Genomic DNA, 139,773 nt, shown 5'->3' on the forward strand with positions numbered 1-139,773 from the left:
AATCTAACTAGATATAATACACAACTCAAAACTCATAGATTTTCACAATCTAATCCAACCATGAAGCACAATTCTAATATAATGGTTAACCAACCGAAATCAAGTCACTAACTACATTGCACCCCTTTAACTATTTAGCTAGTCATGATTTTAAACAAATAAAACAAAATAGAAATAAGTAAAATAAATAAAGCAAGAAATAGTGAGGACATTGAATGCTAAACTCAACACCAACAATAAATTGCATTAACTTTAACTCAAGGTTTCAATATTCAACTCAATAAAATAATAAATCAAAAGCTAACAATATTCAATGCGCATAACAACCATAAAACTATTCCAAGTTCAAAAAGCAAGAAAGAAGTGTAAATGAGTTACACTACGTAAAATAAACAAAATGAGAAGAGATACGAGTGTATTGTAAGAGAGATGGTGATGATGGAGAGGTTTTGTCACTCCAATCCTTCTTCTTCTTCCATCCAAAGCTCAGTAATTTGCAATGCTTCTCTCAAAACCTAGGTCTCACAACTAAATGCTAGAAAATGAAGTGTCTCCATCCATATGACCTAACAAAGAGTATAAAGTCTCCAAATGGGTGATTTCGGAACAGTCTGGGCCCTTGGATTGGATCCAAGGGCTGAGATCAACTAAAAAAAATGAGATTTTAAAAACCTGGTCCGCCCGTGTACGCGACGCATCATGTGGCTCTGAACGCGTCCGTCGCATAAAAGCCTTTTTGTTTTTGTGTTTCTCACGCGACACGTTGGTATAGTAGACGCGACGCATTAATGCTCATTCAAGACTCGAGACGCGTGCTTTAGTCAATGTATCGTGTTGACTTTCTATTGACTTTTCTAGCTTCGATTTAACTCGTTTTCACACCAAAACCTTCTCTCACTCTTTTACACCTGAAAGCACACTAAAAACTACCAAACAATATTAAAAAGTAGGTTTTCATCTTTTCTTTAAGACATCTAGTCTCAATCTCGGGGGGTCATTTTCTTCTTTTGTTTCAGCTGATGTGTCTTCTCTGGTTGAGGTCTCATTCCTCGTGTTCGCCCGTTGCTTACTTTTCCGCCTTCTACTTCTGCTTCCTCCGCCAACTTCGATTGCCATTTTCCTCGACGACTCTAGTAACCGTTTCCATCGCCACCTGTGGTCGTATATTTTGTTTATTCCTCTGTTTTATGGGGAGGTTTGAGTTCTAGAATGTGTTGGCGGACAAATCATGGGTGGATCGCAACACTGTGATCTTAGTTGCTCGATGTGTGGTAGACGGGGATTCTTCTCTAGTTTCATTTAGTTTCTCGACAAGTGGTCGACGAGGATTCTTCTCTAGTTTTATTTAGTTTATTGACACGTGGTCGACGAGGATTCTTCTTCATTTTATGTCAACGTTTTACGGTTTATTATTATTGATGTGGTGTTTTCACTTTTTATTGTGGAATTTTCATGCTTTTATTGTGACTTTTTGTTCTAATTTATTTTTTTATGATCGAATCTCCCCATAGTTTTGGTCATGGATTATCCTTCGAGAGTATAATGAAAGAATAATTGAGTTTCTCAAAGTATAGTATCTACTATTTTCTTCTGTCTGCCGATAACTTACACACGATGTCCTATTAGTTGCTTATAGTTTTGAATCGTTTATGTCTTTATGCTTTTATATCTCCTTGTTCTTAGATATTTGGTATTTGGGGTGAGTAGGGGTTTATTGATTATCTAATAAAAACCGAAATTCGTAGTGGGGCCATAGCCCTTTTCTATATATATATATATATATATATATATATATATATATATATATATATATATATAGTCCTATTAGTTGCTTATATATTTGGGTCTTTTAGCTATATAATCACCTTACTACGAATTCCGGTTTTTATTATATAGTCAAATGTCTATTTAGATATATAGACATTTGACTTATAGCATTTTGTATAATAACTAATTTTTTGTAAATAGTCACCTTACTTATTTATGGCACTAAAAAAGACCAAAAAAAACCCAAAATATGCGTGAATGTTTTTTGGTGTTTTTGTCTTTTTGAATGCTATAAATAATTTGAGGTGGTTATTTACAATAAATTTATAAAATGTTGGTTATTTAGCAATTCTTAGACTTTCGGTGGTTTATTTGGCTAATTTTTTGTATTTTTTTTTTTGTAATAAATACATTAAAGAGAGAGAGAGAGAGAGAGAGAGAGAGAGAGAGAGAGAGAGAGAGAGAGAGAGAGAGAGAGAGAGAGAGAGAGAGCATTTAGAATAAATATTGGTGTTTGATTCGTATCCTCAAATTACATATATAGTATGAGTGACTACGAGTTCATGTGAATTTGACTCAGCTCCTTATATAAATTATAAAGTGGCTAGAGATTCTTATATACCCTACTTTTATTATAATAAGCCATTTAATCTTATATTCTATTACAGTGTGACGAGTGCGTGCCTGTTTATGAGATTTTATCTTGTCGTTGATTCGTATTATTAAAAAATTGCAGATTAATTAATTAATAAAGCTGATTGATGAGAGATTTTGTAGTGTCGTCAATATCAAACCCTATGGATAAAACCGGTGTACGGACCTTTGGTACCTTTACAAGACTTATTTCCTTGGCAACAGGATCACGAGGGCTCATCGTCATTACTCATTAGCATCAACATCATCACGTGGGGGAACACAACACCAGATGGACCATTTGATAGTTGCAGAATCTCGTCCATACCTTTAAATCGGCGATTTTATTGTCTCCGGAGATTGTCGCGATGCTTCAGGATCCAACTATTAGCTACCACTTGCAGATGTGATACGAGATTGGATTATTACAAACAGTAATCCCCTCCTTGCCGTTGCCTTTCTCTCTCTCAATCTCTCTCCCTATTACGGGCATCCGTAATGTACATGGGGCACTTTCCTTACCCGAGGTACCTTTAAAGCCTCCAAAATTTTCAAATAGAGTCGCTCATTTCGTGGCGAGAGGACCCTATTTTTCCACTTACCATATGGTTAGAAATTGCAGTCGCCTCTTTGCAATTGCTTACTTCCAATCTTGGACATCGATACGGGATTTTAACGGAAATTTTTGTACCCATGCTATGTTTAATTGCAGTAAAGTTGAAAATTCGGTCCTTTAACCTAAAAAATCATTGAGCCAATTAATCGTGGCTAATGGAAATAAATAAACTCAATTAATGCAAATCAACCAAAATACCCGATATGCATTCATAGCCTTTTTTTTTTTTTGGAGCCAGACTTGATTGTATTTTTTTTATTCTCGAAGGTGAGAAAGATATGTCCACTAATGCGCTATAGCAATTGGCAATTTTATTACCAATAATCATACACATTTATTTATTATAAAAATTTTATATTGATTGCATATACAAATACATGTTGTTTTTATTGGTTTTCGTTAAATAACAGTTATTATTTTTGTATCCGATGATTGTGTATTGATTAATATTATAGGAGTGAATTCATTGATTACGAAAGTCATTAATAACATATAATCAGTATTTTCAAAAGAGAAAATCGCGGTATAAATACTTATATTTTCGAAAACGTACACTTAAATACTTTTTTTCAACAAAAATATCTAATGTTAAGTTTCAGTTGCACCGTTAAAAACGATTCCGTTAAGTTTGACAAAAATACGCGTGGCATCCTCAAACTAAACACGATTTATCAATATAAAAAAATAATAAAAAAAAAATTTACATTTTCTTCAAGCATTAATAATATATATTTTTTAGAAAAATACTAAATTAATTTTTAATATTATAAATGGTTTATATTAAAAATGATTTATTATTTCTGTAATATCACTTTTCGAAAATACTCAATGAATTGTTTTAATAATAAAAGTGATATTAATGAAAATGATTTAATATTTTTAAAACTCATGAAGCATTAATAATATTGTTAATGCTTAAGTATAATATTAAAGTCGTTTTTCATTAATATTTTGGTTATAAAAATGATATTATTAATGTTTAATTAATTTTAAGAAAAAAAATATCTAATAGTATTTAATTTTATGATGTCACGTATATTTTCGTCACACTTAACTGATTTTATTTAACGGTGCAATTAAAACCTATCTTGAGGTATTTTTGCAGGGAAAAAAAGAATAGATATTTAAGTGTAAGTTTTTGTAAATATTATGTATTTATGCTGCTATTTCCTCTTTACAAAAGACAAGACTATAATTTACAAATAATATTTGTTTCAAATAAAAAATTTATTATAATTTCAGTTAACTTAAGGTAACCAAAATTTTACTCGGTTAAAATTAACTGTGCAAATAATTTTAATCAAAATTTTTGTTAATTTTAACCGAGTAATTTAGGTTAAAAAATAAATCTTTCGACAGCCTGCGAAAGTGGCAGATGTCAGATGAGAGAAATGATTTTCGTGAGTTACCATAAAAGAAAACGCAGTGGCCTCGTGCAATGTGATGTGAACGTTAGTGTATTATTCATATATTTTTTTAATAAACTAGGCCATTGATAATGTAACCGTCGGCTTAATCAACGACCCAAAAAAAGTAGCGGTTTTTTGCCCGTTGTCGACAATGGGTGTTGGGCAGTGGTGGAGAAAGAGAAGAAGTGGTGGCAATTTGTGGTGGGTCTGAGAGGTAAGAGGTGGAGAGTGAGAGAGGTTGTGGAGTGGTGGGTCCGGTTTCGGTGTGGTGGGTCGGAGAGGTTGGTTTTTGGGGTTTTGGCGAGAGAGAGATACACTGTGAGAGAGCCGAATGAAGAAGATGAAGAAGAGAAGCTGTGTTTTTATAAATAAAAAAACCCTAATAATCGGATGCGACTAATCGCATCCGAAAGTCAAGAGGAAGCGACTAGTCGCTTCCAAAAGTCAAATGGAAGCGACAAGTCGCATCCGAAAGTATAAATAAAATTAAAAACAATGCCACATCAATAAATGAACAAAAAAAGGTGTAATTTAATCATGCTTCAAATTTTGATCTTCGGATGCGACAGACTGCACCGAAAGTCTTTCTCACTATTATATACGACTAGTCCGATGCTCAATATGCCTACTTAAATGAGCGAGGTTTTTTTGCCATTTGGTGACTCAATCGGATGCGATTAGTCGCATCCGAAAGTGAATTTGATGCGACTAGTCGCGCCGAAAGTCATCCGCAGCTAAAAGTTGTATTTGTCTTAGTGTAAGAGATCTGCGAAAACCTTCAAGTAAACACCGAAAAATAATAAAATAAAATAAAATAAAAATGCTTCGTTGTAACGTCAAACCCATTTCAAGAAAACCATACCCACAAATAAAAAAAAAATGAGAAAAGATTGATGATGATTTTTACCAATGCTAGACGAGGCTTTCTATGAGGATAACAAAGCCTAGTTCTATTCCAAGAGAGGCGTAACTCTCTTTCTTCACTCGGGAATTTCTCCAAAAGCTTTAAGGGTTCAAATCTATTGTCTTCGTTGAAATCAAAGATTTCGTATTCCCTGAGAAACAACGAATCGCCAGAGCCGAACTCGCCGCGTTCTTTGGTGTGCCTAGCGGCTTCTCGTCCACCGAGGCGAGCAACAAAAAGAGCGACAAGACCAAGAAGAAGAGGAACACAACAACTGTGCAAATCCACTAGAGGTAATCGATCTCTGTTGGATATAACATGAAACCACACCATCTGTTAAAACAATAAAATCCAACGAGAAACCCTACAAAAATCCTCTAAGAATTTTAAACAATGAAGAGGAAGAGAAAGAGAACAATGACAAAGTTGACGATGGTCATAGAATCGAGATCTAGGGTTAGAAGCACGGCGGCGCTTGAGCGCAGGATGGCGGAGGCAAGGCGGAGAGGAGGGCGACGGTGGTCGGATCGTCGGAGGCATTGAGAGAGAGAGAGAGAGAGGATCTAAATTCTTAAAAAAAATGTATAAAAAATGGTAAAATAATAGTGTATTTTCTACACTTTATCAATTTTGAAGTTTTCACCTACCACCTTAAATAAAATCTTTACCAGGAAATTTCCCACCTATTTTACTTTAGTGAATTTTTTGGTGAATTTTTATGTTTTTTTTTTTATTTACACTATTTTATTACGTTGACTGTAGTGGATATAAAGCTAATCACTACCGTTTTGAATATGAATGAAGTGTAATCACCATAGTCTATTTTAATAGACTCCATTTTAAGGCCAAAATGGTGTTAAAAAAAATTAAAACTATAGTTATTAAGCAGTTTTTTGATAGTGTTTAAAGTAGCTTTGATGTCACATGTTTGGTCGAGAAACGCAAAAATTGAATACATGAATATTAAAGTAGCTTTACTTCGATGACATCCTACTGATAATAAGTAACATTATGTTGTTGTGTGATGTGAAAGCTTGACTGGCATAGAATTCCAAATAAAAGACTTAGGAAATGCCGCTTACGTTTTGGAAATCCAAATCATTCATGATAAGGAAGAACAAAGTGAGAAAATTGGAAATTTTCCTTAAATTGTTGAATTCAAGCCTCGTCTTCATTTGGTCTAAATTTGTGAATTTCGTTGAGAATCTAATTTGACATGGCTTATATGAAATAGGGAACGAGCTTAAAATCCGTTTAGCAAATTCCCGATGTTAGGGAATGTCTCGTTGACAAGTTCTAGACTATTAGCCTTGAGGTAGGTTGAATATAACCATTCTTATTTGGTTTTATGGTTTGGCCAAAATTATATATTATTTTCAAAATAAAAATGTTTGCGAAAGTGTCACGACACCCGAAAGCGTTTTCAAAATGTGGCGGAATTTCAAATCGAGGGATCCGATCGCGAAATTTAAAAGTATTTTCAGTATTATACATATATCCCTAATTTTTGAAAGAAAATGTTTTGTATATCCTGGATAAGCCGGATATACACACACATACGGTGCGTAGAGTGCACCTTGCTCTGATCAGAGTTCTACCATGGGATATACAGGATATACAAGAAATATGCACGTTTAGGTGTATTAGGGACACATTTATATTTCTGTCATTTACATTTCTACAAATTATACTTGTACATGTATGGTGATTTACACGTACAAAAATATTACTATTATACAGTATAGTATTATTATTTTCAAAATTCTTTTTTACGCAAGCCAATACTATAACACCTACTGGCCATAGGCTCACCCATATTTTATTTAAAATCTTCTTAAGTTGTTTACATTTCGAGTTTTGTTTCATTTATCTTTGGACTTGTAAAGTAAGTAACTGAGTATGCACTATGAGATAGTTATGTAGAGTTTGTTAGTGTTTAATTATAGCCAAGAATCATATCCCCACTTTCTCGGGGCGTGACTTTCATACTGTTTCAAAAATAGCTGAGCATCTTAGTGATAGCACACACTTTACTATATTTCAAGCTTGTGTAGCATTCATGAGAGTAAAGTTTTCAAAATGATAGAGGTATAGGAAAGATTCTTTACTTGCATAGTTTTGCATGTATTCTAGACCTCCGAATGAAATTTTCAGGTTATCTAGCATTTTTTACAATATTTAAAACGTACAACTGGAGTAGATTATGTTGCACACAATCATGCGAGGGTCGTGGAAGAGTTTTATGCTTCTTTTTTTTCAGGTTGTACCAAAACCAGTTTCCGATTCATCCGGAGTCGAATTCACCCGAAATGTCTCAAGTGGAGGAATGTATCAAGAAATAGCTCATTTTGTACGAGGCGAGAGTTCATTCCAAGATCGCCACCGCATACCTCAAGCTATCAAGAGATATGAGAACACGACGAGACCATGCTATACAACTCTCAACAATTCGCATCTATGGGTCAAGCCAACCTCAATTGATGATGTGGTGGAGACAACACCAAAACATATTCCCAATATTGTCCAAGATGGCTTGAGATATGCATTCGATCATGGTTTCGACGGTTTCATCCGAAATCGCATTTAATAGCTCGGGTCGCATCATCGACGATTGAAGATAAAGTTTGAAACCCCAAATGGTCGAGGCGTTGACCCTTGTACAAAGATTGATGTCAATATGAAGACTATGTTCAAGAGAGGTTCGTGAACATCGACCTTGTTGATGACTTTGATGTAAACTTCGAGAACATGTGTATTATTGATTAGAATTGTCATTGTCATTAATAAAGATGTAACTGCACTCTTTTCTCTACCGAAATTTATCCCATTGGGTTTGCTCGGAAAGGTTTTAAAAATGCCGTTTTACACAAATTCATATCATTTTCTTACTTTACAAAGTAGCACTTTATTTTAAAAGTTTACATTTTAATCCCATTCAATTCGTATTTATAACATTTTTTATATTATTAAAAATGATCGAAAATAATAATTTTCAATAAGGTTATTGGGAATACCACTTCCGTTTAGGAATGGTAACGGGTACGGGTAAAGCCGGGTATACATATTCCGTTACCCGTATCCACTTTAATTTTCTACTCGTTACCAGTACCCGTTTACTCGTAATATATATATATATATATATATATATATATATATATATATATTCATATATGTCCCAAATTTAGCTAATTAAAAAAAATAGTTACAATTGAAACATGATATATATGTATATATATGCACGCAAATGCAACTTATTTTTTTTAAACATTATATATATATATGTATAATAGAAATATACATGAATATGTACTTATATATATATATATATATATATATATATATATATATATTGAATTAATTACAAATTTAGCCCCTCATCTTTGTTACTTGTAACGAGTTGGTCCTCAAACAAAAGAATCTGTAGCGTTGCTCCCTCGTCATTGTTACTAATTCATTTTAACCCCTTCTGTTAACATTGGCATCAATTTAGGCGGTCTTAGACCACGTGGCTTTCACGTGGCTGGCAAATTCAGAAGATGTTGAAATTTTTTCTCGAAAATAATAGGAATTCTGGCTTGAATTCTTTGAGAGGGAAAACAAATGAAAAGCTTTGAAAATCGTGGTGGACAGTGAGTTGAAACCCTAGAATGGCGAAGACGAAGCAAAAATCGCCGCTGAAGAAGTCGCCGGCGAGGAAGAAGCCTTCGATGTCAAGTCATTTAGTGGGAGAAGCAAGCAAGAATCCTTTGAAATCTGTGTCGAAAAGGAATACAACCCCAATGCAATCTGGGTGTTACGGTAAGTTGTTTTTTTATTGTTTTGTTTTACATAATAAAAGAATAAAATAAGAGATTGAAAATGGAGATTGGGACCACGGGGGGGACAACTGGTCACTACTACAAATACTATTTCCCGGTCCGGAAGACATTCGGGTGCGACTTTTCGCACCCAAAATTCGCACCAAATGAGTCTTACAGGTGCGACAAGACTCAAACAAGCATATAAAATTTTCGCTGATTTTTTTAAACTTTGGGTGCGACTTTTCGCACCCAAAAGTCCGTCAAAACTTTTGGGTGCGACTTAGTCGCACCCAATGCTTCATCAAAACTATTAGGTGTGACTTAGTCGCACCTATAGTCTTAAAACATTTGAGCGGTCAACTTTCCCCTTCTTTTTGTGAAATACTATTAGGTGCGACTTTCCGCACCCAAAAGTACTATTGGGTGCGACTTTCCGCACCCAAAAGTCCATCAGAACTTTTCGGTGCGACTTGGTCGCACCCAAAAGTCCAAAACATTTGAGCGGTCATTTAAATACCCTAGGTCATTTAAACACCCAAACTCTCTACTTTTTTTTTCTTCCTCGTTTTTCTTCTCTTCTTTCTTCCTCTTCATTTCGCTCGAGCGGCACCTGCAAGAGACAAGAAAAAAAACAAACAACAACAATTAACAAGAGAATCGGCCGATCATCCACCTCTCCTTCTTCATCTTCTTCTCATCTTCTCCTTCCTTGAGCGCGTGCTATCCAACCATCAAACCCTAGCACCGCGCGTCGTGGCCGAGGAGACGAGGACCGCCGCGAGCTCGATGTGGCTGCCGCCTGAGGAAGAGACGCCGGGAAAGAGCGAGAACTCATCGTGGAGGCCGAATTTCATAGCAACAAGGTGAGAGATGATCTTACCCGAGTTAGATTTGTGAATCTAGGGTTTGAAATTCATTTTGGGGGTTTTAATATTCTGGACGTGATTTAGTGATTTTGAGATGGTTTTGGTGTTCTTGGATTGATGGTATGCTTGAGATTATGTGTAAGATGGATTGTTTGATTTTTTTGGATAAATTGGACGTGAATTTTGGACTTGGCCGTGAGGTTGTTATTTTGGCCGTGTATGTATTCTTGGCCGTGTGTGATGTTGGTTTTAATTTCTGATGTTAAGTGGTTAATGAGTTTTGTTTCGATTGTGAGTTTTGTTATCGAGGGTCTAGACTCGACTCGATTAGGACGGGCTACGCAGAGCCCACAGCGGCGGTTCGGGACGACGAGGACGCGGCTAATTGTCGCCATTTTTTTTTATATTTTTTCGTGACTTTTTAGGTGCGAATTTAGGTGGGGAAAGTCGCACCTAAATGTCGCACCCGAAAATCAAGACTTTTGGGTGTGACCTTTTGCACCCAAGACTTTTAGGTGCGGACTTTCGGGTGCGGAAAAGTCGCACCCAAAGTCGCACCTAAAGATATCTTTGGGTGCGAAAATTGACTTTTGGGTGCGAAAAAAGTCGCACCCAAAGGTCTTTTTTGTACTAGTGGGTGTTTGTCTTCAGTTTTTGTCGAGGAAAGTGTCGTTTTTTGTCTCATACGCATAAAGTGTAGGGTCTCCATGTTTATGATAGAGATTTTGAGTTGGTGGGTGTTATTTAATGGAATGGGGTTTTGCCTTTTTTTTGTTTGTCGAGGACAGTGGAGTTTTTGTCTCGTATGTAATGTGGGTTTTCCATTTTTTTTCCCAGAAGAATTGCTCAACAGCTTCACATTAAAGGTCTACCATGGTGGGTCAATGGTATTTGAGAATGGCGGAGCGAAATACGTTGGGGGTTCCATAAGTGCTATTGACTTAACAGAGTTAGACAAGATGTCTGTCATAGAGTTGAATGGAATTTTGATGAAGGACCTGGGTTATTCATCCGGGGTTGTGTACTCATTGAAGTCGGCTACGTGCGATCAGATGTTATTTGTTGAAAGTGATGACTTTTTTTATTCAAGCCATGGCTGAGATATTGAAGACAAAGTGGGAGGTAGTAATGTTCTGTGATCACCCAGTTGAGCGAATAGAGTATGAAGTTGAGGATGATGCAGCACATCGTCACGGTGACAATGAGCAGCCAATACCTGCCGGTGACAACCAATCCCAAGTTCACATGGAGCTAGAAGATCAACATGGTGCAAGCAGAGCGTGATGAACATGCCAATCAGCAAGAAAACCCTGATGATAATGACCTTGATGATGAGCTGAATAGTGAGGACACGGATGAAGAGACATGGGAAGCAAGAAAACCATGTGAAGTGGAATTCGGGTTTGAGTTGAGTGAAGAGGACATTCATGTTGATGGGGCAGTTGTGGATCTTGGGCTTGCTGGGATACGAGACAAAGGAAAGTGTATTCTCGTAGAGGAAAATTCTGATCTGGACAGTGAATATGAAATTGACGTTGACGTTGGAAGGGTAGACACAGATTCAGATGAAGGCACTGAAAAAGAAGATGACAAGCTTTGGAACAAGAGAAACCCCAAGAAAAAGCTGCCACATTTTCAAGAGTTTAGAGAGGGAGCTAATATGGGTAATGTGAGCTTTAAATTAAGCTTATCGTTCCCAAACTCAAAAGTCTTCAAGCAGGCAGTGAGAGAATACGCAATCCGCGAGGGAAAGGACATTTATTTAAAAAAAACGAAAGCACACGTGTATGAGCAGAGTGTAAGGACAAAGGCTGGAAATGCGTTTGTTACGCATCGAATATGGGGACCACTGGTCTATTCATTATCAAAACGTACAATGGTGACCACTCTTGTCCCAGAGTCAATCAAAACAGATTTGCTACCTCGGCATGGCTTGCGAAGACGTATATGCAAGCATTCAAAGACAGCGAATCCTGGTCCGCACCGAACTTCATGAATCGTGTGCAAAAAGATTACGTCCTAGAATGTAACAAGATGATGGCGTACACAGAAAAATGGTTTGCGACAAAGGTGATTGAAGGCTCGAATAAAGAGCAATACGCGGCATTATGGGACTATGAAGCAGAATTGAAGCGGTCAAACCCGGGTTCAACCGTTGAAATTGAACTAGAAGCTGGCCCTGACGGTAAGCCGGTGTTTAAAAGGATTTACATTTGTCTTCAGGCTTGCAAGTTAGGATTTTCTCATTGCCGACTTGTGATCGGTGTCGATGGCTGCCATATCAAAGGTCACCACACTGGCCAATTACTTTCAGCAATAGGGATTGATGCGAACAACTCAATGTTCCCTATTGCCTACGTGGTGGTCGAATCAGAAGGAAGATCGTCTTGGAGTTGGTTTTTTGATTTATTAAAGGAAGACGTGAAAATCAACAACGGACACCATTGGACTTTCTTCTCGGATAAACAAAAGGGATTACAAGAAGCTTTGAATGATTTATGGGAAGAGGGATCGGTCAAAGGTGAGCACCGACACTGTGCACGCCATCTTCAGGGAAATTTCACTAAGGTAGCATTGTTCATAATTCTTGTTTTTTTTATGAAAATAAATCACTGCTGTATTGTTAATAAGAGAGTGTTTTAATTACTTAATAAGAGTAGTTAACATTAACGGGTTTTTAGAGGTCAATTTCTGAAGACCAAGATGATGGCCGCGGCTATGGCGTACTCAACGTCACGCTTTGAGGCAGAATTAGAGTTAATCAAGGCCGAAGATGAACATACTTACAACTGGTTGATTGAAAAACGACCTCAACATTGGGCAAGGAGCCAATTCCGACCAGGTCCAAAGTGCGATATCTTATTGAATAATCTATGCGAAAGTTTCAATGGGACTAGATCAATGCTAATGGCCCGACAAAAACCGATTTTGTCAATGTTGGAGCGGATCCGAATGTATCTACTTCAAAGGTTCACCAAACAGATTAGTGGAATGGAGAAATTGGGCCTCGAATTTACAAGATTTTGGAAACCAACAAAGTCCTCAGTGCACAAAATATACCATATTGGGCCGGCAGATCCGATTACCAAGTCTCCAACGTGTTCGGTTCAATGTACGCTGTTAATTTGTCACAACACACATGCTTATGTAACAGATGGAATCTTTCAGGTAATATCGTAGTTATAATCTTTCATGTCTTTTTACCATACTTTACTGAACATGTCATACTCTTTGCAGGAATACAGTGTTCTCATGCAATAAGTTGCATTTGGCACAAACACGACGATCCTTTGAAGTATGTCTCAATGTGGTACAAGAAGCCTTGTTACCAACAAACATATGTGCACAGAACAAGTCCTATTAATCCGTTAGAACAATGGCCACGAACAGGACTGACCCATATGTCCATGCCACCAGACCGAGCCAAACCGGGAAGACCAAAGAAGCTCCGACGACTCGCTCATGATGACGTAGTTCCAAGGCGGGCTACAAAGATGACACGAAAATATGTCATGTCACGGTGCTCACAGTGTGGCAAAGTGGGCCACAACATCAAAACTTGTTTCAAGGGGGAGCAAGAATCACGAGTAATTTTTAACACTGCACTGCACCATTTCCTGTCTTTATTGAGTGTACATAACAAATATGACATTTATTGAGTGCCACAGAGGCATGGAAGAGCAAACGCAAGGACTGCACAGCCACCTCAACCATCACAGCCTCCGAGTCAAGCTACACAGCCACCTCAACCATCACAGCTTCCGACTCAAGCTACACAGCCACCTCAGCCATCATAGCCTTCGACTCAAGTTACACAAACCATCAACTCAAGACACACAGTCATTGAGGGTAAAAAATACTCATTCCTGTTTGAATTTCTTTTTTTTTTTGTTCTCATTCCTGTTTGAACTTCTTTTTTTCTCATTCCTTTGTACTTTGAATTGTACAGAGAAGCCCGAGATTCAAGACTCACAACACAAGACAGGATTTGATGCAACCGCGGGGTTTATTCAGAGACACGTAGTTGGTTTCGACGTGACTAAGTTCAAGCCTGTTTTGTGTCCTCGTGTTGTCACTCTTTTAGTTTACGGATTTGTTTATGTACAAGTCTGTAATTTTCTAAAAAAAAAAAGGCTAAAACAGTGTTCAAAGGTTTGGCTTATATGGTATATTAGTTGTTCAAATGTAGTGTCATGAAAAAAATTAGACAAACTCTTGATGATATTTTACTACATACATTATGTATTTTTGGTTTATTGGCTACACTCATGACATAAGATCAGCACATCTCATCTCTTATTTTGACTATAAATTTGGACCATTTTATTTTCGGATTTTGTGAGCACAATGTGCAAATCTGTAACACTTCTTTTTTTTTATTTTTTTTTTAAAACCTGGTGACAACCCAGGGAGATTCATTAAGGCATATCAGCCACAATTAAGGAAGAACAAATAGTGTGTGATCCAAATTCCAACAAACATTCAGAGTTAGCCTCCAGTGCCAGTTTAGCCAGGGCATGAGCTAAACTCATGAGCAAATCTGTAACACTTCAATCAGGTCTTTCCATGATATTTGAACAACTCATGTCATTTTCATACAAAACACCAAACATACACCAGTACAAAACACCAAACATACACCAGTACAAAACACCAAACATACAAAGTTTGTTGGTTTTAGCCCTGAATCAAAACACCAAAACAGAGACTAGATACTCGCACACAGTAATTACCTACAACATCATACCAAGTCTCAAATTACAAAACCATCATCATCAATTACTTGAACAATAGTACAACAACAATAAATAATACAAGCCATATCATCAACTTAATTTGTCTGAGATCTTTTGATTCCTTTACTGCAGTGGATTGGTGGTCGTGTAATTCTTCGGCTACTGATTCCGGCATCGTCCTCTCAAATGCGTTAATCCTCTTCAACAGTCCGGGAATTATCATCGTTGATCTTGGGCACATTGGGGGGTCAAGCCACTCATGAAATCCACATCCTGGCATCGCTTTATTCTGGTAAATCTCAATACTGTTAAAACCCTATTTAAAAAATTGAAAACCTGTAAATTGGAAACAAACACGCACCTTATACTCAGGGCATCCATAAAATCTTCGACCCGGATTTTTCGTCGTCCATGACGTGCGTTCGACCCCATTACGCTTGCAGAAACACACCGGAGCTCGTCGCCGCACGCTTGTCGATTCACCAATGTTGTTAACTTCTGTGCAAGATTTTCTTCGCGAAGACAATGTACGACTAGATTCCATCTACCTTCAACTCGACACTCAAAACGCACAAAAATAAACTTCATATCCTCATCTTCTTCTTTCTTCAGCCCTAGCTCTTCGATTTGGGGATTTTCTCCAACATTTCACGATTTAGTTTCTTTTCTTTTCACCCGTACATACATATAACAAAATAAGGGCAAAACCATAATTTACCCGAATTTGCCCAACACGTGAAAGCCACGTGGTCTAAGACCGCCTAAATTGACGACAATATTAACAGAAGGGGTTAAAGTGAATCAGTAACAATGACGAGGGAGCAACGCTGCAGATTCATTTGTTTGAGGACCAACTCGTTACAAGTATCAAAGTTGAGGGGCTAAATTTGTAATTAATTCATTATATATTCTATATTGTAAACTAATTTGTTTTAAATAAATGTATATTATATATTATAATTAACGAGGGGATTTTGACAGCAATAATACCATCTTGTTGTCACTTACCATATTTAGCCCAAAATGAAAAAACTGACACATGTAATACCTAAGCCATTGTGTAAAGACAAGTATACCCTCAGAAATATTTTAAACGCATGCAAACCCATTCCCGGGTATTTTTCATCTTATTCCCAAAAAAAAAGAACCCCTCGTCTTCTCTCTCTCTCTCTCTCGCACGATCCCTCCATTCTTTTCAAGCTCAAAAACGTCGGCATTTCCCTGGTATTCTTCATCTTTTTCCCAAAAAAAAAACCCCCGTCATCTTCTCTCTCGCACGATCCCTCCATTTATTTCTCGCTCAAAAAAATCGGCCATTCCCGGGTATTCTTCATATTTTTCCCAAAAAAAAAAATCCCTAATCTTCTCTCTGTCTCTCTCGCACGATCCCCCCATTTTTTTCTCGCGCAAAGAAATCGGCCGCACGTTCTCTCTCTCTCCCTCACACATTCTCTAGCGAAACAGTGATCCTCCATCGTCGTTCCAGGTCGCAAGGCATAACTCAAAGGTATGGGTATCTCTATTTCATTTATTTCGGCCGAGTGTTTGATGATTTAGGGTTTTTGGCTCAAAATTTTTTTGATTTAGGGTTTTTGGCTAAATTTTTTTTTTGGTGTTTTAGTGTATTTGGTGTTTGGGCGAGTGTTTGTTGTGTTTGGCCGAGAATGTGTTGTATTTGGGTGTTTGATTGTATTTGGGTTTGGGTGTTTGAGTGTATTTGTGTTTGGGTGTTTGAGTGTATTTGTGTTTGGCCGAGAATGTGTTGTCTTTGAGTGTTTGTGTGTATTTGTGTTTGGGCGAGTGTGTCACGGAATGACCCGAGTCCGTGACGAAGTGGATTCACTCCGTGACACATATTTCATTTATTTCGGTCTCTTAAAACCCTAGAAATACTGGTGAGTGTTTGTTAAAACCCTATTTCATTTACTCAAAAAGGTATGGGTATCTCTATTTCATTTATTTCGGCCGAGTGTTTGTTGATTTAGGGTTTTTGGCTCAAAATTTTTTTGGGTGTTTTAGTGTATTTGGTGTTTGGGCGAGTGTTTGTTGTGTTTGGCCGAGAATGTGTTGTATTTGGGTGTTTGATTGTATTTGGGTTTGGGTGTTTGAGTGTATATGTGTTTGGGTGTTTGAGTGTATTTGTGTTTGGCCGAGAATGTGTTGTCTTTGAGTGTTTGTGTGTATTTGTGTTTGGGCGAGTGTGTGTTTGTGTGCATTTGTGTGTGTTTCGTGCTCGTGTATATATTTGATTGAACAATGTTAGGGTTTGACGAGTGTGTGTGTGCGTATTTGGTCTTGAAGTTGTTGAAAATTGGTGACTTGATTTGTTTCAGGTTTTATATATTCAATGACGAAGTCTAAAATAACCAAGGTCGAGGAGGCCTCAAACGTTCGAAGAAGTTCTAGGACGGCTTCGAAAAGGAAAATAATTTCGCCGTCCAAGCGTTCCAACGATGACGACGCGTTCGTCGTCGCACCAACAAAGATAAAGAAGGTATAGAATAAAAATGAAGTGACTTAATTAGATGTATGTGCAGCTATTTGATTTTGTTTTGTGGTTGATATAGCCAAAAAAAAAGGCTGAGTCATCGGGCGTTGCGACCGCGTTGGAGAGTCCTACAACTGCTATTCCCCGAAAGGTGAGTGTCAGAAACTCATTTTGATCCTGGTTCGTGACAGATGTGTCACGGACTCGATGACTTCGTGACAGTGTGTCACGAAGTCAGCGAGTCCGTGACACATCCGTCACGAAGTGGGTGAGTCCGTGACACATCTGTCACGAACTCAAGCATAATGGTTTCACTAATAATGTCATTGACTCATATGTGTAGGAGTGGAGACGGTTTATACCGGAGTCCAACGTTGAAGGATTTTCTTTAACTTCCACGGGGGATTGGAAAATTTCATGGGTCTCTTACTCGGCCGCAGCGCCGAAACGCAAGCTGGTTTCGCCCAATCATGTTTTGGGCAGTTCGTGGGGCAACCCAAAATAATACGATCATCGGCGATTATAAGCCACTTGGTGTTGAGGACCGGGAGCTTCGACGGAGAAACCACTGACAGGCTTCTAATTGAGATTGGAGGCCAAGTCCGGGAGTTCACGAAGAGAGACTTCCAGGAGATCATATTCCTCAAAGTCGTCGATGACTACGAGGAATTCAAGTTCGAGGGGGTTGTTTCTAATGACAGCCTCTTCAAAAAATTCTTCCCGGGGAAGTATTTGAGTCGGAACTTGGTCAACCAATTCTTGGAGGCGAGCGTAGATTGGCCGACAGAAGTTCAGGTAAATTACCTGAAAATTTACTTCGTCTTGAATGTCCTCCTGGCGGACGATGCGAAGAACAGGACACCGTGGGTAGAGCTCATTAAGGCGGTGGAGGACACAGACACATTCGGTCGCCATCCATGGGGCAACGTGGTGTGGAACTACCTTCTCGGCGAAGTCCGGAAGTTTGTGGAGAAGGGTGGCGAGCCAATGGAGCAAGGTAAAAAAAAAGGAAGCTCCATCTCCCCGGATTCGTCGAGCCGCTTCAGGTTTGGGGGTACGAGTGTCTTCCTTTCCTGACGAACATGGGGGTTTGTGAGAAAGTCTCCACCACAGCTCGGCCAATAATGCGTCGGTGGAAGTCTATCGGACTTGTTCAGGATGCCGCCATGAGAGGAATCAACTTCAATGAGGTAATAAATTTGTAGGTTAATTCATACTTAATATTGATCACACTCATTTGTTAACTTGTCCCACGTATAGGTTGAATTTCACGGAATCGGCGACACTTCTTCAAGCGTTGCAACCCCTTCTACGACGGCAGCGGGGGTGGACAAACGCTCGGAGAAGAAACCCAAAAAAGACGCCCCACAACCAGAAACACCACCACCACAACCACCACAACCACCACAACAACCGTCCCATTCACAAGCACATACAATTGAGGTAACACAATTTTGGGTTTCTATTTTAATTTAAATGAATCCAATCCGTGACACATCTGTCACGGAGTGGATTCACTCCGTGACACATCTTTCACGGAGTGGATTCACTCCGTGACACATCTGTCACGGAGTGGATTCACTCCGTGACACATCTGTCACGGAGTGAATCCACTCCGTGACACATCTGTCACGCACTGGATTTACTCGTCAGCCAGCTTACTTTGTTATTTTGGTCATGGACAGTCCCGGCTCGACTCTCTCGAAAAATCAGTTGGAAATCTCGACGAGCGTTTCCGCTATATGCAAGACGACTACAGGAAGTTCAAAAAAGAAATTTTGGACGCGGTGAAGAGCTACAGAGTGGCTCTTGATGAACTAGATCAGTACTACGATTGGAGAAACGAGTTACAGTTAGAAAAGAAGCGCCGGGAGAAGAAAGCGGCCAAATTGAAGAAGTGGGAAGAAGAGATAGCGAAGAGGAGAGCGGAAAAAGAAAAGAAAAAAAAAGAGGAAGAAGAATATGTTGAGAAGCTGAAGAAAATGCAGGAAGAAGAGAAGAAAATGCGGGAATAAGAAGTGAAGAAGCAGAGAGAAGAAGAAGAGGATAAGAAGAAAGAAGAAGAGGAGAAGAAGAAGAAAGAGGAAGACGAGGAGAAGAAGAAGAAAGACGAAGAAGAGAAGAAGAAGAAAGACGACGAAGACGAGAAGAAGAAGAAAGACGACGAGGACAAGAAGAAAAAGGACGATGACGGGGACAAGAAAAATAAGCAGGACAAAGACGACAAGAATAAGAAGGACGATGGCGCCAAGAAGAGCAAGAAACAGGAGGAGAAGAAGGATGGCAACCAAAAGAAGAAGAAAAACGAAGTCGAGAAAGGGAAAAAGAAGCAAACCAGTCAACAAGAGGTACAAGATATGCAATAGACATATTATTTTTTTCTTTAAGAGTGGATTCACTCCGTGACAGATGTGTCACGGAGTGTACTTAGTGCGTGACACAATGTCACGGAGTCGCTGAATTTCGTTATTTTGATTACACTCATGTTGAACTAAATGATTTTGAATGGTCAGGAGGACGAAAGTTACGTCGAAAACACACAAGGTCAACAATCTTGGGGTGATGAAGATTCGCCTCTCAGTCTAGAAGCCCAAATGAATGCAGAGGCTATGGAAGAGTATGAGTTGTTAGGGACACAGGGGGTTCAAGAGCTACCTCCATTAATTTGATGGTTGAACTTAATTCTTGACTTGTTTAGAAGCATATAATTGTTATGGTTGAACTCAACAATAAACTTGAACTCAAATAAGCATATAATTGTTATGAAATATTATTTTATGGTTGAACTCAACAATAAACTTGAACTCTATTTCTCTTGTTTGATAGATATATGACTTGAAGACACCGAATCCCCATATCCTTATTGAAGACTCACCTATCAAGAAACATATGACCCGGCAACGACGCAGCCCCGATAGGTTTACTCCTTCCAAAAAGGCGTTGCCTTTTCTGAGGTTCACCAATGCTCCGGACGTGCTTCCTGATGAACTGCCGCTGTCGGAGGTAACCAAACAACCGGACCAGGATGACGTTGACGTCATGAAGTTGTGGTTCCAAGTCGGCTTGAAGAGGGGCCACAAGAACATATCTCAGGGCAAACCAAAATATAAGCCGGAGGAAGAAACCATAGCGCCTTCTATGGAACTTGGACAGATGGCTATCAACCAGAAGACCTTCTTCTACAACATGTGGCACGAGGACGGTTGGTTGTCTGATCAGGTATTAATGTGTGTCAGTAGTTTTTAAAATATGTCTTGTTTTGCAGCTCACTTCGTGACAGATGTGTCACAGAGTCAATTCACTTCGTGATAGATGTGTCACGGAGTCAATTCACTTCGTGATAGATGTGTCACGGAGTCAATTCACTTCGTGACAGATGTGTCACGGAGTGAATTGACTCCGTGACACATGTGTCACGGAGTGAATTGACTCCGTGACACATGTGTCACGGAGTGTACTCAGTCCGTGACACATCTGTCACGGAGTGAATCAACTCCGTGACACATCTGTCACGAACTAAAGTCACTCCGTGACACTTGTGTCACGGACTGAGGTATTTAGTGCTTATGTTTATCTTTTGTCGTGCAGCATGTGGACGTCGCGATGTACTACCTCCGGAAGAAGAAAAAGGCGGGTTTGTTACGTCACTCCTTCACCATCATGTCCACGGTCTTCTTTAAGTATCTCCGAGATAGTTACACTCAGTTCAATGCTAGTCAAGATCCGGGTGTATTCTTAAAGAAGAAACTGAAAAAATGTGTCGTCGACCACATTACCGGAGAGTCTGGAGCTGAGCAATTGGTGGACCCATGGGACGGGGTCGATGACGTCTTCATCCCTGTAATAGATGGCGGACACTGGTATCTTCTTGTTGTCAACGTGCGTTCAAGGTGTATAACGGTGTACGACTCCATGAGTTCCACCGGTGGACACCAAACGCTCGTGGACACTGAAGTCAGAAACTTGGCCACCATTTTGCCATATGTTCTGCATGTCGCCGGCGTTCTACTCTCCAATGAAGAAATATTCAAGGTCGTCCACTACGATCAAATGCCACAACAAGACAATGGGTAAATATTTTAATTCTTAATTTTACATTCTTAATGACACATATCAATTAAAGCATGCGTTTTTTGTTCCTTCAGAAATGATTGTGGCATGTTTATGATCAAGACTGCCGAGTTTTTGGCGCACGACCTTCCATTGTCTGATTTGAAACAGGAGGACATGATCATGTATCGACAGAAAATGACCACCGAATTATACCGACACAGAGCGCTAAAACTACACACGCGTGGAAATGTCAATGTTGAGGCAACTTGAAATTATGTGTTTATGATTGTACGCATGTGTTTATAACTTTATATATGTATTCTTAGAACTTCAATTTCGTAGTTTAAAAGTGTATGTACGTGTTTATAACTTTATATATGTATTCTTAGAACTTCAATTTCGTAGTTTAAAAGTGTATGTATGTGTTTATAACTTTATATATGTATTCTTAGAACTTCAATTTCTTAGTTTAAAAGTGTATGTATTGTTTATAACTTTATATATGTATTCTTAGAACTTCAATTTCTTAACAATAACATTGTTTCAATACCAATAAACTTCAAAACATTCAAAATGTAATACATAGCAAAACACCAAGGAAGTTCTAGATATTCAATGATAAAACGTGTCGAATTACAAACCAAACCAATGTCCCATCCCCGGAGCCCTCATTTCCGGTGGAATTGGGTTGCGACACGTAGCTCTATTGTGACCTACACCTCCACAACGGGAACATTTACGAAGCGGGGCATCAGATTCTCCAAGAGAGGGAATCCTTCTCTTCTTAGGTCTACCCGCCGGACGACCTAAGAAGTTAGGCGGATTTACTTTGATCTGCTTGATTTCGTCGGGAAAAGTCCATGACGATTCACTTCCTTGAGGATGAATAACCCCTGCATACGCCAATTTCCAATACTCGGTCGTGTAGTACTCTGCACAATAGCTCTCAACTGGTAGGTTGCGTAAGCGACAAGCCGCAATGGCATGGACACATACAAATAGATCAGTTTGAAATTCTCGACACGAGCACGTCTTATCAATCAAGTTCACTGCCCATGGTGTTCCTTCTGTGTCTAAAACCTCGAATTCGTATACTGCAGAAGGCCGGACCTAAAACATAAGCAAAAAAAAGTTTAAACATAACCACTCAGTCCGTGACACATGTGTCACGAAATGACCCGAGTCCGTGACACTTGTGTCACGAAGTGGATTCACTCTGTGACACATGTGTCACGGACTGAAGTCACTCCATGACACAAGTGTCACGGACTCGGGTCATTTCGTGACACATGTGTCACGGACTGAGTGGTTATGTGTCACGGACTGAAGTCACTCTGTGACACAAGTGTCACGGACTCGGGTCATTTCGTGACAGAATTTAAAAATTGAAAACACACAATAACCTGCATATTTGCCGAGACAGCAAGTTTTTTTAACATTTCGGTATGATATTCCATTGACAACACACTTTGAGTTTATGCCGCCTTTTCTCGTCGTTGGTAGAACCAAACTTGCATTCTCTCCCTCAACCAATCAAGGCACTTCACTATTGGAAATGATCTTGCTTTAACAGTTAACGCATTCAAAGACTCTGCGTTGTTTGAAGTTATGATCGTATACCTTGATGTCTTGAAAAAACAACGTGCCCACTTCTCATTTCCTACTTCGTTGACAAGGTACGGACGTATCAACGGGTCTTCCTTGTCCAACATGCGCATAAACTTTTGATATTCAAATATAGAATACGCTTTTGCTGCACCGTAGAACTTCCAATTGAATTCCTTGCCCAGTTTTTTGAATTTTGCCTTGACGTTATTCTTCACGTGGTATGCGCAAAAACCATGTTCTGCTCTTGGAAAAACTTTCTTCGCGGCGTTAATGATTCCGGTGTTTCGGTCGGATACGATGACCATGTTATCCCTCTCCCCCAATGCTTCCTTAAGTTTGTTGAAGAAATAAAACCAGGACTTGGAAGTTTCGGACTCACCAATACCATAGGCAAGCGGGAATATTTGCTCATTTGCGTCCATCGCGGAAGCCGTAAACATGCTGCCCTTGTGATAGTTTGTCAAGAAGGTTGCATCAACAATTACAACAGGCCGACAATACTTCCATCCCTCTCTGAACGGAGCCAAAGAAACGAAAAAGTACATGAAATATTTATGACGGTCAGTTTTTAGGTCGATGAGAGAACCTGGATTCTTTTGCTCTAACATGTACTTGTATTTTGCAAGAGAGGCATATGAGTCATCATCAGTCCCATACAAGGATTGTATTGCACATTCTTTTGCCCTCCATGCTTTTCTGTATGAAATATTGACTCCAACCTCTGTTCGCATGTAACTCTGAATCTCCTTTGGGGTACAACTATGTACAGTTGGATCAATAAATTTGTGTTTCACCCTCTCTCCAACGAACTCTGCAGTAGCTTGCGGTTGCCCTTTTTGTCTTTCATCCACAGAACAAGTGTGTTTTGGATCATATCTTGAACCATAAACACATACACACGATCAAAAACAATTCATCTACGAAGAGAAATGAAATTTCAAATAAAATCAGTTTTTAGGTCGTGAAATTTTACCTTCTAATTTCAAAACAATCCGTGTTCTTTAGCTTAACTGCCCGGACCGCCCAATCACAATTTTCACCCGCACAAATGACATGAAGTTTGAGCGGAGATGAGTTCTTCGTTTTGAACCGATAATGATTATTGATTGCATCCATCCGCAAATGCTTCAACAACGCCGCTTTGTTTGCATATAATCCTTTTTTTTTACTCTTACCGGAGATAAAATATCCAACACCTCAATATCGTTACTCTCGACACATGTATTTGATTCGGGAGCCGTAACCGAACACCCCCCATTCTCTTGGCTCGATACATTCTCTTTTCTTTGTGATCGAGTTGGCGGCTGTGGTGGAAGAGGAGGCTCTTCCTGGTGTTGAGTCTGTGGTGGAGCCTCTATTGACAAAATAACTGGTGGTGGAGACCTTCTGGGTTGGGGTGTTGCCTGGCTAACAGTATTCATGTCATCCAACCCAACAGTATCATTGTCGAAAGCCTCCGAACTTGGTACGTCCCATTCACGTGCCTCGGATATAGGACTCGGCATGTTTGGAATGATCCTGCTTCGATTGCAACCAAATCCACTCTCGCTTGTGTTTGCTGTCGGAGTGGATCCAACCCGTGGAGAAGACGCGCCATCCGCTTTTTTATCCTGAAATGCCTCCGGACTAATCTCAAGTACAAGATTCAACTTCGTCCGGTTCGGTTCGTTCTTCCTCAAGTACAAATAACATCGCAAACTTTCGTCGTCGTCTATGGTTGGCGGTACGAGCCCGTCAGCTTCATGTTTGACGTTGATTGAATGCGTTGCAGGGGTCACGTTCAACCGAGCATACAATGTTTGCATCAAACTTTGGTAATTCAATTTGGTAGGAAGTAAAAGCGTAAGAGTACCACCCTCTTGATATACGCCCGGTTTTACCCATTTCCCGCTATGCTTAGCATATAAACATATTTCCGCCATACCTGTATACGTTCACTCAGTATTAGAAATGAGTATTAAAAGACGGTTATTAACATGGAAAAACATCCAGTTCGTGACACTAGTGTCACGAAGTGAATCCAGTTCGTGACACTAGTGTCACGAAGTGAATCCAGTTCGTGACACTAGTGTCACGAAGTGAATCCAGTTCGTGACACTAGTGTCACGAAGTTCAACACGCCTGGTTGTACCCACTTCGTGACACCTGGAAAATCTCAACACTGAAATTCCAAACACCATTTTTGGCGAAGTAAAAACTCAAAAAACCTTTGGAACACGTTCAAACTGAACGGAATCACTAAAAATAGCTCTTAGTTGTTAGAAGAACAAGCTTCTTACCCAGATTTGACGCCAGAGAAGACACTCGACCCAGATCTGACGACGGTGGCCGGAGAAGACACTCGACCCAGATCTGACGACAGTGGCCGGAGAAGACTTGGACCCACGCTGAAGAGGGTGAGCGATTGAAGAGTGAGCGTGAATGAGAGAGTGAAGATGAGAGAGAGGGTGAATGAGGGTTTTTTTTTTCAGAGAGCGTGAATGAGAGAGAGCGTGAATGAGGGTTTATTTTTTCAGAGAGCGTGAAAGAGAGAGTGAAGATGAGAGAGAGAGCGCAAGAAGGAAGATCTGAGGGGAGGGTAATTGAGGAAATTTTTATTTCTCTTTCCTAGTCAAAGTAACATATGTGTCAAAATATTGGTTTTGGGCTAAATAGGGTAAGTGACAACAAGATGGTATTATTGCTGTCAAAATCCCATTAACGAGTTGGGTACTGGGTAATCGGGTACAGAATGACAATTCCTTTGTCCGTACTCGGGTCCGTTAAAATAATAATGAGTATTATCTATTTACCCGTTTATCGGGAAAAAAAATGGGTATTATCCGTTTATCTTGAAAAAAAAAAGAAAAAAAGGGGGGTGTTATCCAACGCATTTAAAACAGGCAACGGATTGGTACGTAAACAACGGTTAAAATTAGGGGTGACAATTTCGTGTTCGTGTCGTAACCGTGTCGTGTTTATCGTGTTTTCGAAAAAAAATTGTTAGAACCAAATCCGACCATTTATTAATCGTGTTTGAAATATGAACCCAAATCCGACCATTTATTTTTTTACAGATCCATATCCGTTTAAATTAACCCATTTAATAATCGTGTTAAATGATTAATTTAGTCGTGTTTTAATCGTTTTTAGAAATTTAGACTTAATTAACTATAAAAAAATTTAAAATATCATAGATTTTCATTGCATTTCTTTGGCACCAACTTTTTGGTTGATACATACCTCAAAACTTTGTTCCATTGATTCATAATTAACTCTAATCTTGAAAGATGTAACTTAATATGGAATTGCATCATAAAAACCATATAAAAAGAACAATCAGAATTATATTCCATTAAAAAAATCAGAATTATGAGCAATAATAAGCAAACATTCAGGGGAAATAAACGATTACATTTTATACACTAAATATATACAAACGATTACAATTTCCTCCAAATTTTCATTTTTATTGATCGCAAGTTCAAGTTCCAAACACATCCTAACACTAAAAAAAAATGGCACATTCTCCGGAATAGAGATACCAATGTCAATACAGGTTTATTCGAAGCATCATTTAGTTTATTCAAGTCTACACAGATAATAACAATGCTATGAGAGCAAATACCTGCGGCAGATTTGATTTGAACTGTCCATTCGTCAATAACCTGAATTAGTAGTAAAAAAATCAATTTCACATTTCAATCACCCACCAGATCATGTGTATGAATGGGCATAACAAAGATTTACATGGATGAAAAGAAATGACTAAGTATGTAACAAGGCACAAGTATTTACATTTATAGGTGTATTGTTTTGAAGAAAGCCTTGCTAGAGAATCACATAATATTAGTTGATTGCAGGCGAAATGTGCAAGTACTTCAGTCACCACTTGGAAAATTTCAACCTGTATTCAAAAAAACAAGTCAAAAACTTTTGTGCATTTTAAACAAATTTCCACAAATTTGAGAAATGAAATGAAATATAATTATTTACAAACTCTCATTGACCATAAAGTCGAGCTTGACTTGAAGTTTAGCTTCAAGTAGTCTTCTCATATCCATGTCCTCCAAAACTGTGTCACAAAAAGAACGGAAATGATAACAAGATCCATCAACTCTTTCAAGCCCCACAAACTATTAGCATGGCTAACCAAATATACATTTCTTATCCTAGACCGATTGCCATAATCGATGAAAAACTGATCTTGACAAACCATATATACTGAATCATATATATAAATGAGAGTGTGAGAGAGAGAGAGATGAACCTGGGCCAAGAGGATAAAGGATGGAACAATGGCGGTGGTGAGTGTAATAAGAGAACGCTGCAACACCAAACTGTTAAAGTAAAAAAAAATGTTTAGAGGAACTAAAGAAGAACATAAATAAAAACAAAATCAAATCAATCAAACAAAACGCTGAAAGAAGAAGTCACTGATTGAGGTCGTTGGCGGCGAGGATTGATAAAGTCACTGAGCGTAGATCGGCGAGTGAGGTTCGCGTCAGGCGGAGGAGAACGATCGAGACGAAGGAGGAGATTATAAAAAAAAAAGAAGAAGAAACAAATGGTTACAAATAATAATGGATACGGAAATAAGCGGGTGAGAAAAGTAGGGTCTTCTATACCTCGTGGTGGGGACGGAATTCAGAGAGCTCAAACCCCTATCTTCGCCGCAGATTCACAAGAGCCCAACTCCAGGAAAAAAAATACCTTCAAAACCCGGTGGATAGAGCCGATGAGACCAGACGCTAAGATCTTCAACCTCGTGCTCGGCGGCTGCGTGAAGTTCGGGCTCGGGTTCAGAGACGAGAGGGTCGCGGAGTCGATGACCCGGGCCGGCGTTGTAGCTAATGCGAACTCGGTCGTCGTCGTCGCGAGGACCCACAAAATGGTCGAGACAGACTGAGAGAAAGAGAGAGAAAGGGTCGGTGAAAGTTAGTGAGATAAAGTGAGAGAAAGGTGGAGAGGTATTTGACTTTTATTTTTCTTTAATAGCTATAAAATTTAGTCAGAGTAAAATTTGAGTTCTTCAAAGTTCAAACTTCAAACAAAACCTTTAGAGGTAAAATTTCCCTCCTTCTAAAATTAGTGAAAATTTGACCCAATTTGACCCAAAAATTTGATGAGTCTATTTAAAAGTTGAAAAATTACATGGACAATTTTTGTTACAAATGAATAGTCTTTTATTATCAAATGATTAACGTATTCAAAATTAAAAAATAAAAGTAAGTTGCCTTTTTTGTTACTAATTTTTTTAAATATAATTAATCGCTAATTACGAGATTTAAAATCATCAATAAAAGCCAGTTGTTAATTTCTTTTAAATTAACTATAAAACATGAAATTGTTATTAAGAATGAAACGTGGGTTATGAAAAGTATCAATCAATGGCCTACACACTAATTGAGTAGCTTTATATATGTAAATGTCAAAACTAATTTAGTAGATTGATTTATATGTCTTATTAATTATGAAGTCAATTGGTTATGGCTCCTTGAATTAGATTAAATTGAATATCGTTCTTTAAAATTAAATAAAATTAATTATCTTTTTAAAGTTCTATAACATTTTATGCAATATAAATTGAATTGAAATCCAATAAAATTGAATATGATACGTTATTATGAGATGATAGTTATTGTCAATTGAAATTGTTCGATATGAATTGAATAGAATTAAAATAAAACAAAATTGAATATGATACGTTATTATGAGAATATAGTTATTGTTATTGTCAATTTTAAGTTATGATTTTTCAATATGAATTGAATTGAAATTCAATAAAATTGAATATGATACATTATTATGAAACTATAGTTATTGTTATTGTGAATTGTGATCGTTCGATATGAATTGAATTAAAATTGAAATCAAATAAAATTGAATTTAATACGTAATTATGAGACTATAGTAATTGTGATTGTTCGATATGAATTATGATTCTTATTGCTCCCGTTAAGTCAATCGGTATACCATTGACTATATGTTATCATACATGAATTGATATTTATACGAATATACTTTATTTTATTACATCATATTTTCTAATATCAATTTTATGTTTATAATTATAATTTTTTTTATAGTTATAAATTTATAATTTTACATATATGATATTAATCGTGTTTAAATGGATCATAATCGTGCTACTACCCGTAATCGTGTTAATTGGATCATATTCGTGCGGGTCGTAATCGTGTTTCGTGTCGACCATTTAATAATCGTGTTAATCGGCTTTTTATCGTGTTACCGTATTCGTGTCGTTTTGAACCATTATTTAATCGTGTTAGCGTATTCGATCCAATTAAGAACTGACCCGTTTATTGATATCTAAATCCGCTTTAAATCGTGTCGTAACCGTTTCGTGTTTCGTGTCCGGACCAAATTGTCACCCCTAGTTAAAATTGTCATCTTTATTTTCGTTAAGTTTGGAATCTGATTTTTAACTAATGAAAATTGGCGTTTCGGAAGACACACTAACGAAAAGGGTATTTTAGTTGCTTTGATTAATTGAAGCCCTCTCTTTCTTTCTTCTTCTTCTTTTTTTTTTTTTTTTTTTTTTTTTTTTTTTGAGAAAACTTCTCTCTCCCTCATTTGAGTCAACGTTGCTGATCAGAACAATTGTTCGATTACCCGGATTCAACTTCCTACCATACCCCCAACCTTCTCTCTCTCTCTCTCTCTCTCTCTCTCTCTCTATCAACCTTTTCAATCAATTTTCCCTCCCTAAAGAATTCCCTACTTAGAAGCATGACACTGCGCTCAGTTACTCGCTTCCTATCATCCCCAAATCCCGCCAAATCCCAATTCCTAGCTCGATTCTCCACCGCTCCTTCACCCGCCGACGAATTCCTCTCCCATCTCCGACGAAACTGCATCGATTTGGAGAAAACCCTAGCCTCCGTCGGAGCCAAATTGGACGCCGAATGCGTGACCGACGTCATCGAACGGTGCGATCCGAGCCACGCCCAGAAAGCCCTCCGCTTCTTCGTGTGGGCCGGCCTTCAACGCGGATACAGGCACAGCCCTCACGCCTACGCGCAAGCGTGTAAGTCTCTCAACCTCTATCGAAACCCCAACCTCATTCACGCCTTAGTCGATGCTTATAGGGCCGAAAGATGTTCGGTCACTGTCAAGGGTCTTAAGATCGTCCTGAATCTGTGTAGAGAGGCCAAGCTCGCCGACGAGGCTTTATGGGTGTTGAGGAAAACCTCCGAGTTCGGGCTGAGAGGAGATTCAATCATGTACGGCGTGGTCATAAGGCTGTTCTGCCGGAGAGGCGATATGAACACGGCCGAGAGGTTGACGAGAGACTTGGCTGGCTTGGGCTATATGTATCTAGACATGACCTCGCTCCTGGAGATGCTCAACGGGTTCTGCAGAGCCGGGCGGTTCGGGAAGGCCTTCGAGCTCTTGGAAGTCGCGAAGCGACACGGCTGCTCTCTGAACACGGTTCTGTACTCGAGCCTCGTCAACGGGCTCTGCAAGAGCGGAGACACGGAGAGAGCGATGGAGTTGGTGAAAGAGATGGAGATCGGAGACGACGACGAGATACGGCCCAACACGGTGACTTACACTTGCGTCGTCCAGCGGCTCTGCGACGAGGGTTGGATATCGGAGGCGATGCAGATTCTCGATCGGATGGAGTCTCGGGGTTTGTCTCCGAACGAAGTCACGGCCAACTGTCTGATCGGACGGCTGTGCAAGGACGGGCTGGTCGAGGAGGCTCGGGAGCTGATCGGGAGGCTGGTGGGAAGGGGCGGGGTTTCGTACGAGAAGTGCCTCAGCTCTCTCGTGGTGGCTTTAGAGAGGGCCGGGCGGGTCGAGGAGGCCGAGGAGTGTCTGAGGAAGATGATCGGAGACGGGCTGATTCCTGGCGGGTCGGCGAGCTTCGTGGTCATCAACGGGGTTCGCTCGGCGGGGAGAGTGTTGGACGGATATCGGCTGTGTTTGGAGGTCGAGAGGGTCGGGGGATTTCTTAGAGTCGACCCGAGTGTCTTTTCGGTTCTTCTGGCGGAGCTTTGTCGGGACGAGCACATGGACGAGGCCGCCGAGCTTGCCAAGTTGATGCTCAAGAGGGGCGTTCTGCCGAGAGGTCCTTATGCGAAGAGCATCATGAAATACATGAAGAAAGCCGGGGATAATTTGAACAGCATTTAGAGTTACTTTCCTTTTTTTTTATCTTACCAACTTCAGGGCATGAGTAAAACCATATGAGAGAAGTTACGGAAGTTAAAGAGGGAAAGAAGAGCATATGTGTCGCCGAGCATCCTTTGGGGAAGATGAAAATGAAGGTCTAAGCATCACCATAATCTCGGGGCGGAAAGAGGAGGTTTGATCTCCTCTGGTTTGGTCCAAGTCCAACTGGGAAGCCACAAGATTGAAACTCTTGATCGCCAACTATTTAAGGTACTGTGAAGTTATGAGATCAGTTGCATTGTCAAAGTTATCTCTCTCTCTCTCTCTCTCTCTCTCTCTCTATATATATATATATATATATATATATATATTTTGTTTTGTTCTATTTCCATTGTATTAGACCATTGTGTAAAGTAAACAAGTGTATTGTAAACAAAAGCTAAGTTTTATCATAATCTTTTTCTTTTATCAAATTTTTTTTAAACACAGAAGAGAAGATGTTTATTGTATTAACAGGGGAGAGAAAAAAAAACAAAAAATTAGATAATTAATCAATTAAAACGTTTGAGATTGCTATATAACCAATGTTTCGTAAGTATTTGGTAAATAACCATAAAAATAACGTGATATTACTGATTTACACTTTTATTGAAATAAAAAAGTTCAATAAAAAAGTGAGATATTTACATCAATTTACACATGTAAATATATGGACGTGATTATTTACTTAAAATTTATAAAACGTTGGTTATTTAGTAATATAAAAAAAATTGTAAATATAGTTATATACTTAATGAACCAAAAAAAAAAGCAGAACAGAGAGAAATACGTAGTTTTTTACTTCTACAGTTAAAACTAAATTGTTGTCATGTTAACTTATAGGAAATCAATGATAAGATAATAAATAATAATGCTGAAATTCAATCATTCCATTTTTCGATCAAAGAATTATTTATAATACTCTAAAAAAAATTGTTCAGGGTGATGTAGATTTACTAATTTTTATTTTCTGGTGGCATTTATCTGACCAGTAACAAAGATAAATTATTTATAATACTCATAAAAAAATGATCATGTGTTAAAATATTGACAATGTTTTACTGAAAATTTGAATGTTTGACTATTATACTAATTAATTAGTTGCTTCGCCGCCTCTGGTGACCGTTCCCCGTCTTACCGTTGCTCGTGTTTGTCATCTTTGAAAGCTCGTAGAACTCATTTCCTCTCTCGTCAGCAAGTTCGATCTCAATTCCTATCAAAATACCTTTGCTCAAATCTCAATTGCCAGCAGTGCTAAAGCAATTGTATATTGGGAGGCGACGAGCGATCTTGGTAAGGGGAGAGAGATTCAGAAAAATAAAATGGTATTTTAAAAAGAAAATGAGAGTAAACGATATGAAGATGAGATTTTAGTGTTGGGTCAAAATTAGTAAAAGAAAATATCAACTGTATTTTTTGTATTTCATTGAAATAGCAATTTATCATCTCAATTTCTAAAAATATCACGCATATCTTATCAGTTTAATCACAAATAGTTTCCCTAAAAATATATTATATTATAAAATGTCATTAATGAAATAACTATTTATTTTGTATTTTATATATATATATATATATATATATATATAATTAAATCAAAATCTTTATTTATAAAAAGTTAAAGAATTTTTTTATAAAGAGAGATTTTGATTTTTTTAATAAACTAATAAATAAATATTTATTTTAGTAAGGGTAATTGAAAAGTTCAATTTTTTAAATAAACGAAAATAATAGTATATTTATTTTAATAATGGTATTTTTTGGTTTTTTGTTTTATTTAATGGATCTCAAGAGACTTCGTAATAGAAACGAATTATTAAACGTAAATAACGAGCGTAAATATAAATAGGAATAAAATTCTTTATTAAACTTTGAATAATTGGTTACAGAGCGCGGTTGATGAGTTGAAGATTACAAAGTCTATCGACAGAAAAATGGAGAGATAATAATTTGAATCCCCGAAGTCACGAGCGAATTCTCTTGTCCGAAGGGAATTTGTAATGCGTCGAGCTGCAAAATTGTCGGGGACACATACTTGACGACTTCGTTCTCTGCTTGACACGTCGCCTGGTTGTTTGAATGAATGTTGGTTGTAGTCGTCTTCGATCTGGTATTGTCGGCGAGGTTCGTGTGTTGATTGCGACTTTGTCAAGAGTTGGTTGAACTTTAGGAAAGAGCTCGCCAAGATGAAATAATTTTACTTGGGCCAGATCCGTATATTGTTTGGTCGAAGAATGATTGTTTATTTGGCTTCTCAAGGCCCAATAAGTTTAATTATTCTCAATAGAATAATTTTGACCCCTAAAATTAGCCCCCAATACATTTAATATTTGTGAGAATATTAAAAATACTTTAAGCGGGAAGAAGGAGATTTAACGCGTCCGAAATTAGGGGTGGGAATCGAATTTTTTTGGTATTATGATATTGTATACGCGTATTAAGTGGTGCCACGTCAGTGGAGCTTATGAAACTCATGCGGGTGGTTCGACTTCTTCGCTGAAATTGAGGGTTTAAAAGATATGATTTGATTTGTGATCATGAAATATTTTCGAGAAGCAGGTAAAAATTCTCTCAATATAAATAAGCGAACTCAAAAGTCATTCTTACTTTCATTTAAAATCGTCGAGACGAGAAAAATCAAGTAAGTTTTTTCTTATTCGCTTTTTTTTTTCTTTTCACTTTCTCTCTCTTGTTCTTTTTTCTCTCTATTTATTTCAAAGTTCTTTAGGAGTCTCGCTTGAGTTTTCGTAGAACTTTGCTTGATCTGGTTTAAAGTTCACAGGACTTCGTTTGATCTCATTCGCATTTTTATCGTAGTTGCTAGTTTTATTCTTATAGTTCATAGTTGAGAATGACGAACCCGAGACGAAGTCAGAGACCTCGGGGTCTACATCGGCCAGATCCTCTATGATAGGAAACGAGGATATTTTGAAAAACATCGAAGTCACCTCCAGCGACTTACTCGCTTACAAAAAGAAATACCGAATCCAAAGAGAGTCCATCTTCTTCTTCCACCTCTAGGGGCTACAGCCAACACCCTTGTAGACGATTTTTGTTGAATGTATGAAATCTGGTTAGAAAAATATGGGCTAAGGTTTCCTTTTCATCCCTTTTGTTAGACTTTTCTCGAGACGTTAGAATTATCCATCCCTTAGATGTGTCCGAACTTTTTTTGGATGATCCACGGGCCTATTGTCCTCACCGAAGAACAAGCGGCGAGCTCACTGTGATGGATTTACTTCATCTCACGGTGGTGAAGGCCAACTCAAAGCAAGATCTGAGGTGTTTCTATTTGTCGAAGTTCAGCCAGCGAGGTGTCCTACAGGAACTCCATCGGAAAGACGCGTATTGGGGGTGCAAATACTTTTTCTTTGCCTTTAATAAGCACTCGTTGGGCGGCCGTGTTGGCCAATTTAGATCGGCTTGAGCCGGCGAGCCAAGCAAAAGAAATTATTATTATTCATATATATATATATATACATATATATATTGCTCCTAACCCGCGTTTGGTTTTCTTGTTCAGGGCGGGTCAAGTCTATTCAATCAGACGAAGAATTCGAGTTCAAGCTTAAAAGAGTTCGTCAAGGCAGCGTCGCCTGGGACTCGATAACTCCTCCCCGTTTCACCGAAGTGGGATTGTGGCCACCAATTGCTTGCCCCGATATCTACGAGAACGAATAGGGTAAGTTCTCTTATGCTTATTTGTTGATCGAGTATATATATATATATATATATATATATATATATATATATATGTATATATATATATGTATATATATGTTTTTTTTAATGTTTTTTACTTCGAAGTGCGATATCTCGTCGGGTGTAAACGACAACATGAACGTCAAGATGAGCGCGCGTGCTGAGAGGAGAAGGGCTGAGGTAGCGGCGAAGGCATCTGCGTCCCTTCTGCTCCGAATGGGTCGCGAACGACATGGAAGTCAGGATAACTAGGGAGCTTCTTGCGTCTTCGATCCCCATTGTCTCGGTCGACTCCTGGGAGGGCTAGAAGGCGAAAGAAGCTAGCGAGGCTAGTGGGGACGAGGTCGCCTTGGGCGAGGTCCCACGATCCGATGACCACGTGATCGAGGGGGAGCGCGCTACTGTTGGCGTCACGGTCACGGAGGTGCCGAGGAAAAGGAAGGCACCATCGGGGAGGACCATAGGTCATGAAGGGTCCGAGGAAGAGGACGAGGAAAGAGAGAAGGAAAAGAAGAAAGGGAAGAAGGAAGGAAAGAAGAAGAAGAAGAAGAAGAAGAAGAAGAAGAAGAAGAAGAAGAAGAAGAAGAAGAAGAAGAGAGGAAAATGGGAAGGCAGTGATGGAATATCAACCGGAACCCGAGGACGTGGTCATCGAGGTGGCCGAGGGAGAAGATGAGGAAGATGAGGAAGGCAAAGTTATGACGGACGCTTTCATTCGTAAGGGAAAAAAGGGGTTTTCGAACTTTCCTCATGGGGGCACGACTTCGCACTTGCGAACTGAAGGGCGTCCTGATTTTGCTTCGGTCCCGGTTCCTGCACGGCCCCGGTCCATGAAGAGGAACCAGATCTATTTCCGGTTTGCTCAGGACTGGATGCTTTGCGATGACAACTGCGCCTCCGTCGGTTTCATTCGCCAGGTCTCTGATCCCGGCGCGCCCATGCCCAAGGTCCCCGGGCTTCTCGAGCCTTTGTGGTACAAGACGATGGCTTGGCATATCACGAAGGTAAGCTGTCGACTAAATTTTTAACTTCAAAGTAGAAATTTTGTTTCCTTCTATTTTAGATCTCGACGGAATTCAACTGTGGCATATTGAAGCTCGAGAAGAGGGTCCAAGACGCGGAGGCTAAGTGTGCCAACCTCGCCAAGGAGCAAGAAGGTACGGAGTCTCTCCAGAACGAGCTGAGCTCTATGAAAGAGAAGTTCCAAGCCCTTCAGAAGGAGGTGGCCGCCAAGCATGCGACGATGAAGAAGCTCAAGTATGCGACAAACGTAGCTCTCGAGGTGCAGATGCATGGCGCTGACCTTGATGCAAAGAAAGACCTGATAGCGAGGCTTTACGCCCATATCAAAAAGGTCGAGACTTCTTATCGAGTCATTGAGGCGACTCGCGCTGAACTCAAGGTCACATGCAAGGGGCTAGAGGGTGAGCTCGAATATGCCAGAGCCGAAGTCGCCAAGGTCAAGAGGTCAACTAATGCCGAGGTCGAGAAAGCTGTTCGTCCTGCCAAGAAGGCGTCGGCGCTGCAGTATCAGTCGGTGATTGCCCAGTTCAAAGCTCGCATGGCTAAGGAGGATGAGGCGATCATTATTCTCAAGGAACTTGAGCAGTGCAGGGGCAACCGAGAGCTCATCAGTGAGATCATGGATGGCATTCAGCCCGACAGGTCGGAGGAGGTTGAGGCGGCGGATAGGGATATCGCCCGATATTCTGCTGAATATAAGGCAGCGGCTCTTCCAGAGGTGGACGAGGCTCCCATGACTCCCTACTCTAAAAATTCTCCCGTTGAACACGCGGAAATTGGAGAGGATGCGGATCTGGATCAGCCCCTAATCCCCTCGACCATCCATGAAGAGAACGAAGGAGTCAGAGCCTCGACCTCGGCCCCGCCAGCCCTAGCGAGCACAGCCGAGACTTCGACCCCGACTCCCCCGAGTGTTTCATAGCAAGAAATTATTTGTGTTCCCTTTTTTTCTATTTGTAAAGTCATTTTGGATCATTTCTAGACTAATTTATTATTTTTGAGGGCCCGTTGTTTTGGGCATTTGGTTAAATTTTGATACAATTAAGGCTTCGATAGCCTTTATTATTTTGTGGATGTTATATTTTTGTGAATGCTTGTTGTTTAGTATCCATAACTTTGTTGATAACGTGATTGTCGGTATTCGAGGATTCTCTAAGTATTTCGGGTCTCTTCAGATCTCGCAAATACTTAGAAATTATAGATTTTTTTTATTATAAATTTGCTAAGTATTTTAGATCTCTTCAGACCTTGTAAATACTCATAAATCATAGATTTTTATAATTTTGCTAAGTATTTTAGATCTCTTCGGACCTCGCAAATACTTAGAAATTATAGAATTTTATAAATTTGCTAAGTATTTTAGATCTCTTCGGACCTCGCATATCCTTAGAAATTATAGATTTTTATAAATTTGCTAAGTATTTTAGATCTCTTCAGACCTCGCAAATACTTAGAAATTATTGATTTTTATAAATTTGCTAAATATTGTAGATCTTTTAGGACTTTAAATATTTAGGAATTATAGATTTTTATAAATTTGCTAAGTATTTTATATCTCTTCAGACCTCGCAAATACTTAGAAATTATAGATTTTTATACATTTGCTAAGTAATTTTAGATCTCTTCAGACCTCGGAAATACTTAGAAATCATTACAGCGACTTTTAGGTTGTCCCTAAGTCGCTGTTTAGGGCAGATGCGGAGGTGATTTCGATATCTACCTCGCCGTTCGCGAATGCATAGACTCGCTCGTCCTTTCTTGCATGATGAAAAGAAAATAGGGGTCTATGATAGACATTTCAAGGTTTGCGCTCTCTTTCTACGTCGCAAGGTATCTGCAAAATGGATCAGTTCAAGTACTTTCTTCGCCTAATTTACAGAGTGCGGGCTCCGAAGCCCGGGGTGGCTCGGCATTCGACTTCGATACCACATTGGAATGAGGGGTTTTCTATTATTTAGGGCTGCGCTTGTGAAGTAGGCTGCCTACGTACCCTTGTGTAAGGATCAAGCAAATCATAGTTATGTTCATATTCCAAGTGTTTCGAGTTCGTAGACTCCGAGATGGACGACTAGGGTGACTCGATAAGGACCCTCCTAGTTCGCACCGAGCTTCCATGCGTTTGTTTCCGCGGTGTTTTGAAAAACTTTTCGAAGAACTAAATCTTCTACTTCAAATTTTTGCGTGTTGACGTTTTTATTATAGAATTTGGCAATTGATTGTCTGTATTGAGACAACCTGATCATCGCTTGTTCTCGTTTTTCGTCGACGAACTCAAGTGAGTCGTATAGCGACCGATCATTTTCGTGTTTGTTTTCAAGGGCTCGCATCGTCCTCAAGGTTTGGACTTCGTGTTGGACTGGTGTCACGGATTTGACACCGTGTAATAGGGAAAAAGGGGTTTCCCCAATAGGTCGTCTCGGGCTAGTTTGATATGCCCATAGGACTCCGGGTAGTTCTTCAGCCCACCGTCCTTTTTTTACTGTAAGTGTCTTTTTGATCGAATTCACAATGGTTTTATTTGCTGCTTCGTCATGCATGTTTCCCAGAGAATACCTTGGAGTGGACATCTTTAGTTCGACATTGTTGTTGAAGCATAATTGTCTAAATTTTATAGAAATAAACTGCGCCATGTTATCTACTACGATTTCTTGTGGCGTTCCATGACGGCAGATTATGTTTTTCCAGATGAAGGACTCTACGTCGATATCTTTTATCGGAACAAATGCGCCCGCCTCGACACATTTGGAAAAAAAGTTTGTCAGAGTCAGGAGGAATCGAAGTCCGCCAAGGTCGACGGGCATCGGTCCCACGATATCCATAGACCACTTCATAAACGGACATGGTGTCGTGATCGAGGAGAGTTCCTCGGTGGGCTGTTTGATGTTTGGGGCATGTCGCTGGCATTGGTCACAATGTCGTGAGTGTTTTACGCACTCTGCGATCATTGTGGGCCAGAAGTAGCCCTGTCTTTTAATTTTTATGGTGAGTGAACGTCCTCCCGCATGGCTTCCGCACTATCCCTCGTGCACATCTGCGAAAACCTTTTGGGCTATGAAGGAAAGTTCGGAGTGGTTGGGTTGTCATCACCACTATGGAGTAAGATTAGAAGTAAGGCCGTAGCTTGTGAGCTTCCGAGACTACTGCCAAAGCCAGTTTTTCCATAGCGGGGTACCGGGTCTCGGCGTCTACCACTGATCTGCTAGTGTAAAAGACAGGTCGTTGATCTCCACGGCTTCTCTGACCAGGACACCGCTTACTGCCGCATGGGACATGGCTACGTAGAGGTAGAGTGGTTCTCCTTCTACGGGCTTCATAAGGATTGGTGGCGTTGCAAGTTAATTTTTTAATTTTTCGAATGCTTTCTCGCATTCATTGTTCCATTTCGACTCTCTATTGACTTTCAGGAGTTGGTAAAATGGAAGGCATTTGTCCGTCAATCGAGAAATAAATCGGTTTAGTGCGGCTATACGACCAGTTAGCCTCTGCACTTCTCACCGATTTCGCGGGGACGACATTTCTCTCAGAGCATGCAATTGATCCGGATTCACTTCGATTCCTCTTTGTGTTACCAGATAACCAAGGAATTTCCCGGATGTTACTCCGAACGAGCACTTCGCGGGGTTTAGTTTCATTTGGTACTTATTGAGTATCTCAAAACATTCTTCTTAAGTGCTGAACGTGGTCACTTTCTCGTAGAGATTTTAGTAACATGTCGTCAATGTAAACCTCCATGGTTTTACCTAGTTTTTCTGCTAACATTTCGTTTACCAGTCTTTGATAGGTTGCTCCGGCGTTTTTGAGACCGAAAGGCATCACTATATAACAATAAGTCCCTCGATCCGTTATGAACGCAGTTTTTTCTTGGTCGTCGGGGTGCATCAGGATGTGGTTGTACCTGGAAAATGCGTCCATGAATGATAACATTTTGTGTCCCGCTGTCGCCTCGACGAGTTGTTCGATGTGGGGCAGTGGAAAGCTGTCCAAGGCATGCCTTATTTTAATTAGTGAAGTCGACGCACACTTTCCACTTGCCATTTTTCTTTTTTTACGACTACGGTGTTAACCAGCCAATCCATATATTTTACCACGCGGATTGAGCCGGCATCCAAAAGTCTGTCGACCTCGTTGTTAATGACTTTGGCCCGATCGAGACCGAGCTTGCTTCTTTTTTGCTTTACGGGTTTGAAACTAGGATCGACACTGAGTTGATGAGACGCGATGTCGATGCTGATGTCAGACATGTCTTCTGTTGTCCATGCGAAATATGATTTATTCTTTTTAAGGAAATTAATCAACTCTCTCCGAAGATCACCCTTGAGTTAGGCCCCGATCCCGACGTATTTGTTGGGATCTGTGCAGTCGAGTTGGATTTGAATCGTCATCTCGATCCCGAGGGAGTCTTGTTCGTCGAGTGGTTCGGCTTCGCTAAGCTCCGTGGGATCGAGGTTTTCTTCCGGTTCGACAAGTTTGTGGCTTGCCATGTAACAACTCCTCGTGGCTGTTTGGTTTCCTCTTATTTCTCCTATCCTATTCGGGGCGGGGAAGCGGATACCCTGGTGGAGACCTGTGTATCCAAGGTCTTCCTAGAATGATGTTATAAGGTGATAGGTAGTCTAAAACCGCGAACTATACGAGCTTGTTAATTCCCGAGGTTTTGACAGGTAACCTTATTGTCCCCATGGAAGGGGTAGTAACTCCATTGAATCCTGTATATTTGACAGAGTCTCGCTCGGTTTCTGATTCGTCGATGTTCATCCTCTTGAGGGTATCCTTAAAGATGAGGTCGTCAGAAATCCCGTTGTCAATTAGAATTCTGGCGACCTCGCAATTTTATACATCGAGGGTTACCATAAGTGCGTCGTTGTGGGGTCTGACAATATCTTCCATCTCGCTTTCCAAGAAGATGATTGAAACATCATTTTCTTGGTTGATGTTGCTAGGTACGTTTTTCAGGGTGCGCTGATGCGTCTTGATCGTGTTGATGGAGTCATTGCAATGTTTTGATCATCCCATGACAAAGTCAACCCGATGTTTAGTCTGAGCTGGGGGAGCGTTCGGCTCCCCCTCTTCGTCAGGCCTAGACCGTTTGGGTAAAGGGTTTCCTCTCCCTCGAGAGTTGAAGTTCTTCTTCTTGGGTGGAGGCCCCAAGTAAACGTCCTTCAGCTTGCCCTTTACGTACATTTCTGCCAAGACTTTCCGCATGGTCTCGCAATTGATGGTTGCATAGCCATTTCCTTCATGGAAATCACAGTACGCGTCGGGATGCTGAGTCCATTTTTCCCTGGAATCCACTATCTTTTGCTTCATCGTTCACAGAGAGCGCGAAACTTGGAGGCGCATTCTGTTTCCTTGCCTCAGTTGTGATATTTTGAAAATTTCATTTTCTAGGGTTATTTCCCCCATTTTCAGGTCGTGTCCAGGTACTCGTCTGTTTAGTTTGGGGTCGTTTGGCGGCTGCGTGCTTCTTGGCCAACAAGTTGGCTTCTTCTTCTTCTTTCGTGAAGTTGGAAGCTCGATGAATCGCGTCTTTGATGGTTAAGGGATGGTTGATGGTAAAGCTGGAAATTTGGATAACCAAAGTTAACCGTTAACCCAAATTCTCGCTCATAAGTTAACATTTAACCTAAAACAAATTAATTGCAATTAACCGAATTAACCATTATACATTAATGGCCGTTTTTTTTGGCTTTTTCAAAAAAAATACAAAGTAATAAATTGACGTCAATTAATTGCTTTTTTCAAATACATTAATTCCTAGAACTTGCATATTCGTCATTCTGAAAAAATATTGATGAATGTTTGACTACTCTATTTTAATCCACGAAAATTAAAAGTTGTATATTTAATACGATTCCTGCCTAAAAAATAACACATTTATACCCTGTGTTTTAGTAAAATGTCGAGTTTAACCCTCGGTTTTCAAAAATGTCGAGTTCATACCATCTGTTTAACTAAAATGACGAAATTATACCCTGAAATGAATAACAGCGTCATAAATCTCCATTTCATTGATATTAACTCTTATATAAGAAAAACCAAATCAAATCTAAATCAGTATCCTAACTTCCAAATTCTCAATTTTGAAATAAAAATAGCCTTAAAATTGAAATTAAATAATAAAACTCATACCTCTTAAGAAATGACTTCATTCCGTGTTTGAATTGTAACTCTAAATCCTGGATTCTCTGTTCGAATATGCGATTTTGATGACTATCAACTATCGATGTTTACCCCTTTGCCTCTTTCTGTGTTCTTCACGATTAAGAAATTGTTGTTTATTTTTTAGTTTTTAAATAAATTACATATATGAAGCGAATGAATAAAGATAATTGGTGTTTATATATAAATATTATAGTCAACGTCAATGAAAAGTCAATAAAAAGAATATTCGTGTTACTGTTGTGTATTTCAGGTTATAATTTTGTCATTTTAATTAAACAGATGGTATAATTTCGTCATTTTAGTAAAACAAAGGGTATGAACTCGACATTTTTGAAAACCGAGGGTTAAACTCGACATTTCACTAAAACACAAGGTATAAATGTGTTATTTTCCCTATATATACGTTGATTGTTCCTCTTGTTAGTTGTTACCAACATCAATGGTCATTATTGCACACATTTATTTTTAATACTAGTTTCAACGACGCGCAACGCGCGATTTAACAAAATTATTATTATTATTAAATAAAAATTGGAAAATAAAAATAAGGAAAATCGAGTAAGTTGAAGACTTTTAATTGTATTAAATTAAATTTAGCAAAATCGTTATCAATGATTTTTAAAAAGTAACAAAAGGTAGAAAAAAATACTCTTTTATGATTCAATATTTTTTCAAAATATTGCATGTTTTCCTATTTATCAGATTTCTTAAAAGTATTATGGACAAAAAAAAATTAGGTAAATAAAAGTTGAAGTTAAATTTTGATAAAAGAAATTATAAAAAAAAGATATAGAAAAATAGAAAGTAAGAAAAGTTTCTTATATTTATATTAATAATATGTATTGTTATGTTAAATTGAAAAAGTGTATTATATATCAAACAATAACATATAAAATCTACGTGTAATATTAATACCACATAGTTTTTCGAAGAATATATATATATATATATACATATACTCAAAATAATGTATGTTATTGATATAGTATGATATAGTATTAGTAATTATGATTATAATATACATAACAAAAATTATACAAAATATATTAATGAGAGAGAGAGAAAAAATAATATAAATAAAAAAGTATACAAAATATATTGATGAGAGATGAAAAAAAATTAAAGGCCGAAAAAAAAATTAAGGCCGCCACTTGTCGCCGCCTGGAGAGGAGGTGCTCTTTATTATATATGTTATATAAATTTGTAATGTACCGATTATGAATGCTAATATGCTATAATTATGGAGTTTCATAGCTGGCTACATAAATATATTAAGTTTGCATATTCAAACATATATCCACGGCAATATTACATTTATAACAGAATAAGTTTTCAATTTATTATTTTATTATTTAATAAAATTTTTTGGTTGACTTAGGTTAACCTAAAATTTACTCAGTTAAAATTTACCGCTCGGTTAATTTTAACCGAAATTTCTATTAGAATTAACCGAGCGGTTAATTTTAACCGGTTAAATTCGGTTAAGAAATAAATATAAATTATCCATTTAACTAAAATTTCATATTTAGTTGACAGTCATTTCCAAACGAAATTTGAATTCGTGCCAGAGTCCGTTTTTAAGTGCTGTCAAGGCTGAATCATTGTCAATGTTCGATATTTTTTCCCATACTTCCTTGAAACGGACCATGAATTCTTCCAGAGACTCGGAGTCAGTTTGCTGGACGCCCCAAAGGTCGGCCATGGTACCATTGAGTAATGCTTACGGAAGGTCGCCGATAATTACGTAAAATTATCGACAGAATTAGCTTCCGGCCTCGAGAACCTATTGAGGGCGGACCCGTAGAGACTTTTCGCAAACAATTAGCAATATCTCACCTCTCGTTCATGGTATCTCAATTGAGTTCGTCCCATCGCAATTCTAAAGGACATCATGTAAGCCTTTGGATTCGACGTACCATTGTAGCAAGGTAAACGAACCTTCCCCGCATCCCTAATGAGCATATCAGTGATCCTTTTGGTGAACATGGTTCGTCCAATTTCGGCGACAAGTCGGTCAATTTCTGGAGCCGAGCTGGTCGTACTGTGAAACTTTTGAGTGAACGGTCCTAAATTCTGCTGCGATTGCTTCTTTATATTTTTCAAATTCGTCCATGCTAGGATCAATTGGGGGCAGTTGAAACCCTCCACGAAACTGAATCATCGTGGTTTATTTTGATGGACTCCAAACTGTTTAGGGACGGTCCTCTTCCCTGGGGGATGGAAGGTCCCGTTTGGTGCTTGGTAGGGATTCCGTCGGGGTTGCCCAAGGTGGATCCAGAAAGGGATCCGCCTGGAGGAGGTAGAGGTAGATAATTTGGATCGACCTGAGCGATCGACGATGAAGCCCAATTCATCTGGGAGGTTGTTCCCGATCCAAAGACCGGGTATGCGCCTGACGGGATCACACGTATTCCACTGAAATCCAGGCGAGTGTCTGGTGGTGGAACTTGGCTAGCCTGCACGGTCGAGATCGCATTTTGGGCTGAACCTTGTTTGGTATTTTTCTCTGTCTCAACTCGCAAGCCGGGAATAGACGGGGGAGGGGTCGTGAGGTTGTCCACACGAGAACTTAGGGCTCGGTGTCTTTCCTCCTATTCGTCGAATTTGTTTTTTCTAGCATGTCTAAGATCGCTTGAGTTCGGGCTCGGGCCTCGATTTCAGCGTTTGTGCGATCTAGAGAGGCAGACATAGTGATGATTGTTTTTTTATATCGAGTTTAACTCATTTCCTTTCGAGGTTGGTCTTTTGATGCTTCCCACAGACGGCACCAAATTGTTGATGTCAGAATCCGAGCTATCAACAATCACAAAGAAAATTGTGATAAACGAATATTTATTTGATTTTTGTTTTGTTTTATTTAATGGATCTCAGAAGACTTTGTAATAGACACGAATTATTAAACGTAAATAATGAACGTAAATATAAATAGGAATAAAATGCTTTATTAAACTTTGAATAATTGGTTACAGAGCGAGGTTGACGAGCTGAAGATTACAAAGACTATTGATAGAAAAAGGGAATGATAATAATTTGAATGCCCGAAGTCATGTGCGAGTTCTCTTGTCAGAAGGGAATTTATAATGCGTTGAGCTGCAGAATTGTCGGGGACACGTACTTGACGATGTCATTCCCTTCTTGACACGTCGCCTGGTTGTTTGAATGAATGTTGGTTGTAGTCGTCTTCGATCCGGTATTGTTGGCGAGGTTCGTGTGTTGACTGCCAAGAGTTGGTTGGATTTTAGGAAAGAGCTCGCTATGATGAAATAATTTTACTTGGGCCAAATCCGAATATTGTTTGGTCGAAAAATGATTGTTTATCAGGTTTCTCAAGGTCTAATAATTTTAATTATTATCAAAAGAATAATTTTGACCCCCCACATATATTATTATCATTATTATTAAATAATAGAAAAAGCTCTCTCAATTAAATTAAGAGATTTGTTAAGAACTAGCCTGATTATAATGAGTAATTTAAAATTATAGTCAATCTATTAACTTATTTAAAACAATAGCTAGTGTGAAATTCAGTTACCAAAAATACCCCCACAAGCATCGTCCAAATCAGTTTTCCCAAATCAGCTCGTCCACAAACCTCGTCAAAGATTCTCTCTTCCCATCTCTCTCTCTCTCTCTCTCTCTCTCTCTCTCTCTCTCTCTCTCTTTTCTCCTCTGCTACGACTCGTCGAAAATTCTCTCTTTCCATCGCTCTCCTTTTTCTCCTCTGCTACGCCTCGTCGGAGATTCTCTCCGGCGATTCCGACGGCGACGATGCTCTCATTAGGCAGGTCGTGAACTCCGATGGCGTGGTAGACGAGCACCACCACTTCTCGCTCTTCAAGAAGCGGTTCGGGAAGACCTACGCAACTCCAAACGAGCACAGCCAAGACTCCGTCGAGCTTCCTATTCACTTGTCGTTGCCGATTCGTACAAGACTCTGAGGATCGAACACGACGCTTCTGTATCGGAGGTCAAAAAGGCCTTTCGAAAGCCAGTCCTTCAGGTTCGATCTCAGTCCTTTTTTTTCTTTTATTGATTTCGCCTAAAAGATTCGAATCATCTAGGGTTCTTCGGAAACTAATTTTGGATTCTCCGTTTCAATTTATGCAGTACCATCCCGATGTATGCGGAGAAAGCAACTCCGGAGTTCAGTTTCACATGATCAACAAAGCTTACAACGTGAGTCCTCCATTATTCACAAACCTTAATCGTGATTTTAGAGATGAAGATTAATTAGCAGTAATAACAACGAAGCATACAGATAACTTAGGGTTTTGTAATTACTGAGATGGTAATGAGGCATTTGAGATGAGAGACAAGTGTGTTTGAGATTTTGTTGATGAATCTGAATATGACCGAACGATAGGTGTTTACGACGATGAATGTGAGTGGGAAGAGTGGATGGGATGGGAAATCAATCTCTGAATCTGGTTTTGTTGAATATTTGCCATAATTCTGGCTTTGATTGTATGATTTTGGTTAAGGTGTTGGATTATAATGAATATTGCTTACAGGTGAATTAATGGCGGAGGAGCCAGAGAAATCGCCGGTGTCGAAGCAAGAAATCACCGGCATCGAAGAGCACGAAGTTAAACTGATTTACTCAAAAGGTTAATATTATTTACTATCTCATATTTGTTGAATTAACTATCTTATAACCTTGAAATATTTATGCAAACAATTTGTTTTTGCAGCAAGAAAATGCAATGGAACCCGAGGACAAAAAGGAGTAGCCAAGAAGAGCAAGTAAACGAACAAAATTGAAAGCAATAGCTACAAGTTGTGAACAACAAGAACATAATGCTGTAGGAATACTGGAGAAGAAAAGGGAGCGAAAACCAAGCAGCAAAACTACAACGCCATATACGACAGCTTTCGGTTCCGCGGTAGAGAAACCGAAGAAAAAAGATAAAGACGAGGAGCATATCGTGGATGATGATGCAGATTATCCATCGTTTAACCTCAATTTGTCCCAAGTATATCAGGAAGATGGAAAATGATTGAGTATACCGATCATTGTACAAAACATTAAAAAGTCTTTACTTTTTTTTGCGTATCAAGATATTAAATCATATTAACTTGGATAGTTAATCCTATTAACCATTGACCTCATTTGTTTAACTATCCACTTATTTAAGAGAATAGCCAATTTAATGTTGTTCTTGTTACGGTAAATAAAATTTATTGTCGTTCTTGTTACGGTAAATAAGATTTACTGTCGTTCTTGTTACGGTAAATAAGATTTACTGTCGTTCTTGTTACGGTAAATAAGATTTACTGTCGTTCTTGTTACGGTAAATAAGATTTACTGTGGTTTCTGTTATTGTTAATTAGATTTTACTTATTTTTTGTTATTGATGATATTTACTATGATAGTTAATAATGTTAACTTAATGGTATTATTGAAATATTGGAATATTGTCATGATAAATTGACTATTTTCTTAAATATGTTAATAGTTGGACTATAATTTTAAAGTAGATGTGTTGTTTTGGCTACTTGTTTAGTCGGCCCTTAAATTAACCATAGTTTTTTTTTAATAATACCAACATATTTTATAAAATGGCGTGCTTAAAAACTGAATCTATAACATAGATAATAAAGAGGAACTCTCCCTCAACTTTCATTCTGGGGCCGCCACGTGGCGTCTCCAGGAGGCGACACGTGGCGGCCTTTTTTTTTTTTTTTTTCTTTGCCTTTGCCGGTTGGGTTTTCTTTACCTTTTAGTTTTTTTTTTTCTTTTCTTTTTTCTTTTTGCCTTTGCCTGGGGGGGGGGGGGGGGGGGGGGTTTCCAATCTATTTTGTAAAAAAAAAATTTATGTATATTGTTTTTTTTCCTCCCTCTCTCATCAATATATTTGTATAATTTTTTATATTTTATAATCATAATTACTGATACTATATTATACTATATCAATAACATACATTATTTTGAGTGTATATTAATTTTATATTTTCTTTATTAGATTATCTTTCTTTTTCTCTTTGATATTTATTTCCCTTCACCTTATATGTGTCCATATTTCATTGGTTCGTTTTTTTTTCTTATTTTTTTTAGTTTTTTTCCAATCTATTTTGTATTTTTTTTATATATATTGTTTTTTTCCTCTCTCTCTCATCAATATATTTTGTGTAATTTTTTTTATGTTATTTTATAATCATAATTACTAATGCTATATTATACTATGGCCCCGTTTGACATAGCTTTGTTTAAAAAAAAAAAAGCTTTTATAAAAAACTGTTTTTTTCAAAAAATGACAAAGTGTTTGGTAAACTGTTTATAAAACAGTTGTTTATGGTAACAAAAACTGATTTAGCGTTTGGTAAAATAAATATATTATAGTAAAAAAAACTAAAATAGTTATGTTCTTAATAATTAAATAATAATTATTGATATGCTTATTTATATACATATATATATAAATAATATTTTTTACGATGATATTACAGTAATTTATATAGGAAACTTAAAAACACTTTTTCTAAAAGTTAAGAATCCTAGCTTTTCTATCTCATGTACAAAATCTAAAAACGTTTTTGAAATTTTTTGTAAAAACAGTTTTGCCAATCACCGGATAAACAGTTTTGTTTTTTTCTAAAAACGAAAACAAGGCTTTTTAATCCCAAACAAACGTAGCCTATATCAATAACATACATTATTTTGAGTGTATGTTAGTTTTATATTTTCTTTATTAGTTTCTCTTTGATATTTATTTTCCTTCACCTTATATGTGTCTCTATATTTCATTGGAAAGCGCACGCAAGTCTTATTTACCCATGAAAGTCTAATCAATGTACAAAATAAATTTTTTACATTTTATTATTCGTTTATGATTTTTAAGGGTTTTTTCTTAATTTTCGGTTTCTTTGGTGTCCATTGTTTACAAATCTTGATAACACAAATTAACCTCTACAAATTTTACTTGTTATTATCATTATAATATGCTAATACTAAAAAACTAGTTAAAGATAGAAAAAGAAAAGCCTATCCGCGCTCACCTAGCAGCAGCATGTAACACGTGCAACGACTTTGAGGGTTGAAATCTGACAGTCAGGTGATTGTTACCTCACCAATGCCAATCCTCGCTCAAATTTCACGTCATCACACCATTTCCGTTTCATTAATTAATATTTTATCTCTCTCTTTCTCTTTGAGTCTATTCATTTCCAAAGGTTGTTGGGCAATGAGGAAAGAGAAAAAGTAGTAGAAACGTGAAAGTGGAATTTGATTTTCGTTACCTCTCATCCAAGCGAAAGCGATTCAAGGTCTAGGGTTTGTCCGAATTCTCGAGACTCCCAGATTCTTCCCCAAATCTCCAATCTCCGATCTGCCTATCTCGATTTCTACGCCAGGCCGCGCGTTGAATATGCTGGCAATTTCTCGAAGGGATTTCAATTTCTGTGTTGTTTGGTCCAATTCGTTCCCGGTTGTATGTAATCTTAGGTTTTGTTTCTCTTAATTCTGTGAAAACTTTAGGGTTTATTCGTATGACTTTTGTTTGTACGTGAGATATCTGGGAATCGTAGTGCTGTGTTCATCGATTTTGTTTGAATTGGGAGGTCATGTATCTTGAGGAATTGAAAGTTGGAGACGAATTTGAAAGTCGTAACGAGAAAAAGGCTGTCGTTTCTGGTACCAAAAGGGTTTTGGTTGGTGCTGGTGCTCGCGCGCTTTTTTACCCGACTCTGCTTTATAATGTCGTCAGGAATTCGATTCAGTCTGATTTTCGCTGGTGGGATAAAATCGACGAGGTATATATAAGATTAAACTTTCAATCATTTATATATTTTTTTTTTTTTGCGATTAGTTTATACGTGCTTATAACTGTGGTGTATGTGTATAGAAGTGTATTCTTTCTTGTACTTAAGAGGGCTCTCCATAGAAACGATTAACTGGCAATAATTTTTCGATTGATTCATTGAATCAGTTACCCATGTTTGATTCTTTATATATGTTTTATAAATAAGAATAATTGTTGTATTTGTTTTATCTTCAGCATCTATTATTAGGTGCTGTGCCGTTCCCCGCACATGTTCCGTGCCTAAAGAAAGCCGGAGTTTGTGGCGTTGTGACACTTAATGAATCCTATGAGACTTTGGTTCCAACGGCCCTATATCATGTGAGCTCTTTTCTCTCATTTTTTCTCTGTAAATTTGTTTCCTAATTTTCGTCTTGGTGTTTTTTTTTCCTTTCTATTTCTGACTTGTTTTTCTTAACTTTGGCAGGCTTATGGAATTGACCATTTGGTCATCTCAACAAGAGATTATTGTTTTGCACCATCACTGACTCACTTATGCCGTGGTGTGGAGTTTATTCATGGTATACTTCTAATTTCTTTAAACTATTCTCGGTGTGACTCGTCATTTTCTAACTGGGGTCATTCAGGGTATAGTGTATAATTTGTCAACGATGAATTCAAATCCCACAAGATAAAATAGTCAATACAGTGGAACATAAATAATTATTTCATGTCCCATACAGGAGCTTAAATCTTTTTAATCAAATTTAAATTTGACAATGCACATAGAGTAATTTATAAATTACTGCATAATTGATTCTATACTTTTTTTTTAATGACTATCAATTGATCTAATTTGTTGATATCATAACTTAGAAAATGCATTATCTGGACGCACTACATATGTTCACTGTAAAGCTGGACGGGGGCGCAGCACAACAGTTGTTATTTGTTACCTGGTAAATTATAAAAGAAATCAATATTTTCATGGTGACAATCAATAATGGATATTCTGGTTTCTTACCTTTCGAAATTCTGCAGATACAACACAAACAGATGACACCTGATTCTGCGTATGAATATGTGAAGTCTATTCGGCCTCGAGTCCTTTTAGCCTCTTCTCAATGGAAGGTGAGCTTAGATATTTTCCAATCCATCCTCTCTCTGGAAGAATTTTGAGATGTTATTTAGTAATATTGGTTGAATTTGATTTCAGGCTGTTCAGGAGTATTATTTTATGAAGATGAAAAAAGCAGTCATCTATAGCAACCCGATGAACAATTTTGTATACAAAGCTCCGAGACCAAGTGGTTCCAAGGATATGATTGCGTTTGACGATGGGTCTGTTGTTGTGATAACGAATACGGATCTTGAGGGTTACGAATCGAGCCTCGAATCGACCACAGTGGTGGGGAGGGAGATATGGGCAGATCTGAGTGTGGTCTGTCGGGTTCGTGTCGTTGGCCAGGCAGCTTTAGAGAGAATCTCGTGCCTGTGGCTGCGATGCCATGCCTCGGGAGAGAAGTTGCAGAGGGAGACCAGCTGCTCAATAATCGCTGACCACATCGGAGACATTAGCGTCGACATTCGCGTCTACTGAGAAGGAAAATGGGTCTCGTAATTTGCATACATGGTACTTCGGGTTTTCTCGGTTATACTTTTTTTTTTTCTTTCTTTCTTTTCATTTATGTACATAAAACTGCATGTAAGGATGTTGTCCATATACTAGGCACACGCATAAGATGTTTTCCCACCTGTAAATCAAGTCATGAAAGAAACTTTCAAAGTTTGAGCATTTTGCTTTCACAACTGTGATTCACACCCTTGTAATACGTGACCCTGAATGTGGATCTCACTGGATATATCCGATATATCTATCCCTTTTAGTGAAGTGGATTTCAATTATGTGTCTTGAGTTGAAATATAATTTACCGGTGAAGAATTAGTGTCCGAGTTTAAGCAAAAAAAAATGCTGTGTTGTTGAGAGTCTTGCTTGGGATTGCCGATGAAGACTATGAAAGTGTGGGTTGTGCAAGCCTTCCTCGAGCGACGGGGATGCGCTTTGGTGTGGGTTATGACCGGTGCGAGTCCTGTGTTTCTCTGACTCGATTGTGTAGTCAGTCAAAGTGGCGAATACTTGTTTGTCTAGTTGGGAGTGCATTGGTTTATAGCTCTCCACCATAGTCTTATGTGGCCGAAGTGAGCTTCGTATGAGTTTAGAAGGCAAACATGATTAACTGAAACATAGCTCAAGTGGGATAGGCTCGAGTCAATACTCTCATGCAGCTGTCTAAACATGTGAATTCGTAAGGGAGCATTGTGGGCACGAAGTGCCTGAACATGATTTTTTGGCCCTTTTCACGGGACTTTGTAGCCGGACAAGGATGTTGTAGTCGGCACATGCTACGATTAGAAGGTTCGCATTGACCTAAATAAAATACAGGTCAGACTCTTTCTTCTGGCATAGGGCTGCATGGGTTTAGTGAAGAAACCAAAAGAAAATACAGGTTGGACTTGTTTATGGATGTTTTGAAGCCGCAAATTTGCTCATTAAAGTTGGATTAATTGAGAGGTTTGCAGCTTACTTCCTACACCGACACTTATTGAAAAGAGAGAAAAAGAAAAGGTAACCCTGAAATGAGCTTATCATAAAAAGGGAAAAGAAAAAGAGATCATAGTTATTATAATTATGACTCCAGTTTAAGAACATTTCTCTCTTCCTTTTCTATGCGGTCTGGCAAACAATCTGTATTTTATGCTGCCGATAAATCACGTGTATAACAAAAAAAACCTTATACCAATATTGTTGTAAATCCGAGGATGATATCTGATCACAATTCATCCTCTGCAAACCCGAGTAGTTCACCGATGAAACTCTTGATTGAGGGTGGCCGATGAATCTACTCTATCCTCTTTGTCTGTGGGGTTTATGAGGTAGGGGACAACATGCTTCACCATATCGCCATCGGATATTCCCAGGTGGTTTACTGAAACATTTATATACTTTACTATCCCAGCTTCGTCCAAGGTTCTCAGACCAATCCAGTCCTCTGTCTAAAGTTTTGTCACTAGTACAAAATATAGCATCAGGTGCGACTTTTTTCGCACCTGAAAGTGCAAAAGTCGCACCTGAAAGTATTTTCAGGTGCGACTTTAGATGCGACAAAGTCGCACCCGAAAGTCCGCACCTGATAATCCTCTTGATTATCAGGTGCGACAAGTCGCACCTGATGCTCTTTATCTTTTTTAAAAAAAATTAATATGCTGATTATATATTACAATATATAATCAGCATATTAAAACTAAAATTTGAAGAACCATATCGGGTTTCATATAGGGACTTATTCAATGATTTAAAAACTAAAATTTAAAAGTTATATCCAAGTCTATTAACATAAATATGAATAATACAAATGTTCATATTTATTAGATTTAAAGATTTTAACTATTAAATTATCCAATAAATTACTTACAAAAAAAAAGGAAAAAAAATATTCATTCATTTTTCAGGGAAATTTAAACTTAAACTAATCATACAAATAACCTAAACTCAATTTTAACCTAAACTAATCACATTAATATTCATACAAATAACCTAAACTTAATTTTAACCTAAACTAATCACATTATTATAACCTAAACCTAATTTTAACCTAAACTAATTTTAACCTAAACTTAATTTTAACCTAAACTAATAATTATATAAATAATTTAATAGAAACACTAACCTAAACATATTACAAAACATTAACATGTTATCAAATTAATTACAATTACAATTACAATTAACATAAACTAATCAAAATTAAATTAAACAAACTAATCAAAATTAAATTACTAACTATCTAATTAACATTTACAATTATTAACATATATTAACTTACATATTTCACATTAATTAACTAACCTAACATATTAACTAACATATTATATATACACTAACCTAACTAACTAATATATACACTAATATATATTTATCAACCTAACTAACCTAGCTAACTAACTAATATATGATTATATAAAAAAAACTAATATATACACTAACCTAGGACGGCCGGCCGGGGACTCGGGGACAGCGGCTCAGTGGCTGGGACTCGGAGGCAGCGGGGCCGGGGCTGAGCGCACGGCGAGGTCCGAATCGAGGCCAAAACCTTCAAGGTTCGTGCCGTCCCAAAACCGATTCAAATCGAACAAGGCCACTCCTATAATTTCAACATCACAAACAGTCAAAATGAATCACATAGCCAAAACAAGTGTCACGGCCAATGAATCACAGCAAAATCACAAACTCATTTCAGCCAAGTCAAAAGAATTCCCGACAGCCTGACCCACTAGCGCTTAAGCCATCATAACTCGAGCTACAAAACTTGAAATCGATTGATTCTAGCGGCAAATGAAAGTAGACTCATGTAGCTTTCTAACAAGATATTACAAGCATATATACGACAAGAATAGCTATCTCAAAAACAGCCCGTAATTCACTGTTACAATTCTGGAAATCCCGTTTTACTGCTGCGAAACACAAACTTTGGAAATTCATAACTCATTCAATACTCCATGGATTTACATGTTCTTGGTCATTTTAGAAAGCTCATACAGTCTACTATCCATGAAAAATATCCACAAAAATTATCTCAGACCATATCGGACTGTCTACGTCCGTTTACAGAGGCTCTTCAAACAGTTTATCAAATCAAACGAAAATTCGAGAAATCATCACAACTCATCATTAATCCAAGTACAACCACCAAGAATTCGAGTCCAATCACATAAAAAACACATCAAAACAGCTCGGAGAAGGAAAGCCCCATTTCAAAAATAAGAACCCTACTTTTCGGATTCAAAATTTGGGAAAAAAATCAATTCTCACCTTGAATTGAAGATGGTAATACGAGCTTAAATCCTTCTCCTTCGACCTTGTACCACTCCGAGAAGCTTCAAGGACAGCAAAACCGAGAGAGAGAAAAAGAAAGAGATTCAAACCCTTGATCTTCATGTATGGATTTTGAAGATGAAGAGCAAAGAAGTAGACAGGATGGAGAAGATGACGAACGTACACTTACCTCGAAACCAAGATCCGGCCTTCGTTTCTTCTTCCCCGAGCTCTCTCTCTCTCTCTCTCTCTCTCTCTCTCTCTCTCTCTCTCTCTCTCTTTCACTTCTAATCTCCCTCTACCTCTCTCTTCTGCGTTTTTTTTTAAAACCGAGAGAGAGGAGTTGTTGTTTTTAAAACTGAATGAAAAAATGAGAGGGAGAATTAGCCCGGTTAAAATTTTGAACAATCAGGTGCGACAAAGTCGCACCGGATAGTAATTTTAAACTATCAGATGCGACTAGTCGCACCTGATACTCAAAAGAAAAAAAAAATTTAGCGAAATATTTTATATTTTGGGTTGACAATCTGGTGCGACTAGTCGCACCCGAAAGTCATTTAGATGCGACTTTTAGGTGCGACTAGTCGCACCTGATAGTCATGCGCATCAGAAAACCAAATTTGTAGTAGTGTGTCTGCACGGTGACAGAATATCTCATAAGTGAACTAATAACCAAAGAGACTCCTCAAAAACATAGCAAGATCAGAAAATTCAGCTACTACACTGTTACGAGAATATCGATATTACCTGTTGCGGAGGCAAAATGGGTTTGAAAGCTCCCTCTGGGTAATAACCGAACCATGAAGTTTCCTTCGGGATCAAGACTGTGTCTTGCTCAAACTAGATATATCATGTGAAGGAAATTCAAGATATGAGAGGCTAAAAAGAGAACCGGGGAGAAGTAAGAACGTTTTCGAGCATACCATGATAAGCACCAAGTTCTGCAAACTGATAAATCGTGTCTTGTATATGGCATTTCTTTCACCAGGGAGTTCATTGTTGAGCTTCGGAAGAAACTTGCAGCGCGCCAAATAGTCAGAAATAGCCTATAGTATTCAAAGTTGGTAAAGTGTAAATGACGATCCATGAAGCTCTTTTGCAGCTAAACACGCATAATAAAAGTTAGGCAAAGCTCCTAATATTGACTTCGGAAGAAGCATTCTTGCGTTCGAATTTATTTCTCCCAAGGAAACTCACCTTTGGTAATTTCAGATAACCACTCGGAGCCAAATGAGACTGTATTCAAATATTAAAAGAGTGAATTTGTTAGGAAAAAAAGAGAGGAGATGAACACATTAAAAGTCATCCCGGGTCAAGAAGAATACTTGAACATAGTCACTGTAGATCTCTGACTTGATCAACGCATCTGCAATCGCGCATAAGAAACCGGACTACAAGAATATGTGACAGAAAATGGTTTAGGTAACATGCGAGCCGAGGATTGACCAACAAGTTTATCGGATACAAAGAGAAACAGATATGATCAAATAATTTGCATAGGTTCTCAACACGGAACAAAAAGTATGAGAGCAATGATATCACTTACGCCACAGAGAGGAACTGAAGCAGTACCGGCATGAGGTCCGGCCAAAGAGACAAAATTCTTAACCTGGCATTATACAATAATTGAGCCTCAGATTTACTTGCAACAGGAAATAAAAGCAATCGAAATGCCGTCTGATTTATTTTTATTTATTAAATTTTTTTTTTGTGACTTCTTTCAGATGGGCATGAAAAACTTGTACGAAGAACAACCAGAGGAATTCTTACAGGCGGTCCACCGTCACAGAATTCCACAACACCTCGGCCTATCAAATTTCCCTTTTCAACAAAACAATTCAAAATCCGATTGAGAATTCATGTGCCGAAAATCTATTGAAAAGTTCAGAACTAGTACTAAATCCTATCAGGAACTTCTAGGAATTTCAAATATAGGTTCGTGATTCGCGAGAAACACAAAGTCGGAGAATCATAACTGACCTGGGAGAGACTGATACACCTAATAAAATGGACCTGGACCAAACACACATGAAGGCTTGGGCCCTAGAGCTGACCCAAGGTGATGACACAGAGGAGCAACCTTCAATCCAAGCCAAGCCCGCAACAAATGGAGGGAGGCCCACCCGAGTCAGAAACAAGCCACGTTGGATGAAGGACTTTACCAAACAGGGAAAGTCACGTGACCTGGCACCGATGTAATAAGATGAAGATATTTGAGGGCTAGTTAGTAATTTCTAATTGTATTAGGGTTGTCTTCATTTTGGTGTATTAGAGAGAACATCAGGGGTTGTATTGTTTTATGCTGAAAATTGTTGAACTTCTTTTTTTAGCATCAGAGAATAGGAAGTACTGCCTGGTACCAGTACGATTGGAATAAAGGAAATTGTTTCTCTAAGATTTCCTTTAACACTGGTGCTTTCATCCTGACCTCACCATGAAACTCGATGACATCGCCGCTATGATTGCTGCCATGGAAGCCAGATTCGCCGAGCAAACCGAAGGTCTCGCCGCTCGCTTCACAGCGCAGATCGACGAACTCCGTCACTCCACCGCCGAGCAGATCTCGTCTCTCGCCGCTCCGACTCGCCTGGAGCAAACCACCGCAACGTCCTCGGCGGCCACCGGCACTCCACCGCCACCGGCGAACCCGCCAATCCAACCCACTCTGTTCCCCAATCCGATCGACGACTCGCTCGTCGCCGATCTGAAGCCTTTGCTGAAACACCTTCGCGTTGACGTTCCGAGGTTCGACGGTTCCAACGTCGATGATTGGGTTTATAAGATCGAGAAGTTTTTCGATCTCCACCGCGTGCCCCTTGTGACTCGTCTCGCGGTTGTCACATTCCACCTCGACAGCGCGGCCTCGACGTGGCATCAGTGGTTAGAACGTGGTGGAGGCCTCACTACTTGGGAGGCGTTCCTTATCCAGCTCCGCGCTCGTTTTGGGTCGTCAGTCTATGACGATCCATTGGGTCGTCTCGCCAAGCTCACACAAACAGGTACGGTCGCCCAATTCCGTTCTGAGTTCGAAGCTCTCATGTTACGAATCACAGGCGTTGCTAACTCGATGTTTCTGAATTTTTGGATTTGGGGTTTGAAACCGGATATACGACGTGAGCTGCTCTTGCACCCGCCTCACTCGTTACCTGACGCAATGATGAAGTCGCAGCTCTTCGAGGAGCGTCGGGACGATTGGATGGGCGGTCTACACCGTGATGGATTTCGGAACCCTGCCGGCGCTCCGGGCAGAGGTGGGGAACCGGAACTCCTAAGCGGTACTCGGGCCACACCATCCCTCATTTCTACAGGCTCCGGATCAAGCGGGTCCCGCCCTCATATGTCTCATTCTCCGGCTTCAAAACTTCCTGTAAAGCGATTAAGTCCCGTCGAAGTGCAAGCTAAACGAGCACAAGGCCTCTGTTTCAGCTGCGACGAGAAGTATACCTTCAACCACAAATGCAAGAATCGCATGATGCTAATGTTCTCCGAAGACGGCGATGAACCCATCGAAACTTCTCCGACGGACCCTACCCTGGCCTTCCTTGAAAACGAGGATCCAGAAGTTAGCCTCAACACCCTGGCGAATATCGCAAGTCCCGACATTTTCAGCATCGTCACCACACACAGCGGTGAGAGTCTTGAGGTTCTCATTGACACGGGCAGCAATAGCAACTTCATTCAAGAAGCCTTAGTCGAAAAACTTGGTATCAAGTGGGTTCCATCAAAGCGGTTCCGTGTCTACATGGGGAACGGGCAGTATTTAATCTGTGAGAAGCGATGTCCGGGCGTCTCTCTCCTTCTCCAAGGGCACTATTTTCCCGTGGACCTGTTTGTGTTGCCGATATGGGGTCTTGATATCGTGTTGGGTATGCAATGGCTTCGAACCCTGGGACCGTGTTTGCATGATCACGACGCGCTAACTATGGAGTTTCGTTGGCGCGGTGAAACCGTGAAGCTCGAGGGCACGAGGAAGAGGCCATCGAAACGGCTCTCATATTCGAAGCTCTCGGCACTCGTTCGTAGCGACTCAGTGCACACCATGTTCGCCATCTCATCGGTAGACGAACATTCTTCGTCTCCCCATTCAACCTCCGATGAGATCGATCAGCTCGAAGCTGCCCTACCAGACGAAGCTAAGGGACTTGTGGCAAAGTACCGAGTTGTGTTCACAAAACCCCGAGACTCCCCCCCGGCCCGGGCTGTTGACCATCGGATTTTTTTACAACCTGGCTCCACCCCGGTCAATGTTCGGCCATATCGCTACCCTTATTTCCAGAAAGATGTGATGGAAAAGTTGGTCAAAGAAATGCTCGCAGATGGATTTATCCGACCGAGCACTAGCCCTTTTTCATCACCGGTGTTGTTGGTGAAGAAAAAAGATGGCTCATGGCGTTTTTGCGTCGATTACCGAGCTCTAAATGCCATTACAATTAAGGATCGTTTCCCTATTCCCACTATTGACGAGCTTCTCGATGAGCTCGGTGGGGCGGCGGTATTCTCAAAATTGGATTTGCGCTCGGGATACCATCAGATTAGAATGGATCGACGCGATGTCCATAAGACAGCCTTTCGCACTCACGAGGGCCATTACGAATTTCTCGTGATGCCATTCGGTCTTTCTAATGCGCCGTCGACGTTTCAGGCTGCCATGACCGAACTCCTCCGCCCATTTCTCCGCCGCTTCGTCATTGTCTTCTTCGACGATATTCTTGTTTATAGCAAGGACCAGCGGAGCCACGTGGACCATCTCGATGCAATTTTGAGATGCTTGGCAGAGACGTCTTTCTTCGCGAAAGGGAGTAAGTGTGCTTTTTTTCAACGGTCGATCGACTACCTCGGCCATGTCGTGTCGGCGGACGGGGTCAGCGCTGATGCTTCAAAGATAGAGGCAATGCTCGAGTGGCCCCAACCGAAGAACACTAAGCAGCTACGAGGGTTTCTCGGTTTGACGGGATACTATCGCCGCTTCGTTGCACGTTATGCGGCCATTGCCGCACCGCTGACCGAATTGTTGAAGAAAGACAATTTCATGTGGACCTCGGAGGCCTCGCGTGCCTTCGAACTCCTTAAGGAAGAAATGACACGAACTCCGGTATTGCGCTTACCGGACTTCTCTCAACAGTTTGTGGTAGAGACAGACGCCTCCAATACCGGCGTGGGCGGCGTTTTGATGCAATCAGGCCATCCCATTGCCTTCTTCAGCAAGAAGCTAGGTCCTCGATTCAACGGTACTTCGACATATGCTCGCGAGCTCCGCGCTGTAGTGGAGGCTGTGCACAAGTGGAGACAATACCTGCTCGGGAGGCCATTTGTGATTCGCACTGATCACAAAAGCTTGAGGGAGTTGTTGACCCAGGTTATACAAACACCTGAGCAACAACACTACTTACAGAAGCTCCTTGGTTTTGAGTTCACCATCGAATACAAGCTTGGCGCTGAGAATGCGGTGGCCGATGCCCTCTCGCGGCGCGACGAACCGAGTGCCACCGAAGTCCTCACTGCCCTTACGACTTGTAAGTTCGATATTCTGGATGTTGTGCGCGCTGAACACAATTCTTGCAGCGATATTCTTGCTCTCAAACAGAAAATAGCAGCGACACCGGATAGCGATTCGGGGTTCATAGTACGTGACGGGATCGTACTTCACCGCGGCAGAATTTTTTTGGGCGAGACTTCGACTGTGAAAGACCAAGTTCTACGGGAGTTCCATGAGACGCCAATGGGTGGACACGCTGGTATCACCCGGACGGTGGCTCGGTTGTGCGCAAATTTCTTTTGGAAGGGAGTGCGAGTAGATGTCAAGCGTTTTGTCGAGCAGTGTTTGGTGTGTCAAACGGTCAAGTACTCCACCACTGCGCCGCAAGGATTGCTACAGCCCCTAGAGTTACCGGAGAGGGTATGGGAAGACTTAGCCATGGACTTCATTATTGGCTTACCAAGTTCTAAGGGGTTCACTGCGATATTGGTTGTCGTTGACCGATTGACCAAGTATGCTCATTTTGGTGCTTTGCCCACTGAACACTCGGCTACGCGTGTCGCCGAATTATTCTGCTCGATGGTGATCAAACTCCACGGACTTCCCCGCACCATCGTCTCCGACCGCGACCCGATCTTTACAAGTCATTTTTGGAAGAAGTTGTTCGAGCTAATGGGCACGCGCTTGAAGATGGGGTCAGCGCATCACCCGCAGACCGATGGCCAGTCCGAGGTCTTGAATCGCTGCCTCGAGCAGTACCTCCGCTCATTCACCTCAGAGAACCCCAAGCGGTGGGCTGACTACCTCACATGGGCGGAGTACCACTATAACACGAGCCTTCATTCCGCCATCGGCATGACGCCGTTTCAGGCCCTGTACGGCAGATTACCACCGTCGATTCCGACCTACATTCCTGGTGCGGCTACTGTCCAGGCTGTTGATGAGATGTTACTGAACCGCGACGCCCTGCTGACTCGCTTGAAGGAGAACTTGGCACAAGCTCAAAATCGCATGGCACAAGTCGCCAACCGTAAACGACTCGACGTGGAATTTAAGGTTGGAGATCTTGTTCTCGTCAAGCTCAAACCTTATCGACAATCCACAGTGGCAAAGAGGTTGAACTCGAAGATCTGCAAGCGGTTCTTTGGCCCATTTCCGATCGTAGCTCGGGCCGGACCAGTCGCATACACCCTCGGGTTGCCGGAGGGGAGTCGCATTCACCCCACTTTTCATGTCTCACTCTTGAAAGCATTCAAGGGTGACGCTGCTGGTGTCAGTTACCCGATTCCTGAGACAAGCAAGAACAACGAACCGGTGATCACCCCGCTAGCTATTCTTGCCGGTCGTGTTATTGATGTTGCGGGGGTTCCGACCAAACAGGTCCTGGTTCAGTGGTCGCACAGCCCGCTAGAAGATGCAACGTGGGAGGCGTGGGACTCATTCAGTCGCGAGTACGGAGTTGTTGACCTTGAGGTCAAGGTCAGTTTCAAAGACGGCGGGAGTGATACACCTAATAAAATGGACCTGGACCAAACACACATGAAGGCTTGGGCCCTAGAGCTGACCCAAGGTGATGACACAGAGGAGCAACCTTCAATCCAAGCCAAGCCCGCAACAAATGGAGGGAGGCCCACCCGAGTCAGAAACAAGCCACGTTGGATGAAGGACTTTACCAAACAGGGAAAGTCACGTGACCTGGCACCGATGTAATAAGATGAAGATATTTGAGGGCTAGTTAGTAATTTCTAATTGTATTAGGGTTGTCTTCATTTTGGTGTATTAGAGAGAACATCAGGGGTTGTATTGTTTTATGCTGAAAATTGTTGAACTTCTTTTTTTAGCATCAGAGAATAGGAAGTACTGCCTGGTACCAGTACGATTGGAATAAAGGAAATTGTTTCTCTAAGATTTCCTTTAACAGAGACCAACTATTGTAACTGTTGCTCAGTTCTTTCATTTCCTTAACCTGTACTAAAAGTTCATGTAAGTGTAAAGAAATGGTTGAAAAAAAATTAAAATAAACAAGAAATCTAACCGGCTCATCACCTTATCGCAAATGATCCGAGTCTGCAAAAATTGTGAATAAATTTGAGTTATGATCGGCCAAGGCAAAGTAATAGATATTATTTTTGCAATATAATTCCAACCTGCTTCTCAAGAGGCAAAAACCAAGAATCCCATGTTCCGTCCCCAACTTCTCTGCCGAAAGGAAAAGAAAATAAACGAAACAATTCCACGATCACCGAACTTGACATATTTTCCAAATAATTGTTTTTTTTACAAAGAAAGCAAGCTTACAAACAAAAGCCTTGAATCCCAGAAAATTGGACAAGTTGCTGAGTAAACTGTTTGACTCCTTTATGGGAGCATTGATCTCCGATCCCTGCCGTAAATATGATCTATTATAGTCAGAGTACATGATAAACATAAACATTATCATTATCAAATAAGATGTAAACAATTTACACAGGAACATATAAAGAAAAAAATAAAGCAAGTAAAATATATATTTTTCCCTGTGATGTGTGCAGAGAAGATTCCAGTTTTATGGCACCGAGTCTAAGAATGTTGATGTTGTTTGGTGATCTTATCAAGCAATGACGTGGAGGTGACGTGAGCGAGCTGGGCGAGCTAAGGAGTTGAGCGAGCTGCGAGCTAAGTTGAGCGAGCTGCGAACTAAGGAATTGAGCGAGCTGCGAGCTGAGTTGAGCGAGCTGCGAGCTAAGGAAAGCAGTGTGTTGGCCGTTGGATCTTCATGACGTGGCGTGCAAGCAATCTTCGTCTGAGTCTTTAAATAGGTCTAGGCTTAGTGGTTTATGTATGTTGTTCCATTCCTCTCTTTCATATGTACTTGTAGTGTGAGAAAGTTCTTGAGAGAAACTAGTCTAGAGAGATAAACTCGTTTCGGCATAGAAAGACTTGTAATCTGTAAACTGCAAGAGATCTTCGAGTCTCATCGATAGTGAAAGAAACCCCCAAGGCTGGATGTAGGTCTTTTATGACCGAACCAGGATAAATCCGGTGTGCTCTTTTCTTTTTTTTCACTGTTTTGGTCGTATTGTGTCTATGTGTGTGTGTTGCTTGTGATGCAAGTTTCGTCTGGTTTTGAATTGTTTCTTCAGCAGACTTAAAGAATTCACAGGATTTTTATAACAATTGGTATCAGAGCCTACTTCACGCTCACAAGAGACTACTGAAGGGACTCACGAAGATTGAGGTTGAAAGGTTTGACGGCAAAGGCGATTTTGCCCTTTGGCTAGTCAGGATGAGAGCCATCCTTGTACAAATGAAGATCGCGAAGGCTTTGGAAGGCGAGAAAGGCTTACCTGCGACGATGTCAGCGTCGGAAAAATCAAACATCCTCGAAATGGCCTACAACACTCTGATTCTCCATCTCGGCGACAAAGTGATGAGAGAAGTTTCAAAGGAAAAGACAGCTGCAGGAATTTGGTCAAAACTCGAATCGCTATACATGACCAAATCGCTCTCAAACAGACTTCTTCTCAAGGGAAGGCTCTATGGATTCAAGATCCATGAGGATAAACCCCTCAGCGACGGTCTTGACGAATTCAACAAGATCATTCTTGATCTGGAAAATATCGATGTGAAGATCGATGATGAAGATCAAGCTGTACTGCTTCTCAATGCGCTGCCAAAGTCTTTCACTAATCTTGTTGAAGCCATGAAGTTCGCCAAGGAATCCCTAACTCTCGAAGAAGTTCAGATCGCCATCAAAGCAAAAGATCTGGATTCAAGATCGGAAAAACGATCCACAGCTGAAGGATTGAACGTCCACAACAAAGGCAAGAAACACCAGAAATCTCAATCGAAGAATCGCCAAAAGTCCAAGAATAGCGATTCTAAGGACAACAAAGGCGACGATCAAAAGGATTTCCCGTACAAATGTTACCACTGTCACAAGGAAGGGCACATGAAGAAAGATTGTCCTGATAAAGACAAAACATTTGAGAAACCTAAGAAGCACGCAAACGCAGTCATTGCTCAAGACGGTTATGAAAGTGCTGAAGCCCTCAACATCACCAATCAAGATCCAAACAAAGCCTGGGTTCTTGACAATGGATGTACATATCACATGTCACCTCACAAAGCCTGGTTTGAAGACTTGAAGCTTGAATATAGAGGCTCGGTTCTACTGGGAAATGACAAAGCCTGCAGAGTCATGGGGTCAGGTAACATACGTATCAAAATGTTTGATGGCATTGACAGGATCTTAACCAAAGTCAGGTATATCCCTGATCTCAAAAGAAACCTTATCTCGTTAGGGACTCTAGAAGATCTTGGTTACAGTTTTAATTCCTGCAATGGACATATTTTGATCAAATGGAAATCTGAGACTGAAATGAAAGGTGTTAAGAGAAATGGTTTGTATTTCTTGATTGGCAGTACTGTTGTGGGTAGTGTGAATGTGACTAACAGGGAAAACCTAGCCAAGCTTTGTCACCTGAGGCTCGGATATGTAGGTGAACAAGGAATGTCAGAACTAGACAAGAAAGGCTGTTTTGGTGATCAAAGACTGGGAAAACTTGAATTTTGTGAAGACTGCGTTTATGGGAAGTCATCCAGGGCAAAGTTCAGCAAAGCCATTCATAGAACTGAAGGCATCTTGGACTATGTGCATTCAGATATCTGGGGTCCATCAAGGGTTGCTTCACATGGTGGTAACAAATACTATATGTCCATAATTGATGACTTTTCAAGAAGAGTTTGGGTGTATATTCTCAAACACAAGTCAGAGGCTTTTGACACTTTTAAAACATGGAAATGTGCTGTTGAAAACCAGACCGGTAGAAAGGTTAAGAAATTAAGAACTGACAATGGCCTTGAGTATTGTGCAGATATTTTCAATGAATTTTGCAGAAATGAAGGAATTCTGAGACATCACACAGTGGTCCATACTCCTCAACAAAATGGACTTGCTGAAAGGTTCAACAGAACAATTTTGGAGAGAGTAAGGTGTATGCTGTCTCATGCCAAACTGTCTCACTCCTTTTGGGCTGAGGCTGTTAAAACTGCCTGTTATCTCATAAATAGATGTCCCTCTACTGCTATAGAATTGAAAACTCCTATGGAAATATGGTCTGGTCATAAAACTGATTACTCTAAGTTGAAAGTTTTTGGATGCACTGCATATGCTCATGTGAAACAGGGAAAACTTGATCCAAGAGCCATCAAGTGTATTTTTGTTGGCTACCCGGATGGTGTGAAGGGATACAAGCTGTGGTGCACTGAAACAGGTCAAAGAAGGTGCATATGCTCATGTGAAACAGGGAAAACTTGATCCAAGAGCCATCAAGTGTATTTTTGTTGGCTACCCTGATGGTGTGAAGGGATACAAGCTATGGTGCACTGAAACAGGTCAAAGAAGGTGCATCATCAGCAGAGATGTGACCTTTAATGAAGAAGATTTTCATAACAGGAAAGAGTCAGACACAGACTCTTTCTATTCTCAAGATCAAATTCCAAATGTTCAAGTTCAGGTGGAGCTGCAACCTGAAGAAGCTCCAGATGAAGACCAACCTGTCCAACAAGACCCTCACCCTGATCCTGAGTTATGTTAGGATGAAGATGCACAACATCTAGGTGGAGCTGCTAATGATCCACCAGACCAACCTCAAGAAAATGTGCAGTGTCAGACAGACTACAATCTTGTCAGAGACAGGGAAAGAAGAATCTCAAAACCAACTCAGAGATTTGGATATGATCTCACTGCCTATGCCTACATGATAGTATCTGAGATCCTTGAAGAAGAGCCAAGGAATTACAAAGAAGCTTGTCAAAGCAGGAACAAGGAAATGTGGAAATCTGCAATGGCAGAGGAATTAAATTCCTTGAAGCTGAATCACACTTGGACAATTGTGAACAAGCCTCTTGGCAAGAAAATCATTGGTTCAAGATGGATATTCAAGGTGAAGGAGGGTATACCAGGTGTGGAAAAGCCAAGGTACAAGGCCAGATTGGTTGCCAAGGGGTACTCACAACAAGAAGGCATTGATTATAATGAAATCTACTCACCAGTGGTTAAGCATCGATCCATCAGAACTATCCTATCCCTAGTTGCTCATTTCAACTAGGAACTAGAGCAAATGGATGTCACCACAGCTTTCCTATATGGTGATTTGGACGAGGACATTTACATGCAGCAACCAGAGGGGTATGAAGAAGGAGATACCAGATCTAAAGTCTGCTTGCTTCACAAATCTCTATATGGTTTGAAGCAGTCTCCAAGACAATGGTATCTGAAATTTGATGAATTTATGATTGAACACCAGTACATGAGAAGTGAATATGACTGGTGTGTCTACTACAAGCATGTATCCAATAATGTTATGATTTATCTTCTCTTATATGTTGATGATATGTTGCTAGTATGTCAAGATAAGTCTGAGATTTGCAGGTTAAAGTCTCAACTCAAAGAAAGGTTCAAAATGAAGGATCTTGGACCAGCAAAGAAAATACTGGGAATTGAGATAAAAAGAGATAGGCAAGCACACAAGCTCTGCCTTTATCAAAGAAGCTACCTATCCAAAGTACTTGATAGGTTTGATATGGGAGCATCAAAACCTGTCACCATTCCTATGCCACACCACTACAAACTCTCTACCTCTCAGAGTCCAAGAACTGAAGAAGACAAAAAAATATATGGTTAAAATACCTTATGCAAGTGCTGTTGGCAGTCTAATGTTTTCTATGATTTGTACTAGACCAGATCTAGCATATGCAATCAGTCTAGTCAGCAGGTTCATGTCTGACCCTGGCAAAGAACATTGGAGTGCTGTCAAGTGGGTCCTAAGGTATTTAAGAGGTACAGTTAACCATGGCCTTATATATGGTAAAAATGTCTCTAACTCAGTGCAGGTACAAGGCTATGTGGACTCAGATTATGCTGGAAGTATAGACACCAGGAAGTCTATAACAGGATACATCTTTACAGTGTGTGGAGGGGTGGTGAGCTGGAAGTCTACTCTTCAGTCAGTTGTTGCCCTCTCAACAACTGAAGCTGAATATATTGCTATGACTGAAGCCGTGAAAGAGGCTTTATGGATGAAAGGCTTGCTGTCTGAGCTAGGCTTTAAACAGGAACAAGTGACTGTCTTCAGTGATAGTCAAAGTGCACTGCATCTAGCCAAGCATCAGGTTTTTCATGAAAGGTCTAAGCATATTGATGTCAAGATGCATTTTGTCAGAGACGTGGTCAACACAGGAAGTGTCAAGGTTTTGAAGATATCTACTGAAGACAATCCAGCAGACATGATGACCAAGCCTCTTCCAAACACAAAGTTTCAACATTGTCTGAAGATAGTCAATGTTGAAGATAGCATCAAGGACGAGTAGATGGATCCGGGGGTTTCTGATCTAAGTGACTTGAGATGATAAAGATCAAGGTGGAGAATTGTTGTTTGGTGATCTTATCAAGCAATGACGTGGAGGTGACGTGAGCGAGCTGGGCGAGCTAAGGAGTTGAGCGAGCTGCGAACTAAGGAGTTGAGCGAGCTGCGAGCTGAGTTGAGCGAGCTGCGAGCTAAGGACAGCAATGCGTTGGCCGTTGGATCTTCATGACGTGGCGTGCAAGCAATCTTCGTCCGGGTCTTTAAATAGGTCTAGGCTTAGTGGTTTATGTATGTTGTTCCATTCCTCTCTTTCATATGTACTTGTAGTGTGAGAAAGTTCTTGAGAGAAACTAGTCTAGAGAGATAAACTGGTTTCGGCATAAAAAGACTTGTAATCTGTAAACTGCAAGAGATCTTTGAGTCTCATCGATAGTGAAAGAAACCCCCAAGGCTGGATGTAGGTCTTTTATGACCGAACCAGGATAAATCCGGTGTGCTCTTTTCTTTTCTTTTTTCACTGTTTTGGTCGTATTGTGTCTATGTGTGTGTGTGTTGCTTGTGATGCAAGTTTCGTCTGGTTTTGAATTGTTTCTTCAGCAGACTTAAAGAATTCACAGGATTTTTATAACAGTTGAGCTCATTTTAAAACTGAATATACTTATGTGACTTTTTTTTCTCTCTCTTTCTCAGAAAATACTCGTGTAGCTTTGGAAAGCAATTCATATCGCAGAAACACATTGACCGTAATGGTAACAACAATAATAAAAACTTTAATAGAAGATAAGAAGAGTTTACCATGGAGTACTATGAACGGCACGGAATGTGAAAGCGGAAGAGCTAGGAAGACCAGTACGAGAATAGTGGCCGAGCACAAAAAACCCATGTCCCTGTTTTTTTTTTTGGGTTGGTTAGTTCGTTTCAGAGATGAGTTTTGGGAAGGTAATAGCTTAATGTCATCCTGTGTTTTTAAAGGCCTTGATGAGGAAATGTTTCCAATAACTGATTGGTGTTCGTTTTTCTGACGTTTGATTGGTTATATTCCCAGAAAACGCGGACTCGGAGGCAGTCAGGCAGGTACTTAATTTATTGTAAGCCTTCAAGTGGCCCTCTTTGGAGTTTTCCTTCGTCACGGTCCTCATGGACAAAACTCATATTCATACTCATGATGGATTTCATTTCAGCTACTTAAACAAAACTCTTCAATGTGAATATTTGACATTGAGTTTCAATAATATTAAAAATTTAGGAAGAAAAAAAAACTTACTTTTAAGAGATTTATAAATAACTAAATCACATAAAAGTCAACTATTAATTTTTTAATGAGAAAAAATCAGAAAATTGGAAATAAAAAAATTTAAAAAAATAATCAGCGAAAATAATGAGAGAGTAACTAACTAGATGAGAATTGTGATATTATCATTTTATACTTATAGTTATTATTTCATTTAATTTTTTTTGTTGTTTGTGAATAACCACAAGCATTTTTTGTGGGATGAATCATAATGCTTGGTTCAATGAAAGCTCAACACTCTGCTTTTATTTGAGAACCATGTGAACGGAGGCAAAAGGGAATGGGGTCTCTCAATTATACTAGGCCTAATTAGTTTATTCACACTAACAAATAAAAACATGATGATGTGATATACATTGCATTTCATCAATTTTGCTAATAAATTTCATACCATGAGAACTTATGACACCAACATGACTAAGAACTTGTTTCACCAAACGCCCAATCATAAATTCTTATAGAAAAACCTTGATCGTTGGCTCATCAAATGAAATGACTAACCATAATTGACTATGTCTCATTCAAGACTTAGGTAAGCATGAGCGTATTTGATGAGAACCTCGCTGCCTTTGCGATGAACGGAGCTCAAATCGTTGCGGAATTACGTGGGTTGTCTCAATAAGTCTTTGCTTCAATTTGGATGAAGGTTTGCAGTTTTGTTGTTGTAGGGAATTTTTGGTGGTTTTTGGATAGGTTAAAAGGAAGGGTCGGTTTTGGTGTTTTGGGTGGAGTGATAATCGCCACAATAGTTTGTAATTTGAACTATTGATAAGATTGAGGGGAAATGAAAGACGCCACAATAGTCTATGGAATGAAACTATTGATAAGTCTAGAACTCGAAGAACGCCACAAAGTTATTTGCCTTGATAAGTTCAACGATTTAGAACCTAAGAAATTAGAGAGTATTTTCTCACAAAGTGTTTTCAGAAATGTTGATTGATTCTTTTCATTCAGATTGAGTTGCCTATAAATACAACTTCAAATGATGGTTACAAGTATACCAAAAGACATAATTAAAACTCTAAACATTAACATATATTCAAATGAAAACGAAAAGACTTAGGAAAAAAAAAGTCTTTTGGAAATCAAAAGTTTTGTAAATGAAAAGTCTTTGAAAATGAAAAGACTTGTGGAAAATGAAAAGTCTTCTATAGTGGACGTCCAAATGAAGAAGAAGTGGGCTGATTGTGTTGATTTGTGGACCTGGATGAACTTCAAATTGGGCTGTCCAAGACTTCATTTTGGGCCGAAATGATGTTGAGTATTTTTGGCTCATCAAAGTCAATGTTTTGGGCTTTGAACTTGCTGAGTAGAATGGATACGTCCTCTTTGACTCTTTTTGCTCGGGCTCGCGTCAATGGGCCATCCGAAGCATCAATGTTTGTGCGAGGCTGATTGTTATTGGTGATGTCCTCATCAGTATTCATAGTGACTTTAAGATTTAAAATAGTTTTAGTTTTAAGTCTTAGAGAGGACATTAGTCATATCCAATATCTTCATAAGATATTTAGGACAAATTATAGATTTTCTAACTATCTATATTTCATTACCAAATGTCGTGAGTTCTCCTAACAATTTTCTATTGAGCTCAATTGTTCATTTATTCCTAAGATTGTGAGTATCATTTTTAAACAACTATAAGAAGAGATATTACGCAAATCTGAATTTGACTCTTCACGTGTTGTAAGCTATTTAAAGAAAAAAGACTAAAAATGATAACACATCCTTAAAGAGAATAAATGCATGTTTCATGTCATTGATTTAATTCAGCGTTACATCAAACTACATTTGAAATAACTTATTACACTTTAGTAAATCTACTTGTGGGCACTAAACTCAACATGGGCTTACTTCTTGTTTACTTTTATTGAATCATCAAGAAGTTCGTTGGAACAACAAAACACCTTTCTGGGAAGAATATGGGGTCGAAAATCTCTAGAAAAGAAAGAGTTTCCAGAGTGTTTTTTTCAAGCACCCTTCTATGTAAGTTGTTTTTAAAAGCCTTGAAAGGTGGAAAAATCTTAACCATTTTATTTTATTTTCTTTTACTATGATTCCTAGAATAAAGTGGAATCAGAATGGTGACTCTATTATGTTAGTTAGAATAAAGTAAAATATCAACTACCAAATTATAAATCTGTTGATTAATATATTCTTTTATTTGTATAAAAGATATTATCTATCAAATCAAATTCGTAAATATAATATCTTATTCTAAAATATCTCAATCTATAAGATTTAAATATAACAAAATTTCCAAGCCCTATGCAACAGCCTTGGACGTCCATAATCAGGACCTATGGGCTTGGCCAACAAATTAAAATGCTTCTCAAGCCCACTCAAAATTTAAGGGATTAATTGATAGTTAATCATTTATAATATATATATATATATAAAATCAAAACTCATTTTACGAATCTGAAATTTGCTGCGTACTTGCAATGTAAGACATCTTTATATAGTCCACTCGATGACTATGAACCTAATAACTACTAAGACAAACACAAATAAGAGCGAGTCTCAATTCCTCCGTCTTTCGTTTGATCAAATCTCTTGGTTATTTCACTAAAAATGCAAAATTAAAATAACAAGATAAATTGCTTCAACTACCACCATCTGATAAGTTGTTTTTTTTTTCAATTTCCAACCAAAAGCTTAATTTGACAAAAAAATACTAGTAAACCACTTGTACAAATGCAATTTTACCCTAAGATGATGTCAACAATTGACACTATTGTTGACATAGATGTAACAATTTACATCTATTGTTGATATCTGTTAGTTTTGGGTTCTCTGTTTGTTGACATAGATGTCAACAATCGACATCTATTGTTGACATCTATGTCAACAATTGATATAAATTGTTGACATCAATTATTGAGGGTAAAATTATATCTGTACAAGTGACTCAGGTCAAATTAAGCTTTTAGTGGGGAATTGGAGAAAAACTTATCAAATGATGGTAGTTGATACAATTTCTCAAATAACATTTAATCGGTTTGATCTGAGTATCCATTGATATACCCATTACACGGTCATCGATCACCAAGAATCTTTGTGACAAAAAATTCATTAACGTTATACCCTTCGAGTCATATATCCTCCTTGAGTTCCATTAATTTGATTATGAAAGTGCGTGCATTTTATCAAGAATGGATTCAATTCTCAAGTGAGATAACATTTACTCTCTTTAGAAGAGCTGAATTTCATATTTGTAAATCCATTTTTCCCCCGATTATAATTATGATTCCCAAAACGTAAATATTTAAGCATGCGTATAGCTGTGAATGAATAAATCGAAGAATCAAAAGATATGGACTTGAATGACTAATCAAAGTTTGTTTTAAATGACTCGTGTAATCAAAGTTTGTCTAGATCATATACATACACAAACTGCTCCCATCAAAGTGAACCTACAATTTGCGAACTGAATCTGTGATTTCTGATATAGCTACCCAGACATAGATTAATTCGGGACCAAGTTTTAGCCTTCTACTTTGATGGAGATTTATGTCCCTATGTAACAATTCCTTGTCAAGTTTTGTAGGTGTGATGAATGTGTTTTACGTTTCTTTGAAATAATCAGAATGATAATTTATTATAATGTCTACTTATATGACACAATCTTTGGGTAATTAACTAAATACTTCTGTGGACAATAATTTTAACAAGATAAACGCTGACCACGAGATCCGGGGGAGAGTAGTTTGATTAGGGTAACCAAATAAAGTTCTATTCTTTCCATCACTCAAATCTTCCATGCATATGCTTCTCCGTAAATACAAAAATTACATTTAAAAAAAATAAAATAATAAATACTTAAACCATGAATTCTATGGTATGGAACAATGTAAAAGATGTAATAAAGTATAAACTAACTTATTATGAGAAAAAAAACTATGAAATTCCTCGAAAATTCTAAAACTTAGGGTGAAAGAGAATAGACACTGCCGGCCTTGGGCTAAGGCGGGCTAGGCCCAGGCCTAGGGCCACATATGTGGATGGGCCCCTAAAAATTTACACTTTTTTACCTATTTTTAAAAAAAATTATATTTTTTACCCTAAAAATTTACATTTTTGGCTCATTTTTTAAAAAATTTACATTTTTACCCTGAAAATTTAAATTTTTATTAGTATTATAGGGCCTCAAAATATTAAATCGCCTTGAGTCCCGGTGAGTTTGGGCCGGCCCTGAGAATAGATATTAGTTTAAAGAGTATTTTTTGCCCTACTCATTAAACATAAATAAAATAATCAATATATATATATATATATATATATATATATTTACATTATCTGTTGCTGATAAACCTAATTTAATGTAGTAAAATCTTAGCAGACATGGCTGTACGGAAAAAAGAAATTGCAGTGTTTTGCTTGAAAGCCCGAATAAGAACGAGGAATGTGAAACTCGCTGAAACACTTTTATTCATATATTCTTCCCCAGGCCATGTGTTAATAATAAATCCTAACATTATCACTTTACTCTTTTCGCCTTTTTTTTTTAAACCAGAATATAACTTTGCTTATATTTAAATTTTCCTTTTCTAGTTCTAAGAACAAGAGTGCAGTTAGTGATTTCTTATATAAGTCTCCGTAACGTGTTTTCATTTGAGAAGTTAGGTTAATTAACCCAATAAGTATTCTTGAAAGAGAAGTACTTGCTTTGATTATATTAAAATTGCAAACTTTGAGGATTATTATATTATATCATGGTTCTACGTACACGGAATCTTCTATCTAAGTTGAAGGTTGACGTTAGATTATATAAAAATGCTCACGGTAGACTTTGCATTAATAAACATGCATGTACATAAAATATTATTTAGCTAATGTTTTATATGCTAAATTGATGACCTAGTTTGTATTCTTGATTTTTTTTTATTACTGATGGTCGAACGAAATTACGTTTTCAGACCCACTAATAAATATAAATGATACTTGTTAAAGGTGGAATTTACTTTCTTGATTTCATCCATCTATGGTATCTTGTATGTTACTACAATAGCCGATTCCAAAACCCCAACATGCATAGAGAATATATATCTCACTTTATACGAGTTAATATATTTAGCATTGACAAGCCTAGAATCAATTCCTCAGTTATGGCAGCTTTGTCTTTGACGAAAGCATATAGGCTGATGTTGGTGGCATTAGACAATATCTTTACTTCACAAAAGGGTATTGATTATATGATAACATTCGTGATAATCTAAATTTGTTACTAATACTCTTAATTTGTTGAGGTACATGCTAACGACAAATATACATCTTGAGAAGAAAAAAAAACGACAAAATATACCGATATCAATATTATATATCAAAATATATATTGATATAGTGGTTAGCCACGGAGTTATTTTTACAAAATAATTTAATGAAAATTAATATTTATCAATATTCAAATAATAACTATCTATTAGCTAGTGGTTTTAACTTCAAATAAGAATAAGATCTAAATTGAGTAGCTTATCAATAATTATATCTAATAAAAGTAAGAAGTATTAGATTGAAATCCTTATTGTTGCATAAATTGAAAAAATAAACTATATACCTCTCATATACTATTACTAATGATAAAAACAATTTAATTGAATCCATTAGCATAACAGATAAAAACACACCGACTCATAAGATTCTTTCATCAGAAATTATAAATTTGAGTGCGAACATAAATCACCCAACAGAATATCGCCGAATAACAAAGTTGAAATATACCAATTCACTCGATCTCAATCCTCGATCCATGAATCATAAACGATGATAATAAATAAATTGAACCAATAGATCACACAGAAAACATAATATCGCAACATAAGTTTCAATTGAATTCTATATAAGCGGAAGCATAACGCACGGAGGATAAAACAAATCTTAATAGGAAAATCCCTAATTCATCGATCAAGGCTCTGATACCACATGTGAGCATAATTTAAACGATCCTAATTAGCCAAGATCTTATAATTAGATGATTTTCACACAACATTAGGGATTGAGAAAAACTTACATCGATCCATGACGAGAGTGACGGTGACGGCAGCGGATGATCACCGGAATTGGTTTCTCCTTCTTGACCTCTTTAGGTTTTGACAGTTTTCTTTTGATGGCTCTGGAAAACTACGTTATGGGTTTAGAGAGATGACGAATCCCTAGGGTTTCTCTTTATACAGACTCATCATCAGGGTACAATAGGATTTTACCTTCTATTAATTAACGAATAAGAATTATCTCATTATTATTATTATTAAACCAATAAGTAAATACACTTGAGCCACAATTCTTTCCCACTTACAAACCCCACGTAATGGGCTTTGAGAAATAATAGGTCCAACACTGACAGCTGACGAAGAATTTTTTTTTTTTTTTTTTTTTTCGTTTCGTCGTATAATGCCCCATTATTTGTACAAACATTACATAGCAGAGTGTTAAAGTCTCCATAGGACATTAAATTATTAATTTCATCCTTATCCAATAAACTTCATAACATACACTTTTATACCAGTACTAACACATTATTCTTCAAAATTATAGATCTAAGCCCCATTATTTGCACTCTGCATTTCGAAACTAAAAAAATATAATTTTAGCATAAATCTCAAATTTAACGATGGAAAGATATATATATATATATATATATATATATATATATATACACATATATTTAACATGTAACATTATTTTTGTTTGGTTTTCCATCAGCATGTCAATTTTTCATGAAACGGCATATCAATTGCATTTTTCCACATTTTTTTCCGTTCGATTTTTCGTCGACATGTCGGTTTTTTGTAAATTAAGAGGCTTGAAACGACGTCGAAAATGAAATTTCGAACCTTGCATGAAACACATGAAATTGACAAAAAATAAAAACAAATAAATAAAAAATATCAAAATCAGAAATCTTACCATTTTGTTGCCTAATTTCAACGCTAGATTTGGGTTTAAGCTACTTATATATATAATATAATATTATATATATATATATATATATATATATATAAATAGTAGATTAAAAATTTGAAAAGCATGAATATATATTTTGAAAACCCGAAATTTTTTTATTCTTGAACATGAAACACGAACATAAAGATAAAAAAATCTAAAAATTAGGATAAAAATCAGAACTAACTTGATTTAGCAGATGATGTTAGAACATAGGGATTTGAATCGAATTTCATAAAAAATGAAATCTTTTTTCATAGTGAAAAACTAAATTCAACAATACGTATTTTTGAGAAATTGGGATGAAAACCAGCATACTAATTCAAAATTGATTGTTTGCCAACTATATGAAAATAGATTGTTAAAAACGTAATTAAAAATATAGAAAATCAATTCAAATTCTAATCACGCACACGCACACGCACACACACACATATATATATATATATATATATATATATATATTTATATATTTATATATTTGTTTGGAACCAATCCATCAAAGAGATACTTGTCTTTGTCAATTATAATTCAAAAAATTAGGTAAATAGCCAATTAAAATGTTTGGAATTGTTATATACTTAATTTTTCGTAAATCTTAAGTAAATAGTTATTAAAATGACGTGGCATAATAAATAGAAGTGATTATTTACCTAAGATTTACATCTGTAAATATATGAAAGTGGCTATTTACTTAAAATTTACGAAACATTGGCTATTTAGCAATGTCAAACTATAAATGTGATTATTTACATAATGGACCCATTATAATTGGTTGCATTCAAATAGCTCTTGAAAACCTTGGCCATTTGATAAAACATTAGTTAATTTTAATTAGCTCATTCATGTATAAAGTCCTTTAATTTATGGTTATCAATTTTTTTTTTATTACATCACATTTTATTTTTGGAAATTAGAATGTCGAGGCTATGTCAACATACAAATTATTCATTAACTTATTTTGTTTTTTCATTTTCTGTTTTTTAATATGAAACTAAAGTCAACATATAAATTACAACCCTATAAATTATACATGAACAGCTCTATTCAATATACATTGGCAATAAAATAACAACAAATACTAAATTAGGCTTCTTTATTTTGCAGTGATTTTTCTGTATTGCTTTTGTTTTTCCTCAAACTTTTTTCGGATTTTGTTTGACTTATTCCTTTTGCAAAACTTTCTCTTCAACTTTCGCTTCATTGTTATCTCGAGTCGATTTTTCACTATCCTCCTTTGTAGATTCTTTGTGTTCTTCATCTTTTTCTTCTTTGTTATGGGTTGATTTTTCACCAACTTCCCTAGTAGCTTCTTCATGTTCTTCCTTTTCTTTTCCTCGAGTCAATTCTTTCACGACTTCCTTGATATCCTCTTCTCCTTCTTTTCCTTGAGTTGATTTTTCACCAACTTCCTTTGTGGCTACTTTGTGTTCTTCTTTTTCCTCTTTTTCTTTGTCTTGAATTGATTTTTCACAAACTTCCTTGGGAGCTTCTTTGTTTTCTTGTTCTCCATCTTTACATTGACTTGGTTTTTCCTCAATTTCCTTTGTAGCTTCCGTACGCCCGAATTCTTCTTTTTCTTGCCCTTGATTGGGTTTTTCACCCACTCCCATTGTGTCTTCTATTTTTTCGTCTTTATCATTTTGCTCTTCATCCTTGTCATCTTTCTTTTCTTCTTTTGCTTTTCCATGAGTTTCAGGTTTACCAATTTCCTTTGTAGCTTCTATGTGTTCTTCTTCTTTTTCTTCTTCTCCTTCTTCTTCCGCATTGTCGGCATCACTATCATCACCACCATTGTCTTCTCTATGTTTTTCTTCTTCTTTCCTATGTACGACATGATCATTTGACGTTTCCTTTTCTTTCTGACCATCTCCTTTTTTTGATGTCGATGCTTTCTCGTTATGTACTATCTCTTCTTGTTGACCTTGTTTAGCGCCTTTCTGATATTCTTTCTCTGTGCCCTCGTCCTTGGCAGCACATTTGTCTTCTTTATTTGCGCCAGAATCTTCTTCCTCAACTTCACCGTCTTTACGCTCCCGAGCTTGACCCTCTTCATGCTTCTTGTCTTCACCAGATTCCTCATGGGAAGCTTTTCCGTTCTTCTTTGCCGCATCTCTCTTAGTCGACTTTCTTTTTTCCATCTCTTCCAACTGGTGACGCATCGTCTCGGCCATCAACTTTGCCTTTCTTTTTTCCGTCTCTTCCAACTGGTCAAGCATCGTCTCAGCCATCAACTTTGCAGCTAAAGGAAGACCGTTGGATTTCTTAACAACCATATCCTTGATTGTCTGCTCCGTCTTGATTTCTTCCCCCAAAAGCTGACGCTTTGTGATAGTTGTCTTCGCTACCCTATCAACCACCATTTTCATATCAACGTCCACGCCCTGTCTCTTTCTGCTCAACTTACAAATAGCATCCTGAAATATCCTTGATAGGCTCTTAGGATCCGATAGAGGAACAACACGGTGCATGTCGCGATGCCCTTCCTTCACCATCTTCTCGACCGCCCACTCGTCTCTGCTCGTCACAATCACTGTCCCTGCACTCTCCTTCGGCAATCCACACGCCATTCGAAGACCAGAATTGGATTCTGCAGTGATCGGAGCGCCCTCAAACAACCTATCATACCACGGATCACTACTCGGAACACTATCGAGCACAATCAGGTACCTCTTTCCGATCAACCGGCATCGAAGAAGGTACATAAGCGCTTTGATCTTTGTGATGTCGTCATTCTTCAAGTAAGAGGTAGTCGTCTTTTCGACTCCGAGTCTCTCCAGAACTCTTATCAGCAGTTCGGTCTTCTCTAATTTAGCGACCCTCATCCAAACTCTAGGAGAGAATGAATTGTCGTATTGGTAAAAGCATGCCTGGCAAAGAGCGGTCTTTCCGACGCCGCGAACTCCAACGACTCCGACAGCCTTAAACTGTCTATCATTTTCTCTCTCGCCGAGCAGTTTCATCAGGGAGAGGATTTGAGTCTCAAACCCGTGAACCATCGGCTTGTCTGCGGGTCGAGAAGCCCATGTTAACGTGCACGCTGTGGATGACTTGGCTATTGATGACACAGCAGCAGAGGCTGGATTTTGGACTTCTTTATTACTCGTTGACTTGGTTACTGATGACTCGGCGGCAGAGGCCGGATTTTGGGCTTCTTCTTTACCCGTCTCGCTCCAGCTCTGATGACCACTTTTGCTCTTTACCCTCAAAATCGTGTTTTTGACACGTTGCCAACGCATTTTATTTCTTGAAGCCATTTCTATTAGTTATGGAGATTATCAAGAGGGGGTTTTTTTTCGAAAGGATTACTCGGTGATTTTCTTGGGGTTGTTGACTGAAGATTTGTATGCATGAAATTTATATACGTCTTTATCAAATATAAAACGAATCTAGTTTTTCTTCTTCTAGGAGTTAAAGCCAAAAAGATTGCCTGCTAGGTACTTTTGGTTTTAATTTTGATACCTTTTTAATGCCATGCGTTTGAAGCAGAGAATGTAATAGTTTGTTGTATATTCTAATTCGTTTATATGGTGGTTGCCACACGCGTATACCTTTCCTTTACTCTGGATAATGGTATGGCCTGATACAATTTTACCGGTGACCATTACAGCCTTAATTGTTACCATGTTAATTGGGCGATCCATGTATCTAGACATTAATATTTGGTTTTTACAGTCCACTGTGCCATTTAAAATTTTTTTTTTGGATATCTCTAGACATCATTACCAATGATCTATGTGTTCTATTCATTCTGGCATTTGTTAGAGCCTTACAAAACCAATGTTCATTTTTTTTTTCTTTTTTTATGTAACTAGTATTTAGTAGTTTCACTAATATTTTATAATATTTTTCATTAATAAAAGGGTTATTAAGTTATATAGCCACACAGTTATAGTTAATTGAGATATAACCCAGCTTTGATTAATTTCTTGTAAATAGCCAAGTTAACTTATTAACAGATTAATAAAAGACTTATTTAACTCAATCAAACATGTAAAAAAAGTAGTTAATAGGCTGTCACGTATGCAAGTTGCCTATTTACAAAGTATTTACCAAAGGTTGGCTAATTTATAATTCCTATAGTTTAGGTGGCTTACGTAGCTAATTTTTTGTTAATAAAATTTATGAACATGTAATTTTTCACCCAAAATATGAACATAAGTAAGTTAAAGATGATCAAGTCGTAAAAAATGCGTAAAAAAAACATTTAAACGCGAAATTTAACAGAGATCCCAATATAATTCATAACATAATTAAGATTTAATAAGTGAATGTTCCAAGTCTTCGTGTACATGGTTGACAAGTAGCCGTAAATAATTGACATTTGGACAAAATTTTGAAAACAATGCTATTAATTTTTCACCACAACTCTTCATGGTGAAAAACTCTATGAAATCCCACAAATTCTGAAATTGGGTGAGACAACATGAATTCTAGTTTTAATTGTATTTAAAATTTGTTTGTTATCTTAATTTTTTACATTGACTGCTGGTGATAAACCTAATTTGTTTGTACGTGAGATATCTGGGAATCGTAGTGCTGTGTTCATCGATTTTGTTTGAATTGGGATGACATGTATCTTGAGGAATTGAAAGTTGGAGACGAATTTGAAAGTCGTAACGAGAAAAAGGCTGTCGTTTCTGGTACCAAAAGGGTCTTGGTTGGTGCTGGTGCTCGCGCGCTTTTTTACCCGACTCTGCTTTATAATGTCGTCAGGAATTCGATTCAGTCTGATTTTCGCTGGTGGGATAAAATCGACGAGGTATATATAAGATTAAACTTTCAATAATTTATATTTGTTTGTTTGCGATTAGTTTATACGTGCTTATAACTGTGGTGTATGTATAGAAGTGTATTCTTTCTTGTACTTAAGAGGGCATTCCATAGAAATGATTAACTGGCAATAATTTTTCGATTGGTTCATTGAATCAGTTACCCATGTTTGATTCTTTATATATGTTTTATAAATAAGAATAATTGTTGTATTTGTTTTATCTTCAGCATCTATTATTAGGTGCTGTGCCGTTCCCCGCACATGTTCCGTGCCTAAAGAAAGCCGGAGTTTGTGGCGTTGTGACACTTAATGAATCCTATGAGACTTTGGTTCCAACGGCCCTATATCATGTGAGCTCTTTTCTCTCATTTTTTCTCTGTAAATTTGTTTCCTAATTTTCGTCTTGGTGTTTTTTTTTCCTTTCTATTTCTGACTTGTTTTTCTTAACTTTGGCAGGCTTATGGAATTGACCATTTGGTCATCTCAACAAGAGATTATTGTTTTGCACCATCACTGACTCACTTATGCCGTGGTGTGGAGTTTATTCATGGTATACTTCTAATTTCTTTAAACTATTCTCGGTGTGACTCGTCATTTTCTAACTGGGGTCATTCAGGGTATAGTGTATAATTTGTCAACGATGAATTCAAATCCCACAAGATAAAATAGTCAATACAGTGGCACATAAATAATTATTTCATGTCCCATACAGGAGCTTAAATCTTTTTGATCAAATTTAAATTTGACAATGCACATATAGTAATTTATAAACTACTGCATAATTGATTCTATACTTTTTTTAGTAACTATCAATTGATCTAATTTGTTGATATTATAACTTAGAAAATGCATTATCTGGACGCACTACGTATGTTCACTGTAAAGCTGGACGGGGGCGCAGCACAACAGTTGTTATTTGTTACCTTGTAAATTATAAAAGAAATCAATATTTTCATGGTGACAATAAATTATGGATATTCTGGTTTCTTACCTTGCGAATTTCTGCAGATACAACACAAACAGATGACACCTGATTCTGCGTATGAATATATGTGAAGTCTATTCGGCCTCGAGTCCTTTTAGCCTCTTCTCAATGGAAGGTGAGCTTAGATATTTTCCAATCCATCCTCTCTCTGGAAGAATTTTGAGATGTTATTTAGTAATATTGGTTGAATTTGATTTCAGGCTGTTCAGGAGTATTATTTTATGAAGATGAAAAAAGCAGTCATCTATAGCAACCCGATGAACAATTTTGTATACAAAGCTCCGAGACCAAGTGGTTCCAAGGATATGATTGCGTTTGACGATGGGTCTGTTGTTGTGATAACGAATACGGATCTTGAGGGTTACGAATCGACCACAGTGGTGGGGAGGGAGATATGGGCAGATCTGAGTGTGGTCTGTCGGGTTCGTGTCGTTGGCCAGGCAGCTTTAGAGAGAATCTCGTGCCTGTGGCTGCGATGCCATGCCTCGGGAGAGAAGTTGCAGAGGGAGACCAGCTGCTCAATAATCGCTGACCACATCGGAGACATTAGCGTCGACATTCGCGTCTACTGAGAAGGAAAATGGGTCTCGTAATTTGCATACATGGTACTTCGGGTTTTCTCGGTTATACTTTTTTTTTTCTTTCTTTCTTTTCATTTATGTACATAAAACTGCATGTAAGGATGTCGTCCATATACTAGGCACACGCATAAGATGTTTTCCCACCTGTAAATCGAGTCATGAAAGAAACTTTCAAAGTTTGAGCATTTTGCTTTCACAACTGTGATTCACACCCTTGTAATACGTGACCCTGAATGTGGATCTCACTGGATATATCCGATATATCTATCCCATTTAGTGCAGTGGATTTCAATTATGTGTCTTGAGTTGAAATATAATTTACCGGTGAAGAATGTGTCCGAGTCTAAGAAAAAAAAATGATGTTTTGTCGAGAGTCTTGCTTGGGATTGCCGATGAGGGCTATGAAAGTGTTGGTTGCGCAAGCCTTCCTCGAGCGACGGGGATGCGCTTTGGTGTGGGATATGACCGGTGCGAGTCCTGTGTTTCTCCGACTCGACTGTCTAGTCGGTCAAAGTGGCGAATACTTGTCTGTCTATTTGGGAGTGCATTGGTTTATAGCTCTCCACCACAGTCTTATGTGACCTAAGTGAGCTTCATAAAACTGAAGGAGTGAACTTCGTATGAGTTTAGAACATGGTTTAAAAAGGCGTTTTCAAGGCGCGCCTTCCTCAAGGCTCAAGCCTGGAAAGAAAAAATGCGACTGGCGCCTTGGACCATTTAGGCGTGCGCCTGGAGCGTACGCCTGGAAAATAAACTCTCCAGGCGAGCCTGGAATGGCTGGGCTAGAAAAAAAAAAAATTGGGCCAGTTGTAATTTTTGGGCCTTATTTTTTGGGCCTGAGTTATTTGTAATCAGAAACTAATAAAACAAACGAAAATTAATAAACCTAGGTTAAATTTTTTACGCTGTTACGCTACTCTCCACACGTAATTTTTGTTAGAAGTTTAATGAGTCAATTTCATTGTTAAATTAGTATTTGAGGGTTGAACTAAGCATTATAAGTCTAAAACTTTTTTTGGATTATTTCAGATTTATAAAATTTCTTTAATTTATGCCTATCTTTTGAGGCTTACGCCTCAATACGCCTTGAGGCTTACGCCTCGCCTCGAAAACAGAAATCGCCTCAGTTATCGTTTACGCCTTTTAAAACATTGGTTTAGAAGGCAAACATGATTAACTAAAGCATAACTCGAGTGGGATAGGCTCGAGTCAATACTATCTCATGCAGCTGTCTAAACATGTGAATTCATAAGGGTCAATACTACCTCCGGAAGAAGAAAAAGGCGGGTTTGTTACGTCACTCCTTCACCATCATGTCCACGGTCTTCTTTAAGTATCTCCGACAAGGATTTTCTGACCCTTTTCACGGGACTTTGTAGCCGGACAAGGATGTTGTAGTCGGCACATGCTACGATTAAAGTTGTTTATGGATGGGTTTAGTGACCTTAAGAAAATACAGGTCAGACTTGTTTCTTCTGGCATCGGGCTGCATGGGTTTAGTGAAGAAACCAAAAGAAAGTACTGGTTGGACTTGTTTATGGATGTTTTGAAGCAGCAACTCTGCTCATTAAAGTTGGATTAATTGAGAGGTTTGCAGCTTACTTCCCACACCTCTTTTTTTTTCAGACACTTATCGAAAAGAGAGAAAAAGAAAAGGTAACCCTTAAATGAGCCTTATTTATTATCATAAAAAGGGAAAAGAAAAAGAGATCATAGTTATTATAATTTTGACTCCAGTTTCAGAAGATTTCTCTTTTCCTTTTCTATGCGGTCTGGCAAACAATCTGTATTTTGTGCCGCCGATAAATCACGTGTATAACAAAAAACCTTATACCAATATTGTTGTAAATCCGAGGATGATATCTGATCACAATTCATCCTCTGCAAACCCGAGTAGTTCACCGATGAAACTCTTGATTGAGGGTGGCCGATGAATCTACTCTATCCTCTTTGTCTGTGGGGTTTATGAGGTAGGGGACAACATGCTTCACCATATCGCCATCGGATATTCCCAGGTGGTTCCCTGAAACATTTATATACTTTACTTTCCCAGCTTCGTCCAAGGTTCTCAGACCAATCCAGTCCTCTGTGTAAAGTTTTGTCTGCACGGTGACAGAATATCTCATAAGTGAACTAATAACCAAAGAGACTCCTCAAAAACATAGCAAGATCAGAAAATTCAGCTACTACACTGTTACGAGAATATCGATATTACCTGTTGTGGAGGCAAAATGGGTTTGAAAGCTCCGTCTGGGTAATAACCGAACCATGAAGTTTCCTTCGGGATCAAGACTGTGTCTTGCTCAAACTAGATATATCATGTGAAGGAAATTCAAGATATGAGAGGCTAAAAAGAGAACCGGGGAGAAGTAAGAACGTTTTCGAACATAACATGATAAGCACCAAGTTCTGCAAACTGATAAATCGTGTCTTGTATATGGCATTTCTTTCACCAGGGAGTTCATTGTTGAGCTTCGGAAGAAACTTGCAGCGCGCCAAATAGTCAGAAATAGCCTATAGTATTCAAAGTAGGTAAAGTGTAAATGACGATCCATGAAGCTCTTTTGCAGCTAAAAACGCATAATAAAAGTTAGGCGAAGCTCCTAATATTGACTTCGGAAGAAGCATTCTTGCGTTTGAATTTATGTCTCCCAAGGAAACTCACCTTTGGTAATTTCAGATAACCACTCGGAGCCAAATGAGACTGTATTCAAATATTAAAAGAGCGAATTTGTTAGAAAGAAAAGAGAGGAGATGAACACATTAAAAGTCATCCCGGGTCAAGAAGAATACTTGAACATAGTCACTGTAGATCTCTGACTTGATCAACGCATCTGCAATCGCGCATAAGAAACCGGACTACAAGAATATGTGACAGAAAATGGTTTAGGTAACATGCGAGCCGAGGATTGACCAAGAAGTTTATCGGATACAAAGAGAAACAGATATGATCAAATAAGTTGCATAGGTTCTCAACACGGAACAAAAAGTATGAGAGCAATGATATCACTTACGCCACAGAGAGGAACTGAAGCAGTACCGGCATGAGGTCCGGCCAAAGAGACAAAATTCTTAACCTGGCATTATACAATAATTGAGCCTCAGATTTACTTGCATCAAGAAATAAAAGCAATCGAAATGCCGTCTGATTTATTTTTATTTATTTAATTTTTTTTTGTGACTTCTTTCAGATGGGCATGAAAAACTTGTACGAAGAACAACCAGAGGAATTCTTACAGGCGGTCCACCGTCACAGAATTCCACAACACCTCGGCCTATCAAATTTCCCTGTTCAACAAAACAATTCAAAATCCGATTGAGAATTCATGTGCCGAAAATCCATTTAAAAGTTCAGAACTAGTACTAAATCCTATCAGGAACTTCTAGGAATTTCAAATATAGGTTCGTGATTCGCGAGAAACACAAATTCGGAGAATCATAACTGACCTGGGAGAGACCAACTATATTGTAACCGTTGCTCAGTTCTTTCATTTCCTTAACCTATACTAAAAGTTACTATCGACATGTAAGTGTAAAGAAATGGTTGAAAAAAAATTAAAATAAACAAGAAATCTAACCGGCTCATCACCTTATCGCAAATGATCTGAGTCTGCAAAAATTGTGAATAAATTTGAGTTATGATCGGCCAAGGTAAAGTAATAGATATTTTTTTTGCAATATAATTCCAACCTGCTTCTCAAGAGGCAAAAACCAAGAATCCCATGTTCCGTCCCCAACTTCTCTGCCGAAAGGAAAAGAAAATAAACGAAACAATTCCACGATCACCGAACTTGACATATTTTCCAAATAAATGTTTTTTTTTACACAGAAAGCAAGCTTACAAACAAAAGCCTTGAATCCCAGAAAATTGGACAAGTTGCTGAGTAAAATGTTTGACTCCTTTATGGGAGCATTGATCTCCGATCCCTGCCGTAAATATGATCTATTATAGTCAGAGTACATGATAAACATAAACATAATCATTATCAAATAAGATGTAAACAATTTACACGTTCTATTTCTACGATACTACACAGGAACATATAAAGAAAAAATAAAGCAAGTAAAAGATATATTTTTCCCTGTGATGTGTGCAGAGAAGATTCCAGTTTTATGGCACTGAGTCTAAGAATGTTGAGCTCATTTTGAAACAGAAAATACTTATGTAACTTTTTTTTTTTTCTCTTTCTCAGAAAATACTCATGTAGCTTTGGAAAGCAATTCATATCGCAGAAACACATTGACCGTAATAGTAACAACAATAATAAAAACTTAAAAAGAAGATAAGAAGAGTTTACCATGGAGTACTATGAACGGCACGGAATGTGAAAGCGGAAGAGCTAGGAAGACCAGTACGAGAATAGTGGCCGAGCACAAAAAACCCATGACCCTGTTTTTTTTTTTTTTTTTTTTTTTGGTGGTTGGTTAGTTCGTTTCAGAGATGAGTTTTGGGAAGGTAATAGCTTAATGTCGTCCTGGGTTTTTAAAGGCCTTGATGATGAATTGTTTCCGATAACTGATTGGTGTTCGTTTGTCTGACGTTTGATTGGTTATATTCCCAGAAAACGCGGACTCGGAGGCAGTCAGGCAGGTACTGAATTTATTGTAAGCCTTCAAGGCTTCAAGTGGCCCTCTTTGGAGTTTTCCTTCGTCATCGACAAAACTCATATTCATACTTGTGATGGATTTCATTTCAGCTACTTAAATAGAACTCTTCAATGTGAATATTTGACATTTGAGTTTCAATAATATTAAAAATTTAGGGGAAAAAAAACTTACTTTTAAGAGATTTATAAATAACTAAATTCACATTAAAGTCAACTATCATTTTTTTAATGAGAAAAAATCAGAAAGATTGGAAATAAAAAATATTTAAAAATAATGAGAGAGTAACTACCTAGATGAGAATTGTGATATTATCATTTTACACTTATAGTTATTATTTCATTTAATTCTTTTGTTGTTTGTGAATAAGCACAATCATTCTTTGTGGGATGAATCATAATGATTGGTTCAGCGAAAACTCAATACTCTGCTATCATTTGAGAACCATGTGAACAGAGGCAAAAGGGAATGGGGTCTCTCAATTATACTAGGCCTAGTTAGTTTATTCACACTATCAAATAAAAACATGATGATGTGATATACATTGCATTTCATCAATTTTGCTAATAAATTTCATATCCATGAGAATTTATAACACCAACATGACTAAGTACTTGTTTCACCAAACGCCCAATCACGAATTCTTATAGAAAAACTTTGATCGTTAGCTCATAAAATGAAATGACTAACCATAATTGACTATGTCTCATTCAAGACTTAGGTAAGCATGAGCGTATTCATAGTGACTTTAAGAGTTGAAATAGTTTTAGTTTTAAGTCTTAGAGAGTACATTAGTCATATCCAATATCTTCATAAGATATCTAGGACAAATTATAGATTTTTTAACTATCTATATTTCATTACCAAATGTCGTGAGTTCTCCTAACAATCTTCTATTGAGCTCAATTGTTCATTTATTCCTAAGATTGTGAGTATCATTTTTAAATAACTATAAGAAGAGATATTACGCAAATTTGAATTTGACTCTTCACGTGTTGTAAGCTATTTAAAGAAAAAGACTAAAAATGATAACACATCCTTAAAGAGAATGAATGCATGTTTCATGTCATTGATTTAATTCAGCGTTACATCAAACTGCATTTGAAATAACTTATTACACTTTAGTAAATCTACTTGTGGGCACTAAACTCAACATGGGCTTACTTCTTGTTTACTTTTATTGAATCACCAAGAAGTTTGTTGGAACAACAAAACACCTTTTCTGGGAAGAATATGAGGTCGAAAATCTCTAGAAAAGAAAGAGTTTCCAGAGTGTTTTTTTCAAGCACCCTTCTATGTAAGTTGTTTTTAAAAGCCTTGAAAGGTGGAAAAATCTTAACCATTTTATTTTCTTTTCTTTTACTATGATTCCTAGAATCAAGTGGAATCAGAATGGTGACTCTATTATGTTAGTTAGAATAAAGTAAAATATCAACTACCAAATTATAAATCTGTTGATTTTTATATTCTTTTATTTGTATAAAATATATTATCTGTCAAATCAAATTCGTAAATATAATATCTTATTCTAAAATATCTGATCAATCTATAAGATTTAAATATAACAAAATTTCCAAGCCTATGCAACAGCCTTGGACGTCCATAATCAGGACCTATGGGCTTGGCCAACAAATTAAAGTGCTTCTCAAGCCCACTCAAAATTTAAGGGATTAATTGATAGTTAACCATTTATAATATATATATATATATATATATATATATATATATATATATATATATATATATTATCAAAACTCATTTTACGAATTTGAAATTTGCTGCGTACTTGCAATGTAAGACATCTTTATATAGTCCACTCGATGACTATGAACCTAATAACTCATACTAAGACAAACACAAATAAGAGCGAGTCTCAATTCCTCCGTCTTTCGTTTGATCAAATCTCTTGGTTATTTCACTAAAAATGAAAAATTAAAATAATAAGATAAATTGCTTCAACTACCACCATTTGATAATTTTTTTTTTCAATTTTCAACCAAAAGCTTAATTTGACCAAAAATACTAGTAAACCACTTGTACAAATGCAATTTTACTCTGAAGATGATGTCAACAATTGACATTATTGTTGACATAGATGTAACAATTTACATCTATTGATATCTGTGAGTTTTGGGTTCTCTGTTTGTTGACATAGATGTCAACAATTGACATCTATTGTTGACATCTATGTCAACAATTGACATAAATTGTTGACATCTATGTCAACAATTGACATAAATTGTTGACATCAATTATTGAGGGTAAAATTGTATCTGTACAAGTGACTTAGTAGTATTTTTTGGTCAAATTAAGCTTTTGGTGGGGAATTGGAGAAAAACTTATCAAATGATGGTAGTTGATACAATTTCTCAAATAACATTTACTCGGTTTGATGTGAGTATCCATTGATATACCCATTACACGGTCATTGATCACCATCTTTGTGACAAAAAGTTCATTACCGTTATACCCTTCAAGTCATATATCCTTCTTGAGTTCCACTAATTTGATTATGAAAGTGCGTGCATTTTATCAAGAATGGATTCAATTCTCAAGTGAGATAACATTTACTCTCTTTAGAAGAGCTGAATTTCATATTTGTAAATCCATTTTTTCCCACCGATTATAATTATGATTCCTAAAACGTAAATATTTAAGCATGCGTACAGCTGTGAATGAATAAATCGAAGAATCAAAAGATATGACCTTGAATGACTAATCAATGTTTGTTTTAAATGACTCGTATAATCAAAGTTTGTCTAGATCATATACATACACAAATTGCTCCCATGATCAAAGTGAACCTACACTTTGCGAACTGAATATGTGATTTTTGATATAGCTACCCAGACATATAGATTAATTCACGACCAAGTTTTAACCTTCTATTTTGATGGAGATATATGTCCCTATGTAACAATTCCTTGTCAAGTTTTGTAGGTGTGATGAATGTGTTTTACGTTTCTTGAAATAATCAGAATGATAATTTAATATAATGTCTACTTATATGACACAATCTTTGGGTAATTAACAAAATACTTCTGTGGACAATAATTTTAACAAGATAAACGCTGACCACGAGATCCGGGGGAGAGTAGTTTGATTAGGGTACAACCAAAGTTCTATTCTTTCCATCACTCAAATCTTCCATGCATATGCTTCTCTGTAAATACAAAAATTACATTTAAAAAAAATAAAATAATAAATACTTAAACCATGAATTCTATGGTATGGAACAATGTAAAAGATGTAATAAAGTATAAACTAACTTATTATGAGAAAAAAAACTATGAAATTCCACGAAAATTCTAAAACTTAGGGTGAAAGAGAATAGATATTAGTTTAAAGAGTATTTTTTGCCCTACTCATTAAACATAAATAAAATAATCAATATATATATATATATATATATATATATATATATATATATTTACATTATCTGTTGCTGATAAACCTAATTTAATGTAGTAAAATCTTAGCAGGCATGACCGTACAAGAAAAAAAGAAATTGCAGTGTTTTGCTGAAAGCCCGAATAAGAACGAGGAATGTGAAACTCGCTGAAACACTTTTATTCATATAGTCTTCCCCAGGCCATGTGCTAATAATAAATCCTAACATTATCACTTTACTCTTTTCGCTTTTTTTTGTTAAAACCAGAATATACTTTGCTTATATTTAAATTTTCCTTTTCTAGTTCTAAGAACAAAAGTGCAGTTAGTGATTTCTTATATAAGTCTCCCGTTTTCATTTGAGAAGTTAGGTTAATTAATCCAACAAGTATTCTTGAAAGAGAAGTACTTGCTTTGATTATATTAAAATTGCAAACTTTGAGGATTATTATATTATATCATCGTTCTACGTATATGGAATCTTTAATCTAAGTTAAGGTTAACGTTAGATTATATAAACATGCATGTACATAAAATATTATTTAGTTAAAGTTTTATATGTGTCACGCCCCTAAAATGGGACGTGAGTATAAAAGCGATATTAAGAGAAAACTAGACCATTAATGCTAACAGAGCCAAAACATACCCACAGTACATACTCAGTAGTTATTTACTTTACAAGTCCAGAGAAAGATAAACAGAATACAAAACATAAACAGAGACTTCGACAACGACCTAGGTAAGTATATAAACATATATATACACCCGTTGCTCCAAAACAAGACAGAGTCTTCAAAACTTGACGACACTATAATCCTGAGGTCGTCCTAACACTTCTTCTCACTTTCCTGGTTATACAGATAATTTTAAGAAAAACAAAGAAACGTAGGGGGTGAGCTTGAGGCCCAGTAGATGTTATAGTATTTGGCTCGATTTTTAAAATACATTTATTAAACAATAATAATTCTCATATATCATAGTATTATTCTTGTCCTGTGTATATCTCTATAGACGTATAAGTATAACCCTCGTCACGTGTTGATCTCCAACCACGTACGAGTCTAACTTGCAGAAAGTAAACGTGCACTAAATGATGAGATATGCAAATGAATAAATAAAATGCGATTTTTATGCTGGTGGCCTGCCACCGCCTGCCCACATAACCCGTGGCAGTCCTCTGATCAGAATGGTGCACTCTCCACACCCTTTTATATATACGCATGCATTCTCCGCTTCGTATATATAAGGATCCGGCTATCCCAGGCCAATAAAGGAAAATATTATATTTATATTTTTCAAACAAGGGATATATGTATAATACTGAGAATACCTTTCCATTTCAGAATCGGATCTCCCGATTTGAATTCTGCCACATTTTAAAACTGGTCTCGGGTATTGTGGCATTTTGAAAACATTTTCATTTCGAAAGTAATATATAAGTTTTGGTCAAACCATGAAACCAGATAAGAAAGGTTATATTTAACCTACCTCGAGATTAAACATCTATAACGCTTGTCCACGAGATCTCTACCAACTCTGTGAGTCCGCTAGACAGCTCTTAGCTTCAAGTCCTATTCCCATAGATCAAACCGAGTTTGAAATCAGAATTCTGATAATTGACTCACAAGGTTTGCATTTAAAACTCAAATCCTGGTAATCATAATGTCGAAATCTAATCCAATATCAATTATCGTCCAAAAAGAACACGAACGTGCAAACCGTAAATCCAAATCAGAGTCGCATAATCAGTCCAAATCTTCAAATTCACATGATCGCTGCGACACTACAATATGAGATCTACCATTAATTCAGTCCAAAGAGACAACAACCATTACCAAATTGAACAAGACAAGTTCCAACTTCAGGTTTCTACTCTAACCCACTGAAACAAAACATTTAACTTTGAAACCTTAAATTTCCATCTCAAAAATTCGACCACGACAAGGACGTGAAGAAATCCAAAGCCATACCTTGCACAAACCTCGATTAGAACCTTCTCTGCCTCTGAATCCCCAAAATCCCGTTCAAAAACCGAGACGAAGGAAAGCCCAATCAATTCGATTTCAAAACCCAGCGATGAACTCCGGAGAAAACTCCATCTCAGCCTCCTCTCTTCATTGGGTCACTCTTGCTCTCATTTTCTCTTGTTCTGTCTAGCTCTGCATATTTTTTTTTTTCTTGCTGGAATGGGTTTCGGAACCAAAGTGTGAATGTAGGACAGTTACTCTAGGAGAGGAAAGGATATGCTCGACTGAAATAATAGGTGGGCCACAGTTTGTTATTCGTGGCAAGAATATATGTACAAGTGTTACTGATACATATTTTAATACACACACGTATACATACAGATAACTCCTACTATTTATAAAAAGAAATATTAGACATAAATATATATATATATATATATATATATATATATATATATATATACACATATATACATAAACGTACACTAAGAATAAGAACTGTTTTTGAAAGTTCTTTAAATATGTATCAATATATACATACACGTGTAAACATATAAAAAGGATAACTATCACTTCTTTAAATTCTACTGCATACATATATATATACACACACACAAACACGTCCATTATATATCAAGAAATAAAAGTCTCTCTCTATATATATGTATATAAAAAAAATAAGTATATAATAATTATACATCTTAAAAATTAAATAGATAAGGTTCTAAAAAAAACATACTATATACATATATATATTTATGAAAAAATAAATTGAATGCTAATATTTGATTTAAAAAAACAATAATTTATGATATTAAAATTCCGAGCATTACAATATGCTAAATTGATGACCTAGTTTGTATTCTTGATTGTTTTTTTATTACTGATGGTCGAACGAAATTACGTTTTCAGACCCACTAATAAATATAAATGATACTTGTTAAAGGTGGAATTTACTTTCTTGATTTCATCCATCTATGGTATCTTGTATGTTACTACAATAGCCGATTCCAAAACCCCAACATGCATAGAGAATATATATCTCACTTTATACGAGTTAATATATTTAGCAGTGACAAGCCTAGAATCAATTCCTCAGTTATGGCAGCTTTGTCTTTGACGAAAGCATATAGGCTGATGTTGGTGGCATTAGACAATATCTTTACTTCACAAAAGGGTATTGATTATATGATAACATTCGTGATAATCTAAATTTGTTACTAATACTCTTAATTTGTTGAGGTACATGCTAACGACAAATATACATCTTGAACAAAAAAAAAAAAACACAACAAAATATACCGATATCAATATTATATATCAAAATATATTGAGATAGTGGTTGGCCACGGATTTATTTTTACAAAATAATTTAATGAAAATTAATATTTATCAATATTCAAATAATTACAATTTATAACTAGCTAGTGGTTTTAACTTCAAATAAGAATAAGATCTAAATTGAGTAGCTTATCAATAATTATATCTAACAAAAGTAAGAAGTATTAGATTGAAAATCCTTATTGCTTGCATAAATTGAAAAAATAAACTATATACCTCTTATATACTATTACTAATGATATATTTTTTTTTACAGATAACTTAAACGATAATTGAATTTAACACAATAATGGCTTTATAGCAAGAGATATCCACAACTAGTTAAGTCACTAAACATGACTCAATCACTAAAACAAACTTGATTATTTGTTTCCTTTTTTTGGCCTTTACTACCAAAAGATTAAAACATGACCCTGACGAACGTACGAAAAATTATTGGCATACATTATTTAAAAAAAAATATTTTTAATCTTTTGTAATAGTGTTCAGCTTGGGAATAGTAGTGTTATAACGGATACGAAAGAAAGAATAAGTCGCGTGAGAAAGAGAAACTTGTGCAAGAACGCATTCGAATTTTCATATATGAATGACTATATATTTGACACACACACACACACACACACACACACACACACACATATATATATATATATATATATATATATATATATATATGCTAACTTAAAAAGCTCCTCTGTCCCTCTCGCTCATTCATCCATGGCAACACCCAGGTCCATTTCCATACAATCCGATCCTCCCTTCACCGAAACAGACTTGAGCGAGATCATCAAAAATATCCAGAAACTGCAAAAAAAAATCGAGCCATCCGCGAACGCCAGGGATGGGAGCAGCATATCCTCCGAGAAGCAGGACCGAAAGAGCCTGTTCGACAAGCTGCTAAACGGGCTGGGCCAGATCGAGGCCCGGCTCACGCAGCTCGGGATATTCGAGGGGGAGTTCCAGAAGAGCATCGAGAGCCGCGTGATCGCCGTCATGAGGCTTCTCGAGAACATCAAGAAAGCCGATGATATGGACACGGAGGCCGTCGAGCAGGAAGGCGCCCAGTCGATGGAGGTGGAAGTGGAAGAGCAGATCAAGCTGATGAACAAGGAGATCCGGAAGCTGAAGCACCAGATCCCCACCCGCGCCGCGGCGCTCAGTAGAGGCTCGACGGTCTCGGGGGTCCGGCCGGGGGAGAAGCCGCCGGAGGCGGAAACGGCGGTGAACGAGCTCCTGGAGGCGCAGTGCAGCGAGAAGTTCAGGAACAGCGAGTTTTTCCGGGAAGTGAGAGAGGCTTACAAGGGGTTGGACGAGAGAGAGAAGAAGTGCGCTCTGTGCCTGTCGGTGCTGGCGGAGAAGGAGGAGGTGAAGAAGCGGATGGTGGCGTACTGGTGGGCCGCGGAAGGGCTGCTGGAGGACAAGGAGAATACAGACATCAGAGACGCGGCGGGGGAGATTCTGGACAAGCTGGTGGAGCGGGAGCTGATCACGCCGGTGAAGAGGAAGCGGTGGCCGGAGGTGAAGAGGTATATGATGGAGCCGGTCGTCAGAGCCGCCTTGGCCACGATCGCCGAGGAGGAACACTTCGTGCAGTTCACCGGAGACGGGAAATTCGCGGCCTTCTTCTCCGACAGAGGCGGTGATGATCATGGGAAGGACGCCTGGAAGCCGGCGGAGAAGTTGTTGACGGTGTTTAACGTGGAGGAGCAGTTTCCGGATTTGAGGGTGAAGAAGCAAGCCAAGTTAAACGGCGGCCTCGAGGCTCATGAGTGGTTGTTCAAGATGAAGGCTCTCAGAGTTCTCTATCTCGGAAATTGGCGAACTTCCGGTCAGTCCCTCTTCCCCCCAATATATGTATATTGGACCCATTTTTTTTCAAAAATCACTTTTTAACTATAAATTTCTGAAAGTTTACTACTTTTATACGAAGAAATGGTTCCTTCCATTTAATTATAGCTTGGGCATTCAAATAATAAAAATAGTATAGCTGAGCTTATACTTATAAGTTAAAACACATTATATCGGTCCATAATTATTATTGTTATTATTTTTGCTTCAAGTTAGTGGGATTTGTAATTACCGAAAAATAACTTACACAGAAATAGCTATCTTCTTTTTTAATTATTAGATAGCTATGAGCTCCGTAAATCTAAATAAGTTATAAGCTTATGTTTCTAATTATCGGCTTGGCTTTTATTTATTAATAATATTAAGTTTCGTTAATTTATGTAGTAATAAGAAGATAAATCACAGAAGGCTTTTTAACAAATAAATAAACGATACAAGAAAATTATAGGGAGGAGATATTACTGATAATCCCTTTCCCAATATGCTAATTTTGTTTTCTGTCTTCACAAAATTTTGTTGCAACATTTTAATGTTTGGCGTGGTCAGTATAAATACAAAAAAGAATTAATTGCTGAATGGTCCTCGAGCTTTCTATTTATTTCGTATTCATTTCTATTCTGCTTTAAGTCCTCCTGAACTTTTAATCATCCCTAAACTTTTAATTTACTGGAATTTATTGTTCTATATATCTCTACTTATAGCTTAAATAATCAATTTAGTAAGCACCAATTCAGTCCCAAGGGTAGGAAACTAGAAGCTGCAAAACAAAAACTAGGGACCAAACACAGCAGAAAAAATTGGGGATCAAACTAGATGAAGATGATATATATAAATTGCAGGCAAGCATCACATCGAAGTGGAAGGGATCGAGTTCTTGAAAGGGCTGAAAAACATGGAAAAGCTAAAGCTGCTAAGCCTTCAGGGCATATCAAGAATCAACGAGCTCACAGACTCCATAAAATGGCTCACCAATTTGGAGATCTTGGACCTCAAGTCATGCCACAACCTCGAAATTCTTCCAAGAGAAATATCACTCCTGAAGAACCTGACCCACTTGGACATCTCAAACTGCTTCCTCATCGACCACATGCCCCGAGGCCTCTCGTCACTCACCAAGCTCAAAGTCCTCAAGGGCTTCGTGGTCGGAAACTACCGCTCCGGAAAGTTCTGCACTCTCGAGAGCCTCTCATCGATGAAGTCCCTCACGAAGCTCAGCATCGTCGTGAGCCAGACGGATTTAAGGACCGTGGGCGAGATTGAAGCCCTCTCGAAGCTCATTCAGCTCGAGAAGCTCACGCTCTCTTGGGGAGCGGAGTCTTCGCTATCATCGGAGGGGACAAAGAATAGCACAAACAACAACAACAGAGATGATTTTACACATGTGAAGCTCCCCCCGAATCTGATCAAACTGGATCTTCAGTGTTACCCTCATTCGGAAGCTCCTGAGTGGCTGAGACCATCGAAGCTGGAAAAGCTGTACATCCGAGGAGGGAAACTCGGAGAGAGCCACCCTGAGGCGTTGGCCGGTGAATGGTCTGAAGTCGAGACGCTGCGTTTGAAGTACTTGGCTGGGATCAAGATGACGTGGACGGAGCTGCGAAGGAATTTTCCGAAGCTGCGATATTTGGAGAAGGTTGAGTGCCCTTTGGTCACCTTGTGCCCTTGTGACGAGGATGGCGTGTGGGTCAAGGAATGAAGTGAGGAAGCTCGGAATCAATGTTCTGAATGGAGTATAAATAATTTTTAAAGTACGTTTGGTGTGATAATAAGTGAGTTTGGATTATTTGGTTCTTTTATGGTGAAGTTACTACAGAAATTCTTGTTGGCCATATCATCATTTAAAGTGGTTTACTTCCTAAATAATGATATGAAAATTCTGAATGCTCAGGTGATCAGTTAAAGACGCATAATTAATACAAAGAGTCCCGTATTATTAGAAAGGGTCGCATGATGAGGTGAGGCTAACTGTTATAAAAGTTATCCAATGATTTAATAATAATCTCCAAAATGCTCTCAAGTTTTTGTCAACCCACGCTCTGACTCGTCACATCAAAATCCTAGTCCAAACGTGCTCTTGATCACGCCGCAGTCGTAATCAAACTCCTCGTCACCATCGAGCTCCCCGTCGTTATATAAAGTGAATTATAGTTTTTGAAAGCAAGCTTAAACTTTTTGAAAGACCTGGATAAACTGATCCATGAACATGAAACGCCAAAGCACAGAAAAAAAATCTAAATATGAAGAACAAAATAAGAAACTTTAGTGTTTGGTAGTTAACTCAAAAAAATTTTGTTTTTTATTTTCTAATTTTTGTAATTGTATTGAAAAATTATTTTGCAGTTGTTTTCAAAAAGCTGTTTGGTACAGTTTTCATTTTTGGTTTTGAGAAATTGAAAAAACTGAAAAAAGTGTTTGGTACAGTTTTCATTTTTGTTTTTGAAAAAATGAAAAGAGAAGACGAGGAGAAGGAGAAGAGAAGAGAAGAATTTTTTTTTCCAAAAACACATTTTATTTGTTTTCAGTTTTCTTTACTCTTTTACAAAACAACTTCAAAATTTTTTGAAATTTTTTTTCAAAAACTTAAACCAAACATAACTTTCACTTTTTGTTTTCAATTTTTTCCACTAAAAAACTCAAAAAATGTTTTTGAGATGAATACCAAACTAAATGTCCTAGTTTCAAGTTTCAACAATGAAATTGGTTTTGAGCTACTTATTTGTTTGTTATATAAAGTGGATTAAAGTTTTGGAAAGAAAAATTGATTTTTGAAAACCTAAATTGATTTATGAACATGAAACCACTGTATTAAATGAGGAGAAATTCGTCGAAATTTACTGGCGAAGTCGCTGCCGGAGCACTGTCGGCCGACGAAGACTTGTTTTTTCGTTTCGTCGTATACTGCCCATTATTTGTACAAACAGAGTGTTAAAGTCTCCATAGGACTGTTGTCAATGGTGTCCACAAGAAGAGTTGTAATCTTTATTTTGTACATTTGATGTAATAAAGTCTCATGAAGACTCTTGCTTGTAATTGCCTATTCATTCATTAATAAAGTTGAAACGTTCATTCATTCTTTCTTTGTTTGAAGCTTTATGATAAAACCTTAGTCTTTTAGTCCATAAACAAACTTAACAACTTACGAAGAGACAAATGTAGATTTGCATGAACAAACTCTTCGTAGTTTGCTTAAAACGATATATTCGCAATCTTAGGGTCAAAGGACTATTGACCTCGGTATGATTGTTAGAAGAATCTATGATGTCTGGTTATGAGGCATTGAGAGTTGGGGACTCTATAGTTCTTTTAGGTATCTTCCGAAGGTACTGAATTGACCAGTGCACTTCTAGAGACAATATAAGAACAAACCATTTAACCTCTTATGTCTCGAAGTCACTATGTATGAATTGCATCATGCTTACCTTAATCCTGAAATGAGACATGCCATTTCACACCTTAGTATTCTCATTTGAGAAAGTCAAAGTTCGGACTCACTATGTGATTCCGAACAAGGCCTATTGGTGAAGTACTAAGTTGTGAGTCTGTCATGAGTAACTTTGTGAAGTTCTCATAGATATGGAATTCATGTACAAGATTGCTGAAATGCAATGTATGTCACCTCATGCTTTGTTCCTTGGAGTGTGAATAAATAAACTGGCCAGTGTCCAAATTGAGTCCTGACTCTTTTGGATGAAACAATGTGACTTGTTAGCTCCTCGTCAATACATTGTTTCTAACTTATTCACAAGCGACAAAGGAGTTGATGAAATAACAGCTAGAAGGGTAAAATGGTAATTTAGTAAATCCCGACTAGCTGATGACATTCATGAAGGGTAAACATAGATAACATTCAGTGGATCCGCTCATCATAATTAGGTCGAATTCTTGAGTAGAAAATAAATTCATTTGAACCGAGAGATTTTCAGTGTCTGCTCTTTAGTGGAGTTAGTTGGCATTAAGCTAAACTTGGAAAAGGTTTGTGAACTTTTGAGTCCAAGTGTTTAGCTTAAGCTTTGTTCATTTGGGTCCATGAGGTCACTGTCACGAATCACATCGATAGGAATAGTTAAACTGGAAGCTAAGTCAAAACAAGAACGAAAATAGTCAAAAGGGTATATGATGAAATGAATGTCAATAAATTTTTTGACAAGTTCATTTGATGACTTAATGTCACTCGGCCATAACTTGATTATTGGGCCTTGTGAATTAATTTCATTTCATAAGAATTTTATTGAAAATTCTTAATGGGCTTTTCTCATGTTGTCATGAACAAATGAAGAAGCTTCTAGAAGCTCCTTCTAGATGAGAATACGCGCCCATAATACCCAAGGAAAGAGAGTTTATTTTGTGCATAAATGTATCAAGATACTTGCCAAAAGAAAAAGAGGAAACAAATTTCCTCTAGAAGGAAAGCACAACTTCGGCCAAGAGAGAGACAAAGCAAGGCAAGGAACAAAAATGGAAACAAATCCAAGCCTTCTAGAAGGCATCCTTGGCCGAGCATCTCAAGTGGGAAAAGAGGTAATTGGCTCATGAATATGTGATATTCTATAGAAGAGGAAACTACCTTATAGAAGGTGAGACCTCTCCTATAAATAGGAGCCCCTTTTCTTCACAATTGATTCATCCAAGTTTAAGAGATTTGAGAGACTCTCTCTCTAGAACTTGTGGCCGAAATCCTCTCTCTCTCTCTCTAGTTTATTTTCGATTTTTTCTTGTCTTGGCACCTAGGTCCTCACTCGACCTAGTGTTTAGCTCTGCGACTTCGAGACTCGTTCTTAAGTCGTAGCGTTTAAAAGTGCCCACTCGCTGATTCCTTATTTTCGAGTGATTTAGTGATAGAAACTTTCGTGGTTGCTCGAGGTGCCGAGGAAAGAAAGAGAGACGTGCTGCGAGGGGAGACGAGCGTTGCGAACTTTTCAAAAGCTTCTTCAAAGTTCAAGCTTCAAGAAAGGTTAGTAAACTCTTAGCTCATATTGGTTTTTAATTACATGTACTTGCTTCTTTGTCTAGGTTAGTAAAAACTGTTTTTACTTGAAAAGAAATTTTTTTAAAATTCCGCCGCTTCCCGAAGCGTTTAATTTTTTTCTTAAACCCTAGATCAATTCCAACAAATGGTATCAGAGCTATGGTCAAAGATTAGCATGTACATGTTTTTAAAATTATGAGCTTGAAAATCGTTTTCGAAAGTTTACTAATTTTGTGACAAGTTAGAATTGTAATCTTAGATTTTTTTAATTTAATGCTCTTGTCTTTAAATTAAAAAGCATGTTGTTTTTCTATGAGTTTGGGATGTTTTTAAAACACATTAGAATCAGTTCTAAAAGTTTTTAATTTTTTATATTGAAAAACGTGTTTTAAAGGTTTGAGAAATTTCGAGTAAAATTTTGTGACTAGTTTTGATATCTTGCTAGTTTCTTATTTTTACTTGAATCGTTTTATGCTTGTTGTTATTTCTTTTATTCTATGTTATTACCCTGCTAATAAAACAAAAATAAAAGCTTTAAACAACATCTTAAAACGTTCTGTTACACTTGATTTTTTTTCGCACCTAAAAAGGATCAAGCTTTAATTTATTTCTTTTTCTTCGAGCTGGAGTAAACCCGCATTAAAAGTGGCATAACTCTCTGCTCAGAAATCTAAATTTAATGATTCTTGAATAAAATTAAAGCTCTGTCTGTCCTCTGTCCAATGCCACCAGTTTCGGCTCAAAAGGACATCGGAGCCGCCAGATATGGCGATTTTACTCCGAGGTGCGCGGCTGTCTGAAACTCCAGTTTTTTAGAAATCCGGATTTTCAAACCCCACTACCATGAGTTATAGAACTCTAATGAGAAAATTTTCTTGAGCAAAAATGTTTTTCATATGATTATAAACATGATGTGTAAGATTAAAATGTTTTGATTTTTGAAAGTTTAATTGAAATTGAATTTTTACAAAACTAGTTTGAATTTTGAAAAACCGTTTTCACTTTCAAACTTGAAAAATATTTTGTCATCCAAATCAAATAAATTTTCAAAATGTTTTCAAAACTATATCTATATCACATATGTTCAAAATCTATATGCTCTTGAAAATTTGAGTGGGAGGTCTCCTTGTAGACAAGCCGAAAAATAAAAAGATGTGTAATCTCAAACTTTCAAGTGTTCGAGTGAGTTGAAGTTCACACTTCCCTCACTCACTTTCCCGAAATAGAAAATAGGAAAAGATCGAGTATGTACCTTGTGCCTTTATGCACTAATACTACTCTGAACATGTCGATCTAGGATTCTCTTCTAGTTGTCCGCTCTGTCGCTCTCTAACTAGGAAATGTGTTTCCGAAATTATAAGAGTCGATGAACCAACTCCAAAAACTAAGTGGGAGGGTTATATTCGTTGTTTGTAACCCACGATCCCCAACACTAATGAAAGATGCAATAACGTGGGACTAAGAGCCGCTCTTGCGACCCTCACTTAAATGTGAGTACTCCAAGGCGTTATTGCCTCGATCATTGCTCAATGAGCTACGTCCGAGAGTGATGCAATGATGACAAGGCCTCCCCTTGGGGGATTGTTTTTCAAAGCTTATCTTTTGGACTAAGTGGTTGGTTACACACTTAGGCTCAATCCCTAGTAATCTTCCCTTGAGGCTCTGCGAAAGGATATGAGTGATCAAACCAATTTACAAGGTGGCTAGTCAAAGCTGATGTATTGACATCTTGGCTAAGCATTAATGATGTGTCATTTACTTATAAAAGGAGATTTTTTGCGGCCTTCTCTTGAGGGAGTAAATTATCGTTTGGTTTATAACACCTTTGGATTTTATAAAAAGTCTTAATAAAACTTAAATCCTAAACCAAAGACTAATCATAAACTTGTTTCAACTTTTATAGGCAATATGTCTCTCAATCCTCTCTCTACAATTCTTTCCTCGAATAAACTCGAAGGCGACAATTACGTCGACTGGAAACGTAACCTCGACATAGTCCTTACTGTCGACAAGCACAAATGGGTTCTCACCACCCCCTGTCCTCAAACGAATGAAGATTCGACGCAAGAGGAGAAAGACGTCCTGGCGGCCTGGCTTCGATCCGATGAGATTGCGAGATGCTATATTTTGGCATCGATGAACAATGTGTTGCAACAACAACATCGTGATTATGAAACTGCCACCGATATGCTCTACAATCCCCATGAGATGTTTGGAGGGCAAGGACGTCAAGCTAGGCAACAAGCGGTCCGACAATTCATGAACTGTCGTATGAAGGCTGGAACTCCCGTTAGAGATCATATGATGCTGATCATTAGCTATCTAAACGAAATGGAGATTCTTGGATCTGAGATTGATGGGGAGACTAAAATTGATATGATCTTGGAAACTCTCCCCGAAACCTTTGATACCTTCAAGTTGAATTATTCCATGAACAAGCTGGAGTACACTGTTACCGAGCTCATGAAGGAACTTCAAACCGCTGAGGCACTCACTAAGAAAAAGAGGGCTCAAGGAGAAGTACATGCTACTGCCTCCACCTCTGGATCTAAGAAGAGACCTCGCAATGCCGAGAAGAGGAACCAACCTAAGGTTCAAACGAAGAAGAAGGCGCCAAAGGCTCCGAAGGTGGACAAGTCTAAAGACAAGTGCCACCACTGCAACGAGCCTGGTCACTGGCGTAGGAACTGTCCTGCCTACCTCAAAACCAAAGCAAAAGGTATTGTACTTGTTACTGAAGCCTGTTTAGTAGCTGATAATGTATCATCGTGGATTATTGACTCCGCTGCTACTAACCATATTTGCTGCTCCTTGACTGGTTTTAGGAAAAGCAAAAGCTTAGATGATGGCGACTTCTGCTTCAAGTGGGGTGATGAGAGCGTGGTGTCTGCAAAGGCTGTGGGATCCGTGACGCTATCTTTTGAAGATCGAACTTTAAATTTGAATAATGTTTATTATGTTCCTTCCTTTGGGAAAAACCTAGTATCTGTTGCTCAACTTTTCGAGCAAGATTATTATTTAAAGTTTATAAAGAATGGAATTCGTATTTCTTTTTCTAATTCTTTTGTCACTGATGCATGTATGAAGAATGGTATTTTTTTACATATATCCCACTCAACCTTCTCTTTTAGACACCGAAATAGATAACGATCTAATTAGGGAGCCAAAGAGGATCAAACTTTCTGAATCCTCCGATCTAACAAAATCAACATACCTCTGGCACTTAAGACTTGGTCATATCAGTCTAGATAGGATTAAGAGACTTGTGAGGGATGGTCCACTCCAAGCCTCTGCAATAGGTTCACTACCTACTTGTGAATCCTGTATAGAAGGAAAAATGACTAAGCGACCTTTCTCCGATAAGGGTCGAAGAGCCACTGAGTTGCTGGAACTAATACATTCTGATGTATGTGGTCCGCTCAACCAACAGGCACGTGGAGGATACGAATACTTCGTTACCTTTACTGATGATTACTCAAGATATGGGTTTGTCTATTTGCTCAAACACAAATCCGAGACCTTTAATTTATTTAAGGTCTTTAGGGCTTTAGTGGAAAAGCAAACTGGCAAAGTGATCAAAACCCTTCGATCCGATCGAGGTGGTGAGTATATGTCTGGAGAGTTCGATGACTTTCTTAAAGAAGAAGGTATCGCTTCTCAGCTTACCGCACCTGGCACACCTCAACAAAACGGAGTGTCAGAGAGAAGGAACCGAACTCTAATGGAGATGGTTAGATCAATGATGAGTTACTCATCACTCCCTCCTTCCTTTTGGGGATATGCCCTCGAAACAGCCGCCTACATTCTGAACCAAGTTCCGTCCAAAACGGTTCCTGGTACTCCTTATGAACGATGGACTGGCCGTAAAGTGAATCTTGGCCGCATCCGAATTTGGGGTTGCCCTGCACACGTGCTGAGGCAAAAGACTAGCAAGTTGGCTAGTAGGTCAGAATTGTGCCTGTTTGTAGGATATCCGAAGGAAACCAAAGGTTTTACTTTCTATAGTCCCGAGGACGATAAGACTTTCGTTAGCACGAATGCTCGTTTCCTTGAGGAGGACTTTATGAAGGATGCGAAACCTAGAAGCAAAATTGTGATTGAAGAAAAGTTGGGTGAGGAAGCTTCTACCTCATCTGTAAGAACTGTTCTTACCCCAACTGAAACACAACCTAACTCATCAGAATCTCGTCAAGTAGTACTTCGACGTAGTGGGAGGGCTGTTCAACAGCCTGACAGGTACATGTCTTATGGAGACTCTCTCGTAGCCGTCTCCGACATGGATGACCCTGTTTCCTATAGCCAAGCGATGACTTGTTCTGAATCAAACCTTTGGCTTGACGCCATGAAAGTTGAAATGCACTCGATGTATGTCAACAAAGTCTGGAAACTTGTAGACCTTCCTGAAGGGATTAAACCCGTAGGGTGTAAGTGGATATACAAGAAGAAAAGGGGTCCTGATGGGAACGTCGAGACGTTCAAAGCACGACTTATGGCGAAGGGTTATACCCAACAAGAAGGGATTGACTATGAAGAAACCTTCCCGCCAGTCGCGATGCTTAAATCCATCCGCATACTCCTATCCATAGCTGTAGCTCTCGACTATGAGATCTGGCAAATGGATGTCAAGACAGCCTTTCTGAATGGCAATCTTGACGAGCGCATTTACATGACTCAACCGGACGGTTTCGTCGAAGAAGGTCAAGATACCAAGGTTTGTGAGTTGCTTAAGTCCATTTATGGATTAAAGCAAGCATCTAGGTCATGGAATATTAGATTCGATGAAACTGTATAGAGCTTTGGCTTTGAACAGTCAATAGATGAGCCTTGTGTTTACAAGTTAATAAACGAAGGTAAAGTTGTGTTTCTGGTACTATATGTCGATGATATACTACTCATTGGTAATGACATGGGTAAGTTATCTAAGGTTAAGGTCTGGCTGGCAAAGCAATTCGATATGAAGGATCTAGGAGAAGCCGCGTACATTCTGGGGATCCAAATCTTTCGAGATAGGAAAAACCGGACCCTGTCGCTCTCTCAAGCATCTTATATTGATAAGGTGATGGATCGCTTCTCGATGCAAGACTGCAAGAGGGGTCAAACACCCTTTAGGCATGGAGTTTCACTCTCTAAGGAGCAGTCTCCCAAGACTGCACAAGAGATTGAAGACATGAGGAAGATTCCTTACGCCTCTGCCGTAGGAAGCCTCATGTATGCTATGCTTTGCACTAGACCTGACATCTGTTTCGCCGTTGGCGTAGTTAGTCATTTCCAATCCAACCCTGGACCCGAGCACTGGATTGCTGTTAAGCATGTTCTTAAGTATCTTCGAAGAACTAGGAACTTGATGCTTACATACTCAGGTACTGACCTGACTATGACGGGATATACCGACTCCGATTTTCAAGCGGATAAGGATTCCAGAAAATCCACTTCGGGATCTGTGTTCATCCTTAATGGTGGAGCTGTCGTGTGGAGGAGTATTAAGCAATCTTGCATTGCTGACTCCACAATGGAAGCAGAATATGTGGCTGCTTGTGAAGCATCCAAAGAGGCTGTATGGCTTAGAAAATTCCTTAAGTTTTTGGAAGTTGTTCCAAACGTCGACGAGCCCATGACCCTTTATTGTGATAATAGTGGGGCTGTCGCTAACTCAAATGAACCTAGAAGCCATAAGCCCTCTAAGCATATTGAGAGGAAATACCACTTGATTCGAGAGATCGCGCAACGCGGAGACGTGGAGGTGAAGCAGATCTCTGGCAGATCCATTCACCAAGGCCCTAGCGAACATGGTCTTCGACCAACTTCGAGAGGGATTAGGCATGAAAGACTACACACATCTTCTTTGAGTCAAGTGGGAGTTTGTTGTCAATGGTGCCCACAAGAAGAGTTGTAATCTTTATTTTGTACATTTGATGTAATAAAGTCTCATGAAGACTCTTGCTTGTAATTGCCTATTCAAGTTGAAACGTTCATTCATTCTTTCTTTGTTTGAAGCTTTATGATAAAACCTTAGTCTTTTAGTCCATAAACAAACTTAACAACTTACGAAGAGACAAATGTAGATTTGCATGAACAAACTCTTCGTAGTTTGCTTAAAACGATATATTCGCAATCTTAGGGTCAAAGGACTATTGACCTCAGTATGATTGTTAGAAGAATCTATGATGTCTGGTTATGAGGCATTGAGAGTTGGGGACTCTATAGTTCTTCTAGGTATCTTCCGAAGGTACTGAATTGACCAGTGCACTTATAGAGACAATATAAGAACAAACCATTTAATCTCTTATGTCTCGAAGTCACTATGTATGAATTGCATCATGCTTACCTTAATCCTGAAATGAGACATGCCATTTCACACCTTAGTATTCTCATTTGAGAAAGTCAAAGTTCGGACTCACTATGTGATTCCGAACAAGGCCTATTGGTGAAGTACTAAGTTGTGAGTATGTCATGAGTAACTTTGTGAAGTTCTCATAGATATGGAATTCATGTACAAGATTGCTGAAATGCAATGTATGTCACCTCATGCTTTGTTCCTTGGAGTGTGAATAAATGAACTGGCCAGTGTCCAAATTGAGTCCTGACTCTTTTGGATGAAACAATGTGACTTGTTAGCTCATCGTCAATACATTGTTTCTAACTTATTCACAAGCGACAAAGGAGTTGAGGAAATAACAGCTAGAAGGGTAAAATGGTAATTTAGTAAATCCCGACTAGCTGATGACATTCATGAAGGGTAAACATAGATAATATTCAGTGGATCCGCTCATCATAATTAGGTCGAATTCTTGAGTAGAAAATAAATTCATTTGAACCGAGAGATTTTCAGTGTCAGCTCTTTAGTGGAGTCAGTTGGCATTAAGCTAAACTTGGAAAAGGTTTGTGAACTTTTGAGTCCAAGTGTTTAGCTCAAGCTTTGTTCATTTGGGTCCATGAGGTCACTGTCACGAATCACATCGATAGGAATAGTTAAACTGGAAGCTAAGTCAAAACAAGAACGAAAATAGTCAAAAGGGTATATGATGAAATGAATGTCAATAAATTTTTTGACAAGTTCATTTGATGACTTAATGTCACTCGGCCATAACTTGATTATTGGGCCTTGTGAATTAATTTCATTTCATAAGAATTTTATTGAAAATTCTTAATGGGCTTTTCTCATGTTGTCATGAACAAATGAAGAAGCTTCTAGAAGCTCATTCTAGATGAGAATAGGCGCCCATAATACCCAAGGAAAGAGAGTTTATTTTGTGCATAAATGTATCAAGATACTTGCCAAAAGAAAAAGAGGAAACAAATTTCCTCTAGAAGGAAAGCACAACTTCGGCCAAGAGAGAGACAAAGCAATGCAAGGAACAAAAATGGAAACAAATCCAAGCCTTCTAGAAGGCATCCTTTTGGCCGAGCATCTCAAGTGGGAAAAAAGGTAATTGGCTCATGAATATGTGATATTCTATAGAAGAGGAAACTACCTTATAGAAGGTGAGACCTCTCCTATAAATAGGAGCCCATTTTCTTCACAATTGATTCATCCAAGTTTAAGAGATTTGAGAGACTCTCTCCCTAGAACTTGTGGCCGAAATCCTCTCTCTCTCTCTCTAGTTTATTTTCGATTTTTTCTTGTCTTGGCACCTAGGTCCTCACTCGACCTAGTGTTTAGCTCTGCGACTTCGAGACTCGTTCTTAAGTCGTAGCGTTTAAAAGTGCCCACTCACTGATTCCTTCTTTTCGAGTGATTTAGTGATAGAAACTTTCGTGGTTGCTCGAGGTGCAGAGGAAAGAAAGAGAGACGTGCTGCGAGGGGAGACGAGCGTTGCGAACTTTCCAAAAGCTTCTTCAAAGTTCAAGCTTCAAGAAATGTTAGTAAACTCTTAGCTCATATTGGTTTTTAATTACATGTACTTGCTTCTTTGTCTAGGTTAGTAAAAACTGTTTTTATTTGAAAAGAAATTTTTTTAAAATTCTGCCGCTTCCCGAAGCGTTTAATCTTTTTCTTAAACCCTAGATCAATTCCAACAAGGACATTAAATGATTAATTTCATCCTTATCCAATAAACTTCATAACATACACTTTTATACCACTACTAACACATTATTCTTCAAAATTATAGATCTAAGCCCCATTATTTGCACTATGCATTTCGAAACTAAAAAAATATAATTTTAGCATCAATCTCAAATTTAACGATGGAAAGATATATATATATATATATATATATATATATATATATATATTTAACATGTAACATTATTTTTGTTCGGTTTTCCATCAGCATGTCAATTTTTCATGAAACGGCATATCAATTGCATTTTTTCACATTTTTTTCCGTTCGATTTTTCGTCGAAATGTCGGTTTTTTTGTAAATTAAGAGGCTTGAAACGACGTCGAAAATGAAATTTCGAACCTTGCATGAAACACATGAAATTGACAAAAAAATAAAAATAAATAAATAAAAAAGATCAAAATCAAAAATTTTCCTACCATTTTGTTGCCTAATTTCAACGCTAGATTTGGGTTTAAGCTACTTATTTATATAATATATATATATATATATATATATATATATATATATATATATATATATATAAACAGTAGATTAAAAATTTGAAAAGCATGAATATATATTTTGAAAACCTGAAATTTTTTTATTCTTGAACATGAAACACGAACATAAAGATAAAAAAATCTAAAAATTAGGATAAAAATCAGAACTAACTTGATTTAGCAGATGATGTTAGAACATAGGGATTTGAATCGAATTTCATAAAAAAATGAAATCCTTTTTCATAGTGAAAAAATAAATTCAAAAATACGTATTTTTGAGAAATTGGGATGAAAACCAGCATACTAATTCAAAATTGATTGTTTGCCAACTATATGAAAATAGATTGTTAAAAACGTAATTAAAAATATAGAAAGTCAATTCAAATTCTAATCACACGCACACGCACACGCACACACACACGCACACACACGTGTATATATATATATATATATATATATATAAATATATATATATATATATATATAAATATATATATATATATATATATATATATATATTTGTTTGGAACTAATCCATCAAAGAGATACTTGCCTTTGTAAATTATAATTCAAAAAATTAGGTAAATAGCCAATTAAAATGTTTGGAATTGTTATATACTTAACGTTTCGTAAATCTTAAGTAAATACTTATTAAAATGACGTGGCATAATAAATAGAAGTGACTATTTACCTAAGATTTACATCTGTAAATATACAAAAGTGGCTATTTACTTAAAATTTACGAAACGTTGGCTATTTAGCAATGTCAAACTATAAATGTGATTATTTACATAATGGACCCATTATAATTGGCTACATTCAAATAGCTCTTGAAAACCTTGGCCATTTGATAAAACATTAGTTAATTTTAATTAGCTCATTCATGTATAAAGTCCTTTAATTTATGGTTATCAATTTTTTTTTTATTACATCACATTTTATTTTTGGAAATTAGAATGTCGAGGCTATGTCAACATACAAATTATTCATTAACTTATTTTGTTTTTTCATTTTCTGTTTTTCAATATGAAACTAAAGTCAACATATAAATTACAACCCTATACATTATACATGAACAACTCTATTCAACATACATTGGCAATAAAATAACAACAAATACTAAATTAGGCTTCTTTATTTTGTAGTGGTTTTTCTGTATTGCTTTTGTTTTTCCTCAAACTTTTTTCGGATTTTGTTTGACTTATTCCTTTTGCAAAACTTTCTCTTCAACTTTCGCTTCATTGTTATCTCGAGTCGATTTTTCGCTATCCTCCTTTGTCGATTTTTATAGTTTATATAGGATTATTGGCATGTCTCTGTAATTCTCTGAGATATTCAATACAATCATTTTCTCCCTAGTCACGATTCTCTCTCTCTCAGATCTGAGAATCTTCACTATGTAACAATCCTTGTCAAGTTTTGTAGGTGTGATGAATGTGTTATACGTTTCTTTGAAATAAATAGAATGATGATTTATTATAATGTCTACTTATATGACACGATCTTTGGGTAATTAACAAAATACTTCCGTGGACAATAATTTTAACAAGATAAACGCTGACCACGAGATCCGGGGGAGAGTAATTTGATTAGGGCAGCCAAAGTTCTATTCTTTCCACCACTCAAATCTTCCATGCATATGCTTCTCTGTAAATACAAAAATTACATTAAAAAAAATACTTAAACCATGAATTCTATGGTATGGAACAATCACTACTACAAACAGTGGATTCCACAACGGTACAGTACCGTTGTGGAATGATTCCACAACGGTTCTGTACCGTTGTGGAATCCTCCGCTGTGTAATGATTCCACAACGGTACTCGTACCGTTGTGGAATCTGAGGGATTCCACAACGGTACAGTACCGTTGTGGAAACCTCCACGTTTCCACAACGGGACGGTCCCGTTGTGAAAAATGAATCAATTTTTTTTAAAACTCGCCGCGGCCACGTATTGACCTCGCCGCGGCGTGATCTTCCACAACGGTACCCCGTACCGTTGTGCAATAGTTCGCCGCGGCCAATGACATACATGGCCGCGGCGAACAAGAATTATGTTGATTTCCGAAATGCGCCGCGGCAACGTTAAGTACTCGCCGCGGCGTGATCTTCCACAACGGTACAGACGTACCGTTGTGGAATAGTTCGCCGCGGCCAATGACATACATGGCCGCGGCGAACAAGAATTATGTTGATTTCCGTTTCTCGCCGCGGCCAATGACATACATGGCCGCGGCGAACAAGAATTATGTTGATTTCCGTTTCTCGCCGCGGCAATAACTTTGAGGATTGTTATATTATACCATCGTTCTACGTACACGGAATCTTCTATCTAAGTTGAAGGTTGACGTTAGATTATATAAAAATGCTCAGGGTAGACTTTGCATTAATAAACATGTATGTACATAAAATATTATTCAGCTAAAGTTTTATATGCTGAATTGATGACCTAGTTTGTATTCTCGATTTTTTTTTTTTTATTACTGATGGTCGAACGAAATTACGTTTTCAGACCCACTAATAAATATAAATGATACTTGTTAAAGGTGGAATTTACTTTCTTGATTTCATTCATCTATGGTATCTTGTATGTTACTACAATAGCCGATTCCAAAACCCCAACATGCATAGAGAATATATATCTCACTTTATACGAGTTAATATATTTAGCAGTGACAAGCCTAGAATCAATTCCTCAGTTATGGCAGCTTTGTCTTTGACGAAAGCATATAGGCTGATGTTGGTGGCATTAGACAATATCTTTACTTCACAAAAGGGTATTGATTATATGATAACATTCGTGATAATCTAAATTTGTTACTAATACTCCTAATTTGTTGAGGTACATGCTAACGACAAATATACATCTTGAACAAAAAAAAAAAAAAAACACAACAAAATATACCGATATCAATATTATATATCAAAATATATTGAGATAGTGGTTGGCCACGGATTTATTTTTACAAAATAATTTAATGAAAATTAATATTTATCAATATTCAAATAATTACTATTTATAACTAGCTAGTGGTTTTAACTTCAAATAAGAATAAGATCTAAATTGAGTAGCTTATCAATAATTATATCTAACAAAAGTAAGAAGTATTTGATTGAAAATCCTTATTGCTTGCATAAATTGAAAAAATAAACTATATACCTCTTATATACTATTACTAATGATATTTTTTTTTACAGATAACTTAAACGATAATTGAATTTAACACAATAATGGCTTTATAGCAAGAGATATCCACAACTAGTTAACACTACTCTCAATATGACATTTAGCGACGGAAGTATTAGCGACGACTTAATCGTCGCTAATCACCCTTTTAGCGACGACTTTCCCGTCGCTAATTTTTTGGGGCGAAAAAAATTAATGTTTGGCGGCAAAGATATTTAGCGACGACTTTATCGTCGCTAATTCTTTTTTGTCGTCGCTAAGTTCGCGGGAAACTAATTAGCGACGATAAATTAATCGCTAATGAGGTCTGAATTCAGTTAGCGACGATATAATCGTCGCTAATAATGTTGAATTAATTTCGAATTTTAAAGAGGGAAAAATCCCTCCCATTAAATTAAAACGAAATGATTTAGCGACGATAATGTCGTCGCTAAAGGTATTTTAATCGTCGCTATACAGTTAGCGACTAACTAATCGTCGCTAATTGTTTTCGAATTTTGACGAATTTTAAAGAGGGAAAAATCCCTCCCATTACATTAAAACGAAAATGATTTAGCGACGAATTTATCGTCGCTAAATGTCTGAAATTTACTAATAGCGACGGATTTATCGTCGCTAAATGAAATATCGATTTAAGTTCTTTTAGCGACGAAATGAAATGATTCAGCGACGGAAAAATCGTCGCTAAAGGTCTTTAAATACCAGATCGCGAACCAGCTTCCTCATTTCTCTTTCTTTAACCTAAAACGATTTCTCTCTCTTTTTCTCTCTCCCGCCGTCGCCGTGCCCTCCTCCGCCGTGTGCCGCCGTCGCCGACCTCGTCGTACCCGGTAACTCTCTCTCTCTCCTCACATCTCTCTCCTTACCGGCCTCTCTCTCCCATTGCAGCTCCTCCGCCGCGCTCCGCCGCTCCGCCGCCGACGCTGTAGCCACTTCCCCGCCGACGCCGTCCTTGGCCGCTTCCTCTTCTCTGGCCGCGCGCTCTCCCGCCGTACGTGATCGGTAAGTTTTTTTTTTAAAAAACTTTATATATATGGATTAATATATGAATATTTACATAAATGTTTAAATTATGTATAAGTATAATTATTTATATATATATAAATATAAATTAGGATTAGATATATAAATATTTATATTATGAAATGAAATTTTGTTTGGATTAGTAAATTAGAAATTATTAAATTAAGAAATTTTGTTAGGATTAATTGAAATTAGAAATTTTGTTAGGATTTAAAAATTAGAAATTTTGTTAGGATTTAGAAATTAGAAATTTTGTTAGAGTAAATTTTGTTAGAGTAAATTTTGTTTGGATTAGTAAATTAGAAATTATTAAATTAAGAAATTTTGTTAGGATTAATTGAAATTAGAAATTTTGTTAGGATTTAAAAATTAAAAATTAGAAATTAGAAATTTTGTTAGGATTTAGAAATTAGAAATTTTGTTAGAATAAATTATTAATTAGGTGGTTATGGATTTAAAAATGAATAAAAATGTTAAATTAATTAGTTGGTTACGGATTTAAAAATGAATAACAATGTGAATTTAATTAGTTGGTTATTATGGATTATGAATTTTAATAATCGAACCACTGAGGTTGGATTTATTGTTAGTTTTAGGATGTTTCTATGCAGGTTTTAAAGTTAAAGACTTGATGCCGGGTTGTTAAGTTTATAGGGGAGGTTCTGCCGAAATTTCGGTAGGATCGTGAAATTATAAAATAAAATCCGAAAACTACTAAATTTTGAAATGTTCAATCTATAGGTAAAATGAGTTATCCAAATAGGAATTGGATAATCGAGGACCAACGTTTAAGCGTTGAGTTTGCGGCTGGCATGACAGAGTTCATGGCAATGGCCCGACAACACGTAAATGTCGAAGGACGAGTTAAGTGTCCATGCAAGAGGTGTAACAACGTGTTGACGCAAAAAATTCCTGATATAGAGAATCATCTCTTTGTCAGAGGATTTAAGAGGAATTACACGAGGTGGAACTTTCACGGGGAGGAAGAAGATGACGTAATGCAGTATCAGACGGATTACAGAGGAGGAGGGATGTTTGATGCTGTACACGATATCTTAGATCACAACGACGTAGATGGTGACGATGACAGTATTGACCCGAATGAAGAATGCCAGAGTGGACAGTTCGATGACCTTTTAAGCGACCTGAACACAGAATTATGGCCGGGTTGTACGGAGTATTCGTCACTCTCATTTGTTGTCACGTTGATGCATTTGAAAGTGATGAACAAGTGGACGAATAAGGTACGAAATGAGAAACGACCACCACCAGTGAGAAAATCAGCGAGCGACATACTTCGACAATTGCGATTAGTGGGAGATGCAACCCCGGGGAAGCACCCTGACTTCGGCGGGAAGAAACGAAAGCGCGATGCGAGTGAGCTGAATTGGACAAAGAAAAGTATTTTCTTCGAGTTGCCGTATTGGTCGAGTCTTACGCTGAAGCATAACCTCGATGTAATGCATATAGAAAAGAATGTATGCGACAATCTTTTGGGTACCTTGCTGAACATCGAGGGGAAGACGAAAGATACAGATAAGGTGCAGTTGACTTTGGCGGACTGGAACATAAGGCACGAGCTTCATTTGTACCAAGAAGGAGATAGATGGATGAAACCGCCTTCGTCATACACTCTGACACCTTCAGAACGGAAGCGGTTTACTGAGTTCTTGAGATCTGTCAGATTTCCCGATGGTTTTGCGGGGAATTTGAAGAAGAATGTTACCGCGGATGGGAGGTTGACGGGTTTGAAGTCTCACGATTGTCACGTGATTATGCAACGCCTACTGGCTCCTGCTATTCGTCCTTTTCTGGATCGAACAATTCGAGATGCCATAATAGAGCTCTGCAACTTCTTCAGACTTATTTGCTCTAGAACGCTGGTAATTTCAGACATTGAGAAGGCGCAAGAGGATGTGAAGCTTATATTGTGTAAGTTGGAACGAATTTTCCCGCCTGATTTCTTCACAATCATGGTTCATTTGGTAATGCATCTACCGGAGGAGGCAATTAACGGAGGTCCAGTTCATATGCGGTGGATGTATCCATTTGAGAGATACCTTGGAACGCTCAAGAACTTTGTGCGTAATCGAGCTAGACCAGAGGGTTCAATTGCCGAAGCCTATGTTGTAGACGAAGCATTGACATTCTGCTCAAGGTATCTAGAAGGCATTGAGAATCGTTTCAACATGCCCCAACGAACAGACGTCGCGTCTAACTTCGAAGGTGTCGAACGAGAGTTATCGGTGTTTCAGTCATCAAGTTGTCGGCCTTACGGGAAGATGAGCACGATACGCTTAGATGAGAATATACGTTTGCTCGCTGAGTGGTACATTTTACGAAATTGTCCCGAAATTGACGATTTCATGAGGTAAATGAGTGAAATAAATTAACTTGAATTATTTATACGAAGTGATGTATTAAATGAACATGAATTTTATTTCAGTGAACACATAGATCTCATGGAATTAGAAGGTCGGCCAGATGTTGAAGAAGCGCATCGACTTGAGTTCCCAAAATGGTTTTGGGAAAAGGTATTTGACTAATTAACTCAAAAAATATGATTAAACTCGCTTCGACACTAACCGACTCGTTAATTAATGGTTGTATGTAGGTATTTCGCATGAGCCAAGACGTATCTGTATCCCCCGAATTATATCCATTGGCATTGGGACCACATTTCGCACCACAAACGTATCCGTGTTGTGTAGTGAACGGAGTTAAATTTATCTCCCGTCAACGTGATAGCAGAAGAACGACTCAGAATAGCGGGGTATGTGTACCAAGTGAAGGAGGTCACGACTTCTATGGTCAAGTAGAAAACGTCATTGTCTTGACGTATCAGAACAATTGTCGTGTCGTCTTATTTCAATGTCGTTGGTTCGGTGACCAAGATCCGAGGAAAAGGACACGCAACGACAATAACTTGACAAGCGTGTATGTGGCAAAAGAATGGTACAAAGACGAGCCATTTATTTTGGCAACTCAAGCGAAACAAGTTTTCTACTTGGAAGATAACTTCAATGGTCCTGATTGGCGAATCGTCGAAGAGTGTAATCATCGAAATGTGTGGGATCTTCCTGATATTGACCTCATTCTTGGTCAATCTTCGTCTTCAGTTCAGTTGTCAGTAGAACCGTCAGATTTAGATTCACTGTCGACGCGTCATCAGTCTGCAATACCAGAGCCCGTGGGCAACGACGCAATGAACTTGTTGGAAAATATTGAAGAAGAAGAGTTTATCGATGACGAAGAAACTGAGGACGAAGAATTGATGGAAGAAGATGATTTGTCAGACGACGATGATTGATAGTATATAAGGTTTTTCATTAATTTACTTACTAAATAAACTGATTTAAATCATTACGAACGAATGCCTAACTAAATAAATTTTGTTTTGAATTTTAGATGGCTGCGGCTACAGGAGTTGGAGGCAGCGGAGGCGGGGAAAACGAGCGGCGGGACGACAAAGCAACTCGCGACTAGTGTTTTATTAGATATTTTGTGTGTAGTAGATTATTATTTACATATTTCTCGATAACCGAAAACGTACGTAACCGGATTTTAAATTATATTATATTTCTTGATTTGGATAATATAATTTAGTTTTTATTTGATTTTTCATTTTAGAATTTCATAAATAAAAAACCATAAAAAATAAATAATTAACGACGAAAAAATAAATAATAATAATAATAATAATAATTAGCGACGACAAAGTCGTCGCTAAATATTATTACACAGAAGTATTTAGCGACGACTTTGTCGTCGCTAATTCACGCGGGAAATTTTCGCGCGTGAATTAGCGACGACAAAGTCGTCGCTAATTTCCTGTTTCAAAATGGAAAAAAACTTCTCGTCACGACATTTAGGGACGAGATTATCGTCGCTAATATCGTCGGTAAATATTTAGCGACGATAAAATCGTCGCTAAATATATTTAGGCACGCACATGTAGCGACGATTTTTATCGTCGCTAAAATCGTCGTTAAAGAGATTTAGCGACGATTTGGGGTTTTTAGAGACGAAAAAAATCGTCGGTAAATGTCGTATTTGTTGTAGTGTAAGTCACTAAACATGACTCAATCACTAAAACAAACTTGGTTATTTGTTTCCTTTTTTTGGCCTTTACTACCAAAAGATTAAAACATGACCCTGACGAACGTACGAAAAATTATTGGCATACATTATTTAAAAAAAAAATATTTTTAATCTTTTGTAATAGTGTTCAGCTTGGGAATAGTAGTGTTATAACGGATACGAAAGAAAGAATAAGTCGCGTGAGAAAGAGAAACTTGTGAAAGAACGCATTCGAATTTTCATATATGAATGACTATATATTTGACACACATATATATATGCTAACTTAAAAAGCTCCTCTGTCCCTCTCGCTCATTCATCCATGGCAACACCCAGGTCCATTTCCATACAATCCGATCCTCCCTTCACCGAAACAGACTTGAGCGAGATCATCAAAAATATCCAGAAACTGCAAAAAAAAATCGAGCCATCCGCGAACGCCAGGGATGGGAGCAGCATATCCTCCGAGAAGCAGGACCGAAAGAGCCTGTTCGACAAGCTGCTAAACGGGCTGGGCCAGATCGAGGCCCGGCTCACGCAGCTCGGGATATTCGAGGGGGAGTTCCAGAAGAGCATCGAGAGCCGCGTGATCGCCGTCATGAGGCTTCTCGAGAACATCAAGAAAGCCGATGATATGGACACGGAGGCCGTCGAGCAGGAAGGCGCCCAGTCGATGGAGGTGGAAGTGGAAGAGCAGATCAAGCTGATGAACAAGGAGATCCGGAAGCTGAAGCACCAGATCCCCACCCGCGCCGCGGCGCTCAGTAGAGGCTCGACGGTCTCGGGGGTCCGGCCGGGGGAGAAGCCGCCGGAGGCGGAAACGGCGGTGAACGAGCTCCTGGAGGCGCAGTGCAGCGAGAAGTTCAGGAACAGCGAGTTTTTCCGGGAAGTGAGAGAGGCTTACAAGGGGTTGGACGAGAGAGAGAAGAAGTGCGCTCTGTGCCTGTCGGTGCTGGCGGAGAAGGAGGAGGTGAAGAAGCGGATGGTGGCGTACTGGTGGGCCGCGGAAGGGCTGCTGGAGGACAAGGAGAATACAGACATCAGAGACGCGGCGGGGGAGATTCTGGACAAGCTGGTGGAGCGGGAGCTGATCACGCCGGTGAAGAGGAAGCGGTGGCCGGAGGTGAAGAGGTATATGATGGAGCCGGTCGTCAGAGCCGCCTTGGCCACGATCGCCGAGGAGGAACACTTCGTGCAGTTCACCGGAGACGGGAAATTCGCGGCCTTCTTCTCCGACAGAGGCGGTGATGATCATGGGAAGGACGCCTGGAAGCCGGCGGAGAAGTTGTTGACGGTGTTTAACGTGGAGGAGCAGTTTCCGGATTTGAGGGTGAAGAAGCAAGCCAAGTTAAACGGCGGCCTCGAGGCTCATGAGTGGTTGTTCAAGATGAAGGCTCTCAGAGTTCTCTATCTCGGAAATTGGCGAACTTCCGGTCAGTCCCTCTTCCCCCCAATATATGTATATTGGACCCATTTTTTTTCAAAAATCACTTTTTAACTATAAATTTCTGAAAGTTTACTACTTTTATACGAAGAAATGGTTCCTTCCATTTAATTATAGCTTGGGCATTCAAATAATAAAAATAGTATAGCTGAGCTTATACTTATAAGTTAAAACACATTATATCGGTCCATAATTATTATTGTTATTATTTTTGCTTCAAGTTAGTGGGATTTGTAATTACCGAAAAATAACTTACACAGAAATAGCTATCTTCTTTTTTAATTATTAGATAGCTATGAGCTCCGTAAATCTAAATAAGTTATAAGCTTATGTTTCTAATTATCGGCTTGGCTTTTATTTATTAATAATATTAAGTTTCGTTAATTTATGTAGTAATAAGAAGATAAATCACAGAAGGCTTTTTAACAAATAAATAAACGATACAAGAAAATTATAGGGAGGAGATATTACTGATAATCCCTTTCCCAATATGCTAATTTTGTTTTCTGTCTTCACAAAATTTTGTTGCAACATTTTAATGTTTGGCGTGGTCAGTATAAATACAAAAAAGAATTAATTGCTGAATGGTCCTCGAGCTTTCTATTTATTTCGTATTCATTTCTATTCTGCTTTAAGTCCTCCTGAACTTTTAATCATCCCTAAACTTTTAATTTACTGGAATTTATTGTTCTATATATCTCTACTTATAGCTTAAATAATCAATTTAGTAAGCACCAATTCAGTCCCAAGGGTAGGAAACTAGAAGCTGCAAAACAAAAACTAGGGACCAAACACAGCAGAAAAAATTGGGGATCAAACTAGATGAAGATGATATATATAAATTGCAGGCAAGCATCACATCGAAGTGGAAGGGATCGAGTTCTTGAAAGGGCTGAAAAACATGGAAAAGCTAAAGCTGCTAAGCCTTCAGGGCATATCAAGAATCAACGAGCTCACAGACTCCATAAAATGGCTCACCAATTTGGAGATCTTGGACCTCAAGTCATGCCACAACCTCGAAATTCTTCCAAGAGAAATATCACTCCTGAAGAACCTGACCCACTTGGACATCTCAAACTGCTTCCTCATCGACCACATGCCCCGAGGCCTCTCGTCACTCACCAAGCTCAAAGTCCTCAAGGGCTTCGTGGTCGGAAACTACCGCTCCGGAAAGTTCTGCACTCTCGAGAGCCTCTCATCGATGAAGTCCCTCACGAAGCTCAGCATCGTCGTGAGCCAGACGGATTTAAGGACTGTGGGCGAGATTGAAGCCCTCTCGAAGCTCATTCAGCTCGAGAAGCTCACGCTCTCTTGGGGAGCGGAGTCTTCGCTATCATCGGAGGGGACAAAGAATAGCACAAACAACAACAACATAGATGATTTTACACATGTGAAGCTCCCCCCGAATCTGATCAAACTGGATCTTCAGTGTTACCCTCATTCGGAAGCTCCTGAGTGGCTGAGACCATCGAAGCTGGAAAAGCTGTACATCCGAGGAGGGAAACTCGGAGAGAGCCACCCTGAGGCGTTGGCCGGTGAATGGTCTGAAGTCGAGACGCTGCGTTTGAAGTACTTGGCTGGGATCAAGATGACGTGGACGGAGCTGCGAAGGAATTTTCCGAAGCTGCGATATTTGGAGAAGGTTGAGTGCCCTTTGGTCACCTTGTGCCCTTGTGACGAGGATGGCGTGTGGGTCAAGGAATGAAGTGAGGAAGCTCGGAATCAATGTTCTGAATGGAGTATAAATAATTTTTAAAGTACGTTTGGTGTGATAATAAGTGAGTTTGGATTATTTGGTTCTTTTATGGTGAAGTTACTACAGAAATTCTTGTTGGCCATATCATCATTTAAAGTGGTTTACTTCCTAAATAATGATATGAAAATTCTGAATGCTCAGGTGATCAGTTAAAGACGCATAATTAATACAAAGAGTCCCGTATTATTAGAAAGGGTCGCATGATGAGGTGAGGCTAACTGTTATAAAAGTTATCCAATGATTTAATAATAATCTCCAAAATGCTCTCAAGTTTTTGTCAACCCACGCTCTGACTCGTCACATCAAAATCCTAGTCCAAACGTGCTCTTGATCACGCCGCAGTCGTAATCAAACTCCTCGTCACCATCGAGCTCCCCGTCGTTATATAAAGTGAATTATAGTTTTTGAAAGCAAGCTTAAACTTTTTGAAAGACCTGGATAAACTGATCCATGAACATGAAACGCCAAAGCACAGAAAAAAAATCTAAATATGAAGAACAAAATAAGAAACTTTAGTGTTTGGTAGTTAACTCAAAAAAATTTTGTTTTTTATTTTCTAATTTTTGTAGTTGTATTGAAAAATTATTTTGCAGTTGTTTTCAAAAAGCTGTTTGGTACAGTTTTCATTTTTGTTTTTGAGAAATTGAAAAAACTGAAAAAAGTGTTTGGTACAGTTTTCATTTTTGTTTTTGCAAAAATGAAAAGAGAAGATGAGGAGAAGGAGAAGAGAAGAGAATAATTTTTTTTTTCCAAAAACACCAATTATTTGTTTTCAGTTTTCTTTACACTTTTACAAAACAACTTCAAAATTATTTGAAATTTTTTTTCAAAAACTTAAACCAAACATAACTTTCACTTTTTGTTTTCAATTTTTTCCACTAAAAAACTCAAAAACTGTTTTTGAGATGAATACCAAACTAAATGTCCTAGTTTCAAGTTTCAACAATGAAATTGGTTTTGAGCTACTTATTTGTTTGTTATATAAAGTGGATTAAAGTTTTGGAAAGAAAAATTGATTTTTGAAAACCTAAATTGATTTATGAACATGAAACCACTGTATTAAATGAGGAGAAATTCGTCGAAATTTACTGGCGAAGTCGCTGCCGGAGCACTGTCGGCCGACGAAGACTTGTTTTTTCGTTTCGTCGTATACTGCCCATTATTTGTACAAACAGAGTGTTAAAGTCTCCATAGGACTGTTGTCAATGGTGTCCACAAGAAGAGTTGTAATCTTTATTTTGTACATTTGATGTAATAAAGTCTCATGAAGACTCTTGCTTGTAATTGCCTATTCATTCATTAATAAAGTTGAAACGTTCATTCATTCTTTCTTTGTTTGAAGCTTTATGATAAAACCTTAGTCTTTTAGTCCATAAACAAACTTAACAACTTACGAAGAGACAAATGTAGATTTGCATGAACAAACTCTTCGTAGTTTGCTTAAAACGATATATTCGCAATCTTAGGGTCAAAGGACTATTGACCTCGGTATGATTGTTAGAAGAATCTATGATGTCTGGTTATGAGGCATTGAGAGTTGGGGACTCTATAGTTCTTTTAGGTATCTTCCGAAGGTACTGAATTGACCAGTGCACTTCTAGAGACAATATAAGAACAAACCATTTAACCTCTTATGTCTCGAAGTCACTATGTATGAATTGCATCATGCTTACCTTAATCCTGAAATGAGACATGCCATTTCACACCTTAGTATTCTCATTTGAGAAAGTCAAAGTTCGGACTCACTATGTGATTCCGAACAAGGCCTATTGGTGAAGTACTAAGTTGTGAGTCTGTCATGAGTAACTTTGTGAAGTTCTCATAGATATGGAATTCATGTACAAGATTGCTGAAATGCAATGTATGTCACCTCATGCTTTGTTCCTTGGAGTGTGAATAAATAAACTGGCCAGTGTCCAAATTGAGTCCTGACTCTTTTGGATGAAACAATGTGACTTGTTAGCTCCTCGTCAATACATTGTTTCTAACTTATTCACAAGCGACAAAGGAGTTGATGAAATAACAGCTAGAAGGGTAAAATGGTAATTTAGTAAATCCCGACTAGCTGATGACATTCATGAAGGGTAAACATAGATAACATTCAGTGGATCCGCTCATCATAATTAGGTCGAATTCTTGAGTAGAAAATAAATTCATTTGAACCGAGAGATTTTCAGTGTCTGCTCTTTAGTGGAGTTAGTTGGCATTAAGCTAAACTTGGAAAAGGTTTGTGAACTTTTGAGTCCAAGTGTTTAGCTTAAGCTTTGTTCATTTGGGTCCATGAGGTCACTGTCACGAATCACATCGATAGGAATAGTTAAACTGGAAGCTAAGTCAAAACAAGAACGAAAATAGTCAAAAGGGTATATGATGAAATGAATGTCAATAAATTTTTTGACAAGTTCATTTGATGACTTAATGTCACTCGGCCATAACTTGATTATTGGGCCTTGTGAATTAATTTCATTTCATAAGAATTTTATTGAAAATTCTTAATGGGCTTTTCTCATGTTGTCATGAACAAATGAAGAAGCTTCTAGAAGCTCCTTCTAGATGAGAATACGCGCCCATAATACCCAAGGAAAGAGAGTTTATTTTGTGCATAAATGTATCAAGATACTTGCCAAAAGAAAAAGAGGAAACAAATTTCCTCTAGAAGGAAAGCACAACTTCGGCCAAGAGAGAGACAAAGCAAGGCAAGGAACAAAAATGGAAACAAATCCAAGCCTTCTAGAAGGCATCCTTGGCCGAGCATCTCAAGTGGGAAAAGAGGTAATTGGCTCATGAATATGTGATATTCTATAGAAGAGGAAACTACCTTATAGAAGGTGAGACCTCTCCTATAAATAGGAGCCCCTTTTCTTCACAATTGATTCATCCAAGTTTAAGAGATTTGAGAGACTCTCTCTCTAGAACTTGTGGCCAAAATCCTCTCTCTCTCTCTCTAGTTTATTTTCGATTTTTTCTTGTCTTGGCACCTAGGTCCTCACTCGACCTAGTGTTTAGCTCTGCGACTTCGAGACTCGTTCTTAAGTCGTAGCGTTTAAAAGTGCCCACTCGCTGATTCCTTATTTTCGAGTGATTTAGTGATAGAAACTTTCGTGGTTGCTCGAGGTGCCGAGGAAAGAAAGAGAGACGTGCTGCGAGGGGAGACGAGCGTTGCGAACTTTTCAAAAGCTTCTTCAAAGTTCAAGCTTCAAGAAAGGTTAGTAAACTCTTAGCTCATATTGGTTTTTAATTACATGTACTTGCTTCTTTGTCTAGGTTAGTAAAAACTGTTTTTACTTGAAAAGAAATTTTTTTAAAATTCCGCCGCTTCCCGAAGCGTTTAATTTTTTTCTTAAACCCTAGATCAATTCCAACAAATGGTATCAGAGCTATGGTCAAAGATTAGCATGTACATGTTTTTAAAATTATGAGCTTGAAAATCGTTTTCGAAAGTTTACTAATTTTGTGACAAGTTAGAATTGTAATCTTAGATTTTTTTAATTTAATGCTCTTGTCTTTAAATTAAAAAGCATGTTGTTTTTCTATGAGTTTGGGATGTTTTTAAAACACATTAGAATCAGTTCTAAAAGTTTTTAATTTTTTATATTGAAAAACGTGTTTTAAAGGTTTGAGAAATTTCGAGTAAAATTTTGTGACTAGTTTTGATATCTTGCTAGTTTCTTATTTTTACTTGAATCGTTTTATGCTTGTTGTTATTTCTTTTATTCTATGTTATTACCCTGCTAATAAAACAAAAATAAAAGCTTTAAACAACATCTTAAAACGTTCTGTTACACTTGATTTTTTTTCGCACCTAAAAAGGATCAAGCTTTAATTTATTTCTTTTTCTTCGAGCTGGAGTAAACCCGCATTAAAAGTGGCATAACTCTCTGCTCAGAAATCTAAATTTAATGATTCTTGAATAAAATTAAAGCTCTGTCTGTCCTCTGTCCAATGCCACCAGTTTCGGCTCAAAAGGACATCGGAGCCGCCAGATATGGCGATTTTACTCCGAGGTGCGCGGCTGTCTGAAACTCCAGTTTTTTAGAAATCCGGATTTTCAAACCCCACTACCATGAGTTATAGAACTCTAATGAGAAAATTTTCTTGAGCAAAAATGTTTTTCATATGATTATAAACATGATGTGTAAGATTAAAATGTTTTGATTTTTGAAAGTTTAATTGAAATTGAATTTTTACAAAACTAGTTTGAATTTTGAAAAACCGTTTTCACTTTCAAACTTGAAAAATATTTTGTCATCCAAATCAAATAAATTTTCAAAATGTTTTCAAAACTATATCTATATCACATATGTTCAAAATCTATATGCTCTTGAAAATTTGAGTGGGAGGTCTCCTTGTAGACAAGCCGAAAAATAAAAAGATGTGTAATCTCAAACTTTCAAGTGTTCGAGTGAGTTGAAGTTCACACTTCCCTCACTCACTTTCCCGAAATAGAAAATAGGAAAAGATCGAGTATGTACCTTGTGCCTTTATGCGCTAATACTACTCTGAACATGTCGATCTAGGATTCTCTTCTAGTTGTCCGCTCTGTCGCTCTCTAACTAGGAAATGTGTTTCCGAAATTATAAGAGTCGATGAACCAACTCCAAAAACTAAGTGGGAGGGTTATATTCGTTGTTTGTAACCCACGATCCCCAACACTAATGAAAGATGCAATAACGTGGGACTAAGAGCCGCTCTTGCGACCCTCACTTAAATGTGAGTACTCCAAGGCGTTATTGCCTCGATCATTGCTCAATGAGCTACGTCCGAGAGTGATGCAATGATGACAAGGCCTCCCCTTGGGGGATTGTTTTTCAAAGCTGATCTTTTGGACTAAGTGGTTGGTTACACACTTAGGCTCAATCCCTAGTAATCTTCCCTTGAGGCTCTGCGAAAGGATATGAGTGATCAAACCAATTTACAAGGTGGCTAGTCAAAGCTGATGTATTGACATCTTGGCTAAGCATTAATGATGTGTCATTTACTTATAAAAGGAGATTTTTTGCGGCCTTCTCTTGAGGGAGTAAATTATCGTTTGGTTTATAACACCTTTGGATTTTATAAAAAGTCTTAATAAAACTTAAATCCTAAACCAAAGACTAATCATAAACTTGTTTCAACTTTTATAGGCAATATGTCTCTCAATCCTCTCTCTACAATTCTTTCCTCGAATAAACTCGAAGGCGACAATTACGTCGACTGGAAACGTAACCTCGACATAGTCCTTACTGTCGACAAGCACAAATGGGTTCTCACCACCCCCTGTCCTCAAACGAATGAAGATTCGACGCAAGAGGAGAAAGACGCCCTGGCGGCCTGGCTTCGATCCGATGAGATTGCGAGATGCTATATTTTGGCATCGATGAACAATGTGTTGCAACAACAACATCGTGATTATGAAACTGCCACCGATATGCTCTACAATCCCCATGAGATGTTTGGAGGGCAAGGACGTCAAGCTAGGCAACAAGCGGTCCGACAATTCATGAACTGTCGTATGAAGGCTGGAACTCCCGTTAGAGATCATATGATGCTGATCATTAGCTATCTAAACGAAATGGAGATTCTTGGATCTGAGATTGATGGGGAGACTAAAATTGATATGATCTTGGAAACTCTCCCCGAAACCTTTGATACCTTCAAGTTGAATTATTCCATGAACAAGCTGGAGTACACTGTTACCGAGCTCATGAAGGAACTTCAAACCGCTGAGGCACTCACTAAGAAAAAGAGGGCTCAAGGAGAAGTACATGCTACTGCCTCCACCTCTGGATCTAAGAAGAGACCTCGCAATGCCGAGAAGAGGAACCAACCTAAGGTTCAAACGAAGAAGAAGGCGCCAAAGGCTCCGAAGGTGGACAAGTCTAAAGACAAGTGCCACCACTGCAACGAGCCTGGTCACTGGCGTAGGAACTGTCCTGCCTACCTCAAAACCAAAGCAAAAGGTATTGTACTTGTTACTGAAGCCTGTTTAGTAGCTGATAATGTATCATCGTGGATTATTGACTCCGCTGCTACTAACCATATTTGCTGCTCCTTGACTGGTTTTAGGAAAAGCAAAAGCTTAGAGGATGGCGACTTCTGCTTCAAGTGGGGTGATGAGAGCGTGGTGTCTGCAAAGGCTGTGGGATCCGTGACGCTATCTTTTGAAGATCGAACTTTAAATTTGAATAATGTTTATTATGTTCCTTCCTTTGGGAAAAACCTAGTATCTGTTGCTCAACTTTTCGAGCAAGATTATTATTTAAAGTTTATAAAGAATGGAATTCGTATTTCTTTTTCTAATTCTTTTGTCACTGATGCATGTATGAAGAATGGTATTTTTTTACATATATCCCACTCAACCTTCTCTTTTAGACACCGAAATAGATAACGATCTAATTAGGGAGCCAAAGAGGATCAAACTTTCTGAATCCTCCGATCTAACAAAATCAACATACCTCTGGCACTTAAGACTTGGTCATATCAGTCTAGATAGGATTAAGAGACTTGTGAGGGATGGTCCACTCCAAGCCTCTGCAATAGGTTCACTACCTACTTGTGAATCCTGTATAGAAGGAAAAATGACTAAGCGACCTTTCTCCGATAAGGGTCGAAGAGCCACTGAGTTGCTGGAACTAATACATTCTGATGTATGTGGTCCGCTCAACCAACAGGCACGTGGAGGATACGAATACTTCGTTACCTTTACTGATGATTACTCAAGATATGGGTTTGTCTATTTGCTCAAACACAAATCCGAGACCTTTAATTTATTTAAGGTCTTTAGGGCTTTAGTGGAAAAGCAAACTGGCAAAGTGATCAAAACCCTTCGATCCGATCGAGGTGGTGAGTATATGTCTGGAGAGTTCGATGACTTTCTTAAAGAAGAAGGTATCGCTTCTCAGCTTACCGCACCTGGCACACCTCAACAAAACGGAGTGTCAGAGAGAAGGAACCGAACTCTAATGGAGATGGTTAGATCAATGATGAGTTACTCATCACTCCCTCCTTCCTTTTGGGGATATGCCCTCGAAACAGCCGCCTACATTCTGAACCAAGTTCCGTCCAAAACGGTTCCTGGTACTCCTTATGAACGATGGACTGGCCGTAAAGTGAATCTTGGCCGCATCCGAATTTGGGGTTGCCCTGCACACGTGCTGAGGCAAAAGACTAGCAAGTTGGCTAGTAGGTCAGAATTGTGCCTGTTTGTAGGATATCCGAAGGAAACCAAAGGTTTTACTTTCTATAGTCCCGAGGACGATAAGACTTTCGTTAGCACGAATGCTCGTTTCCTTGAGGAGGACTTTATGAAGGATGCGAAACCTAGAAGCAAAATTGTGATTGAAGAAAAGTTGGGTGAGGAAGCTTCTACCTCATCTGTAAGAACTGTTCTTACCCCAACTGAAACACAACCTAACTCATCAGAATCTCGTCAAGTAGTACTTCGACGTAGTGGGAGGGCTGTTCAACAGCCTGACAGGTACATGTCTTATGGAGACTCTCTCGTAGCCGTCTCCGACATGGATGACCCTGTTTCCTATAGCCAAGCGATGACTTGTTCTGAATCAAACCTTTGGCTTGACGCCATGAAAGTTGAAATGCACTCGATGTATGTCAACAAAGTCTGGAAACTTGTAGACCTTCCTGAAGGGATTAAACCCGTAGGGTGTAAGTGGATATACAAGAAGAAAAGGGGTCCTGATGGGAACGTCGAGACGTTCAAAGCACGACTTATGGCGAAGGGTTATACCCAACAAGAAGGGATTGACTATGAAGAAACCTTCCCGCCAGTCGCGATGCTTAAATCCATCCGCATACTCCTATCCATAGCTGTAGCTCTCGACTATGAGATCTGGCAAATGGATGTCAAGACAGCCTTTCTGAATGGCAATCTTGACGAGCGCATTTACATGGCTCAACCGGACGGTTTCGTCGAAGAAGGTCAAGATACCAAGGTTTGTGAGTTGCTTAAGTCCATTTATGGATTAAAGCAAGCATCTAGGTCATGGAATATTAGATTCGATGAAACTGTATAGAGCTTTGGCTTTGAACAGTCAATAGATGAGCCTTGTGTTTACAAGTTAATAAACGAAGGTAAAGTTGTGTTTCTGGTACTATATGTCGATGATATACTACTCATTGGTAATGACATGGGTAAGTTATCTAAGGTTAAGGTCTGGCTGGCAAAGCAATTCGATATGAAGGATCTAGGAGAAGCCGCGTACATTCTGGGGATCCAAATCTTTCGAGATAGGAAAAACCGGACCCTGTCGCTCTCTCAAGCATCTTATATTGATAAGGTGATGGATCGCTTCTCGATGCAAGACTGCAAGAGGGGTCAAACACCCTTTAGGCATGGAGTTTCACTCTCTAAGGAGCAGTCTCCCAAGACTGCACAAGAGATTGAAGACATGAGGAAGATTCCTTACGCCTCTGCCGTAGGAAGCCTCATGTATGCTATGCTTTGCACTAGACCTGACATCTGTTTCGCCGTTGGCGTAGTTAGTCATTTCCAATCCAACCCTGGACCCGAGCACTGGATTGCTGTTAAGCATGTTCTTAAGTATCTTCGAAGAACTAGGAACTTGATGCTTACATACTCAGGTACTGACCTGACTATGACGGGATATACCGACTCCGATTTTCAAGCGGATAAGGATTCCAGAAAATCCACTTCGGGATCTGTGTTCATCCTTAATGGTGGAGCTGTCGTGTGGAGGAGTATTAAGCAATCTTGCATTGCTGACTCCACAATGGAAGCAGAATATGTGGCTGCTTGTGAAGCATCCAAAGAGGCTGTATGGCTTAGAAAATTCCTTAAGTTTTTGGAAGTTGTTCCAAACGTCGACGAGCCCATGACCCTTTATTGTGATAATAGTGGGGCTGTCGCTAACTCAAATGAACCTAGAAGCCATAAGCCCTCTAAGCATATTGAGAGGAAATACCACTTGATTCGAGAGATCGCGCAACGCGGAGACGTGGAGGTGAAGCAGATCTCTGGCAGATCCATTCACCAAGGCCCTAGCGAACATGGTCTTCGACCAACTTCGAGAGGGATTAGGCATGAAAGACTACACACATCTTCTTTGAGTCAAGTGGGAGTTTGTTGTCAATGGTGCCCACAAGAAGAGTTGTAATCTTTATTTTGTACATTTGATGTAATAAAGTCTCATGAAGACTCTTGCTTGTAATTGCCTATTCAAGTTGAAACGTTCATTCATTCTTTCTTTGTTTGAAGCTTTATGATAAAACCTTAGTCTTTTAGTCCATAAACAAACTTAACAACTTACGAAGAGACAAATGTAGATTTGCATGAACAAACTCTTCGTAGTTTGCTTAAAACGATATATTCGCAATCTTAGGGTCAAAGGACTATTGACCTCAGTATGATTGTTAGAAGAATCTATGATGTCTGGTTATGAGGCATTGAGAGTTGGGGACTCTATAGTTCTTCTAGGTATCTTCCGAAGGTACTGAATTGACCAGTGCACTTATAGAGACAATATAAGAACAAACCATTTAATCTCTTATGTCTCGAAGTCACTATGTATGAATTGCATCATGCTTACCTTAATCCTGAAATGAGACATGCCATTTCACACCTTAGTATTCTCATTTGAGAAAGTCAAAGTTCGGACTCACTATGTGATTCCGAACAAGGCCTATTGGTGAAGTACTAAGTTGTGAGTATGTCATGAGTAACTTTGTGAAGTTCTCATAGATATGGAATTCATGTACAAGATTGCTGAAATGCAATGTATGTCACCTCATGCTTTGTTCCTTGGAGTGTGAATAAATGAACTGGCCAGTGTCCAAATTGAGTCCTGACTCTTTTGGATGAAACAATGTGACTTGTTAGCTCATCGTCAATACATTGTTTCTAACTTATTCACAAGCGACAAAGGAGTTGAGGAAATAACAGCTAGAAGGGTAAAATGGTAATTTAGTAAATCCCGACTAGCTGATGACATTCATGAAGGGTAAACATAGATAATATTCAGTGGATCCGCTCATCATAATTAGGTCGAATTCTTGAGTAGAAAATAAATTCATTTGAACCGAGAGATTTTCAGTGTCAGCTCTTTAGTGGAGTCAGTTGGCATTAAGCTAAACTTGGAAAAGGTTTGTGAACTTTTGAGTCCAAGTGTTTAGCTCAAGCTTTGTTCATTTGGGTCCATGAGGTCACTGTCACGAATCACATCGATAGGAATAGTTAAACTGGAAGCTAAGTCAAAACAAGAACGAAAATAGTCAAAAGGGTATATGATGAAATGAATGTCAATAAATTTTTTGACAAGTTCATTTGATGACTTAATGTCACTCGGCCATAACTTGATTATTGGGCCTTGTGAATTAATTTCATTTCATAAGAATTTTATTGAAAATTCTTAATGGGCTTTTCTCATGTTGTCATGAACAAATGAAGAAGCTTCTAGAAGCTCATTCTAGATGAGAATAGGCGCCCATAATACCCAAGGAAAGAGAGTTTATTTTGTGCATAAATGTATCAAGATACTTGCCAAAAGAAAAAGAGGAAACAAATTTCCTCTAGAAGGAAAGCACAACTTCGGCCAAGAGAGAGACAAAGCAAGGCAAGGAACAAAAATGGAAACAAATCCAAGCCTTCTAGAAGGCATCCTTGGCCGAGCATCTCAAGTGGGAAAAAAGGTAATTGGCTCATGAATATGTGATATTCTATAGAAGAGGAAACTACCTTATAGAAGGTGAGACCTCTCCTATAAATAGGAGCCCATTTTCTTCACAATTGATTCATCCAAGTTTAAGAGATTTGAGAGACTCTCTCCCTAGAACTTGTGGCCGAAATCCTCTCTCTCTCTCTCTAGTTTATTTTCGATTTTTTCTTGTCTTGGCACCTAGGTCCTCACTCGACCTAGTGTTTAGCTCTGCGACTTCGAGACTCGTTCTTAAGTCGTAGCGTTTAAAAGTGCCCACTCACTGATTCCTTCTTTTCGAGTGATTTAGTGATAGAAACTTTCGTGGTTGCTCGAGGTGCAGAGGAAAGAAAGAGAGACGTGCTGCGAGGGGAGACGAGCGTTGCGAACTTTCCAAAAGCTTCTTCAAAGTTCAAGCTTCAAGAAAGGTTAGTAAACTCTTAGCTCATATTGGTTTTTAATTACATGTACTTGCTTCTTTGTCTAGGTTAGTAAAAACTGTTTTTATTTGAAAAGAAATTTTTTTAAAATTTTGCCGCTTCCCGAAGCGTTTAATATTTTTCTTAAACCCTAGATCAATTCCAACAAGGACATTAAATGATTAATTTCATCCTTATCCAATAAACTTCATAACATACACTTTTATACCACTACTAACACATTATTCTTCAAAATTATAGATCTAAGCCCCATTATTTGCACTATGCATTTCGAAACTAAAAAAATATAATTTTAGCATCAATCTCAAATTTAACGATGGAAAGATATATATATATATATATATATATATTTAACATGTAACATTATTTTTGTTCGGTTTTCCATCAGCATGTCAATTTATCATGAAACGGCATATCAATTGCATTTTTTCACATTTTTTTCCGTTCGATTTTTCGTCGAAATGTCGGTTTTTTTGTAAATTAAGAGGCTTGAAACGACGTCGAAAATGAAATTTCGAACCTTGCATGAAACACATGAAATTGACAAAAAAATAAAAATAAATAAATAAAAAAGATCAAAATAAAAAATGTTCCTACCATTTTGTTGCCTAATTTCAACGCTAGATTTGGGTTTAAGCTACTTATTTATTCATATATATATATATATATATATATATATATATATATATATAAACAGTAGATTAAAAATTTGAAAAGCATGAATATATATTTTGAAAACCTGAAATTTTTTTATTCTTGAACATGAAACACGAACATAAAGATAAAAAAATCTAAAAATTAGGATAAAAATCAGAACTAACTTGATTTAGCAGATGATGTTAGAACATAGGGATTTGAATCGAATTTCATAAAAAAATGAAATCCTTTTTCATAGTGAAAAAATAAATTCAAAAATACGTATTTTTGAGAAATTGGGATGAAAACCAGCATACTAATTCAAAATTGATTGTTTGCCAACTATATGAAAATAGATTGTTAAAAACGTAATTAAAAATATAGAAAGTCAATTCAAATTCTAATCACACGCACACGCACACGCACACACACACGCACACACACGTGTATATATATATATATATATATAAATATATATATATATATATATATATATATATAAATACATATATATATATTTGTTTGGAACTAATCCATCAAAGAGATACTTGCCTTTGTAAATTATAATTCAAAAAATTAGGTAAATAGCCAATTAAAATGTTTGGAATTGTTATATACTTAACGTTTCGTAAATCTTAAGTAAATAGTTATTAAAATGACGTGGCATAATAAATAGAAGTGACTATTTACCTAAGATTTACATCTGTAAATATACAAAAGTGGCTATTTACTTAAAATTTACGAAACGTTGGCTATTTAGCAATGTCAAACTATAAATGTGATTATTTACATAATGGACCCATTATAATTGGCTACATTCAAATAGCTCTTGAAAACCTTGGCCATTTGATAAAACATTAGTTAATTTTAATTAGCTCATTCATGTATAAAGTCCTTTAATTTATGGTTATCAATTTTTTTTTTATTACATCACATTTTATTTTTGGAAATTAGAATGTCGAGGCTATGTCAACATACAAATTATTCATTAACTTATTTTGTTTTTTCATTTTCTGTTTTTCAATATGAAACTAAAGTCAACATATAAATTACAACCCTATACATTATACATGAACAACTCTATTCAACATACATTGGCAATAAAATAACAACAAACACTAAATTAGGCTTCTTTATTTTGTAGTGATTTTTCTGTATTGCTTTTGTTTTTCCTCAAACTTTTTTCGGATTTTGTTTGACTTATTCCTTTTGCAAAACTTTCTCTTCAACTTTCGCTTCATTGTTATCTCGAGTCGATTTTTCGCTATCCTCCTTTGTCGATTTTTATAGTTTATATAGGATTATTGGCATGTCTCTGTAATTCTCTGAGATATTCAATACAATCATTTTCTCCCTAGTCACGATTCTCTCTCTCTCAGATCTGAGAATCTTCACTATGTAACAATCCTTGTCAAGTTTTGTAGGTGTGATGAATGTGTTATACGTTTCTTTGAAATAAATAGAATGATGATTTATTATAATGTCTACTTATATGACACGATCTTTGGGTAATTAACAAAATACTTCCGTGGACAATAATTTTAACAAGATAAACACTGACCACGAGATCCGGGGGAGAGTAATTTGATTAGGGCAGCCAAAGTTCTATTCTTTCCACCACTCAAATCTTCCATGCATATGCTTCTCTGTAAATACAAAAATTACATTAAAAAAAATACTTAAACCATGAATTCTATGGTATGGAACAATCACTACTACAAACAGTGGATTCCACAACGGTACAGTACCGTTGTGGAATGATTCCACAACGGTTCTGTACCGTTGTGGAATCCTCCGCTGTGTAATGATTCCACAACGGTACTCGTACCGTTGTGGAATCTGAGGGATTCCACAACGGTACAGTACCGTTGTGGAAACCTCCACGTTTCCACAACGGGACGGTCCCGTTGTGAAAAATGAATCAATTTTTTTTAAAACTCGCCGCGGCCACGTATTGACCTCGCCGCGGCGTGATCTTCCACAACGGTACCCCGTACCGTTGTGCAATAGTTCGCCACGGCCAATGACATACATGGCCGCGGCGAACAAGAATTATGTTGATTTCCGAAATGCGCCGCGGCAACGTTAAGTACTCGCCGCGGCGTGATCTTCCACAACGGTACAGACGTACCGTTGTGGAATAGTTCGCCGCGGCCAATGACATACATGGCCGCGGCGAACAAGAATTATGTTGATTTCCGTTTCTCGCCGCGGCAATAACTTTGAGGATTATTATATTATACCATCGTTCTACGTACACGGAATCTTCTATCTAAGTTGAAGGTTGACGTTAGATTATATAAAAATGCTCAGGGTAGACTTTGCATTAATAAACATGTATGTACATAAAATATTATTCAGCTAAAGTTTTATATGCTGAATTGATGACCTAGTTTGTATTCTCGATTTTTTTTTTTTTATTACTGATGGTCGAACGAAATTACGTTTTCAGACCCACTAATAAATATAAATGATACTTGTTAAAGGTGGAATTTACTTTCTTGATTTCATTCATCTATGGTATCTTGTATGTTACTACAATAGCCGATTCCAAAACCCCAACATGCATAGAGAATATATATCTCACTTTATACGAGTTAATATATTTAGCAGTGACAAGCCTAGAATCAATTCCTCAGTTATGGCAGCTTTGTCTTTGACGAAAGCATATAGGCTGATGTTGGTGGCATTAGACAATATCTTTACTTCACAAAAGGGTATTGATTATATGATAACATTCGTGATAATCTAAATTTGTTACTAATACTCCTAATTTGTTGAGGTACATGCTAACGACAAATATACATCTTGAACAAAAAAAAAAAAAAAACACAACAAAATATACCGATATCAATATTATATATCAAAATATATTGAGATAGTGGTTGGCCACGGATTTATTTTTACAAAATAATTTAATGAAAATTAATATTTATCAATATTCAAATAATTACTATTTATAACTAGCTAGTGGTTTTAACTTCAAATAAGAATAAGATCTAAATTGAGTAGCTTATCAATAATTATATCTAACAAAAGTAAGAAGTATTTGATTGAAAATCCTTATTGCTTGCATAAATTGAAAAAATAAACTATATACCTCTTATATACTATTACTAATGATATTTTTTTTTACAGATAACTTAAACGATAATTGAATTTAACACAATAATGGCTTTATAGCAAGAGATATCCACAACTAGTTAACACTACTCTCAATATGACATTTAGCGACGGAAGTATTAGCGACGACTTAATCGTCGCTAATCACCCTTTTAGCGACGACTTTCCCGTCGCTAATTTTTTGGGGCGAAAAAAATTAATGTTTGGCGGCAAAGATATTTAGCGACGACTTTATCGTCGCTAATTCTTTTTTGTCGTCGCTAAGTTCGCGGGAAACTAATTAGCGACGATAAATTAATCGCTAATGAGGTCTGAATTCAGTTAGCGACGATATAATCGTCGCTAATAATGTTGAATTAATTTCGAATTTTAAAGAGGGAAAAATCCCTCCCATTAAATTAAAACGAAATGATTTAGCGACGATAATGTCGTCGCTAAAGGTATTTTAATCGTCGCTATACAGTTAGCGACTAACTAATCGTCGCTAATTGTTTTCGAATTTTGACGAATTTTAAAGAGGGAAAAATCCCTCCCATTACATTAAAACGAAAATGATTTAGCGACGAATTTATCGTCGCTAAATGTCTGAAATTTACTAATAGCGACGGATTTATCGTCGCTAAATGAAATATCGATTTAAGTTCTTTTAGCGACGAAATGAAATGATTCAGCGACGGAAAAATCGTCGCTAAAGGTCTTTAAATACCAGATCGCGAACCAGCTTCCTCATTTCTCTTTCTTTAACCTAAAACGATTTCTCTCTCTTTTTCTCTCTCCCGCCGTCGCCGTGCCCTCCTCCGCCGTGTGCCGCCGTCGCCGACCTCGTCGTACCCGGTAACTCTCTCTCTCTCTCCTCACATCTCTCTCCTTACCGGCCTCTCTCTCCCATTGCAGCTCCTCCGCCGCCGACGCCGTAGCCACTTCCCCGCCGACGCCGTCCTTGGCCGCTTCCTCTTCTCTGGCCGCGCGCTCTCCCGCCGTACGTGATCGGTAAGTTTTTTTTTTTAAAAACTTTATATATATGGATTAATATATGAATATTTACATAAATGTTTAAATTATGTATAAGTATAATTATTTATATATATATAAATATAAATTAGGATTAGATATATAAATATTTATATTATGAAATGAAATTTTGTTTGGATTAGTAAATTAGAAATTATTAAATTAAGAAATTTTGTTAGGATTAATTGAAATTAGAAATTTTGTTAGGATTTAAAAATTAGAAATTTTGTTAGGATTTAGAAATTAGAAATTTTGTTAGAGTAAATTTTGTTAGAGTAAATTTTGTTTGGATTAGTAAATTAGAAATTATTAAATTAAGAAATTTTGTTAGGATTAATTGAAATTAGAAATTTTGTTAGAGTAAATTAGAAATTTTGTTAGGATTTAAAAATTAAAAATTAGAAATTAGAAATTTTGTTAGGATTTAGAAATTAGAAATTTTGTTAGAATAAATTATTAATTAGGTGGTTATGGATTTAAAAATGAATAAAAATGTTAAATTAATTAGTTGGTTACGGATTTAAAAATGAATAACAATGTGAATTTAATTAGTTGGTTATTATGGATTATGAATTTTAATAATCGAACCACTGAGGTTGGATTTATTGTTAGTTTTAGGATGTTTCTATGCAGGTTTTAAAGTTAAAGACTTGATGCCGGGTTGTTAAGTTTATAGGGGAGGTTCTGCCGAAATTTCGGTAGGATCGTGAAATTATAAAATAAAATCCGAAAACTACTAAATTTTGAAATGTTCAATCTATAGGTAAAATGAGTTATCCAAATAGGAATTGGATAATCGAGGACCAACGTTTAAGCGTTGAGTTTGCGGCTGGCATGACAGAGTTCATGGCAATGGCCCGACAACACGTAAATGTCGAAGGACGAGTTAAGTGTCCATGCAAGAGGTGTAACAACGTGTTGACGCAAAAAATTCCTGATATAGAGAATCATCTCTTTGTCAGAGGATTTAAGAGGAATTACACGAGGTGGAACTTTCACGGGGAGGAAGAAGATGACGTAATGCAGTATCAGACGGATTACAGAGGAGGAGGGATGTTTGATGCTGTACACGATATCTTAGATCACAACGACGTAGATGGTGACGATGACAGTATTGACCCGAATGAAGAATGCCAGAGTGGACAGTTCGATGACCTTTTAAGCGACCTGAACACAGAATTATGGCCGGGTTGTACGGAGTATTCGTCACTCTCATTTGTTGTCACGTTGATGCATTTGAAAGTGATGAACAAGTGGACGAATAAGGTACGAAATGAGAAACGACCACCACCAGTGAGAAAATCAGCGAGCGACATACTTCGACAATTGCGATTAGTGGGAGATGCAACCCCGGGGAAGCACCCTGACTTCGGCGGGAAGAAACGAAAGCGCGATGCGAGTGAGCTGAATTGGACAAAGAAAAGTATTTTCTTCGAGTTGCCGTATTGGTCGAGTCTTACGCTGAAGCATAACCTCGATGTAATGCATATAGAAAAGAATGTATGCGACAATCTTTTGGGTACCTTGCTGAACATCGAGGGGAAGACGAAAGATACAGATAAGGCGCAGTTGACTTTGGCGGACTGGAACATAAGGCACGAGCTTCATTTGTACCAAGAAGGAGATAGATGGATGAAACCGCCTTCGTCATACACTCTGACACCTTCAGAACGGAAGCGGTTTACTGAGTTCTTGAGATCTGTCAGATTTCCCGATGGTTTTGCGGGGAATTTGAAGAAGAATGTTACCGCGGATGGGAGGTTGACGGGTTTGAAGTCTCACGATTGTCACGTGATTATGCAACGCCTACTGGCTCCTGCTATTCGTCCTTTTCTGGATCGAACAATTCGAGATGCCATAATAGAGCTCTGCAACTTCTTCAGACTTATTTGCTCTAGAACGCTGGTAATTTCAGACATTGAGAAGGCGCAAGAGGATGTGAAGCTTATATTGTGTAAGTTGGAACGAATTTTCCCGCCTGATTTCTTCACAATCATGGTTCATTTGGTAATGCATCTACCGGAGGAGGCAATTAACGGAGGTCCAGTTCATATGCGGTGGATGTATCCATTTGAGAGATACCTTGGAACGCTCAAGAACTTTGTGCGTAATCGAGCTAGACCAGAGGGTTCAATTGCCGAAGCCTATGTTGTAGACGAAGCATTGACATTCTGCTCAAGGTATCTAGAAGGCATTGAGAATCGTTTCAACATGCCCCAACGAACAGACGTCGCGTCTAACTTCGAAGGTGTCGAACGAGAGTTATCGGTGTTTCAGTCATCAAGTTGTCGGCCTTACGGGAAGATGAGCACGATACGCTTAGATGAGAATATACGTTTGCTCGCTGAGTGGTACATTTTACGAAATTGTCCCGAAATTGACGATTTCATGAGGTAAATGAGTGAAATAAATTAACTTGAATTATTTATACGAAGTGATGTATTAAATGAACATGAATTTTATTTCAGTGAACACATAGATCTCATGGAATTAGAAGGTCGGCCAGATGTTGAAGAAGCGCATCGACTTGAGTTCCCAAAATGGTTTTGGGAAAAGGTATTTGACTAATTAACTCAAAAAATATGATTAAACTCGCTTCGACACTAACCGACTCGTTAATTAATGGTTGTATGTAGGTATTTCGCATGAGCCAAGACGTATCTGTATCCCCCGAATTATATCCATTGGCATTGGGACCACATTTCGCACCACAAACGTATCCGTGTTGTGTAGTGAACGGAGTTAAATTTATCTCCCGTCAACGTGATAGCAGAAGAACGACTCAGAATAGCGGGGTATGTGTACCAAGTGAAGGAGGTCACGACTTCTATGGTCAAGTAGAAAACGTCATTGTCTTGACGTATCAGAACAATTGTCGTGTCGTCTTATTTCAATGTCGTTGGTTCGGTGACCAAGATCCGAGGAAAAGGACACGCAACGACAATAACTTGACAAGCGTGTATGTGGCAAAAGAATGGTACAAAGACGAGCCATTTATTTTGGCAACTCAAGCGAAACAAGTTTTCTACTTGGAAGATAACTTCAATGGTCCTGATTGGCGAATCGTCGAAGAGTGTAATCATCGAAATGTGTGGGATCTTCCTGATATTGACCTCATTCTTGGTCAATCTTCGTCTTCAGTTCAGTTGTCAGTAGAACCGTCAGATTTAGATTCACTGTCGACGCGTCATCAGTCTGCAATACCAGAGCCCGTTGGCAACGACGCAATGAACTTGTTGGAAAATATTGAAGAAGAAGAGTTTATCGATGACGAAGAAACTGAGGACGAAGAATTGATGGAAGAAGATGATTTGTCAGACGACGATGATTGATAGTATATAAGGTTTTTCATTAATTTACTTACTAAATAAACTGATTTAAATCATTACGAACGAATGCCTAACTAAATAAATTTTGTTTTGAATTTTAGATGGTTGCGGCTACAGGAGTTGGAGGCAGCGGAGGCGGGGAAAACGAGCGGCGGGACGACAAAGCAACTCGCGACTAGTGTTTTATTAGATATTTTGTGTGTAGTAGATTATTATTTACATATTTCTCGATAACCGAAAACGTACGTAACCGGATTTTAAATTATATTATATTTCTTGATTTGGATAATATAATTTAGTTTTTATTTGATTTTTCATTTTAGAATTTCATAAATAAAAAACCATAAAAAATAAATAATTAACGACGAAAAAATAAATAATAATAATAATAATAATAATTAGCGACGACAAAGTCGTCGCTAAATATTATTACACAGAAGTATTTAGCGACGACTTTGTCGTCGCTAATTCACGCGGGAAATTTTCGCGCGTGAATTAACG

The 139,773-nt window shown here is 37.9% G+C and overlaps 6 protein-coding genes, 1 long non-coding RNA gene and 1 pseudogene across 11 annotated transcripts; 5 read left to right on the forward strand and 3 right to left on the reverse strand.

The window, feature by feature from the left end:
• The first annotated feature begins 29,416 nt into the window (after positions 1 to 29,416).
• LOC149404519 (Tetratricopeptide repeat (TPR)-like superfamily protein) lies at positions 29,417 to 31,658 on the forward strand. Of its 2 annotated transcripts, XM_089607338.1 has the most exons (2): positions 29,420 to 29,910; positions 30,029 to 31,654. In XM_089607338.1, exons 1-2 carry the CDS (start codon positions 29,789 to 29,791, stop codon positions 31,020 to 31,022), a joined length of 1,116 nt encoding a protein of 371 aa, XP_089463464.1. In that variant the 5' UTR covers positions 29,420 to 29,788; the 3' UTR covers positions 31,023 to 31,654. The 2 variants fall into 2 exon arrangements, with proteins under 2 accessions (XP_089463463.1, XP_089463464.1); XM_089607337.1 differs by having other exon boundaries at positions 29,417 to 31,658.
• Positions 31,659 to 49,066: 17,408 nt separating this feature from the next.
• Positions 49,067 to 51,554, forward strand: LOC149404520 (phosphatidylglycerophosphate phosphatase PTPMT1-like). The gene is made up of 6 exons (XM_089606853.1): positions 49,067 to 49,676; positions 49,922 to 50,044; positions 50,151 to 50,244; positions 50,540 to 50,622; positions 50,705 to 50,794; positions 50,880 to 51,554. The coding sequence occupies exons 1-6, from the start codon at positions 49,488 to 49,490 to the stop codon at positions 51,261 to 51,263; spliced, it is 963 nt and encodes a 320-aa protein (XP_089462979.1). The 5' UTR covers positions 49,067 to 49,487; the 3' UTR covers positions 51,264 to 51,554.
• A 766-nt stretch (positions 51,555 to 52,320) lies between these two features.
• On the reverse strand, positions 52,321 to 68,490 carry LOC149404521 (uncharacterized). The gene is made up of 10 exons (XM_089607561.1): positions 68,157 to 68,490; positions 62,311 to 62,395; positions 62,160 to 62,211; positions 56,307 to 56,357; positions 56,083 to 56,145; positions 55,862 to 55,927; positions 55,734 to 55,772; positions 55,460 to 55,582; positions 55,284 to 55,376; positions 52,321 to 52,717 (listed from the first exon to the last, which is right to left on the reverse strand). The coding sequence occupies exons 1-10, from the start codon at positions 68,242 to 68,244 to the stop codon at positions 52,526 to 52,528; spliced, it is 852 nt and encodes a 283-aa protein (XP_089463687.1). The 5' UTR covers positions 68,245 to 68,490; the 3' UTR covers positions 52,321 to 52,525.
• An 11,514-nt stretch (positions 68,491 to 80,004) lies between these two features.
• On the forward strand, positions 80,005 to 82,192 carry LOC149404522 (phosphatidylglycerophosphate phosphatase PTPMT1-like; annotated as a pseudogene). The gene is made up of 6 exons (XR_016302022.1): positions 80,005 to 80,353; positions 80,593 to 80,715; positions 80,822 to 80,915; positions 81,209 to 81,291; positions 81,374 to 81,465; positions 81,551 to 82,192. The product of XR_016302022.1 is annotated as a phosphatidylglycerophosphate phosphatase PTPMT1-like (transcript).
• Positions 82,193 to 83,618: 1,426 nt separating this feature from the next.
• On the reverse strand, positions 83,619 to 86,571 carry LOC149404523 (uncharacterized). 3 transcript variants are annotated; one of them, XM_089606776.1, is made up of 12 exons: positions 86,230 to 86,571; positions 85,774 to 85,858; positions 85,622 to 85,673; positions 85,521 to 85,541; positions 85,379 to 85,432; positions 85,169 to 85,219; positions 84,946 to 85,008; positions 84,725 to 84,790; positions 84,597 to 84,635; positions 84,335 to 84,445; positions 84,147 to 84,239; positions 83,619 to 84,033 (listed from the first exon to the last, which is right to left on the reverse strand). In XM_089606776.1, exons 1-12 carry the CDS (start codon positions 86,315 to 86,317, stop codon positions 83,830 to 83,832), a joined length of 927 nt encoding a protein of 308 aa, XP_089462902.1. In that variant the 5' UTR covers positions 86,318 to 86,571; the 3' UTR covers positions 83,619 to 83,829. The 3 variants fall into 3 exon arrangements, with proteins under 3 accessions (XP_089462902.1, XP_089462901.1, XP_089462904.1); XM_089606775.1 differs by having other exon boundaries at positions 84,147 to 84,237; positions 84,321 to 84,445; XM_089606778.1 differs by having other exon boundaries at positions 84,147 to 84,237; positions 84,321 to 84,445; positions 85,774 to 85,874.
• Positions 86,572 to 90,488: 3,917 nt separating this feature from the next.
• On the reverse strand, positions 90,489 to 92,115 carry LOC149404524 (uncharacterized). The gene is made up of 3 exons (XR_016295468.1): positions 91,897 to 92,115; positions 91,415 to 91,497; positions 90,489 to 90,774 (listed from the first exon to the last, which is right to left on the reverse strand). It is a non-coding gene; the product is annotated as an uncharacterized LOC149404524 (long non-coding RNA).
• Positions 92,116 to 93,951: 1,836 nt separating this feature from the next.
• Positions 93,952 to 97,037, forward strand: LOC149404525 (uncharacterized). The gene is made up of 2 exons (XM_089607562.1): positions 93,952 to 95,062; positions 95,922 to 97,037. The coding sequence occupies exons 1-2, from the start codon at positions 93,952 to 93,954 to the stop codon at positions 96,776 to 96,778; spliced, it is 1,968 nt and encodes a 655-aa protein (XP_089463688.1). The 3' UTR covers positions 96,779 to 97,037.
• A 20,169-nt stretch (positions 97,038 to 117,206) lies between these two features.
• Positions 117,207 to 120,292, forward strand: LOC149404526 (uncharacterized). The gene is made up of 2 exons (XM_089607563.1): positions 117,207 to 118,317; positions 119,177 to 120,292. Exons 1-2 carry the CDS (start codon positions 117,207 to 117,209, stop codon positions 120,031 to 120,033), a joined length of 1,968 nt encoding a protein of 655 aa, XP_089463689.1. The 3' UTR covers positions 120,034 to 120,292.
• Positions 120,293 to 139,773: the final 19,481 nt, after the last annotated feature.

This window comes from Urtica dioica, chromosome 2 (assembly GCF_054948205.1).
Source record: "Urtica dioica subsp. dioica isolate 48M chromosome 2, U.dioica_male_clone48M_v1_H2, whole genome shotgun sequence".
In the NCBI taxonomy this organism is placed as follows: Eukaryota; Viridiplantae; Streptophyta; class Magnoliopsida; order Rosales; family Urticaceae; genus Urtica; species Urtica dioica.

Excerpts from the sequence above, each read along its gene's own strand:
- LOC149404519 (XM_089607337.1), top strand. The coding sequence starts at position 29,613 with ATGACACTGCGCTCAGTTACTCGCTTCCTATCATCCCCAAATCCCGCC.
- LOC149404520 (XM_089606853.1), top strand. The coding sequence starts at position 49,488 with ATGTATCTTGAGGAATTGAAAGTTGGAGACGAATTTGAAAGTCGTAAC. Across the intron at positions 50,045-50,150 it reads TTCCAACGGCCCTATATCAT|GCTTATGGAATTGACCATTT; the intron begins GTGAGCTCTTTT and ends TAACTTTGGCAG. Across the intron at positions 50,795-50,879 it reads TAGCCTCTTCTCAATGGAAG|GCTGTTCAGGAGTATTATTT; the intron begins GTGAGCTTAGAT and ends ATTTGATTTCAG.
- LOC149404521 (XM_089607561.1), bottom strand. The coding sequence starts at position 68,244 with ATGGGTTTTTTGTGCTCGGCCACTATTCTCGTACTGGTCTTCCTAGCT. Across the intron at positions 62,396-68,156 it reads GCCGTTCATAGTACTCCATG|GGATCGGAGATCAATGCTCC; the intron begins GTAAACTCTTCT and ends TATTTACGGCAG. Across the intron at positions 56,358-62,159 it reads TTTTGCCTCTTGAGAAGCAG|GGAAATTTGATAGGCCGAGG; the intron begins GTTGGAATTATA and ends TTTGTTGAAAAG.
- LOC149404523 (XM_089606775.1), bottom strand. The coding sequence starts at position 86,317 with ATGGGTTTTTTGTGCTCGGCCACTATTCTCGTACTGGTCTTCCTAGCT. Across the intron at positions 84,791-84,945 it reads CTTCAGTTCCTCTCTGTGGC|TCCGGTTTCTTATGCGCGAT; the intron begins GTAAGTGATATC and ends ATATTCTTGTAG. Across the intron at positions 84,636-84,724 it reads TCTACAGTGACTATGTTCAA|TCTCATTTGGCTCCGAGTGG; the intron begins GTATTCTTCTTG and ends ATTTGAATACAG.
- LOC149404525 (XM_089607562.1), top strand. The coding sequence starts at position 93,952 with ATGGCAACACCCAGGTCCATTTCCATACAATCCGATCCTCCCTTCACC. Across the intron at positions 95,063-95,921 it reads CGGAAATTGGCGAACTTCCG|GCAAGCATCACATCGAAGTG; the intron begins GTCAGTCCCTCT and ends TATAAATTGCAG.
- LOC149404526 (XM_089607563.1), top strand. The coding sequence starts at position 117,207 with ATGGCAACACCCAGGTCCATTTCCATACAATCCGATCCTCCCTTCACC. Across the intron at positions 118,318-119,176 it reads CGGAAATTGGCGAACTTCCG|GCAAGCATCACATCGAAGTG; the intron begins GTCAGTCCCTCT and ends TATAAATTGCAG.